General features: G+C 46.1%; 1 protein-coding gene and 1 long non-coding RNA gene across 2 annotated transcripts; both read left to right on the top strand.

Annotated features, from left to right (window-relative positions):
- The first annotated feature begins 33,348 nt into the window (after positions 1-33,348).
- Positions 33,349-36,844, top strand: LOC142774747 (uncharacterized). The gene is made up of 2 exons (XR_012886529.1): positions 33,349-33,908; positions 34,878-36,844. It is a non-coding gene; the product is annotated as an uncharacterized LOC142774747 (long non-coding RNA).
- Positions 36,845-44,952: 8,108 nt separating this feature from the next.
- LOC119180667 (uncharacterized) lies at positions 44,953-104,041 on the top strand. The gene is made up of 11 exons (XM_037431786.2): positions 44,953-45,351; positions 58,030-58,150; positions 70,029-71,289; positions 76,776-76,923; positions 80,247-80,433; positions 82,472-82,565; positions 83,465-83,620; positions 84,593-84,702; positions 84,788-84,970; positions 91,866-92,103; positions 103,458-104,041. The coding sequence occupies exons 1-11, from the start codon at positions 45,094-45,096 to the stop codon at positions 103,684-103,686; spliced, it is 2,985 nt and encodes a 994-aa protein (XP_037287683.1). The 5' UTR covers positions 44,953-45,093; the 3' UTR covers positions 103,687-104,041.
- Positions 104,042-120,276: the final 16,235 nt, after the last annotated feature.

Raw genomic sequence — 120,276 nt, 5'->3', positions numbered from 1 at the left:
TGCAGACACTCGTACAGCTGGCTGATTTTCATGTCACGGTTGGTGCACCAGTGTTTCCAGAGAATGAGACTGCTTGCGTGTTTATAAAACTACTCAATTGAAAGAAGTGCTGACGCGAATGCACTGAAATTTCGTCAGTTTGTTCATGCACAAGTATTAAATTTGATATCACAGATTATGACTGAAAATTGGTTGCCATGGCCCCTTTAAGGTACGCTATAACTATACTCGTCAAAGTTAAGGTCTACTGTTTCAAGGCTAGGTCGATGCAAACGCTACCCCGCCGCGGTGGTCTAGTGGCTAAGGTACTCGGCTGCTGACCCGCAGGTCGCGGGTTCGATTCCCGGATGCGGCGGCTGCATTTCTGATGGAGGCGAAAATGTTGTAGGCCCGTGTGCTCAGATTTGGGCGCACGTTAAAGAACCCCAGGTGGCCGAAATTTCCGGAGCCCTCCACTACGGCATCTCTCATAATCGTATGGTGGTTTTGGGGCGTTAAAACCCACATATCGATCAATCAATCGATGCAAATGCTAAAGCAGTACGGTAAGGAGTCGTTGTGGTCACCCACGCTTCCCACAACTCTTGTTATGCTTTTTTTTTCAAAAATGGCAACCTGGCATGTAGTTAAGGCTTTCGGATCTGAGAGACACATGGGTGTGCGTAATCCATGAATGGGAAAACGATCGGCTCGTTAATAAGAAACTAATTTATGTCGTTTATAACGACTTCGCTTCTTTTTTGAAAAGGCTTAAGAAGACTAAGAATACCCGGTTATGTATTAGAGACTAGTGCACATTTTTTAAGCAGTCATTAATTTATTCTTGGACAATTTGCGTGACCTAGAAGCGCATGGTGAAAATGTTGTTTCATTATTTGTCCTGTATATACTGGGGATATCAGTGGCTCGATGACACAAAGAAAAAAAACACTTTTTTCGCTATTCAACCTCCAGTTTATTATACTACAAAGAATAAACAACGCCATGGAGACATTCCTAATAGAATTGCGGGTCCAGATACTGCTAAAACATTACATTGTAAGAATACGGAAATGGACTTACTAATTATTCAAACCAAGAAAAACAAACACGAAAGCAACAACGGCAGACTTATGCCAGATCGATGTCGCCATTGCTAATTCAGCCCCCACTTGTAGCAAGTCGTCTTTTGTTTGACTTTATGTTATTCTCTTTTTCTTGGGGATACAGAAGTGTAACTGAAAAGCATGTCATCACCAGTTGTATTCTTCTACCATTTTCAAAACTGTGTTGTTTTACTCACTTCATTGCTTTTTAATTAGTTGGTTGTCTTTAAATGCGACGATGCATCGAGTATTTTGGCCTCATTGGTTCATCACACTCACGAAGTATTTATAGGCGTGCACAAAGTTCTAGATAATACTTATCGGTCGCATGCGCTGAGCAACAGTTTTTTGTCAATGTTTCTGATTACTCAAGTACGGGATTATTTATTTTGTCTGCACGGGCACCAATTAAGCGAATCTTAGACGAATGATTGCTGGCTTATTCTCCACGAAAGTATCCGCCTCCACTACAAGACGTTGTTGTGCTGCTTTTCCTTGAATAGCAAATTTGCAATTATTTTCACGTAAAATGGGTGAGAAATTATCGTTATTTTAGTTCTCCACTAAGAAATCCGTATACCTAGTTTTTTTATTTGTTATGGTCCGTTATGATCCCCTCCGATTTCGCCCATCATTATTATTGATCCAACTCAGAAAAATTCTACCTATAGTAGGCGATGCGTTTCGCAATTAGTAGTAGCAGTAGTAGTACTTGTAGTAGTAGTAGTAGTAGTTGTTGTTGTTGTTGTTGCTGTTGTCGTTGTAGTAGTAGTAGTAGTAGTAGTAGTAGTAGTAGCAGTAGTAGTAGTAGTAGTAGTAGTAGTAGTAGTAGTAGTAGTAGTAGTAGTAGTACAGAGCGTTAGTATTGGTACTGGGAGTGATGGGATCTGCCATGTTACCGAATCACCCTCCCTTGGTCTGAAGGCGACCTTTGGGGCTCTTGCAGTGACACGGACTTAGTACGTCCGCTGCAGAGCTGGCCAGAGGAGTGTCCCAATTTAGCGAGCCTATAGGTCTCTGGAGCTTATTGGGTGGAGGGTTTACCCGGCAGGGTCACAATGTATGTTCCAGTGTGGGCTCCACATTTTGAGTGACCGGACATAAAGTCATCCGTGCTAATGGAGTGCATTCTGACCGGATTAAGGGCAGTACTAACGTGTAGTTGTCTCCATCTAGCCTCTACAGCTTTTGTAAAGGTTTTTGCGAGGTGGCGGTAGCATTTGCCTAACTATATGTTGAAAACGCTGAGTGGCCCTCGAGCCATACCCCTGGAGCTATATTGTAAACTGCCTCTATCCCAGGATTGACAGAGTGCGCCTGTGCCTATAGATAAGTTTCACGCATACCACCTCCCCACCCCTTCTTCTGGTTTTCGTGGTAGGTTAGGTGAATTTTGGCAGAGGTTTTCGGGTTCTTTCCACTCGAGTAGTTGCCTAGGTATGCTCTCGGAATCACCAATACTGGTTTCCGTTTCGTTGTTGACTATAATTAGAGCTAAGGTCGCTTCTTCCGCCGCGCCGGTGTTTGACTTGAACTGCAGCTGCATGCACATGTATCTGTACAATGAACAATGCTTACCGTGAAGTTTGATACCGTTGACTCGGTCCATCAACACAAAATCTTGTACCTTTAGCATAAACGACATTGACTCAAGTTTGGGTGTGTGTTTGTGTTTGTGTGTGTGTTAGGAATAGTCTTAGTGATCCAAAATAAAACTAATAATTTTTTTTCTTTTTTAAAGTACGCCAAATTATTTTTTCGTAGTGATATTTTGTACATGTATATGACAGCCGGGCTTTTTTACCTCTTAAACTGCGCATTGCCAACAAAGCCATCCTTACCCGTATACATAATTCAGTCGTGTAACCACTAATCATACACCGAAATAAATACAACTGCAAGATGTGTAAGACGTGAGTATCAATTTGAAGGCTCTTGCGACTGCCATTAACTCCATAGCACTAGTGCGGGCAATGATCGTGTGAAATGGGTAGTACTATCGTCTTGAATTGGGCTGGTTGGTATACATACTGACAAAGAAAGAAGTAGCAGTGCTTGACACAGCGCTCTGTCTTCTGTGTCTGTCTTCTCGTCTCCGTCCTGTTTCAACGGTGTTACTTCTTTCTTTGTCAGAAATGGGAAGAATTGAGAAAAAAAAATATTTTGCTAGCAGGGATCTACGATCTCTACCTGTTTAAGTTACGTGAGTTAGCACCGTGCGAATACCGTTTCATTCTCAAAATTTTGGATGTTCAAGTGAGATGCTTCCATAGTCCGCGCCCACAGCGAAAGATTGTAATTTTAAAAAATGACGTTAATATCTTCATCAGCGGCTCCCGAATGACAAATAAAGCGACGACGTATGTCGCCGAAGGAGGCAGTTAGCCAAACTTCAAGCTGGATCGCATCTCGATAAGAAACCGCCGCGCACGTAGCTGAACCACTCGCAGAGATATTTATCTTGGTCTTCGTTCTGCTCTATGTAACAAACACACGCCGCTGATGCGCGAGAAAGTGAAGGGAGAAAAAAAGTATCGGCAGTGCTTCCACTGCAGAAACTCGCCCTCTTTTCCGACGCTTTCTTGGGCTTTCCAAAAAAAAAAAGCAGAACTGTGGGTTTTATTGCAACCTTGTAATAAACTCCTATCTCCTTCTCTCTTCGTGTGCACGATGGCGCACGCCGAAGTACAGAATGATAAACACGATCACAGGGGAAAAGATGTTAGCCTTCGTAAGAATCGTACAATTTTTGGCCGTTCTGATGGAAATTGTACACTCTTTGTTGTTGTTGTTGTAAATGTTTTGGAGGACCATTTTGGAGCGGGAAGGCAGAGTCCTTGCTGTCACTGTAAGTGGGGCGTCATATAAATTGCCAAGTTGTTTTTATTACGGTAGCAATTAGGTGCGGGCACGAGGTGCATTTCATCGCTTCGTCACTGTCATCTTTGGTGTAAAGTTCACATCGGTAAAACCACCCCAGCGTCGTACGGTCTACGTGCAGCGAAAGCGAGCGAAGGCTGCAGGCGCTCATCGCTCGAAAGTGTATGAAGCGCATTGATTGGTTTCTTGGGTGAAAGATATAGATATGTGAGGTTTAATGTCCCAAAACCACCATATGATTAACTTGGGTGAAAGGGTGATAAGACATGTAAGTGTAAGACATGTAAGGCTTGCTGCATTTTCTAGGTGGCAACTGCTAACTTTGATCCAAAGTGTGTCGCTGCTCTCCTACTTGCGGTGCTCTCATCGCTTATCCGCATCGAGGCGACAGACAGTACGAAAACAACTTCGATCAATGGAGTGGCCGTATTCATATCTGCCAGCTTACTGTACAGTGACGCGAGATCGAATCCTAAAGGGTATAGCTGCTATATACTAGTGATAGCAGTCCAGTTAGTTTCTATCGCATTCGTTGTTTCCTACTTGCGGCAAGACAGGCGTTTTTCTTAAATGATTTTACGATGTTTTGTAGAGACGTTGAAGAACCCCAGGTGGTCGAAATTTCTGACGCCCTCCACTATGGCGTCTTTCATAATCATATGGTGGGTTTGGGACGTTAAACCTCGCATATAAATCAAATGAATGTTGTGTAGAGGTTAGGCAACTGCTTTCCATATGTGTTATATATGAGGCGATTGAAGTTTCAATATGAGATGTTCCTAGTGAGATGTTCGCAGTTGATAAAGAAATGACATACCGAATATTTGCTTGCGAATCCTCAATTTGATAATTAGGCAGCTGTGGGATTCCTCTGACTGTTCAGGCATGAAAATGTCATCAAATTAAATGTTCAATAAACAGCAATAGTTAATTTTGCAAAGCAACATTCCACACTTTCCTTTGGCAACAATGCCAACATTCTGAATTTTATGAAAATATTGGTTGGTGACGGAATGGTTAGTTTTTGAAGATTTAGCATATCGGAAGTCATCAGTATTTGTGTGATGAGCGAACTATAATATTAACAAAGTCCATACGTAAATACTGATACATTTATTGAAAGAATGTGAAACACGTAGTCTAGTTTTGCCATTGCGGCCAACCGGTGCTAAAAACGTAACTGTTTTTCTTGTATTTTTCTCCTACAATAGATTTCGATAAATTATTTTCTCGTCCGACGCTCAGTGGCACTGCGCGTTTGGTTATTGAAGGTGCGTATATTAAAAAATGGTAGAGCAGTGGTGTTAACTTAAAGAGAAAGTCGCTAAATTCAGCGTCTTTTCAGTCGTGCAAGCGACAATTCTATCTCTTTGGAGACCTATTGCGACTTTTTGGGAGACTTTCAAAATTTGAGGTAGAGTGTTCTAAAACAGACATAGAAAATTAGGGAACTGTGAGAACAGTGAAATTCTTTGAACGAGCTTCAATAAATGAGGCGATAGCATAAAAGTTCAAGCCGCTTGTGTCACTGCGATCTTTACCGTGCAATGTGGCCGTTCCGGGCCCTCCTTCTGTTTCAGTTGGATATGGGCAAAACGGCTACGAATGGTTATCTGAACCGGCTCAGTTCAATGGCTGACGGTTAACCGCAACAGGCGGAGAAAGAGGAAAGAAGAAACTTCATTGGAAAAAGCCACTCATTACGTCAGGCATGGCCCGCCGCCCCTGAGCAGTCAGCCGGAATCCCTTGGGACACGGCAGCAGGGAGGGCTTGGCTACAGCTGCTCACCGGTTCATACTGGCGTAGCCAGGATATAGCAGCGCAGTCTAACTTCATTCGCCATAACAGAAATTGATTTAAAATATTGTTTAAATAACAAATATTCTCTTCACGTGCTTTATCAAGTAAAAAACTTGAACGAGGAATAAAAATTGTCATCATCACTATTTAGCAATATTTGGCTAAGATCGGTGACTTTTCGGAAGCGTCCTGGCGACTTTGTCAGAAAAAAAAAAAACGTTAACACCACTGTGGTAAAGATTAGCCCATGCCAACTTCTGTGGCAATTCTCGATGCGAGAAAAAAAAAAAGTCTTCATTGTGTCCGAGCTTCAGTTCAGCACCTTTCGTGCGGAGGCTAAAGAAGTGATAGCTTGCTGCAGGTCATATGGTTGGTAACTTCCGCATGCGCTGCCAGCTGCTGCCTAACAATCCGAACAGTTAAACAATTGAGGTAAATGACTGTCGGTCTGATTTCATTTTGTAACAATACTGATTGTTGACCTAGTTGGTGTGTGTTGGCTAGTAGTGTGTGTGTGTTATTTGCTGCAAAAGCATGTCAATGATTTTGTTTTCCTTTTGGTATATTCTATTTGTGTTGTAATGGTACATTGTATACTATCTTGTACTTACCCATACTTCGTCAACGCTTAGTTTTTCTTGCACACTGTCAGAGGTTGACCAGTTTCGCGTGGCTTATCGAAAGCCTTGCCAAGCATGCCGGAGCAGCTGCGACGTCACGCGGCACACAGAAGGCGCTCCGAGAGAAGGCCTGAAAGCTCCTGGAGAGACGTGTCACTAGAGGGCAGGAGCTTGACTCGCGTGAGCTCCCTCGCCAATCCGCCCGTCTCTCTTTCCATTCAACTATCTGTGCGTCCGTAGCCCACGCTACCTATATCCTAGCATTGCTGAGCCAAGTCACTGCTAAATTTTTGTTACCCCTCCCCTTCGTAATGCTATAGCACCGAAGGCTATTTATTTATCTCTTCTTTATTTATTTACCTAATTATTAATTCGATTGCGTATTTATTTATGATGTTTTCATTCTCGTTGTTTTGAAAATAACAAGTGGGCGCATGTTTTGCACTACGAACAAAGAAATCGAAAAAGACATGTACAATTCGTACAAGCTATTTCTATAGTCAAGCAGAAGCAATAAACCGGCTCAGTGTGCTTATTTATTTATTTATTTATTTATTTATTTATTTATTTATTTATTTATTTATTTATTTATTTATTTATTTATTTGTGTATTTATTTATCGATGTCACGCCAACACGTGCGACAACCTCCGTTCCCGAATTTCGCATTTTGTAACTATATTTCGCTGTTGTCCGCGAGCGGCGCTGACACGTGCTCTTATACTCGAAACGTGCCGATCCAGAGCCGGCGCACAGCGTCAACTACCGCGCTTGTGTTCCTGTGAAACTTGCTTGCAAGCGGCGTGCTAAGTTACCTCCCCTGTTGACGGCTTCAAAGGGGACGTTTTCTGATGCGCTTGCGCCCCTCTGTGAGCTGATAAGGGCGGCCGAGTGCTCCGCCAAGGTCCTTCCGAGTTCGCTGTCCGCTGGAAAAACTTGAAGCGGAAGAAAAATATTAAGCCACCACCTGACGCGACTACGAGGAATACTGTTAAATTAAATGGATTGATTGATTGATTTGATTTGATTTGATTACCTGCCATGGTGGTCTGGGGGCTAAGGCACTCGGCTGCTGACCCACTGGTCGTGAGATCGAATCCCTGCCGCGGCTGCCGCATTTCCGATGGAAGCGGAAGTGCTTAAGGCCCGTACTTGTGCTCAGATTTAGGTGCACGTTAAAAAATCCCACGTGGTGATAATTTCTGGAGCCCACAACTACAGTGTCTCTCATAATCATATGATGTTTTTTGGGACGTTATAACAGAACAAATATTGATTGATCGATTGATTACTTGATTTACTGATTGATTGATTTGTAATGATGAATGTAGTGGGTCATGCATAGCTCGGAAAACACATCGTCAGTGCTAAGCACGAGACGCTCACGCCGGACGTTATCGCTGCTTTCGCTGGCTAGGCCTACGCTCCTACCTGGTTTCAAATAACAGTTCTGACTGCCACAGTTCTTTATTATGGATTGATTGATTGATTGATTGATTGATTGATTGATTGATTGATTGATTGCACGCTAGTCAGTTGGTACATATCTGAACTTGAAAACTTCGCGCTAAAGACAAAACAGGGTAATTCCACGTAAGATCGAACAAAAAGCATGGCTAGTAAATTACTTAAATTTTTTGAGTTTTATATATTGTTACCTGATGAGTGCGAAGAAGAGATCCGCAATTGGTTTTGGTGGAAAATTTTTTTCGAAGCACAGTAAATCAATAATGACGAGGAGGTGGAGTGCCGCGCTTGCCTGCTCTGCTGTGTTTTTTTTTTTAACTTTGGCAACGAATAACACAAAATTTGTTAAAGCTACGTGCCTCACACTTGTTTACCTAAATATTGGCGTACGCACGCTTACGGGTAATTATATTTTGATTCTCAGCGCAGTGTATATTTCTTTACGGAAATTCTCCCATTTGACCTAAACACGTTTTTTTTTTGCCTAGTTTGCAGATCTCTATTTAAAAAAGGGCCTATGGCAGGGCAGTGAAAATTCCCCATTACTTTCTTAGCATGCTATTCCATAAGCCTGCCAAATCCTATATTAATAATACCTTTCACCAAATAGATATAGGCGCGCTAACTTTTTTAAAAAAGCATGCAAGGTAAATTTCTGACGACGATTAAAAAACATTTTTTGATATGTTTAAACTTTCCACACTTACTTTACAACACATCAGCTTTCACAATTTAAAAAATAAGCTGCATAATATGGTTTTACTTGCAGTTACGGCCCGTCAAAAAATGCCATTACGCAAGGATTTGCTTTTGCAGATCGGACTTACTGCCCGCTTAGTATGTAACGAAGGCCTATACTTTAGTTTCTCAAAAGGCAAGTCAGCACTGAAATAGCTGTTGACTTAATTGAGAACGTCAATTTAGAAATGATGTGTCACGAAAGCGGCCATGAGTGTTGGACTATCGAGCAGGCAAGCACGCCCGATGGCATTAAAGTAGCGCGAATAAGAGCATTTGCAAAGTTGTGTGAGGTTATTTGTGACTTGAAAAACATTTTGTTTTCCTCAGGCATATTCTCAGATAACAAGAGAACAGCGTGGGTCGTCGTCCTACATAAAGGTGGTGCCACTCATTGACATGTCAATACTCCCGTTCCCCTCTAAAATTATTGAAAAGGCTTTAAGCTCTTAGATTTTTTCTATATCTGCAGATTCGTAAAGTTATATCAACACAGCAGTATGGCTTTCAGAGTGGTAAATCCACTGAATCTGCGTTACTTGAAATACGGAATAAAATTATAGCCAATATAAAAAATCAACATTACAGGATAAGCATTTTTTAGACCCTAAAAAAGCTTCCGATACATTCAGGCATGACATACTTTTCTCTAAATTACCCTTTTATGAAATCGGAGGAATTGCATTAAAATTGCAGCGTGAGTACTTATTGCACCACATCCAGCTTGTGAAAATGAATGGTGTTAAATCAGACATAAAAATATTAAAAATGGCGTCCCACAAGGTCGCACTTTAGGTCCCATCGTTTCTCTTTCTTGCAATAATGATATCGTGGCAGTACCACAAACGTCAAATATTATATTATACGCCGATGACACGAACGTTTTCTACTCCTGTGATAACTTCTCTAGTCTTTTTTCCTTTAAATTGATGATTTGTGGGGTTTAACGTCCCAAAACCACCATATGATTATGAGAGACGCCGTAGTGGAGGGCTCCGGAAATTTCGACCACCTGGGGTTCTTTAATGTGCACCCAAATCTGAGCACACGGGCCTCGACATTTCCGCCTCCATCGGAAATGCAGCCGCCGCAGCCGGGATTTGAACCCGCGACCTTCGGGTCAGCAGCCGAGTACCTTAGCCACTAGATCACCGCGGCGGGGCTTTAATTATTAATTGGCTATAATCAGACTATCAATAAGGGTATGCGCTAAACAACACTGCACGCTTAAATGTTAAGGAAACGAAGTGTATTGTTTTTGTTCCAATTAGGAAGTCGACTGAGTTTGTATTTTCTCTGTTATTTCAGTCCCAACCACTTACAAGTATTTGAGTACAAGTTCTCGGGAGTAGTTTTTCATAAGAATTTGTGATGGACGCATCCCATAAACTACAAATATAACACATACAGCCGGCATATTGAAGAACTATCGTACACTCTTGTCATCTTAAGCGTCAGTTGTACTTTTCTACTGTCCCATCCAGACCCCACTACTGCCTGCTTGTCTGGGGGGTGACTTTTAACAGAAATTTGGAAAACTTATGAAGAATGCAGAAAAGATGTTTTCGCGTGGTTTATAACATCTCGGTTTGGGAACACACTTTTGAGAACTTTCTCCGGGATCATATCTTGCACATTAGGAACGTGTATAAACAAAACTTATCAGAAGAAGCAGTTTTAAAATTGCAGAGTAACCATGAGAACTTATTTTCGGCGTATGCGAATTCCACAACGAAATACTCATTATGACCTAGGAACCTGGTTAAAGCATAAACACGAACTAAATACGGATACCAACTATTACAATGGTAAATTCCCAATCTCCTCAATGATGAACATGCGTCGTTCAATACTATGGAAAGTTCTCTACGTCAACATTAAAAAAAATAAAACAGTACTTTCTCGGAAAATAACTTGCTTTGTTTGAGGGCTATATTATGTCATTATTATTCGTTTAATTTATTCATTTGTTGTTGCATATTGCAAAAATTATGTCTCCAATTATTGAATAGTGTATCTATCCACGTATAATATATACAGGGTGTTTCATGAAGTGTATCCAATATTATTTAAAAATCACAGAAAAGAGGCACCAGTGGGCTAATTGCGGTGTTTCCTTCACTTTGACAGAAGGCATGTTCGGGTGTGTACAAACATCAATTGCGGCAGTATTTACAGAAATTAAGACAATTAACATTTAACCAGCGGAAATAGCTGATCGAGTCCAATGGGCGAACTAAAGTACTATCAGCATCAAACGAAAACAGAACCGCTTCAAGCCTTCGCGATGTTATAGTGCGTGCCGTCCAGCTATCACCACGAACAGGCGCACGTATATGCGCAGAGCTGCCGAACAGTATGCGCGCACCTGTCAACATTGATAGCTGGACGGCACACACTACACTGCCGACGAGGGTTGCCGTTGTTCGGGTTTCATTTGACGCTGATAGTACTTCCTACGAATAGTCCACAGCCGCTTTGAATATTCGAAAAGGCGGCCACTGCAGTCATCACCGGGAAGTGATAAGTTCTGGCCAATTTAGCTGGCGAAACAGAAACCAACGCCCCAAGCAGCGCATCCACCGTTCACTTCAACAACGCCCTCAATGACGACAATGTTTTTCTAGTCGTTATCAACCGTCAATTTAGACACTTCGCGTTGTGGCCGCTTATCCACGCTAGCTTATTCTTCTCCCCCAACGCAAAGGAAACAGCGCCGTCAAAAGTGCCGACACTCTCACTCTTCCAATAGAACAGGCTTGCTCCGCTTGTAGAATAAAAAAGAGCTCCCGGAAGAGTTCCGAATCTGCCAATGGATGACCCCATAACACAACGGTTTCGCGACTCTCATACTGGAAATATTTTTTTTCGGAAAGTCTCTTTTTCGCTCTCTTTCGTCCTCGTTTGGTCTGTCGGTTTAGGGCCGTTCCACGCGCTACCCGCACAGCCGCAACGCACGTGCCGAGACCCCTACCGCACGCAAGTGGGGGACAAACAGGCCAATTGGCGATGCTCTTTCACCCTCCGCTTGGATGCGGCAGGTGTGCCGGCACGTGCGTTGCGTTAGTGCGGGTAGCGCGTGGAACGGGCCTTTCCACGCGCTACCCATACAGCCGCCCCGCACGCGAGCCGAGGGTTAAAGAGCGTCGCCGATTCGCTCTTCCACCCTCCGCTTGCGTGCGGCAGATGTCCCGCCACGTGTAATGTGGCTGTGCGAATAACGCATCAGAAGGCCTAAGAGCCACGTTCTAAAAAAATACTGCACAAGTGTTTTTGAACCGTGCTGTCATTTTATAAGCCAGCATTTCATAGTCAGATCAACTTCCAAAATTTACGCCAGTAAATTTCGACTACTCTTCAAAAAGTCCGGAGAAACCCCGCTCAGGCGACCGAAACGCGGCAGACGATCGCCTCCGAACCATAGAAATCGTACGCATCGGCCCGCCAGTTGATGCAGACTTGTGTTCAACTGCTCTTGTACATGAAATTCCATAGAACTTCAATGTTGTATCCTACCGTTTTGTTAGATTGACCCTCATTTTTTTTTTCTAGTGATATTTAGCTTTTCTGCCTGCTTTCTCCATTTTCAAACTGTAATTATAGGCGTTCACTTGCTTTTCAGCTTTGATACTTTATTTGACTTCTTTTTCTACATATAGTATCTCTTCTAAAGCAAACTTCAGTTCAGCAACTGTTAAGATGTGGTAAAGAGAGGAAAGTAGCTGGACAAGACAACGTCCACCCCACAGCCGCTGCGGGAACAAGTGACATCAAGGCCATCGATGCACCGTCCCCCTCCTCTCCCCGTGCGCCCGCTGACACGCATTCGAAAGTACAGCCAAATGTTCAAAAGTAAGAAATTAAGCACTGTTTATTGGTACAGTCACGTCTTCCTGGTGGAATTTCAATGTTTCTTTTCATTTTTTTCGATTTTTGTTTAAGCAGTGGTTCTCAGCAGTCCATGTGTAGGGACCCCTAATGGACTTGCAGAAGTCACGGTGGATCCCTTTGTGTTACGAACATGGGTGAGGGGGTGGGTATAATTAATGGTACAGCATAGTAGACGGCATGAAATGTGCGTTTTAATTCTGCATGTGGTTTCCGCTATAGGAGCCCCTGGAGGGGGCTGTGGGCCTTAACTCACCTCCATAAACTTTTTTTTTTGTGTGTGTGGGAGACGGTGTCGTGTGAGACGAGTCCACGGAGCCGAATTTGCGAACCACAGCCTGAAAAGGTTCCCTATGGATGGAATCACGATGAACTAAAGAGATTGTATTAACAAGAAGAAAATGTCTCATACAGGCTTACTGTGATTTTGATAGGCGGACCTACAATTGTCCGAGGCGCTCGTGGTGCACTAGCTACAAAAGGTCTACCATTATTTTGTATATAACATGATAGTTAGGTACGTATAAGCTCTGCGTGGTGCGCAAACAGTAGTTCTAGATAACACTTACTGAAAGGAATACCACGTGACCAAATGTCAACGACTAATCACGTAGCCTTCTAAAGGCCACAAAAAATTTTGGCTGTAAAGAAGTTCTAGAAATATTCTTACCATTTCTTCTTTTCTGTAAGTGTGCTAAAATACAAGTTAATAAGAATGGTTAAAATATATGTGTATAAATTATTTACTTTTATAACCATTAGGTACTTCAATTAAATGTGTCACTATAGCTGGAACTTTATTATCGGCTATTGAAAATACAGCCGAGAGATTATCTGTGAAGCTTTACTCGCTGACATCTCTTTTTGAACCATGCATTGTATTGAGCCCGAGCAAGTGTAGGCGTTACAGGGTTAAAACTAACCCGTTAGTCGTGACAAGACGTCTTTGACAAAGATAGCTCCATGCCATGGCTCCACCTGCTGAAACGCCGGCAAGCCTGCCCGAGGCACTTTATTCTGATTCATGCAACCTCCATGGCCAGTTTTTAACGGTTCAGTAGCATTACCAACAAGACCTTCGACACTGTTGTCACCGTTCGTGAAGCGTCTGTCAATCCTTCAGGCTTCCACCGCGTGGCCCTTGCGGGTGCCGGTCTTCCTTGGTCGTCCACGCGTGCTATCTCGCCTCTGCGTTCAATAGTGCTGAACTGGAGAAAAGCCCGCTGCCTCGGCTAGCCGCGTAGGCTTATCGCACCGCGTTGGCCGGCCGAGTCAGTCACCTCTCGCAAGGCTTTCGCACTCGTCGCCACGATGGCCTCGAATACCTAGTTTCCGTTGATCTGATTTGCATTATCACGTGTTAGCAGATAATGCAAAAGGACTTGCGACGAGTGCTATCTGTTTCGCTCTCTTCTTTCTATAGCCTTTTGTATGTTGAGTATTAAAATATATTTGCCGCGTGAGAGCATGGTAAACTTGTGGCACACCGCTTCCTTTGAACAGAAGGGTAAATCTCCCATAGCTCTTTGTTTTCGCTTTTCCACCGTCTGGTGGCCTTTCGATGAAAAAGTACTAACTTCTGGCTTGGTCCAAATTTTGCTTGCGTAACAGATAGATAGATAGATAGATAGATAGATAGATAGATAGATAGATAGATAGATAGATAGATAGATAGATAGATAGATAGATAGATAGATAGATAGATAGATAGATAGATAGATAGATAGATAGATAGATAGATAGATAGATAGATAGATAGATAGATAGATAGATAGATAGATAGATAGATAGATAGATAGATAGATAGATAGATAGATAGATAGATAGATAGATAGATAGATAGATAGATAGATAGATAGATAGATAGATAGTATCTGGGGCTTAAACCCCGACGCGAATACGAAAGAAAGCCGTAGTGGAGGGCTCGTTAAATTTCGATCCCCTAGAATTTTTTTAACATAACCTTACATCGCACAGTACACGGGCTTCTAGCATTTTGCCTCTATCGCAATGCGACCGCCGTAAACGGGGTCAAAACCGTGGCCTTCCAGTCCGTAACCAAGCACCGCAATCACTGTTTCATCACGGTGTGTGTGTGTGTGTGTGTGTGTGTGTGTGTGTGTGTGTGTGTGTGTGTGTGTGTGTGTGTGTGTGTGTGCGTGTGTGTGTGTGTGTGTGTGTGCGTGTGTGTGTGCGTGTGTGTGTATGTGTGTGTGTGCGTGCGTGCGTGCTTGCGGATTTTAATATGGGACACATAACATTGAGGCACTCTTGACCGACAAATTATTCAGAGATAAGTCTCATGAAAGATAAACAAAAAACAAACAATGCAAAACAGGTGCTATATAGCAAATGCTTCCGCAGTATGAGACAGTTTAGACTCTGAGTAATCACTGAATTCTTCTTTTTGCATTTAACTTATATTTCGACAGTCAGGGCTGTCGTGGATCAATATTCATTCTTTGACCTGTTGGCAGTGACAACTCGCCATATGTAGCATGTGGCAATATCGTAGCAGAAATCGAAAAAACGTTAGGTGAAGTGACAGAATCAGCCATTCTGTTCGTGATTTGCGTCAAACTTTTTTTTAATTTGCAGATTCTGTCTGAAAGTTACAAAATCCAGAACTTCACGCTTTGCTGCTGAGCAAGCCTTGCATTTTTTTAAAGAGTCAGTCAAATAGCTGTGTCTGCTTGTTGTTCAGAAGCAGCATAATGTATGCTTAAAATTTGAGCCTTCATATTTTCAGGCATCCCGGCTTTGTTTAGTGATTGTTACGAGGGGACAGCAGTTGACGATGGAAAGATTCTGCACACGGCTTGTCTGTTTTGTTTTTGACAATGCACCCAAAACCAGCCTTCCCTGGAAATCAGTCCTAATATTTGTATATCCACACTAAATCCAAATGAATTTAGCACTTGCAGTTGCAAACAAACAAACAGATAAGAGGCACTACCCTTTTGTCAAGGCAAACTGCCACCACACGAGCTGACAGACAGGGCTTTCTCACTTGCTCATCGGCCCATATAATCGCCCTCACGTTCACCTACCACTCTTCGCAGCCTTTGTTGTGTGTACCATTTAATCATGCTGCAGATCGGAAAGTTGCCGCGAAAAGGTTTTCCACTGCGCCTTCCGGGTTAGATTTCTATGATTAAGCACTGTGAGCGGAAAGCTATCGGCTGCACAAAAAAATATTACAACATATCCGTGGAGTGAATGCTGAAGAGCGGAGAGAGGCATCCGTGCGTCGGTCCATTTATGCATCCGTCCGTGCGTCCGTTCGTACGTGCGTTTGTCTGTCTGTCCGTCCGTTCGTGCTCCCGTCCGTCTGTCCATCTAGTGAACACACTAAGTACCGCCATCTCGCATCTTTTCATCGTATATTCATCCTATACAAGTATCGTGCACCATCCCGGTGGCGGCGGCTGCATTTTCGATGGAGGCGAAAATGCTGTAGGCCCGTGTGCTCAGATTTCGGTCCACGTGAAAGAATCCCAGGCGGTCGAAATTTCCAGAGCCCTCCACTACGGTGTCTCTCATGATGGTTTTGGGACGTTAAACCATACATATCAAGCAGTTAAAATTAACTAGAGGAAACTCTGGTGCCGCCATCATTCAGTTACCATAGGAATTAAGGGTATGACATGGATTTGCCCTGTCTTTGTAATTGTGGGTGGTGAACCGCACTTGTGGCTTCGTTTATTGCTGTGTTTTGGTTTTGTTTGAAAGGAAAAACTGAACCCTTTTGAATTTCATGACCCGATTGGAAATGTTACCAGACCTTAAAAGGTGAAGGTTGTGAGGCGTGACTGGTGAACTTTTGCCGGTTGTTCTTTTGTGACAAAGCAGCTTCAAGCCACGCGAAACCAGAAGGAATGTAAAGTACAAAGCTTAGGCAAATGCATGTACTACCCATAATTCCCTTACTCGCTCAAGTGTCATGCGTTGACACTCCCATAGACACTAGCGCCAGAGTTCCCTCTAGTGCATGTTTAGGAAACTCTATAGGCTGGTGCACGCCGGTGACTATAGCAGCGGTCGCGCGACCATTTGCGACTGGTCGCAAACAGTTGCGAACGGTCGCAAATGGTCTCAAAGCGACTGCTTTGGCTAGTCGCTTCCTGATTGATTTTTCAGTCGCGCGACGGCAGTCGCAAAGCTGCTGGAACCAATCAGCGATGCTCAATTTTTGTTCTTTTGTTTTTTTTTATTACGCTGTCTTCCTGCCGCCAGATACAAACGAGTGCGTTCCTCTGGGACTGTGGCACCATGGCCACCATGGAATACTTGGCTTGGAGATGGCGGGGCACAGCAGCTTGAGCAAAGTGTCGAATTTACGTGGCGGTATTCGCAAGAAGGTAAACACCGTCAAAGTAAAAAGAAAAGAAATTGTGCACTACCTTTTCCCCGTATTCAGAACCGTTTTATTGTCTTGAACTTGATTTGTCACCGCCTTTATTGCAGCACGTTCGGAACGCGTTAGTGCTTCATGCCTTGGCAACGACTTAAGACACCGCGTTCGAGACCCGTTTGTGCTGTATTGTAGGCTGTGGCAAGTCAATTTAAATTCAAGGACCGTTTCTGGACACGTACTACTCTAGGAAATACTTCTCGTCGTCTCAGCGCAGCTCGGGAAGCAGGCGGCTTGCATGGCCGGCCGACTCCCGCGATCAAAAGGACGGTCACACCCACTACTGGCTTTTTTTTCTTTGGAGGCATCTGTGAAGCCAGCGCTGACACCATGGCACAGCGCATCGGCACCATGACAATGTCTTGTTCTTCACTTGAATCGAACTTGACGCTGTTGGGAACGCTGTGCGAGAACGGACGAAAACAATAAATGCGACGCGACCGGTTTGCTCCGCTCACTCAGCTGGCGGTGATCAGCTGATCGGCGCCGGTCTCAAGAGTTCTCGCTGATAACGAGATCCGGACGTGACTCTCCGCTTTTGCGACTTCCGGTCGCTCGCATGCAGCCCCTGCCGGTGTGAACATCAGTCGCTCTTTCGTCGCCAGTCGCGAACGGACGCGCGACCGCTGCTAGTCGCCTGTGTGCACCAGCCTTATGCCTGTATACTCGGCGACAACTTTTCTTGGCAGGAAAAGAAAGCTACAGAGGCCGAGCTTCTCAACATGTAACACTGCGTGACGTATTGTGGTCTGCGTGTGTCTCGTAATGCCATGGAAAGTGACTAGAACGCACCATCACTGTTTCATGTAGACGCAGACGCCGCTTAGCGTTTGAGGTCGTCGTAAAGAGGCGGGACTTTCTCGCGCGTTCAAAAACGCGCAGGCACAATTAATAACCTAAAGCAAATACAACTATCGTAATGGGGGAAGCTGCGTCCTGTCTCAAATAGCTCTACGTGGAAAATAAAGGGGCACTTCAATATTTCCCGGTGAAAATATGGGCACTGTTGTGGAACTACATTGACTGGCGGTGGTTGATTCCACGAGATATCGACACGGGTCGAAAAGTTGATATTTTAGATTTGATTATTTATTATATATTTTGTGCACATACCACCCTGTAGCCTGAAAGTGAACTTCGTTTTTTTTTATTAGGTGCATAATTTAGGAGGAAAAAAATATTGAACTTAGTTTGTACAAAGGGACCAATTTCGTCATTTCTCCCTTTGGAAAGTTAACGACAATATAAAATCACAAATGTTAGCTTGATGAAGATGATGTTTTTTATAGTAAATGCTCGCGTAATGAAGAGTGAAGCAGCACTCTTTGAAGCTTGTATGCTGAAGCAAAGTGTCTTTGAAAAATGTCTGAACAGGTGACATTTTTTAAAAGTTGCTTGATTTGAGTTTTTTTCCTCCTAAGCTGAATCAGCTAGTGTTTCATTACTTACTGACCTATTAGAACATAATGTTTACGATTTTTCTGTCAATACTGTAGCTGTACCTCAAACACATAATTTTATAATTGGCTTTAAACTTTCGAATTCGTCGACAGTAAAGCCTATTGTAAGATCAACATTTAAAAAAACCCCATCATCGATTTTTCTTAAACTCTCATAACACTTTCCTCACAGATGATAGAAAAAGATTATGAAAAACATAATGCATTATTTTATTTGCAGCGACAATATTACGGGTAGAAGTTCCAGCTTTTCGAGTATGCACTTAGGTGACAAACGCATGAGAAATTGGGCTTTAAAAAGTGGGCTTGAGCTTTTGCGTCGTTTGAACAGGACCTTATTTCCAGAGGAGAGGCAGATTTAGCACGTTGAGGAATAAATTTCTGTAAAGGCGCATTTCTGGTGCACTTCGCTCCGCTTTAAGGCCGGATGAGCAATACATAATGACACACTTTAAGGCAATCCGTACATATTTGCCGACCACGCGGTGAAATAAAATGCTCTAAGACCAGCATAGGAAAACAGAAGATAGAACGACCCCCTCCTCTATTCCCTCCTTAGCTGAGGAATGCATTGAACAAAAGCCAAGGGGGGCTCAAAACGCTGCATTTTTTTTTTCAGATGACTCACAGCAGTGCTTGGCAGCAACAAAACACGACCATAACTTGTATCGTTAGGTGACGTTGACCAAACGCACCGAAAACATAAGCCTGCAACACGTGGCAAAAATGTGCACTGTAGCAATCCTAAAGTAACGAATGGTCTCTATGTATTCTCCATCTGGATAGACCATTTTGACATTCTTCAGCCATATATGGTCTTCAACACCATCATTTCAGAAGCCGTCTTAATCACTCCCCAGCGTGCCACTCTTGAGAGCGAGGTTTTGTGCTTTGCTAGGCTTTACTAAAATATATTACGTTAAAATTGCGGATTTCTTGCCGTTTCCTATAGTTGAAATCCTATGCTATCATACATTGCCTACAAGAGGGGGCGTGCATCAAATTGTTGAGCAGGCGACCGTGGAAGCAAACGCTAAACCGTGTTTAGGTTAAGGAGGCGGCAGTAGCGTTAATAAATCTCAATATCCGTTATGTTTCGGTGGTTCCTCGCACGAGCTTATTCCCATTTAAGTGTTCTGAACCGAAACGTTAAAAGCAGATGACTGTAATAGCTGCCTCATGTAACCGAGGTGAGCAACTGAGGTGCCAATAACTTGGGCGTCTCAAGCCTCGACTTGAAACGGCAAGTTCAGGTAAGTTCAGAAGGGTGCGATTAAAGGTCAATCCCGTTTACCAAACATGCTTTTCCTCTGTAAACATGTTCCTGTTCAAATGACTCAGAAGCTCAAGCCCACATTTTTAGCCCGATTTCTCATGCGTTTATCGTTGGAACTTCAACCCGTAATATTGTCGCTGCTAATAAAATAATGCATTTTTTTCTCTCATCTGTTAGGAACGTTTTCTGAGGTTTTAAGAAAAGTATGATGGGGTATATTTAAATATTGATTTTTCGATAGGCTTTACTGTCGACGAATTTGAAAGTTTGAGGCCATCTAAAAAATTATGTGTTTGGGGTACAACAACAGTGTTGACAGGCAACATTGTAAACATTATGTTCTATTAGGTCAGTAAGTGATGAAACACTAGCTGGTTTAGCTTCAAAGAAAAAAATCTCAAATCAACCAACTTTTTAAAAATCTCGCCTGTTCAGACATTTTTTGAAAAACACTTTCCTTCTTCATACAAGCCTGAAACAAAGCTGCTTCACTCCTCATTACGCGTACATTTACCAGAAAAAAAATCGTCTTCATCAAGCTAATATTTGTGTTTTATGTACTAGTTAACTTTCGAAAATGACAAAGGACGAAATTGGTCCCCCTGTACAAAATAACTTCAATATTTATTTTCCTCCTAAGCTATGCAGTTAAGAAAAAAACGCAGTTAACTTTCAGACTATTGGCTGGTATGTGCACAAAATATAAAATAAATAATCAAATCTAAACTAGAAACTTCTGTACCCGTGTCGATCTCTCGTGGAGTCACCCCGGTAAGATGCCTCCGATGCCAATGAAAGTTGTCGCCGAGTATAGTAATTGATTGATATGTGGGGTTTAACGTCTTAAAACCACCATATGATTATGAGAGACGCCGTTGTGGAGGGCTCCGGAAATTTCGACCGCCTGGGGTTCTTTAACGTGCGCCCAAATCTGAGCACACGGGCCTACAACATTTCCGCCTCCATCGGAGATGCAGCCGCTGCAGCCGGGATTCAATCCCGCGACCTGTGGGATCGAGTACCTTAGCCACCGAGTACCTTAGCCACTAGACCACCGTGGTGGGGCTCACCGAGTATAATACACGCAAGGAAACGGTTCGCATTTGAAATTTGGTTGTCAGAGCTTTTAAGCTATAACCTCAGTTAGTACTGCGTTATGCACAGTGCTCGGTGATTGAAACGCTGCACTCGGAGAACCGGGATGCTGGCCACGAGGATGACGGTGATGGCGTTCGGCAAGTGTGGTAGTAACTCTAGCGTGGCGCTCTTTGGTGAAGAACCCCAAGCATGTCCATACGGCTTCAAAAAGATGAGTTCACGTGCCTCGCCGCGCGATGTGGCTGGAGCTAACGTTACGATCCGTGGATTGCAACGCTCCGCGAGCTACACCAAGAACCACAGACTGAACGGCTGTCTACCGGTGCAGTGACCACTGCCGCGTGACTGTGGGCATATATATAAAAAATCGCCGCCCGCATCTTAAAGGGATGGCGGCGGTGGTGAAAAACGTTTATTCATACTATTTACAAGTTAGAGGGATGGGAGCGGGGCCCGACGCTGTATAAACTCTTGGAGGAGTCCGGGACCCCTGTGGCTTCTGCGGCGGCGTCCGCCCTGGCAACGAGGGCTCTTTGACCCTATAGGGCCAAGCAGGGCAGCCTCTCGGCTCCCTCGGTAGGTGGTGAAGGGGAAATGATTGGGGTGACCACCGGGTTAGATGGGCATGCCGACATCATGTGGAAAGTATCCGCAAGCGGATGATCACAGAGTGGGCATTCCCTTGAGAAAGCCGGATTGAAATGCCCAAGTATTGCCGGGCACAATATTGTATTGGTGTAACGGCGTAACAGCCAGTGCTCGTCCGCCTTATTCAGGCCCGTTGCTGGGGGCGGAAATCGGAGCCTGTTTGATTTGTGCATATCGCTGTAATTTCGTCAAAGGAGGTGACTGGATTAGGTTCTGAATCGTCAGGCGATGGAGGACTAGGAGGTTCCCGGTAATCAAGTGCGCGGGCTGAGGCATCGGCAGCCTCGTTACCAACTAGTCCTGCGTGAGTTGGTGTCCAGATCCCTAAGCGTGCGTTCGAGTGGTCTAGATAATAACACCCCTTCAGGATTCAAGCGGCGCGACTGGTGATGCGACCTTTCGTAAGATTTCTGCACGCATCTTAAAGGGGGTGGGGTTGGAATTCGAGTAAATGCGTCGCAGAGCGGTGGGGCTTTCGGGTGAGTGTTGCGTAACTGGGTGTGGTTGGGGGATGCTTAATTGCTATTCGTCTTTATTATTATTATTATTATTATTATTATTATTATTATTATTATTATTATTATTATTATTATTATTATTATTATTATTATTATTATTATTATTATTATTATTATGATCAATTGTGTAAGGAGAAGCGTTGCCTTCAACGTCAAGCGAAAGCCAGGGAAAGACGCCCTTGACTGAATTCCAAATGCGCGATCCAGTGCCTATACACGGGGTGGCCAGTCAACGGTTGTGCAGCGCAAGCAGTCGTTTCTTTCTATTTCTTTTTTACTAGCAGACGCTGCCTGCGTCGGCCTTGCGGAGCGAGAATGGGTGAGGGGAGCAACAGTTTTGCGGGTGTCTTCCTGGCACGGCACGAGGCGCGAGCTTGCGCAGGGGGGGGGGGGGGGGTGACGGCGCCACCGCAGACGCCGAGGTGCGACGTCGTGCGACTAAGAGAAGTGCTCCGCGTTTAAAAGGTTTCCTGTTGCATATTCGGCGTGACTACGTTGCAGTGCGCCTTTCCGTTATCAGACATTTGATAAACCACGTAAATACATTTTTCACGCATGTCCCGGGAAAACCGATGCAGCCAGCTTCATCTGAATTTAGCGTACCCTCCTGTGCCTGCGTCTCACCGATGAAAAGTGGTAATTCGAAAAACTGTTTTTCATAACAAATAAGCCCATTCTACGACGGTCATCAGACGCGCAATATCAAAGAGCCTGTAGACAGGGCCAGCAGCAGCACAGCAGCAGCAAGTCTGGCTGACCGGAGGCTGATGAGGCGTCGTTGCATGCCGACTCAGCGACTAGGGGATGGATGGATGGATGGATGGATGGATGGATGGATATGGCTGTACCCTTTAGATCGGGTGGTGGCTAGCGCCACCAAGCCGTAATACTTAATGAACCAAAATCTAGATTTATTTTTTTTTCTTAAATAGTGAGGTTGAGGATTCGTACTTTGCAGCGAAGGGTTCAATTTTCACTCGTGCCTTGACTTTAGCCACCAATCAGATAACCTCCTTCTAGTTAATTCTACCCGCTTAAGGTATATTTTGCCCTCACTGTCCCTAAACCCCAGTGCTTTGAAAAACTCTGCGCCATCATCCTGAACTATAGGGTGAAGCCCTTTACAGAACATTATCAAGTGTTCGGCAGTTTCTTCTTCCTTTCCACACGTACTGCACACTGTGTCTACCCCTTCGTATTTGGCCCGATATGTCTTTGTTCGCAATACTCCCGTCCTGCCCTCAAATAGTAGAGAACTACCCCGAGTATTATCATAGATCCTTTCCTTGGCAATTTCCTGCTTAAAAGTTCGATAGATCTCCAGTGCAGACTTCTTAATCATGCCGATTCTCCAAATATCAGTCTCAGCTTTCTTCACCTTCTTCTTAACCGATAATTCTTTTTGGTTTGGCCCCCTGCCGTTTTCCAAGTATTTACCAGTCAATTTTCTGGTTCGCTTCTGCCATTTTGTATCGACATTCTTCATGTACAAGTAGCTGAATACCTTCCTAGCCCAACGCTCCTCCCCCATTTCTCTCAATCGCTTCTCAAATTTTATCTTGCTGCTAGCTTCCCTGCCCTCAAATGATGTCCATCCCATATCACCTTGTACTCCCTGATTTGTTGTATTCCCGTGAGCTCCTAAGGCAAGCCTACCTATTCCACGTTGCTTTATTTCTAATCTTGCTTGAAATTCTGATCCCATGCACAAGACCGCATTGCCGAACGTCAGACCAGGAACCATGACCCCTTTCCATATTCCTCTCACAACATCATACCTATTGTAATTCCACAGTGCCCTGTTTTTCATTACCGCTGCATTCCTGTTACCTTTAGTCGACACGTATATTTCGTGTTCCCTTAGGTACTCGGCCCCATTGTTTATCCATACGCCCAGATATTTGTATTTATCTGTTATCTCTAGCGTGACCTCCTGTATTCTAAGCTTACTACCTTCATTGTCATTAAAAATCATGACTGCTGATTTTTCCTTACTGAATCAGAAATCTTACCTATCTCCCTCATTACCGCAGATGTCCACTAATCTCTGCAAATCTTCCTTGTTGTCGGCCATTAGCACTATATCATCTGCGTACATCAGTGCTGGTAGTGCCTGTTCAATGAGTTTTCCTTGTTTGACGAAAAAGAGGTTGAAGCCCAGTCCACTTCCCTCTAATTTGGCCTCTAATCCTTGTAGGTACATCATGAATAATAAGGCTGACAGGGGACACCCGTGCCTAAGCCCCCGTTTTACCTCTGTGGGCTTAGATACCTGTTTTTCCCACTTTATAACTACCTTGTTGCTTTTATAGATCTTCTTTAAAAAATTAGTGACTACATCTTCCATGCCTAGTGTGTCCAGTATTCCCCACAATTCCTCTTGAACCACGCTATCGTAAGCTCCTTTTCTGCTATTTCGATGCACTGCGTCAGTGAGAACAGATTGTGTTCCAACCTCCTGTGTTTCCGAAACCCATTCTGCAGTTCCCCCAGCACCCCCTCATCCTCTATCCATGCCTGCAGTCTTTCCTTTATAATTTGCATCGCCAGCCTGTAGACTACTGATGTCACTGTTATAGGACGGTAGTTGTTTATGTCAGCTTTGTCCCCCTTTCCTTTATAGATCATGCTCATCCTGCTAAGTTTCCACCCATCGGGAACTTCTCCATCAGTTATTATTTTGCTCACTGCCTCTCTCAAAGCCTGCTTAGACTTCGGACCTAATGTCTTTATCAGCATAATTGGAATGCCATCTTGGCCTGTTGATGTACTACTAGGAACCCTTTTCTCTGCCCTTTCCCACTCTTGTTGGGAAAATGGGGTCATTGCGCCACTTGATTCATCCTTGTCTATTGCGTTCATCAAGCACTTCTGTGTTGAAATTTTTCTGTCACCCTTGTTCTTATATATTCAATATCTTCGTCCCCTTCTAGCCTAGCACCTTCAGCTGTAGTTATAAACCTCTGCTCTAGGCTCATCTCATTTCTTAGGGAGTTTAAGATGGTTCCAAAATTTTGCAGCTGGCTTTCTATCTTTTTTATGTACTTCTGCCAGCCACTGGGCTCCCCTTCTTGTAATCTTTTCATTGATCAGAAGGGATGTATACCTTCTACAGCTTAGAAAGATTTCCCAATTTCTTTCAACATCATCTGTCGGTTCACCCCGCTGCTTATCATGTCTGTGTTCCCTAGAGGCTTCCTGACGTTTTGCTATGGCTCTTTTAACTTCCTCATCCCACCAACGTTTGGGTTTGTGCCTTCTTTTCCGGGGTGACTTGTCACGTGCCTTAGCAAGCTCTAGCTCAAACAGTCTAATTAGATTCGTGCATGTCCACACTGTTTTATTATCCTCAGTGATTACTTTCTCAATTTGTTTAGTAGCTATTTCTATTCGCCTTTCTGAATAAAAATTTTCCTTTAGTTGCTCATTTTGTCTCCTTCCCACTTTCACTGCTCTTCCAAAACTTAGCTTGATACGTTTGTGATCACTACCCAGACTTCTGGAGCCACCTTCATCTATGTGCATTCCTCTGAGCTTATCATACATTCTATGTGACATCAGTGCGTAATCTATCGTCGACTGCAGCCTTCCTACCTACCATGTAATTTGCCCTTCACACTTCTCGGTACTGTTGCAGATGATCAAATCAAGCCTTTCACACATATCCATGATCATTTTGCCTGTCGAGTCGGTATACCCATCTATATCTTCTATGTGTGCATTCATATCTCCTAGTATAATTATCTCGCACTCTCCTCCTAACTCCTGAATGTCGTTTGATATACACTCTACCATTGCCTGGTTTTCCTCTCTGGCCTTTGCTCCCGTCCACAAGTACACGAAACCAAGGAGTGTCATTTGCCCTGCCACTTTCCCTTTAACCATAAATGTTCCTTGCACTCTTGCCTGACCCTTTGCCAGTCTGTACTTTTATCAATGAATGCCCCAATATCACCCCCCTTTCTGCTGCCTTCTGTTCTATTACAATATTCCCATGCGTAGTCCGCATTTAGGAGGTTGTTCCATGTCCCTGAGATGTGTTTCTACAAAACCGTATACCATCGGCCTCTCCTCCCTTGGCTGTTCTTCTATCTCTTCCCACTTCAGCCTGTTCCTACCGCCATGCATGTTAATATACCTTATGTCTGAAATGGCTCGGCGCTTGTGGCTACGTTTATTTCTTCCTCGGACTCTACCTATCTTAGATAATGCTGCCACTTTGGAATTGTATCTGTCCATACCACCTGGCAAAGAGTCTCCATGGTTGTTTTCCTCGTTACTAGCTATTCTGCACCCCGAAGGGCCCGCTTGCTCCCCCAAAAAAGCTACTGCGCGTCCTCCTGCAAGTCGCCAACTCACCTCATGACCTAGCCGCCCATCGAAGTGAATTCTGTCTCGTTGAAAACCACCCCACCTATACACCTCTCTGTTTATTTCCACCACCTCAAAGCCTTTCTCTCGACTCATCCGCCATATCTCTTGGTTTGCGTTGACAACCGCTCTTTGCAGGTTGCTATCACGCACCGGTACCTCCGGTATTGTGCATATCGCTACCTGTACCTCAGGAGAAGCGGCGCGCATGTCATCGACGCCTTTCGCCAGTGTAGTTGCTAGTGCTGCTGTATCTTCATTTAAGACATCGTTTAAACCGCCTGAAATTATCACGAGGTTTCGTCTATCAGCTGTAGTAGCGGCGCTAGGAGCGCCCTTTTCGAAAAAGGGCGCTCCTAGCGCCGCGAACGCGAACTACAGTCGGCCGCCATTGTGAGGGCACCGCAGCAGATAACGCAGGCTGTGTCCCAGCGACGTTGATGCGCGTTTCTTGCAGCGCACACATACACCTCTTGCGTTCTTTCAGGACGTGGACCGCGTCGGGAGGGCACGCCTATGAGAGTATCTTGCAGGCCGGATCTATGCATTGCCAGTCATAACGAGCCAAACTGCTCGTCCAACCCGTTGAAGGGTACAAAATATTGCTCATTGTACAGCGGAAGCAGCTCAGAAAGCTTATCGGAGAGTACTAGGAGCTCGTTCACGCTAGAAAGCGGTGCGATTGCAGCGGATGATATGGAGAACTAGCCGCCAACACAAACATCACAGCACTCACGCATTTCACGGCTCGCTTTCTATGCCCTCATGGTGGCGCTTGTTATCCCACGCTCCTTTACGAAGCGAAACTGACGAAATTCTCACCATCAGGTGGCGTATTTATAGAAAAGTCAAGACACGAGTGAAAATTAAAGCACCAGTCCTCAACTTCACTATTTAAACGAAAAAAAAAAAGATATAAATTTAGTTGTTCGTTCACTAAGTATTACGGTTAGGTAGCGTTATCGGCCACCCAATTTAAAGAACACATCCACATCGATCTAATTATTTATCCATCCATCGATTGTACATAACAGTCACAAGAGAAGTGCCCGCCGTCACTTCCCTGCGGTGCAGCAGCCGACGGCCGTTTATTTGAGTAGGTGGCTCATGCACCGCGTGGCACAGCAGTCTAAACACGGCAGATTTCCCACTGAATTTGTCCCCGTAATTGTATCTCTAACGTGTAACACACGCGTCACCATTGCTTCAAACATTTTCTGAAGGTTTCATAACAGTAACCGGGACGTAGTTTCATTTTCTAGCTATTCGCAACAGATACGTACACTGGCGTCATTCTGCGGCATCGATGAAAGCGACAGAAGTGGAAGCGTATGACATTGCCCCTAAGCAAGTAGGTTATACTAAAACTTCTGGAGTTGCGGAGGAGCTCCGTGGCTGAAGCCGACGCACCGCCATATTGCTCGGGGCATGAAGTGGGTGGGCGCATTGTAGCGTACGTGGCTTTCGCATTATTTTTGTGCTAGTAATGTTGCGTATTGTGCCTCTAATTGAACAAGATGCTTCTGAACACGTCTGTGATCACTTTTCGAGATGAAGATGGTGGACTCTAGGGTAGCATTTTGCTGCGCGAATCATGTGAAGCGGACACCGTGCACAACTTTCGATGTGTAAGCATGCTTCGCTCGCTTTTCCTCCCAAAATTTCTCGACTACGACTGCATTCTCGAGTACATAGATTTACTTTCCTCGTCTTGGTGCATAAAGACACTTTGAATAATTTTTGTGCGTTTCAGGATTCCGAAGACGCCATATCGCGTGGCACATGAGAGCACTCTGAGACGAGAAGGTTAAGCGCCAAAAAAGAATGACGACTTATGTTCAGTAGACATGTTAAACCAGGATGCTTCGATAAGGCGGGGTAGGTAACGAGACGACGGGCATTAGTACCGTGTTTGCATCGTTCCAATTGCACTTAAAAAAGCCAGTACAGTACGTGAGTGTGCCTAATACAAATGAGCGCTTCGTTTTTGAAAGGTAGTTAATGTAGCACCAGCTCTGCCTTTCTGGGATTTCGAGTTTCTTATATATGCATGACCACTACGCTCTAAATGCCAAAATTTCTGACGTTGCGATATGCCTCTTTTTATTTGGGAGAAAAAGGGAATAAGCTTCTCTGAAAAGTCAGAGAAATAAACACTTTTGCCTAAAGCACCTACCTCTCATTGATGGAGCTGTCAAAATCCCACCACACCCAAACTTCACCCACAATGAAGTGGTACAGATAGAAAAAATAAAGAAAAACCGAATTAATTGCGAACGAGGTACCATTAACAGCTGAAAAAGAAGCGTAAGACAACGTAGGAATACCAACTGCGACTTCTAAATGTATTGAAGCTTCTCGGAATTTCACTGACCAAATAATGGAGCAAAACATATTAGCAGATGAAGGATTGGAAGTTTTCCAAGCATTATTTTCTCCAGATATCCAGGAGCTTCTTAAACGAGTGCGTCAAAAGATGAATACCCTCGCCTCCCCTTCCCCTCCCCCGATAATAAAAAGAGTTTGCACACACGCTGCACTGTTATTCGCCCAAGGGCTTATGGTTGTGTGCGAGTGAAACGTTTATTTTCACTGCATCTTCCCACTGGTTACTTCTGCTGTGAGGCAACTGTGTAAACATGTAATGCATTAGCATTACATGTTTAGACAGTTATATTACCTGTTTTTACAGTGATAAACCTCAGTACCTTTTGTTTACAGAGAAAGCTGTTACGAGATCAGAACACGGGGCACGCACGGTGCCCCAGGACTCGCTCGCTGGATTTCGTGCCAACCGGTTGTGCCCCCGCGATCTCCGACGGCAGCGCAGCTCTGGCCGAATGGCTCGCCCTACGCCATCTTCTGACGCCGACAACAGCTCTCGCTGAATGGTGCCCCGTCCTCGGACTCTTGCGACCGTGTCCGTCTTTCCTATCTTCTCCTTGCTTCCGTATGTGGCTGTCCCTTCACCTCTCTCTCTTCGTGCTTCTCTCTCTATCTCTATACCTGTAATTCCTACATATCCTTTTAATCCCTCCTTACCCCCATCCCTCGTGAGCTACTGTTGCGGTGTCCTTCCCTTGAGAGACAGTTACGGGGCTCACTTTTATCTTCTTTTCATTTAGAAATCCCCCCCCCCCCCATTGCCGTAATTCGCCGCCGCCAGTAACCAGTGAGGCGGCGTAACCCTTGAGACGGCGTCAAGGCAAGCCCTTGACGTCCCCTCATGGGAGGCCTAATCCCGGCCGCCTAAACCTGCTGGTTTCTTGCAATAAAGCTTATTCCTCCTCCTCGGTAAATGAAAATCACCAATGACGCAATGGTATTCAAACCCGGGTCCGCTGCGTGCCAGCCCAGTATTCTCTCACTGAGCGACGCCAGTGCTTGGAACTCGTTTGTAAACAGGCCTTAGGCAGGCTTGGTGTTGGGAAAGGAATCGCCTTATTATGAGCAATAGGCCGTTTTAGAACATCAAAGGTACAGTCAGGCGTTACACAATGCGAACTGCGCAACGACTGGGTGATTCGATGCTCCAACGTATTACAAAACTTGTTCTTGGTCACCTATTAACTGTGGCGCATACCCACTTCACGCATCATTTCTTCATCGCCGTCAGCCACTGCATAAAAAAATTCCACGCAATTTACAAGTGTGTAGCGGATGCCACACTCCTCCAAAGAATGAAAAAGGACAGCATAGTGAATGCTGGCCTTCTATACAAAATTTATGGTTATTTATGGCGCTGTAGGTACCCAGAAGTGCGCTTGTAGCATCCAAAAGAGCGTTTAGAAAAGGCCCCGAAAGACCGCTCGTCTAGGTTTCGCTGTGCGTTCCGCGCCGGCCTGACGTTTTTTTTTTTAGCACGCTTAAAGCAATAAGTGCCAAAGAAAAATTCAAGAAAGTGTGCATAAAGTCCCTTGCACGTTCCCTCGCATTATCAAGATAACTAACAGGTGCTTTAGCAGCTATAACAAAACGCACGGCTACAGGGGCCCAGAGCATTAGTGCGCTACAAGGCAGTCGCCGCCTCATTCTGCCGTGAGCAATATGGCCGCCGCGGCTTCAGTTTGATACATGGGCGGATATGCGGGACCACCACTCCAGAAGTTTTAGTATAACCTCTTTGTCCCCAAGACAATTTTAGGAAACTCTATGCCCAAGACTATAGTGCCTAGAATATACTTATGTTTTAGGCACTCCATACACCTTATTATAGTGAACTAGAACCAACTTTCCAATATTACGAACTATATTCTAGTTCACTATAGTGCGAAAGGAGGAGCTTTGCAATGCAACGGCTGAGGCAGAACGCTTTCCCTCGCCGCAAGGATTGTGGCTGCGCCTTTCCCTAAAGATACTATATATGCTACCGTTAGGTAGCATGTATCTATAGGTAGCATATACAGTAACTCTACCTTTCCCTAACGCTCTGATTTGTTTTCTTGCTTTATTTATTTTTTATTTAAGGAGTGGGCGGGCGGGCGCAGGGTTCAGCGCTGGAGTGGTGAAAAGACGTAACCGTACCGTAGTAGACGCCATTATACTGTGCTAAAAAAACATGATAAAAAAATTCTATTTGACTACAGACGCCATCGCGCCGCCGCCGTAGATGCATACGCCCTCATTCGAAATGTGTAAACGCTCTTCTACGCATAACTGTGGAGGTGCCCTCCATTGAGAGAGGCAGTAACGGAACTGTGCTTTTCTCCTCCTTTTCCTCTTTTTAAAGCCCCTTCGCTCTTCTACGCAACTTAATTTAGTAGTATCCATCCCCGTGACACTGTTGTTGGAATGGTTCTCCGGTTTACTAACCCCAGTATTCATAAACGCTCCTTGACTTAAAACTGCCTTCAATGCAGCGCGTTTGAAACGCGTCCGTGCGTTTGTGCTGCTTTGGCACCGCCTAAAACTGCGTTCGAAACGCGTTTGTGCTGCATTGAAGTTGGTGACAAGTCAAGTAGTGTTTTAGGGGCGAAGCGGCACCCGTTCGTCCCTTGTAGTGGTGCGTAACATGTCTTACGCCAACGCGTCCTAGAAAAATGTATGGCTGGAACGTGAGCCGCGAACGTGCCGCGCTACCTTCGGATTTTACCCTCCCCCTCCGGTACGGAGGCAAACGCCTTCGGTGGCCGCCCCTTGCGAACGCAGCAATGCTCTCAGAGTTGCCTCCGAGCAGCTGTGATGTCACGTGACAGAGCTGTACGGTAATGTCCCGTGACTGAGCGGTACGGAGGCGAGCGGTCTCACGCGGCGTACGGTCGCAACACGTGGCAAGAGGCATGGCCTCCGAGATATTGCGCTGGCAGGAAGCTCCCAAATCAAAGGAGAGTGACGTTCCAGGCATAGTTTTTCTAGGAGGCGTTGCTTACGCTTTGAACTGCAAGGTGGTGCCGGTGGGAGATTTCTCCTGTGCGCTGTTAAGCAATAAAAAATTCGCAGCGTGCGAACTAAAAACTCCCAAGCATTTCCACGAGGGTGAACATGGTTAAGTGCGAATGCGCGGGGTGATGCTATGAGGGTAAGTAAAGTTAAAATCCGTTGGCATTCGCCAGTGAGTTAACGTAAACTCCCCCGTGTGATCACACTGCGATTCCCAGGAACCATTAGACCCTCTCAGGAAATCTTGGTGAGTTTACGCGTATGTGTGAGAGTAAATTCGCACTATAATGATGTGTCCGCAGCCCGCTTCGCCCGCTTGCGCTCGGCATCACGAGCCCTTCGCCGCGCCGGTCTTCAACCGGGGCGATATCTGAAACGACGCGTGCAATGCTCGCATTCGATTGCGTTGTACTCGTTGTTGGAGGTATCGCAGTCGAGGTTGATGCCTGCGATGGATCCATACCTATGACGACTTGCTGATCTCGGGCAAGTCGTGGTGGCGCGCGCAGCCACGGAGTGTAGGGTGGAGCGCGCGCAATCACGTGGTGTGTGACCTCGCTGCGCCATTGCTACAGACGCTCCTCTACGCTGCTCGTGCCGTTGCTAGGGGAGAGGAGGAAGCGCACCATGGTCGGCGGATTCAGGGTCGGTTATAAAGTGCATTCACACTTAAAAGCCGAATTCTCCTCTCTCTCATTCCCCATTAGCAGCGATTGGCATGTATATTGAGCACTATCTGACAAGAAAGGGTTGCTACGTTATACTCGCTGGGCGTAACTTCCTTGGTTTTAGAAAGGTTTAGCGAGCATTGGACCGCAGTGTTATGAATACAGTGAACTAGTACATACCATGAACTCGAGGTGGTTAAAGGTGGGACGTAGACACGAAGCGCAAGCCGTAAGAAAGTGTGCGTGTGCCACCTTTTGTTTAGTCCTTGGAATGTCCGCGGGATGGCGGTGCTTCTGTATGCGTAATATATGATGAAAAGATTCGAGATGGCGGTACTTGGAGTGTTGACTAGATGGACGAAGGGACACACCGACAGATGCATGGATGGACGCATGCACTCTAAGCCAAAAATGGCCACAATGGGAGCAACGGCTGCTTTTACTCCTTCAGACCGACTGTTACTCTCTGAAAAGACCAAGCGGAACAAGATGGCCGACTTGTTCGAGAATGGGGGAGCAACTGTATTCATCTTAAGTTTGTAAGGGAGCAACGGAAGGAGGAACCGCTGTAAATGCTCTCGTCACGCAACGGTTACTCCCCGGCAGGACACCGCACACAAATATGCATGCCGCCCACATTGATATTCATGGGCCAGGTTATTGTTTGTTCTGTGTGCCAAACTTCACCAAACCAAAAAAGTGATTTATTTTAGCATCCGTAGATAATAAGATAGCAGCGCTGGCTGAACACAGAAGGCCTGAGAATACAGTGCGGCAAATACCTAACACACGCAGCAGCAGAATGGAGAGTTGGCACGTCAAAGCGGACCGAACGCCGAAACACGTGCAAAACAACGATAAAAAAAGCCTAGACACGCCGTTCGTCCGCGAAGTAAGGGCGTCAAAGTCGATCAAGCACCGAAACACGTGCATAAGGAGCCCTCCCCCCCACCCCCCCCCCCCCGCCCAGATATATCGGAGAAGAAAAAAAAAAAAGCTGACCCAGACGCGCTTCTCATCAGCTAGTAGCACGCTTCACCGTGTAGTTTGAGGGCAGAATGACAAATCTGCGCCATCTGCGCCCGCACGACAAGTGTGGCGCTAGTGTAGCAAACGATGTAAGTTACAAAGTAATTTTTATTCAGTGTTTATGTTGACTAGCACTAAATAAAAATTACACTCAACTTTTTATATTTATTTATGAGTTTTAGTGTACCTCATTTTTTTTTTATAATTGTATTAGGAGAACACACTGAAATTATTGCGCTGACGCCTGTGCTGCCACTGCTCGACGTTTTTTTTTTTTTTTCGGCGCAACTAGGTTCGCGTTCGCACTACTTACTCATTTTCATATGGTCTGTGGTTGGCGAGCACATGGACGTGCAGGCTTGTGAGCTATGTTTTGATCGTGTGTGTGTGTCGCAGATTTGCGTTTCTACTTATTCGTGATGAAGTTTAGTGTATATTTATCTTTATGGAGCGCGAAGTAGTTGTGGATTTTGCTGCTGGGTGGAACAAACACATCGTAAACACGTCTTCAGCTATCTGCAAGCCTGTTCGCTCGTCGGACAAAGGACTGTGCATGCATCAGCGTGCAGGTGAGTGGCATTTCCAGCAACATTTAATGCTCTTACAATACATTGTTGAGTCGTTGCGCTATTGAAAGAGAAATGATTTGCTCTTATTCACCGTATCCATTGCTAGCCGTATCGGACTAAATTACCTCTATTACCGCCTGCATACCCTCTTGCTTCCCCTGTCACCACTGCAGTGCCAGTGTACTTTTGCAGTTAAAAGTTCATTTCCGCAACACTACCTCGCTTGAAAAAACATTGGGGCGGGGTTGTAGCTGCATTCATACTGGCACTTTTCTACAATTGGCTTTATGTAATGTTAACGGCTGAGTGTTGGGGCCTTGGGCCGCATTTTTTAGAGATGTAAAGTGTATGTAAATCAGTAAGTGAACAAATCATTGTCGCATCACTTCACTGGCATAGCCAGGCGGTTGCGCCCAGAATTTTTTTAGGCCGGGCGTAGGGAGCCCAAATTGACGACCATATTCGCTTGCCCGGCCTATTCAGATAAGCGGACCCCCCCCCCCCCTCCCCGCACGCCTAAAAAAAAAAATCTGCCCACATCACTGCGTCACTTGCTTCACTTCTGCGCTGAACGTACTATTTTATAAGCGCACCATCAAGCGAGCAGTTTACATATTGACAGAACAATTGGAGGAGGAATGACCCAAATCTTTCAGATTTCTTTAGTGATGCAAAACCTTAGCAAAACTGAATATTGTAAAAGACAATCATAAATGCTGTATGTTCTCGTTAGCGCTGTCATTATTCTGCATCATGAAATCTTTATGCGCTGTGAAAACTTGGCATGCCGTTGAAGTCACATATCGACGTTAATACCAATCGACGAAAATTTCGACAACCTCAATAACGCCGTTTGGGATTTGCCGCATGCACATAATTAGGCTGATTCCCACTTGGCTGTTCTTAACCTGACTTCACTGCTACCAAATGAAACAATATTTGATGCATGTCTTTTACTTTTTTTTTCAGGGATATGACACAAATTTGGTTATACTGCAGATAAAGATGCTCCCAACAATGCTAAAGTACAGAAAGCAAGTGAATTTTGGTAAGTGCAGACTTTTTGTACTACGTATATGAAAGCATCGCTTTTTAGGGGCAAACTGTGCATGTGTTGGCCAGAGAATAGTTCATTATGCCACATGGTTACACTGGCACTGACAATTCGACATGGCTCCGCTGGCCCGTGTGTGTGCTCACACTGTTACCGTTAAGATAAAATGTTTATGTTTTCATTGCAGTGATTGCTGTTTGTACTAAAAAGCCAACTGCCAAGATTTGTTTACGCTGGTACTCCTAAAAGTATGCTTTCCCTATTTACATGGATTTTGGCTTGCACTAAGCATAACACTTGGGCCTAGATTCACAAAGCTGTCCATGCGCAGGCCTTCATAACAGCGTTTTTTGACTTGCCTTTACCCTGTTTTCTGAAGATGTTTCGTGGGTTTAAAAGTGCCACAGCATGTTGACCTCCCCCACTCTGAAATATTCGCGTTCAAAGTTCCGCAAGAGTGGGCTTAACTTTCTTGTGCACCTCTTTGCTAGTCCAAGATACTGAAGTGTTATGCTCTTACTAGAGGTGGCAGTGTTTCTAATGTTTGTATTTCCATCACATTGACCAAGTATGCGATCTTGGCTTGACTGGTAGCACATCCTCAACAAATGTCTTTGTGGCACATGTAGAAGGCAGTACAAAATAAATAGGCAGACATTCACACCGGGAGCTAACTTCTAATAATGCTTTTTTTTTTGGAAACCATGGTGTGCTTATTCCAATTTGTCTAACAAGCAGTAACCTGTTTGGCTGTGAACCAACAAGACGTTGAACTAATAAAAGCTTCACATCTTGTTGCTCTCAAATATATATGTATTGGCAAGCTATCTGTGACACTGTCAAACAAAGAATCAGAATATCTGTGCATGCCTTAAGATATATTGCTTCGTTTACATATCTCGTGGCTGTGACTCGTCAACCGAGTGAACAAATGCACCCTAGTTTTCTAAATTTAAAGCATTTTTTGAAGGTAGCACGGTCTACATTTATTTGTCTATAGTTTTGTCCAGCCGTTTGAGTCAGGTACAAAGAAATATACTGAAGATTATCATGTAGCCTCTGCAAATGGTTGCTTTCAAGCAGGCTTTGCATGCTTGGCTTGTGCCTACAGGTATTGCACAATTCAAGACGTAGCAGCGTATGATAGAACAGTAGAATCGAGAGCAACTATGTGCACGAGCTAAATAAGTATTTTAACATGAGCGGACAGTACGTGTTATTTGCCACACACATGACCTCATTTAGAATGCCCATTGGTGAATGGGCTCATAGAAATGTCACTCAGCTGTGTATAGGAAACAAGTTAACTGAACCTAAGGGTATCTTTAACTGCTACAAATATGCCTTGTTGAGGTGCTGCACATTTTCTTCCAGAATATTGCTGCCTGAGACATCATGTGAAGAGCGTCTACCACATCAGCATTTATATGGCTTGCCAAGTAACGTTTGGCCGAACCTTCCTTTTTTTCACATTTCGTTTTGCAGTAGACATCCTAGAATGTAAGCGCTGCTGCAGTGTGTGTGACTCATTGTTATGAATTGATTCTGGCATGTTTAACCTCACACTTCTATTTTTTTTTCTTGCAGCAATGAGATGCTTCACATATGCCTGCGGTGACGTTCTGCTGCGCTAGCCTGATGGAAACACCAGCTGCGAAACTTGAGTTCTTCAGAATTGGAGAAATTGCCCTTCTCTCACCAATGATGACACAGACTGCCCTATGCTAGAAATTCAAGATTGTTTTTCTACGGATGACGCAGAAAACCTTTGATGTATTATGGTGTTTGTTTAGTGCTGGCTGTGGTGTGGCGAAGTCTACTTTCATGTGTGGTCACACGTCGCCTCATAAAAAGAACAATAAAGCATTTATTTTCCTTTCAATATTGTCCACTTTTTGTGTTAGAAGCACCCAAGCAGTGCTCTTCCAAGGAGCTCTCGCCATGTGTTAAGCGTGTGACAAGCATACTCGAGATAAATACTCATTTCCCCAAGGAGTAACTGGAAGCATGTGCAGTTGGTTTTCAGAGAGTAACTGCGAACACGTGGGAGGAACGGTAAAGAGTAACTGTTGCTCTTAGAAGAGCAACTGGTGGGAGTAATGGTTCGTCGGCAGGGAGCAACTGGTGGAAGTAACTGTTGGTCTGCAGGGAGGAACTGGAGGGAGTAACTGTTCATCCCCCGAAGGAGGAACTGAAAGGAGAGCAACGGTTCCTCCCTCTGCAGTTACTCCTTTTAGGAGAGTAATGGGAGTGGCAATGCAATTGCTCCCTGAAAGGAGCAACCCCTATACCCCTGTTGCTCCGTTTTGGCTTAGAGTGTGGATGGCTGCGGACAGATGGACGCAGGGGCGGATGCATGGATGAACGCAGGGATGGACGTGTGGACGCACGAACGGGTGGTTGGACGTGCGGACGGGTGGTTGGACGTGCGGACGGTCACACCGACGGAAGCATGGACGGACGGAAGCAAGAACGAATGGACGGACGGATGCTTCGCCCAACTCTCTATCATTCACCCCGTGGATATGCTGCCATTTTTTGAATACGGGGGTACCTCGAGTATTTTTTCATGGTTCTTCAAGAAGTATGAGCGCTAGGGGGCCAGGCAAGGCTGGTGTGCCTCGCATGGGCTCCGTATTCTACGAAGTTTTTTTTGAACCAAGACTGCTTTTTTGGTGCCAAAAGTGGTCTGTCTTGAACTTCAGCAAGTTGCCGACGCTGCTGGTGAGTGCCTCAAACCTCTTCGTTCTTGGGAAGCTTTTCAAACTTCAACTCTTGCTGAGCGGGGGAACACCGCCTCGTCAGCCCTAACGCTACCGACACCGGCGTCGGACTCGCGCTTCGACGCGCGTGCACAAGTTCATTCGGCAACGCAATGGCTTAGAAGATGAGTGGCACGGATTTACCTGCCACAAAATTCAACCCAGAAGAATGGAGCGTAGTCCTGAATTTCTGACAACGCTCACCTCGACAGCAGTCAAAAGAAACTGAAGGAACGCAGTCAAGTAAAGCGGCGTCAGCTGACGAAACGCGAGCACGCAAAACGGAATCAGCACCCAGCGTTTCCACAAAGATCGACGACACAGCTGTGGCGCGTCCTTGTTTAAAACGACTGCCACCGTTGCCAGTCAATGACTCATTGACTCGAACGAAAGACAATCTTGAAAACTTCAAGATTGTCTTTCGTTCGAGTACAGGCGTAGATCTGGCCCAATACAACAATGAAGAGTTACGAGCGGCTGTAGTCGCACACAGCGGACCGCACTCTGTGGTTGCCGACGAAGATCTTGTGTGCACCGATCTGGCCAAGAATATTTTCACCGTGTCCACTTCTTGCGCCGACCGAGTTGCCAACTATATGCAAAAATACGAGAACTCACGCTACGTGGTAAAAAAGTGGGATTTCATGCGTACATAGCTCCCGCGGACGGGGCACAGGCAGGGATCATCTACCGCGCTTGGAATGGTGAATCATCTCAGGACTTGCTTCAAGAATTACGTCGGGCGAATCCCCATCTACCAATAGTCCAAGCAAGGTACATTGTGTACCTCACGCTCAGTGCTCATTCACTTCATGGCTGAGGAGCTTCCTCCGTCAGTCAAAATGTTTGGCATCCTCTACGCCATTTTCAACTTTCGAGCGAAGGTGGAAGCGTGCCTAAACTGCCGACAAGTCGGCCACCGACGAGATGTATGTCCTTTGCCAAATCGCCTCACTTGCTTAGACTGCGGACCGAAACATCCGGAGGACTATCCCTGCACTCCGCAGTGCGTCATCTGTGGGGACACTCAAGAGACGGGTGACAGGGCATGCAAGCAACGCTTTCAGCGTGGCTTCAGCCGTCTTTCTCGGCCATGACAAAGGCCGCAACAAAAGCACCAGTAGGAGCAGCCCAAGTTCCAGCTCGGGAAGGAGTTGTTTCCAAGCATCGACGATAGAAATCGTAGCAGCAGAAGCAAGAGTCCTGGACGAAACCATAGCAGCAGAAGCAAGAGTCCTGGACGAAGCCGTGGCAGCAAAAGCAAAAGCCCTGGCCGAAGTGCATCACAAAGCCGCGACTTCGGCACCAAACCTGAAAAAGTGAGCTGGGCAAAGCAAGCCTCCTGCTCCTGTTGTATGCTCTCTGACGCTAAAGAAAATTTTAAAGCTCAGGAGACTATCGAACGTCTAATGCGAGGGAATCAACAGTTAAAGCATCAGTTGGCTCTGGTGCTAGATCATTTAAGTACACTTACAGCTGCCCCACCCGCGTATTTTCCACCCCTATCCATCTCCCCCTCTATCATAGAGCCTGATATGGCAGCCGAGTCAAGGACCGATATTATAGATTCCTCCCCACAGCCAGCAAAAAAGAGCTGGCTCCGTACAGGAGCCTTTTAAAGGCTCCGTACAGGAGCCTTTAAAAGCTTGCAAACTCCTCGGCTATCAGGCTGTGCATTCGCATCCTAGCTCCCCATGGGCTACCACATATATACACAGGAATATCTCGTTTATAGCGCATGATCTCTCCGATCTTTACAGTGACTGCCTTCTTCTTGAACTTCTCCCGCGTCGTACAGGACAAGGCACATATTTTATTTTGAATATTTATTCTCATCTTAGAGATGGCCTTACTGCTGTTTTTGAAGCAATCGATAGGGCCATCCAAATAGCAAACTCTGCTTCCATAGTTGTAACGGGTGATTTTAATGCCCCGCACGTAGATTGGGGTTACAGAAGAAACACTTGAAAGGGCACCAGCCTTTTTCAATACATTCAGCGAAATAGGTGCACTCTAGTCACTGACTGCATGCTACCAACACGAATTGGCAACAGTGTGAGCAGAGGTAGCACCCCTGACCTTAGTTTCATTAAAATGTGTGACAAGCTAACTGGACACACAGTGGGGTCAACCTCGGCAGTGATCATTACATCCTAACAACTACACTGTCTCATGCCAATTTTCGTCCACAGTTTCATTTAAAAGCTATTGTTGACTGGGACAAATTTCGCGAAATCCGAGACTGAAACCCGAAAAAAAAAATTCAAGACTACAAAGACTGGGCGTCTCAGCTTAAACACGATGTAGCTCTTAGCGATAAAGTAGCCCCAGCAGCACATATCGGCGATCCAGTAGACAGCAGGCTACTCCGCCTATAGGAGGCCTATCAGAGCTTGGAGAAACGATGGCTCAAGCAAAATTGTAATCGCAAACTAAAACGCAAAATGGCACAAACACTCCAGCTTCTAACTGAACACGCGGCTGAACTTTCATCGCAGCAATGGAACCAGATATGTAACCGACTCGATGGAACTCTACATATGAAGAAGTATTGGTCCCTGCTTCGCCCTATGTTAGACCCATGCTCATCGCGATATGAAAGTAATAAGCGAATTACGAAACTCTTGTTTGATGTAGAAAAACAAGGGCAAGACGTTGAAACTGCTCCTAAAACTACGCATTTCCCTGGCCCAAGGCGAGAATCGTTACCTACCTACAATGGAGCTCCCAATCCAGACTTGGGTGCACCAATTGCAGAGGCAGAAGTTTGGGCTGCCCTAAGCAAACTTCGCATCACATCCGCTCAAGGACTAGATGGAATTACTAACAAGACACTCTGAAATTTAGACTCCAAGTCAATGGCAGCTCTTACCGATTACATGAATCAACAATGGGAGCAGGGTACGCTGTCCCAGGAATGGAAATCAGCTAAGGTGACTTTCATACCCAAACATAATAAGCCGTTAGACCTTAATAATTTGAGACCGATCTCTCTTACCTCATGTACAGGAAAACTGACGGAGCATGTAATTCTCAATCGTCTTAATCGCTACATGGAACAAGAAAAACTGTTTGCCTCCACCATGTACGGCTTTCGAGCGGGACTCTCCACTCAGGATGTCATGCTGCAGATTAAGGAGGACGTGCTAATGCCTACTTTTCCACACATCACTAGAGCTATCCTTGCATTGGACCTGACTAGGGCTTTTGATAATGTCTCTTACCCCTCGATTTTACAATTTCTTGGTGAACTAAACGTAGGCTCTCGCACGCACAGGTATGTCTCTGCCTTTCTCAGCAACAGGTCCGTCCGCCTACAATTGGGCACTTTCAAAACCGATCCCTTCACGCTAGGTAGCAAGAGAACGCCCCAGGGATCGGTTTTGTCCCCGTTCCTTTTTAACGTTACTCACATACCACTAGCGCGAGAACTTGGCAAACTTTCTTCGATCAATCACTCTTTGTTGGCGGATGACATCACCATCTGGGTCAATGCTGGCAACCATGGCAAAATTGAATCGAAGCTCCAGTTAGCCGCTGACATTGTTGTTAAACACGCCAACAATATTGGGCTCACCTGTTCGGCGGCTAAATCGGAGCTTCTAGAAATTGACTTTAAAAAGCAAGATACATGTCGCTTTCAAGTCATGCTTGATGACACCCCTATTCGCAGGGTCAATAAAATCAATAATTTAGGCCTTAATATTTCCGACAATGGTTCGAACGCTGACACCATAAAGTTAATCCGTACTTCAGTTCATAATACAGCTTCCCTCATTAAGCGCATATTCAATCGTCATCGCGGCATGAGGGAAGCAGACACACGCCGCCTCATACAGGCCTTTTGCCTATGCAGAATTACCCATTCTATCCCCTACCTCTATCTCTCACCCACGGAGACCAAGCAACTTAACAGACTCATTCGTACTGCCTATAAAACTGCGCTCCATCTCCCTAAATCAACAGCCACGGGTAAATTACTTCAACTTGGGGTGCACAACACTCTGGGAGAGCTTATAGAGGCGCATCTTTTCAGCCAATATCAAAGACTATCGCTCACAGAAACAGGACAGGTACTCCTGCGCTGACTTGGAATCAACGTTCCTGGTCACACCACGGCCACGCACACAGTTCCCGTCACTGTTAGCAGCAACCTATTAATCCCGCCACGCCCCAAAAATACTCACCCAGAACATAATCGGGCGCGACAGGAAGCTCGAGCCAAGTCCCTTCAGAAGCGCTTCCCTCCTAATTCTCCCGCAGTCTATGTAGACACGGCCGAATATGTAGATCATCGAGCTTTCGCGGTAGCCGTTGTAGACAGATTTCAAAAACCTGTCACTAGTGCGTCCCTTCCAAATTCGACAGAATCCCTGGAAGCAGAGGAGGCGGCAATTGCTTTAGCCATTGTTCACTCGTCCGCGGAGTATATTTTTTCCGATTAAAAAAACTGCAATTCATAATTTCGACACTTTCCAAATTCATTCTCCGGCTGCTAAAATTCTTGAATCATCTCTTCCACCTGATCACCTCATCACCCTCCTCTGGGTCCCTGCGCACTGTGGACACCCAGGCAACACGACCGCTCACACCCAAGCCCGAGCACTCGCCAACCGGGCTCACAGCGACCTGCCTTCACTTCGAGGTGCCAGGGATCGACTCCTCAGCTATCACGCTATTTTATCGAAATTCCCGCCTAACGTATCCCCCGCCCCATAAATCTCTTTCTAGAGGTGACCAGGCTTTGTGGCGCAGGCTTCAAACGGCCACAGTGACGACTCCTTTTCTTCTCTCCCTTTTACACATGGCGAAACCTCGCCTCATTGCAACTTATGTCCTAGCACCAGAGCCAACTTCCAGCACATATTTCTGAATTGTCCAAACAAACCCAAGCCCCCGTGGAATGGGTCAGAACACCAGGAGCGAAGTGAGGCTGCTCTGCGCAGCTCGCAACTGGGTTTACAGCTTCAGACAGGGAGCTGGGCCAGAACGGTCGCTCAAGCACAGCAGTGTCCGGCCACCTAGAGCGGCCCGAGGGCTCGTCGTCATCCTGATTCCACTCCCCCCCCCCTCAAATGATTCCGTCGTGAAACAGTTGATTACCTACCTACCTACCTTAAAGAAGCTCTAGTGAAAATCACCTCACGTGTGTCCTCCTGTGCAGGTGCTCTTGAAGCGAAAAACATGCACGTTTTCTATATTAAATGAGTGTTGGCCATTCGCCGAAACTCCACGCACATTGCCTGAGTCATCCTAATGGCAGGCTACGTCCGCATAGCTGTATAGCGAGCATTTTCGATAGAGGCGAAAATGTTGTAGTCTCGTGCTCAGATTTGGGTCCACGTTAAATAACCCCAGGCGGTCGAAATTTCCGGAGCCCTCAGCTACGGCATCTGTAGTAATCATATGGTAGTTTTGGACGTTAAACCCCATATATCAATCAATCAAGCTGTGCAGTGGACACTCAACTAAAACCGTCTCCCACCGACGTGATGAAACTCGCATGAGTGCTAAGCGTCCGCACCACTAGATAAGAATGCAGTAGGGCCAGTTGAATTTTCCTGCGCCAAGTGACACGCCCGAATCCTCCCGTTCACACCACTAGGATGTTCGTTCGAGACTTCTAGTATGGTCCCTAAAATACATATTCTAGCGACCCTACTTCTAGTTCACTACGCTACCAACTGTACTCGTTGACCTGTCCTGGGGGGTTCGCTTGAGAGCGCGTGTCCCCCCTCTCGTTCAAAAACCCACTGTTGATGGTGCTACCTATACCCTGCTCGTCTTATGCTCTACGGCTGTTCGGATGGTGCTAGAGTAAGGGCGCCTGCATTCTGTGATGAACTGCTGGCATATAAGTGGCTAGTTCTTTATTCAGATGGCTGATCAGGTAAGCTGCTCAGTGCGTTTAAGTATATATTGCACACTGGTTGACAAACGTGGGAACCCGTAGACTTACATGTATGTAGAGCGATCCATTGTAGGACAACCTATGTGGTTGGCGTCCATTTAATTGCAAAGAATTTTCGAATGACCTTTAGTACATTTATTTTCAAAATAATATTTTTTTCTTAACAATTTCATTGTGAGGGCTCTGTTGGCCAAAATATGACCACAAACGCTGAAAGTGACGTGAGTGAACATGTGTTGAAAGCGCCACACTGCTCATTGGTTGCGCCCCTAGCGGCAGAAGGTACAAACTAGACGTCGACGCTGGAGAGGCACTATCTGGGCAGCTCTGGAGTGCAGTAGGTCATGGTTTACTATACCCTCAACTGACACTGCAGCGTCATAAAACAAGAACAAAAGTGTACACTTTTTGACCATGTCGTTTCAATATTTATTAGATAATATATCTAGGTGACCTATTTTATTAAGTTGTAAAGAATTAGTTTGTACAAAACTATTAAAATATTTCTCTATATGGCTGTGGAAATCTTGAAGGCTACGCTGCTGTGACCTGGAAAGGATTGAGGCTCAAAAAGGTAGTAAAAAAATTGTAGAAAACACACTTCTACACGCACTATAATAATTAAAACAGACAAAAATTGTATTGTACGAGCGGCTTTAAATACAACTAAAAACAATGCCATCTCTGTATTACATCTCCCTCTGACACCATGTACGTATGGCCTTAGAGATTGTAAATGATATTGGTTGAGTGAGTGCTACGTAGAGATATGATACTGACAAAGCGTATGTTATTGCGTTTCGTGAACGCCACCGTAACTCGTGACTGTTTCTTTCGTTCACCAGTGACTATAGGTTTTAAATACCACTAGAAAACAATTCTTGGTTTATTACGTCTCTCAAAAGTTATAAATGTGTTGCCGCAGAGGTTGCAAGCGTTAGATAAGGCATTAACTTTGTAGAGAAATGACATTATAATTTTTGAAGCGTATGCTAGCGCCCTCGCATGAACGCGCTCATAACCAGGGTTTCTTTGTTCGCCTGCGACTCGGCTTGGCTCGCGCGTGAATCCACCGACTCGGCTCACTTTCTCTTTCTATTTTGCCTTCCTCCTCGTCGCGAGCTTCTGCGTCGGCCGCCGCCGCCGCTCCCGCAGCAACGAACGGCCAGCAGCAGCGAGCGGTGGACGAAAAGCTCGCCATGCGAGGTGGGATACTTCGGGCACCGGGGCTAGCCTCCGGTGGGCTAGGCCGGCGCTAGGTCCGTGCATTTCCCACGCCGAAATACGCGCGCCGCCAGCTTCGTCCTTCCCCCTTTGTGAGCCTCGCTTTGTCGCAGCCACCGCGGAGAAGAAGCGGCGTCCAGCAAGCCACCACTGCTGCCCGCAGCGCCACCAAGGGGGCAGCACTTTCCTTTATTTTTTTTTCCCTTCCGCTCAGAGGGGGGGTCCCAAACAAACATGGTGGACGTTTGGGATGTCCGCACTCAGCTGCTAAATTATTTTCACTCGCATCCCGGCGAAAATGTGCGCACCGTGGACCTTTGTCGCGTAATCAAGCAACCCAAGAAGACAATCAACAGTGTGCTCTACCGACTGCAAAGGGACGGCGTGCTGCAGAAAGTGGTCGAAAGTCCGCCGACATGGAGGGAAGCTGGATCGGCTGGTAGTCGCATTGAACAGCAATACTCGATCGGCTATCCGAACGACGGAGCCGCGGTAAGTGTGTACGCGGTGACCCGCTTTCTTTCGTTGTTTTTGCTCGGTTACGCCGTCCGCGAGGCCTGTGGTAGCACGCCGGCGTTGAAAAAGTTCCTGACCGGCAGGACTGGGGGGACGCGGACGGCGCAAGCAGCGAGTGTCACCGGGCGCTTTTGTCTGATCCCTTCTTTCGCCGGAGAAAGCGTATCACTGCCGGCACTTTCGCGGCGTCAACTTTGACGCGGCTAGCCTACATTTCCCGAAACCTCGTGCCCGTCTCCCGATCGGGCCGTGGCGACGAGATTTTCGTGCCGTGTAAGGGTTTTTTCATTCTTTGTTTCTTTCCTCCCCTCCGTCTGACGTTCATCTGGGCCGTTGCCGAGCGCGCAGGCAGGCAGGCCAAGCGGGCTCCGCTCTCCTGGCTCCGAAAAATCGATGAATGGAATCCCCCCTTTCTCCCACCCGGCCGTTTCGTGCCTTAATGTTTTGGATGGAGTTCTCTCGTCGGCGCGCGTCCCTGTTTGCGATTTTGTCGAGCTAAGCGTCCCACCCTACCGTCGTTACTTTTCTCGGAGTCGTCCGTCGTACCGATATGCCCGAGAACCTTGTTCGCGACGGCGACGCTACATTCTGTACGAACAACGTATTCTCTTTTGTTTCTTTTCACCCCCCCCCCCCCCCAAGGGGAGACGCTCGCTTCGGTTTTGCACTCGCGACAGCTGGCTGTCCGTCCCAGTGGCGAGCCCCCTTTGTCGATATCGGTTCCTTTGTGGTTGCGCGTGTGGGATCGACCGGCGATCAAAATATAAACAAACGGCGGGTAGTAGTACGTGCGCACATCTGACTTGACGTGCGCATTGACATATCCTCTGCAACATCGCGGACAAGGCGGGAGCCAGTCGATACCGGGGAGCGAGACATAGCGGCGCTCTGCCACCGCTTTTTTTTTTTTTTTTTTTTTTCGGCTGGCGCGACGCTGGCTTCCATCCCGATGAGCTCGCTCAGCCTCTGTCGTTTCTCCGCGGCGTTGTAACGTCGAGCACGCTGCTAATACCCCCCTCCCTGCCGCTCTCGATTTGACGTTCCGTCAAATTGCGGGCTAGCGCAAACACTACTCTCGCGCGCGCACGGCTTGCTTTTCGTCTCCCCCACTTTCTGTGATCCTCGCCCCGCAGTAGTGGCGACGACGACGGGAGAAGCGGCGTCTCACTAGGCCTATCTCGCGCATCGTCGGAGTCGTTCGCTCCGCTGTCAAGACGCGACGGGACTTCCAAGTTTCGCTTTTGGATGTCTTGTCTCTCGGCGCTGTGGAAGAGTCCAGGCCCGGGTTGATTGAGATGCGAGGATCGACTTTCGTTCGCGCCTAAGTGACAAAGACCTTCTGCGGAGCAATCTTTTCTTTTTTTTTTTTAATCCTGCCTTTATTGACACTTTTTCTCCGCACCGTGATCCTTCGGTTGCTAACCAAACCTGTTATTCACTCGAAAAGGTTGATGCGCTCTTTACGAACTACGTAACGAAAACTTTTCTCTTCTTCTTTTGCCTTCTTCCAATCGACGGTCGGCGTTTTTCCGCCGTTTCTGCACATTGTGGTCGCACTGCTTCTGCAGCAGGCTGGCTGGCGGTGTCGTGTTGTTTTCGTCTCACCGGCACGATTAAGCATTGCGTGCACTTTTACGATAGAGATGGTAGCAGGAAGCAAAATAACAGCTAAATTGTGTTCGCTGCTGGTGGTGGAAAGCGCGGAAGAGAACCGCATAAACGACGCGAATCGCCGTGAAGTCACGGCGAAGCGCTTTTTTTATTAATGTTTTCGTTAATAGTGGCGATACCAAGTATCCGTGCTGCACGACAGTTCGCCTCTCCGCGCGCTTACCTCGTTTTTTTTTTTTTTAACACGGGAGTCACGAAAACGGAATATCAGGCCGGAATTCACGAACCAACATTTCCTTATCCTTCGGTTTACTTACTGCACACATAGAAAGGCAATCTTATTTTTGCTCGGCGCACTATATTTATTCACATTACGCGCGCATTGGCGGTGCAGGAACGATAAGGAAAATGAGAGATAATAATAAGGTTTGTGAATGCGGGCCAAACCACCCTTATCTCTTGTTTTAAACGACGTTTCTGTACACTCAACGTTCGCTATCAGGGCTCGAAGGTGGTAACAGGGTAATCACTCCAGGCACTCGTATTGGATATCTACAATGCTTGTTTTTTTTCACTGTGGGCAGATTTTTGTTTACCAAGCGCACAGAAGCCACCAAACTCGAGACAAGATTAAGGATTGTTTGGAAATACTGGCCCAAGACGTCCTTCTCCCGCTCGATCGCGTACTACGCTGGCGCATCTGACCGTCGTGTGGACTTTGATGGAAGCCCTCCACTGCCGCTGCTCCTTGCTTGGTCGATATCTGCTCGTAGCTTCCTCGCGCGCCCTCCCTAATTTTATTGTTTCCTTATTTCTTCCCTTTTCTCCTCATTTCTTCCCGGCGCCTCTTGATTTCCTTTTTTGCAGCAGCGCTCGTTTCACAAGCGCCGCTGTGCCTTCGATGTTCGCGTCTCTTTTATCGCGGGGCTGTGACCGTACCACGCTGTCTTTTCTCTATCGTTTTTTCTTTCACAACAGAGCGGCGGCTCCACGCTTGTGGCGCAATTTATCCGTTACCCCCGAAACAAAGCTCTGATTCTAGCTGACCTCTTTTTTTTTCTTCTTCTTCTTCAGCGTATCTGCTTCTCTATTGTCGTCTGACACCGTCACGCGTTGCGCTGTAGGAATACGTGCGCGGACAGTAGGTACGAGGACCGTTTCGAATTTCGCGATATTGATTTGGAAATTTCGCGGTGGCGCGAACTCGGCCGTCGGCCCCTTCGTACTTTCTTGTTGTGTGTGTGTGTATTCACGGATCAGCACGTCAAACTTCGCCGAAAAGATTCTGACACACGCGATGACGGCGCAGATATTCGGGCGCGTCGCAGTGGGCCTTGCGTTTGGTTTTGGTGAAACAGCGTTATGAAATGGGTAAAACGTTTCGCGAGTACTGTTTACTTATGAAAGGCGGGGTACTGGGACCCTTTCCCCTCTTGCTTTGTCAAAACACAAAGCAATAATTCCTGGCCTCCCAACTATTCTTAAGGCCATTTCCTCCTTACCCGAAATAGAAAAACGACTCCCATGTTGGTGTTACCACTTTAGCTTGTTTTGCCTACTGTGCACTGACAGCAGGAACGATTTCCAAGCTTTCCACTACATACCTGGGAATGCGAAAAGCAGCACCAGTAATTGCTGTGACAAGTGTAAAGTTGGCGCGCACAGAAAAGCAGGGATGCATGTGACAGGTGTTCAACTGCAAAGGAGGACGCTTGCCGTAGGGAATCGACTGTTCTTCCTTTAGTTCCCCTTGCCACCGCACATAAGAAGCCTGTGGTGGGCAAGTGAGAAAAGTTGGTGATGCTTGCTTGCTGTTTTGTTTGCATGGCGAGTTTTTTTCTTTAAACATTGTAAACAAAATGTTGGGGCAAGGTTCACAAGTGTAAAGGGACGACGAGCAATGCTGGTTGCGTGACTACAGTAACTGCTTTCTAAAGTAAAATTTTTCGCATTGCGATTTAAGAGCTCTTGGGTGTGATAGCTACTATGTCTCGGAGTGATGTGTGGTTGTAGCTTATGTGCTGTTTTGTCCGACTTAAATAAGATGCAACTTCTTGGAGATGTCTTCCTGCCTGACGCAGTACTCGAGTTCCTTGAGCTTTGGCTGGAGTCAATAATCACTTCTATGTGTGCGCTTATTTCTGTGTAATTGCACAGATGTTTGTTTGGTCAGATAATGGACTGTATGTTTACTTTGACACCAACTCACTGGGCCTCATTAATGCAGCATTTTCTTCTATGTTTTCTGTCTACATTTGATATTTCTGAACTTTTTACAGCGAAAAATGTTATGAGATCACAACTCGGGTCTCGCGCAGCGTCGTAGTTGTCCGCCACCGCAACCTGTGTCCATAACCGCATCGCACCAAATTGGAATAAACACCTTGTATCAATGTCACAGTGGGGCTTGAGCCTGGGTCTGCTAGGTGCCAACCCAGTATTCTACCACTGAGCCATGCCAGTGCTTTCGACTTGTTGGCAAACTTGCCTTAGGCAGGCTTGATGTCGGAAAAGCAATCGCGTTAATAGAACTTATAAAACGTTTTAATAGAGTGAAAGAAGAACCGGTCGTCGCACAATGCGAATAGCGTAACGAGTGGGTCATTGAACGCTCCAGCTTATTACAAAAACTTGTTCTAGTTTTACTAACAACTGTGGCACATACCCACTTCATTCATAATTCCTCATCGTCGTCAGCCAGTGCATGAACAATTAGCACAAAATTCAAGTGTTCAGCGGATACCACGCTTTTCAGGAAATTGGCGAAAAGTAGCATAGCAAATGCCAGCCTACTACCAAAAATTTTTATTATTGATGCCGTAGTGGGTATCAAGCAAGTGTGCTTGTAGCAGTTACCCAATGAGTGTTTAGAACAGGCTCCGAAAGGCCGCTCTTCTAGTTTTCGCTGTGACTGTGCTGCGCCTTCCGCGCAGACCTGGCTTTTTGTTTTTAATGCAGGTCAGTTACAATTTTTAAACAATATTTAGGAAATCGATGTGATGGCCCAGTTTAAGTTCAGTAAAACACTCAGCTCAGCTCGAAAAAATAATTAAAAAAAAACAAGTATGCAAGTTTGTTGTATATTGAACTCGGTATCGCTGTTTCTTTGCTTTGAGTTACGCGTGATAATGACATTAAATATATACTATTTACTATTAAATATATATACTATTAAATATATACTATTAATATATACTATTAATATATACTATAATATATACTATAAATATATACTATTAAATATATACTATATACTGAATATATACTATATACTACAAGGTAATTCAGATATTACATGGCTGATTGGTGGATAGCTAGTCGTATTCATAGGTCATAATCGCCTGGATGGGCTGCGAAGTTGTGCCACACTGCAGTCAACTCTTAGGGGGGCAGGGGGGATTTAATCTTCAGGAATATTACGTTTGTGCTTGTGACATTTAAACACCGTAAAGGCAGCCAGAGGTCATAAGGCACTTAATGAGGAAGCAGTTCAAATTGAGCAGGGCCAACCAATTTTCGTTGAATTAGTTTGCCCAAAGACAAAGCAGTCTGTATCTTCTGAGATGCTTCTAAGATGTTATTAAATACCACCACCCCATACACCAGACGGTTGACTTCTACGGCATCTCCTATGGTTGACTTCTATGACGTCATGCCAGCTGTAATGATACAGCTGGCATGACGTCAGCAATATCGTTAGGGGATGCGGTGTAAAGATACGCTGTCATTGGCCGACAGTTCCCCATGTTCTGTCATTGGCCGACAGTTCCCCACAATCGCCAATTTTCGAAAGAAACTGTCTTAGGACACTGGCCAAGACTGTCCTCGGCTTGCAAGGCATTGAGAGCCGTGTTGTGGCCCTTCTTGCGGGAAAGTGGTCTCAGAGACGCACTGTAAGCAGTGTGGTTGATCGTACTGTTGTCCTTTCTCTTTTAGCATCTTTTTTCTGTCAACTTTTATTCCCCTTACCCCCTTCCCCGGCACAGGATAGCCAGCTGTTCTGACAACGGCTAACCTCTCTGTCTTTCCTTTCCTCCTCCTCCATGGTGCCTAGTTTGATAGCTCTACAATAAACCAAACGTAGAACAACCCGCACAGGTACTGAGACATTTATTACTCGCAAAAGTGTTGGTTGCTGTACGGAGTTAGGTTGTGGGCTTGATCCCTGCCGGCGGCAAGTTGTCTTTTTGTCCAGTTTTCTTTCGTTTCATCCATATCACAATTACTACAATACACTTAAAACAGTGCAATTAATGCCCCCATTGTCTTTTGTGGCTTCATTATGTCCTCGTTTTCGTTAAGTTTGTGTCATACAAAGAAAAAGCTCTACAAATTTTTTTGTTATTTTTGGTGGTGTTGCGGCCCAGAGATGTATGCGACGAGCACGGTAGTCTGAAAAAGCATAGACAGCCTGGAACGGTTAAAAGCTTGTTTATTCCTACATGGAGGTCGCAGCTGATGCCCGAAGCAATGATCGGTGGCTCGTTTGTAACAAGCAGGGGAAATGTGAGGAGCCGAGAGCCGATCATCCGTGGGTGCGGTGCATCGCCTCGCTCAAGACATCGGGGAGCTTGCTCGGGAATAAAGGGGCACTTGTAGTGTTTCAAGACAGAAGCTAGCGTAGGCACTGGTTTCATTTTTATGTTCAAAGAGCCTTTATAAAAATATGTTCTACGTCACTTTGATAAGCCCAGAAAAGTTTTTCAGGTGTGCATTTGAGCCTGACACTGCTGATGTCATTGCTACAATAACTTAGCCAGGCCTTCTATTGAAGAAGAATAAAAAAAAAGTTTTATCATTATACCATTAAAATTCTTGTGCAGTCCTCTACAAATAAAAGAAACTACGGCATGCGAGGAAGCAAAGGTTCATAAATTACCAATGACAGTCAAATTGTGTGAAAAGTCTAGCGTACATGAATAGAACAAAAGCTTGAGTGATAGCTTCTAGATGCTAAGGTGATTAATTAAATAGTTCCTTTGTCTGCTCAATGATCATTTTAAAGAATGTGTGGAGCAAGCTGGTGCTGTCTACAGGAGGGCTACATATTGCTTTATGTAGAAAGACATGATCAAAGACTGCTTTAGTTGCTGTTTTTACCTGCAGCATGACCTGAAACCTACTTTTCCTAGTTATTGGGCAAGTTTCTTTTAACATAGCAGTACTTGAGGATGTATTGCATGATTATATTAGAACTGGCCTTGTTGTTTTGTCGCAAAAGTATCTGAATTTGGTGTTGTTTGCCGTACTTGGGGAGGATAAAAATATAATAGCCTGTCATTTTTTTTTTTGCAGTGCTGAAGAGAAAAAGAATAATAAGTTACAAAAGCAATAATTTGCTATACGAGGGATAGCTTGTGTCTAAAAAACGTTAAAAACTCTAACTGGAATTTGGCATACTAAATGTGACTAGTAAATGTTTATAATGGTTTACAATCCCTTAATCTATAGATATTCTCCTGACAAGGAGTAACACTTACCTACTGAATGCTGGAAAAGATAAACAGCCCTACCAAAACCAATGGAGTAATCTGGTAAATCATATCACTCATCTTAAGCAAAGGCCTGCTGCCATGTAACCACTTTACATTCACAACTTTACAGTCACAATTTTTTTTTTCATTTTTAAAAGTATGATGCTATTTCCTTTTTTTTTGGGCTTTTCATATGTTGACGACTTGAACCTAGTTTTCAGAACCTCTGTTCACTTATTTCATTTGTTGCTTGTTATTTTGGCTATATCGGTCACGTGGTATGTAAAAGGTAGCGTAGTTTGCACCTTGCCATGATCCGTTACAAATTTTCTTCAAAGTCTTGATATGTATTACTTGTGTCGTAAGTCAAATAAAATGTGTGCTAGTCCCCCACCCCCCCAATCGCTTAAAATTTGGCCCTTTTTCTTTCAAGTTTCTAAGATGACATAGACTCTCACTAACTGCTCTATATCAAGGTTCTGCTCCAAAATTGAAATTTTGCTGCTCCAGAAACTGCTCGCAATTCAGTTTCAGCCGTTTCATCCCTGCAGATGAAATGATGCAGATGAGCACTATTATGAAGACATAGATAGCATTCGCGTTATGAAAGTATTGAACTTGGAGAGCTTCAGAAAAAATGCAAGCAATCTAGGTGACGGATTTCTCAGTCATAAAAACTCGCCAAAGGGTGGTACTGTATTTGCAGTAAATTAGAAAACGGGGTGCCTTTAGGGTGTCCGTCTCACAGCAATAATTGTCATCTGTCTAGCTAAGGCTTCCTCAGTTCACAACTTCAATTGGTGAACAATTATAGTTCTGAACCGATTGCTTCATAACTAGGAACCAATTGGCATGTCCAGTATCACGGTCACATAGCCTTTTCGATTGTAAGGCAGCGAGTGCAGAGTTCTTAAGAAAAAAAATTCGGCAGATCCCATGTACCTAGAAATCGTTATAAAGCATGCAGAGGGAAGGTGATCGTGTTGCAATTCCTTAATTGAGCGACACGTCATAAAATGACGCTAAATATATGTACAATTGTTGCATGCACAGACGTATGTTGAAGAGTTGCAGATGTTCATATAACCATTTCTTTGCACTTGCGCATTGATGCCAACTGGAACTTGCGTATTAGCAACACCAGAAGCTGATATGAAGTTCTAATGCTTGCGAGGATGCTGGCCCTGGACACTGCTACATAAATCAGCTTCAGCACATGGCAACTAACCACATTTCACATTAACCTGACGTGACGGCTGTTTCAAAGAAGTACATATGTAATGTTTATAAAAATGGGTAGGCAGCACTGCAACCACTATTGACGTTTCACGAAGATTAGTGTCTATTTGAAAAGTAGTTACGAGACCTGGCGTAGCTCTGTGATAAAATGCTTCATTGCACACAGAATGCTTGGGTTCGATTCCAGCTGGGACCCTGACATCAATTCTTTGCATTCGTCGGGTGTACACTGCCAATGTCGGTAAACACACATGGGCGTTAAAATTTCCCATGTGTGTTCTCCTCATTCCGGGGTGAATACTAAGTGTCAGTCACCTGTGGCACATACCAACATACCAGCAGGACAGTATGTGTCACTGTCTGGCGGCAAGTGTTTGACAACGTACGCGACAGGATTGCGATATTATTCATGTCTTGACCAGCGCATCATATTTATAAATCAATCTTACCCTCCTATGCTAATTTTGGTTCATGCCAAGTTAAGGGGGTGACCACGAGAGCACCCAAACGTGAGGGGCTAGATAGATAGATACGCTCAAAGTCGCTGAAGTTCGCTAAGAAATGCTTCGCATTTTAAAAAGTGCAGGTGAACCCCGATGACTATTGTTATGAGGCAAAAAGACACTGCAATTCACCTTTTCTTTTTACAATGTATATCAAGCCTGTTGAACACTGTACGAGTGAGTGGCAGTGGCATGCTGGGGTAGCGGCGATGATTTCAGGGTGTGGCATGCTACAGCAATTAGTCAATAAGAAAATGGCTTTGAATGTTGGTGGCACAGCAGGTACTAGTGTCGCAGCAAACTTATATCTTCACTTGCTAATATCTGTGCTTTTAAAGCGCTTTGTTTCTCTGATCTGTATTGAGAGCGAGTTATTAGAATGCCTCGCTGGGACACTCTGATTCGGGCAAACCTGCTGGCCTGCGAGCTTTTTAGGTCATCAAGGGCACCCTACGACACTTCTTCAACATCGTTTCACAAACGCCGCTGATTTATAGTCAGAGCTCATGAGCACAGAGAGGCCAAACATTGTTGTGTAGCATATGGCCTGGAATTTACAATAGAATTCTCAGTGAGCTACAAACCTTTCACTGAACGTTGTGAAAATTATGCCATATACTGACATTTGGTAGTCACTGTGCCATATACCCAAATTCATGGCCACTGGTTGATTTAAGCGAGTCTTAGCTGAATAGTTATTGTGGCTTCCATGAGAGGTCGCCACATACCCACGTGCGCATTCACAATCACAGTGACGCTAGTGATGGGCAGTATCACGATACAAAAGTATTGCGATAGAATCTTTTGAGTATTTGCATGTCTGCAGCAAGATTTAATTGTAAAATGTTTTTGTATCAGGGTAGTGGACTACTTTAATGGTCTATCAATTATATAGTGATACTGCACAGCACAGAGGTGTCTCGCTACGTTTTCTGCCTAAAGAAAGGAAAGGAAGACTTTTGTGTTGCGCCATAAGCAAAGGCATACTGCTGGTTGCCAATACAGTGTGATGTGACAAAGAGTTTCTCACGCACATAGAATGGCCCACGTGGTGAAGTGTCTAATGCTGCGACAGCAGTGTTAGTAGTGTAATACTCTGTCGACAAAAGTCTCGGTTGTTCAAGGCAGGTGCCGCACCCCTAACTTTTTCACGCAGCGCATTTGAAAGTCTTGTATTACAGCCAAACTGTCGTCTAAATGGCAAACCCATTTGAGAAATTGCTGTTGCTTGAGTGCAGTCAACACAAAAAAACATCTCGGCAATGCACGTTTTTGTCTAGAGTGAATGTATACTTTTTTCTGATTAAGTGGTGTTCGTTAATGATTCGAGCTTGGCTTGTAAGTTTCAATGTGGTGAGACATTAATGTTACCTTTTTCACTTTTTTGCAAAAGCCCTTAAAAATATGTCATTACGTCACAGACAACTGTATCATAGTATCTGTAGTTTAGGCATATTGTGCATGTATTTTCATATCTGTAGTCCCGAATACTTTTCTGAAGTCGGCTGCATGTGTGAAGAAGAAAAAAACTTGCTCAAGGTCATGACGCTTTTCGTGACGTCTTTTCTCTGTGCCATTCCTCTCTGCTTAACTTACAGCACACAACAAATTTCTAACTCCGCTCATAACTGATGGATTCTATAAGCTTATGTGCCAGCCTACTTAGGCAACAAACTAGAACTGACAAAAAGTTTTGCATCTTTTCTTTTTTTTTGTCTGTATAGGTAGCTGATGACCCACTTATCAAAGCCGGAAAGCTCATTTGCACGAGCATGATGATTAATTATTTGGAATGTTTTATAGAGCTCATTTGCCGTTTTGTATTTAGGGAGTGCCAAGTGAGGTGGGACCCAGTGTGGTTTTCGTGTAGATAGGTGGCTGCCTAAGCACACAAAATTGTGTCCTTATGAGCACTGCATTGGCAGCTCATTTCATTGAAGGCTTTCTAGGTGCTGCTATAATTCTTTCTGTGGCAGCGTAAATATGCCCGACTCCCTCCATAAAGCTCCGCTGAGGCTAAGACATCAGCCTTCGCACTACCGTGCAACTCTGCCGCCTATCTGCATTGAAAAAATCCGCTAGGAAAGAGTGCTCACAAGGATTGTGGCAGTTGACGCGAACTCGTGACACAGGGGGTGGTTGGTTCTTTACACCAAAACCTATTGTTTTCGTGCAAATGACTGTGTAAATGCAGCCCAATTTTCGTGCAGACGCAGCTCAACGAAGTTGAATGAGTGCGTGTTGTCCATTCAGGAAGTCTGTGCGAATGGGCACGCAGCACTTCAAGTCATTTGAAGTAATGTGTGAAGCACCTCTGCAGTTGATGTGTACTATTGTATACCATACCGCTGAGATGTGAAGCCAATAGGTAACGAAGCCAAGAAAAAACATAAGGGATATTCCTAATTGTCTTAAGTTGAAGTTTAGTAGTTGTCTAATAAAAAACAATGAGAGTGGACAAGAAGAAAAAACCTGCTGCCTGTAGGGTCTGAGCCCTCTACCAGATTTGACAGATGCCATGAAGTAATTTTTTAAATTCAGGTAATCATCCCACAAAAAACAGAAGTTTAATCAATTTTCTCATTCCTGAAAATATTTCTAAATAAAGTTAAAAAGTCTCTCAAATATGAAGGGAAAGTAATAAGTGAACTCAAGTAATTTTGTACTGTGAAAGCTGACAGGACATGAAGGAAAGCCTCTGGCTGTTGCTGATTTTGGCTACCTTACGAGTGCATCAGTCACCTTGCTTAAAGCTATTACTCCTGCAGCATTGTTTCACAATCAGAAAACTTCCAAGTTATGAAAACCTGCCACAGCATCTGTTAAATCGGGAAATAAATGTAAAAACGCTTATATGCGAGTTTTCGTATTGTTTGTGCACGAACAAAGGTGCGAAAAATTCGCCGAAACACACGCCTTGTGGGTTTTCAGTTTCATGTTGTGAGAGTCGGCGAGTGTTTATATGTTGCATTGTTTGGCTTTGAGCCAAGCGTTACAAGCAAAGTGGATTGAGATGTGTTTTGTAAGTGTAGTAGTTGTGTGCACATTGTGGGTCTACAATGCGCGTCGGAAACACTGCCGTTTGAAAGGTACCTTATGGCCTGATGCAACAGTACTCACGTCGGCAGTCACGTACTTATGTCATTATCAAAATTAATTCCACTTGACGGTGCGTGACGGGAATACCGTACATGGCATTCGTTATCTTATTCCTCCGGGGTTGAGCAACACTTGAATATAGCTTGTGCTGAATCGTAGGAATACAAATTCAAGGTTTAATAGACTGCTATAAAAGCAGGGTATTAAGTAGTCTCTTATTCACTTAGGCTGCATATGTGGGCACCCTCTCCCACAGTTCGTCAAAGCATGTTTTAGTTGCATGCATGTACCGAGTTGGTCTGAAATTCCCAGGCTGCCCTGCCTGGCCGAGCAGCAGCAGCTCGCTGCTATTGGAGTGCAACCATCGCAGTTGCGCATTGGCACATACCTGGTGGCACGTGCGTGTGTACATGTGTGCGTGCATGTACACATGTGTGCGTGCATGTGTGTGTGTTTTTACTACTGTGCAGCGGTGCTTATTTCACTAAGATGTTCCAACTAGCCCCAACACAAGCTCCTGTGTATACGTTTCGAGCTCTGGCCATGTTCTTTGTCACAGCGAATCTGTTAAAAAATATGTTTCGCGTTTTTTTATTGGCATGGAGTGTATTACTTTGAAGTTTCAGGAACCTTAACACTGGAAGGTTTGTGTGTGCAGTGGTCGACGTAGGTCAGTCCTACTTGTGTTTGCCATTGCTAACCTGATTGTCCTGTGTTGTCTTGCGCAGGCCGACGGTTGGCATAAGTTGAGAGGGCATTCTGACGAGAACTCGACTGGCAAGCCTCTGGCCATCACAGACGGCCGTTCGCCGCCCCCACCCTTCCCCACGGGAGCGACTGACGTGTCTGGTGAGTTTGCCTTTTGCACTTTGCGCCGCCTACATCTGTGCTACCGGACAGCTTGTTACTTACAGTTTGTTACTTAATATTCCACCTCGATTCGAAAGGGCGATGCTTCCGCTGCAGTGAAACACTCACCGAATGTGTGGGATCTTAGTAGTTCTTTGGGAAAAATAGGATAAAGCACCCATAGGTACAAACATCAAAGGAAACTACTTGACAGTCGACTTGGTTGAAAAAACTGGATGGCCCTGCTACATAAAGTGGACCAAGTTACTCGCAGGTTCAGTCCCAATAGCGGAAGCACATTAAATAGTGGTGTTCGACTATGATTTGCCTTCAGTGAGTTATACCCCCGTCACACGGCCACCACCAAACTCCGTTGAACACCGTCAACGTGGAGCACTTCGCAAAGGACGAACGTCTTTTGCGAAATGCTCCATTTACCTTCGTTTTCGTAAGGGTGGCCGTGTGACACGGACCGCATCTTCGTTGTCGTAAGGACAAGGGAGTTAAACGATCTTCGCGGGTGCCCGTGTGACAGGGATATTAGTCCCACAAACAGCCGTCTTGAATGTGAGCTGTACCCCAATTGTGTACATTACACAGGGCATAAAGATCTTACATTTTCATGTATGCTCCCATTGTCACTGAACATGTACCATGGGTGCATGAGCCCCGTGTCTCCTGACAGTGATCTCAGAGTCAAATTCACTCATACCTGTCTACTTTAGTGCATGAATTTAAAAGCACTCCTCTTCATAGAGTCTAAAAGAATTCACTGTTGTCTTGCCCTTTTGCTTGAGCAGCATGGATCACCTCATGGAAAAGATTAGAGCCAAGACCTATATGGTATTATTGCATTCGCAAGTATAACGATTGGGAGCACTTGAATTGTGTACAGAGGAGTGCTTCCACATACAATTTTTTTACACATTGATTCCCTTCTCATTAGTGAACAGGTGACTCGTAGCAAAATATGGATGCTGAAAAACTTTTATTTCGGCACTAAAGTCTTCAAGTGCTGGGCACAGTGTCAGCTGTGTTTTCAGAACACTTTGACAAAGGAACATTGTTAGGATACCTCTGAGGGTTTGCTCATAAAACAATCTGAGTGGTGGCTCTACACGTGTGTTCGATGCAGTGATCGCCGCAGAAGAGTCGGCTCCTGTGTGGTCACACCACAACTCGGTAGTGTTGCCGAAACTGATTACTTGCCAAAAGTGGATCAATGTTTGGCTTTAAAACCTTCATTGAGCTATAGAAAATGGCAGCTTCTAAAAATTCATGTCGCTACTGTGTCAGTTATGTGATGTGTCAGTTATTGTCTGACTTGTTATCATGTCTCAGGTGTTCAACATATTTGCACAGCGCCTTCTGTGCTTTTTCAAAGTAGTTCACTCGCTTGCTGCACAGGCAAGAGCGGTAGGGGGGGACTCAGTGGCTTAGAGCTGATCAACATTTCTCACTCTCTTAAAAGGACACTGAAGAGGAACAATGACTTGGTTGCACTGTGTAAATATGTTGATTCAAATTACCAACTAGCCCAAGCATCCGTCTTATCAAATGCCATATGTTGTTTTCGGTCAAGCATTGGCTGACTGAGCACCTTTGAGTGTGTCCCATACGTTCAGCCGCTGCAGCCTCTCAAATGAAATTTGAGCATTCCCATTTACATTAAATTATGAGCCCACATTTATGGAGAGAATGCTGACCTGAAGTGTGATATCGTCACATCATTATTCGTAGTTCATTCTCAGTCCTTCTAAAAAAATTTCAGTTATACACAGTCTCACAGATAGTCTAGTTCTGAGAGATTTATTTATATCATACTGCATCAATGTAGCCAGCAAACGCCAATGATAAATTCTTGCAAGATAATGCATAGTGCTTTTTAAGCAGCATTGAAACTTGATGACTACCGGCTTCACTGGTAGTAAGCAGGCTTTTCAAATGTGTGTAAGAAATTTCCAACTTAACGTGTGACGTTTCTGCCAAGGCACTTTTGCTAACGGGTCTGTAACACAAAAGACGCTGTTCTCGCAAGGACTGTCTTGTGCCTTCTCTCCATCCTTCTGTGCTTTTGCAAAGTAGTTTGTTCACTTGCTGCTTGGGCAAGAGCGGTAAGGTGATTCAGGGGCTTTAGAGCTGACCAACATGCTTCATTTTCTTAATAGGACACTAAAGAGGAATAATGGCTTGGTTTGGATTGACCAACTGCCTTCTGAGCACTCTGATGTCATCTATTTCACCATCATAAGTTCATTATTAGCTTAGAAAATTGAAGTGGAAGTTTCACTACTAAATTTCGTGCGAAAATATCCCCGTGTGACGTAAGAAATTTCAGATGTATTTTTGGTATTTTCGTGGCATTGGCTCAAATGGGGAGATTTTCTGAAACATCGTATGCCAAGTCCGCGCACCCACAGGGTACAATTAACTTCTTTTTCATCGATTGGAAGCTACGTAAGACCCAGTAAGTGCCTTCAAATTTCTGATGTCACAGTGTTTGCGGGAATCACAAGGTCGCATTGCTACCCGCATTTTCTTTTCACATGACTTCTCGCTTACTAAGCGTTGTGTCCTTGTAAAAGTAGTGTTTTTGGTATTGGGGAATTGTACTTTACTAATATGCGAAAAATTGTTTTGCTCTTTAGTGACCTTCTACGGTATGAGGCCAAATGGAAAAAGTAAATTTTTTTTTTTGCAAAGTGTCATTGTTAGCTTATAATCATGTTAAATGGGCAAGTTTTTGCCCATAATTTTGCCGTATGCATTTTCTGCCTATGCAGTTCCTTTCAAAAGATGCAAGCAAATATGTTACACCACCTATCATCTTTGAAACCGAAACTGAAATGCCAGTTTTGTGTTCATCATATGCATATAGCTTGATGTGTAGCATTTTTCTGGTTATTTAGCAACCACATCAAATGCCAAAGTGTAATAATGCTCTAAAGGCATTGTCAACACATAATTTTCAATCGTTATACTGATCAACTTCTTACCAGCTGAACGTGCAGCATGGCACATCAGATGTTCATGATCAAGGACAACTATGTCTGTAAACTGCCACATTTGAATTTTGTGATGCTGTGTGTGATGCTGTCAAATGATGGCAACAGAAGCACATTGGATATTTTGAAGCAAGTTCGCAAAATTGTGGCCTCTACACTGGAAAAGCCTGTCTCATAAATGATCAGCACTGCATCACGAGAGGATGATGTACTGTACTGAGGCTGCAAATGAAGCTAAAACAAAAAATCGAGTTGCCGCTTCAGCAAAGGCACGCAGGAGTCCACAGTGGAACTAGCTAAAAATATGGAGAATTTCAGCGCTCCTGATCACCTCGTGTAAGCGCTGCACCTGTTTCAAATGTTCTTTGTTGATTTTTTCAGAACTTTCATTTCTGGTGTTTTGCTGTTTGGGAACAGTCATAATTTTCTTGCTAATGAACATTTTTGATTGAAGCTTGGCATACTTCCTTATCACTAAAGACTGGGCCTTTAGGTAAAATGCCCATTTTTTCCTGGAGTCTGTTTCGAGCTGATTTCACATAAAAACACAAAGTAAGGAATGGGAGGCATTTTAATCACATGTAGTCGCCGACCGATAAATCGGACACTGATGATTTGGATAGTCGCGCGGCACCGCCGATGGTCCAATAGAAGTAATGTGTATAGAGGACCGATATTTCGGGCAGCTGCCAGGTCTACATTCGATAATTCGGACCCTGCCCGACTGCCGTGCAAGCCGAATCGGCAGCCATTATCTCCTTCGGCACACATACCATACAAAGTATGGCCTCAGAGATCAAAGCGAAAGCTAATTGGTAATCTATGAGGCTTCATTTCGATTGCAACTTTGTGCCTCAGAGATTTGTACTTGAAAATGCCGATCTTGGAGGCATGACTCAACTGTTGGGGATCGTATCGACATCGTGATCGTATCGACATCGTGATCATCCCACATTCCGGTTCCTTTATACCCTCGCCACCCTCGCTGTGCGGCTATCGCTGCCATTCTGTCACATGTGTGTGCGGTACAGCGTTTTGCTGAATTCTGCGTGCGTTCATATTTATTTTGAGACTTGCTTTATTTTACGTCCAGCTGTCTCACAAGATCTGAAGTTAAATGGCACCAACGGTGCCCTCACAGCCAGTGCCGAAGGCCGCGTCGACGAAACGCGGCAGATATACAACGCTAACCATGGCAAAGAAAGCTGCCATCATTCAGCAAGTGCTCAGTGGTCGTCCGCAAGTTGCTCGAGAGTTCAACATTCTGAAGCAAACCATATCGGACTACATGAAGAATAAGGACAAGATTTTAGGCACGACGGAGGCATCATCCGGAAGTGAACAAAAGAGGGTGTGCCAAGGTGTTCATCCGCAGTTGGAAGAAGCGTTGAGCATTTGGCTTAACGCTACCGTCGCTCAACGGGTTCCCGTTTTCGGCCACCTCTTGAAGCAAAAGGCCGAGACATTGGCACTTCACCTTGGCATTGATGAATTTAAGTTCACCGATGGCTGGCTCTGAAACTTTAAAAAGTGGTACGACCTCGCTTTCGAAAAAATGTGCGGTGAGAGCGGTGCCGTGTATAGCACACTGGTAGCGAACTACCGTGGTGGAAAGTTGGTGGAGCTGCTTCGGCGCTACTCGGCTGACGACAGCTTCAACCTCAATGAAACCGGGCTTTTCTATAAGCTACTACCGGAGAAGACACTCGCCCGTTTTGGAGAACCTTGCCACAGAGGTAAACTCAGCAAGGAACGAGTCACTGTCGTTGTCGGCTGCAACGCTTCTGGCACGGAAAAGCTCCCGCTGCTGGTAATCGGGAAATCGAAAAACCCTCGATGTTTTAAGGGGAAAAAAAATTTGCCTGTCTGGTTCGAAGCCAGTACAAAGGCGTGGGTCAAGCAGAAGCTGTTCGAAGAGTACGTCGGAAAATTGGACGGAAAGTTTGAATTGCAAAAGCGCAAGGTCCTTTTGTTCGTAGATAACTGTACTGCCCATGCGCCGATCAGCTGTCTGAAAGCCATCGAGCTAGAATACCTGCCGCCGAATACGACCAGTATTCTGCAACCTATGGACCAAGGTATCATCAAGAATTTGAAGGTGCTGTATCGTTCACGCATGCTGCAGCGCGTGTTGCTCTGATTAGAGAGCCAGATAAAATACAACGTTGATTTTATGTCAGCCGTGAGCATGCTTGCTGATGCCTGAAAGGCAGTGTCGGCAGGCACGATCAGCAACTGTTTCCGGCACGCAGGATTTACATTGCGTAGTGAGCCCGACACCGCCGACACTGCAGCCGAAGAACTCGACAATGCAACTGAAGAGCCGGACCTGCCGCCCGGCGCATCGAGCTCAGGTCCGGACGTTATCGATGACCTGCGAGGCTGCGGTGTGCCGATTCCCGACACTGTTACGTTTGAAGACTTTGCAAACGTCGACAGTGCAGTGTCGTGTGCCGAATTGAATGACGACATAATTGAGCAGGTTCTGCAACCGTCAAACAGCAATTCTGACTCTGACGATGATGACGCGCCGTGTGCTCCGGAGCCGTCGCATGCGGACCTGTTTCGAGCCCTTGCTGTTCTTCTGTCGACGTTCAGCGATCGTATCACACTGGCGGAGATACAGGCGGACTTGCTTGCACGTAAGCGGAAGTGCGTGCAGCAACACATTAACGACTTTTTTCGGCCACCGGTAGACTGAAGTGTCAATAAAGGTTTTTTTTTTTTTTCTTGCCTATTCGTTTTTTCGGACTTTCGATAATTCTGACTTATTTGCATTCTTCGTGGAGTCCGAATTATCGGTCGTCGACTGTATTTATTCTGCCTATAAGTGCCTACTTTGAGGTTCGTGCCTATACGAGATTTTCAGTGCCTAAAATCGGCCTTTTCACATTCATCGAGTAAACGTTTTGCTTAAATGAGCTCTTCATATGGAGGAAAGTAAGAAGCACTTGGTGTGGCCATATTAACGACAACACGTGCATAGTACCCTAGATTCTTTTTTTTTCGTTAATGTTTTTCGCTACAGGTAAGGTGCGATTATGGTTTGACGTAGGGTTGACGCGCGCATACACAGTGTTTTATCGGCGAAAACAGATCATGAGTCAACGAACTGCCACAGCGAACCTATATCTAGACTCGGCCAATGCAATCCGACGCATGTGACTTTTGCCAACGCTCCAATGACATCGCATTTTATGGTGAATTTAGACGACGGACCAAATCCGGATGAGGCGGGACAGACGGCACGTCACGTGACCTCACATCAGCGATTGCCCTCGTCCGCGAGCCGCGTGGACGGATGACCCCAACCTGTTTCTCACATCGCGATTCTAGCGGGAGAAAACCGATACTTCAGCGCATTAGCTCGGGGTTTCTGGCAACCAGTATACTTTTCGTCTGCTCGTGGACAGCTGCCTGACTGGTCGGCATCATCTATGCTTGAGCATGGTTTACTTAGTTTCCGGTGGCTTTGTTCTCAGGTGTATAAATACGTGGAAATCACTTTTGGTGGTTCGGGAAATGTCGCCGTCGTTGTTTGACACACGAGATTCTTAGCCGTCATGGTGGTGAAACTTTCTAACTTCTGGAACCGCGCTGTATCGCTTCTAAGAAAGGATGGGAGACGCGTTGAGAAGTTCTACAAGTGGGGTACAATCTAGTTGAAAGAACATTCTGCCAGCAACTACCCTTTCTTCTGAATGAATAACACTCCTCGTTCATTTCTCACAATGCGACAGACATCACAGCCAAGCGTCGCTTCTTGCGGGCATTTATGTTAAATACTCTTAAACCGGTCTGCTGCCAGCAGGCGCAGGTGAGCGGTGAATATGCTATCGAGGGTAATCCGGCTGTTTACTCCTAGGACACCGTCCGTCGTGTGGATGCGCCTGTAGGCGGATCATCTGTGGATTAGCCGTCCGCGTCCACGACAAATCCGGATTTGGTCCATTGTCTAAATGCACCATTAAACGCGCTTTTACGTGAGCCGGGCTAGTACCCCAGCGAGGAAAAACGAGGCTAGCACCTATAGCGCTAGCAGGCCCCCCTGAAAGATTTCAATCTCTTGGTTCGAGAGTAGTGCAGCATGGTTGTGTCAGCATGGCAAGAGTGTACTGTAGCGAAGCGAGGAGAGGCTAACGCTAGTGTATCCACTGCCCCTTGAAGATCCCCGTTGCTAGGTTCGAGAGTAGTGCAGTTGGCGATAGCGTTTGGGAGGGTAGAGTACAGTGTATCTAGCCCCGCCGCGGTGGTCTAGTGGCTAAGGTACTCGGCTGCTGACCCGCAGGGCGCGGGTTCGAATCCCGGCTGCGGCGGCTGCATTTCCGATGGAGGCGGAAATGTTGTAGGCCCGTGTGCTCAGATTTGGGTGCACGTTAAAGAACCCCAGGTGGTCTAAATTTCCGGAGCCCTCCACTACGGCGTCTCTCATAATCATATAGTGGTTTTGGGACGTTAAACCCCACATATCAATCAATCAGTACAGTGTATCTAGAATGCATGCTAATCAGGCGAAGCTAAGCTAGCCTAGCGCTGCTGACTACAGCCTACACGCAAGTTTTGTTGGCATTTATGTTTTTCATAACAACTTGTCTGCCGAGCGATGCGGAATCAAGAGAAGCCGTAAAATGACCTTCTGAGGCAATGGACCAGTGGATCACAGCGCTACTCCTTTTATCGAGAAACAGTCCATGTGAGCAACCGGGGAGAAGAAATTGGAAAAGGCAACAATATTTTAAGTTTGATGTCCACTCTGACGCACGCATAGGCATAACGCTTCCAAAATTGGTTATGCAACTGCCAATTTATTTAAATAACCCCTGAATTCGCGCAAATAACATGTACCTTAAGGTCATTCCTTGGGCACACAAATTCATTTTGTTATTTTTATATCCACATCTGTGAACTCGCATGCACCTATTACACAGAAATGCAGCCATATGTGGAAGCTACACTGACACAAGCCACTTTCAACTTTATCGTTTATACTGTATAGTAATCAACAATTTAAACTTGTCAAGTAACATTTGCAATAAAGGTATGTACTAAGTGAAGGAATTATGCATCAGGGGCAGGATCGCTATCGCGTTCAACGCTTAAAGAAAAAGCTAAAGGATGCCCTTTTTTTTTTTTTTCGGACGTACAGGAGAGGTTCGCCTCGTCCCCAATAGACCCGTCCCTGACAGAGTTGCCTCAAAGCTTGAATCTGCCTTGAAAAGAATCCCAGATTTTATGTGCTAACGCAAGTGTCTAAAGTTTCGAGTGGTGCTAATTCAAATATCCTGGATGCAATTCAAGCATTCAAAGTGCTAGGCCATGAGTACACTTCACTCACTTCAGTGGACGTCGAGCATTCTTTTTCGCATAAAAGCAATTACTGACTGAAACCATGCACAATTCATGGTCGAAAAACCTTGAGATGAAAGTTTGTCACGGTTTTCATAGCCTTTCCCAGAAGGGTAAATTACCTCAGCTTTCACCTAAATCAATGCAAATGATTGGTTTCTTTTTATGCTATTACTTTTTATGTAAAATATAAATATAGCTTTCCTAAAGCACAGAATTTGCCTGTGTTTGTTACAAGTTGAATATTTGTCTTGAGCACGCTACTGAAGTAATTATGAATTGTGCCTATATATGCCTAAAGAATAGTTTTTAATGCCAATTTCTACCTAAATGGCAGTTTTTAGAGCCTATTGTCGGCACCTAAAACAATCTTTTGCCTAATGTTCTGGTCTCTACTTATCACATTAGGGAGCGTGCAATGAAGCTCAATAAGCGAAATCATGCCACAAGATTTAGTAGGCTGCCTGTTTGTATGGAAGTGCCCCTGATGCTAGTTGACGTTTCTTGGTTATTTAATCACTATATTAAATATATTTATCTGATTTCATTTGTTTTGGTTTATTGCACTGGCTAAAGCATCTGTCATGCCCCTACAAAATATTTAGCTTTTTAAGGAGTCGAATCGGAGGAAGCAGTGTTTTCTTTAAAGCCCTTTTTTAATGAAATCTTTAGTTATGAAAAATAACAAAACTAGGACTTCCTTTACAATGCTCACGTGTGCCAAAAAAAACTGCGCTTTTTTAATGCAGACCAATAATCTCTAGTGGCCCTGCGGCGGTGGTCTAGTGGCTAAGGTACCCGGCTGCTGACCCGCAGGTCGCGGGATCGAGTCCCGGCTGCGGCGGCTGCATTTCCAATGGAGGCGGAAATGTTGTAGGCCCGTGTGTACAGATTTGGGTGCACGTTAAAGAACCTCAGGTGGTCGAAATTTTCGGAGCCCTCCAATACGGCGTCTCTCAAATCATATGGTGGTTTTGGGACGTTAAACCCCACGTATCAATCAATCAATAATCTCTAATGCTTATCGCTTTTTAAAAAAATTTCTAGCAGTTAGTCCCATACCGTAAACGGACACTGAAAGCAACATTTAATTGAAATAGCAGTCCAAAAACCTCGTAGGGTTACTTTCATGTTAAGCAACGCTTATTTTGAAATAAAAATCACGTTTTAGTGGTGCGCATCGTGTTAGCGCACTTCTAATTACCTGCCGGACCGTCTCGCGTCACTGTTGCCGTGCACAACATTGCCCGGCTTTAGTGCATGGCCGCTGATAGCAGCGGGTTCCACAGCGGAAACAAAGGCCATTCATCAGTTTCCTGTCATTGACTCCGAGATTACAGACATGTTTTGGTTCAACTAGGCCCCACTAGATGGCAGGACCTGTCCAGTGTAACCAGGCAAAAATTGAATTTTTGAACCACTCGCGCCATTCCTCATAGTAACATTCGGCGGTTCTTTTTTTATGGATGAATCAGAAACAATCAAGCAGTATTTTATTGCGTCTCTTGATGCACGGGCAGTTCTTTATTTAGTGCAGCTAGTTCGATTACTAGTAATTAATTGTAGGCGGTTCAACTGTCGCCAAGATCATTTTGAGAAGGTTTAATCGTAGTGCACCCGTTCACCTGCATTTACCTAATTTCTCGGTAAATAGGGCACTGCTGTTGATAAATAGTGTCATTTTGACATTGTACATTGAGCTTTCACTCTCATGTAAATTGTTATTTGACTATGATGTCCCTTTAAAGGGCCCCTAAACCACCTACGGAAGCTCGTGTGCTCATCTTCGTACCTTTCCTCTATTGAGAACAGCTGGCATGACATCAACTGTATCATTAGGTGACTCTGTGTACAAGAGATGCTGTCATTGGGCGAAAAAAAAAAGAAGCCTATTTTCTGCGATCAGAAGCACGCATTTATTGAATTTTCATCTCGGAGGCTGAGGAAGGGCACAAGACAGGTGGTCAAACAAGCCGATGAACGCAGCCTAGTGAACTGAAAAGCAAAACAAGAAAACACGCGGAACTCCACCAGCGTTCACTGCATACTCGTACACAATTGTAACGCCACATGTACGCGTCGGCCTCTGGGTGTTTTAAGGGCCCTTTAAAGGGGCCTTCTCCTCTACCATTTGAAAGCAGCTATTTTTTATTTGTGCTTTGTGTAGACTAACGGCTAGGGATAATTTAGCATAGGTCGAAGCACAAATATCAAATGATTTAGTGTTTTAATCATGTAAGGTCCCTACATCGCTGCCGATTGTATCGGCACGTAGTGGCGCTCGCCTGGACTATTACAAGTGAAAATGACAATGAAGGGCCAAGTCTTTCGATTGGATAAATGTAACGTTAGCAGAGGTCACGGTGGAGTATGAAAACTGAGATTGCTGGTGTTTTGCTGTGCTTTTTCATTGAACCCCAAGTAAAGGACATGGCAAAAAAAAAAACACGACTGCAAAGCACGAGTGAGGCCCCGGCTACCATTTCGCCTCAGAATTTTCTTGCTTGCATGGGTTGTATGTGCATACAAAAGGCTTCTCCCTCTTTCCTCTTCTTGCATCTATGCATTTGTGGGCTGCCCTTTTTTGCGCGTGTGGTAGGCCCTTGATTGTTGTTAAAGCGGTGCAAGTAATCCCCTTCGTTAAATGAACATCGCTGCACTCTTGTATATTGTCGGGTGGCTCACTAAACAGCTCGTGTAAGGCCAGTTCCATAAATTCCCTTCTCAGAAAGGAGTAGAGGGAGTTGAAGAGAGAGTTATATGGATTGTTGATGAAGGGAACAGCAACACAATACCTCACTTCAGAACAGCAGTGCCGTCTCAAGTTCTGTCAAATCAGCCACCATGTCTGTTACTGTGGCAACGGCATCAACAATATGTTCGAAAGGACAAGCAACAACGGTGTGCAAGCTTACTTCATGTAGAAGCTTCCAGCTTATTTCATTGGAGCTCCAAGATCCAACGTCACAGGGCGAGTGAAATGTGGTTATGTGACCCTGTGAAGATCAAGTTGAGCGTCGAGTTCTTTCTGTATTTTTAAAATTTTCTAAATTGAATAATCTCGTACTTAGGCGTGCCGCTGTCACTTTCATTCTTGCTGCACTAATCATTTCATAGTGCAGTCGACGGAGCCTATGAGTAAAAAAGAAGGGTTTGAATAGTGATGGAGGTACTCCTTCAATATTTGCCAGTGAAAGATAATCTGGCCTTAAGTGCCCGAAACCCACTTTCATGAATAGTTGAAAATGTACGCAACGGAATCTGAACCTGATCTTGGGCAAACTTCGTGTATATAGTCAGTTTACCTGACATGAACTGTCGCCATTCTTAGATCGCACTGTAGTACTTGAGCAAGGCAAACATTGGGCTCGATTGGCAGGGGAGGTAAAATGATGTGAGGTGATTCCTGGCACATGTACACATATTTCGTTATGGAGACATTTTTGGCCTGTCACAAATACTGCTGTGCTTAGAAAACACTACACGTACCGCTCACTGTGACACGCCTCCTTGCTCTGCTCTCTCAGACGTGCTGGTCAATGAGGATGAGCAGCAACAGGGGCCGGTGCGGCTGCCCGAGAGCTCGCCTCCTCCCAACCTACCTCCCAACCTGGTGGTCACCCGCGGAGGTGGCAGGTTCGCGGCGCCTCCGTCCCTGGCTCCTCAGCAGCTGGGCGGCGCACCTCTTCCACCGCAGCAGCAGTCGCCACAACAGCCACAGCAGTCCCCACTGGGCTCTGCTCTGGTCGCGCCGGTGCCCAACAACTCGCTCGTCCCGTGCGCCAACTCCCTGTTGCCGGTGGCCCCCAACAGTGTTGCCGTCACGACCGCCAACAATGCGGCGGCGCTGGCGGTGGCACAGCAGCCGGCGGCGGGTCCTCCCGCCGCAGCGGCAGCGGCCTCCAACAACATCTTGCAGACGGACCTGACGGCGCTGGTCATTTCGCACCTGCGCACCATTGGCACGCCCGTGTACACCAAGGACATGGTGAAGGCCCTGGGCCTGAAGCACAAGCGCGAGGTTAACCCCATTTTGTACCGGCTCCAAGACCGGGGCGTCCTCACAAAGGTGTGGGACACGCCGCCGGCCTGGACTCTCGTGCCAGGCAGCTACGGCGACCTAGAAAGGAACAACCTCTTTGCAGCGGCCGCGGCAGCTGCGGCAGCCAGCAAGCAGCAGGCGTCGCCCCGCGACGCCGGCGCTCCGCCGGACTTTGGCGGCGACGACGAAAACATGGTCGCCGCCGGGCCCAACGGGGTAGGCGGTCCGCGGGGAGGACCCAAGGGACCCCCGAAACCTGCCAGGCAGCCCCTCCCTCCCCACGAACTGCTGCGGCTGAGCAACACCTTTGCGCAGATGATGATGCAGCAACAGGCCGCCGCTGCGGCGGCTGGCATGGCAGCGGCCAATGGCGGGGTCATGCCACCGCAGGCTACGCCAGCCTCCGTGGCGGCCGCGGCAGCCAACCTCAAGATCACCCAGTCTGTGGTGTCGCAGTCGCTAGAGGTTAGCTACGGGCAGCAACAGCAGCAGCAGCAGCAGCTGCAGCAGAGCAGCAACGGCAGCGATGCCGGCACCAACGGGCCCACGCGGGAAGAGGCACCCGTGGCTGCGCCCACACCAGCACCGCCATCCAATCCTCCGGGGCCACAAAGCATTTCCAAGTTCCCCAGCTACGCGTCCCTGACCAAAAACCCCGTGAGTGCGTTCCACGAGTTTGGCCAGATGCAGCACGTCGAGGCCAAAATAGACATCGTGGCAACGGATGGCCCGCCCCACAACCCAAGGTGTGTGGCATGTCTCGTATTGTACCTGCTAACTGCCCCAATTTGCCTGGCAGACTTGTGATTTTAGAGCAGATCTCCTGATCGCACAAGCATAGTCTTAAGTTAGAAAAAGAAAAAGTCAAGACTAGATCCTTAAAAAAAAAAAAACAGAGAGAGAACGAAGGGCAAAATTGAAAACTTGCTGGCCGTGATCTGCTGTGTGGAATACTTTTTAAAGTAACTTTTGCTGCAGTACACCACTGTCATACGAAAAAGTATACCAAGATTGGGAAGCGGCTAGTAGTTGTCTAGGGCCCCAGTACATTTTGTCCCTTAATTGCAGGCATTAAGGCACCACACTATAATGTCTGCCATTATAATCACTGATGTGTAAAAGCATAACTGGCAGTCAGAGCAACCAGTGACATTGCTGTGACCCTGAGATAATTAAATGCATGCCAGTTCTCTTATTGCGGTCTAATCGTGTAACTAATCTATGTTCAATGAAGAGAGATGGCTGAAAAGGGATGGCACACTGAGATAGCTGATGGTTTTGTGATCGTAGTCCTTGTGCATTCGTGGGATCCTAAGTAGGATTCTCAATTTCAGATGTGCTTTGGAGCAGTAAGAAATGCATTAATCATCATTATCTGCAGTTTTTATCCCTGCAGCATTATGAGAGAGAGTGTTAGTTGCGAAATATGTTCATATTGCACAAGCGGCGCAAGTCGATGCGCCGTTTGCCTAAATGGACCACAGGAGATGTTGGCGAAGTCGATGCGGCTGGAAGCCTGAAGAAGAATTTGTCGGTCTCAACAAAATTGTAGAAATTTTCGTCGCCACTTCTGTCATTCGGTCTGTGCCGGGACGGCAGCTTTATGGCGATATCCCATGAACACACGCGTCGACGCCCACGCAATCAGGAGCGTTAGCAGATTCGGCATGATGAAAAACGATGGTTAGGAGTCATGCAAAGCACCCTGTTTCCGTGCCCGCTATCTGTACTCTTTGGTAATGCCAGAAGTGTTCTCAATAAACGTACCCTCTTATCTATTATCAATATATGCGATGCGAAAATAACCATAGGAAGTTTAGCCAAATGATTAATCCACCACTAAGAACACTATATCACTAGAAGATTCATCTGGAAGCAGTACCCCCGATAACATGTGCGCACCAGTTATTAATGATACATTTACAAGGCAGTTCTCTGAATCCGGTAGCATCAAACTTCATTACGCGCACCAATATAATTACTGTACATGCCAATGGATTCCGTGATTATCGTGATACTTGGAATCTTGAAGCTAATAGATGACTTACCATTCCACTCTGCTCCTCGCTATGACGGCATTAAAAGGGGGGACGCGCCCTTGTGAAAACCGAAAAATCACGAAAAAATCAATTTTTTGAAAACAACATATTCAGGTAGTATGGCTATAAACTATCTATTCTATAAATAACATTGTCTAATTTATCACGAAGGTACATCAGATAAATTATATAACATGCCGCGGCAGCCAGCGAATGGCCATCGAGCGCCGAAAATACCCCTACGCAGGCGTGTTATCAATTTCCCAACCACGCGGCCCAGCTCCACCGTCTTGGCCTTTTTTTGCTCGTTAATTCTTGCTTGTTTGTTGTTTTTTTTTCGCCACCCGCGGCAGCAGCAGTGGCATGGTCGAGGCGGGAATCGCTCACGATTGGGGGCTCTCAAAGTTTTGAAGTCTTCCGCGTCTTGGATGCGAAGCCGTGATTGGAGGAAGTGTGCGCCTTTCTAGGGGGTGGATGATCACGCGGCTACTATTGGCTGCTGCGCGCGATGACGCATCTGTTTTGCCGGCTCGCTGTCTGCTCTGGCGCTTGCAAGGCCGGTGTGTTTTGTTTGTCCCTTTCGCCATCATCTCGCTCGGTTCTCGCACGTGCTTTCAATCTTTCACCGTATTTACGAGACTATATTCTACCGTCTTTACGAGAGGATCTTTCGTCGTGTTCACGGGAGACCAATTGTTGCACTGACAATCACCTTGGGCAAAACAAAGTTCGGGACTCTATACACGTACGGTTCAAAAAAGCGTCAGATGAAGCTCGTACGTATGGCACAGCTCGTTCACGCGGCAACGCGCGACTATGGCATCGATGCTTCCGGGGGAGCAGTTCCTGCTTCATCTATGCAAGACGACTGCATTGACGGTTATCGCGACGTCGAGGTGGCTACATCATCGATACAAGACCTTGTCGTCACAACTGAGGCTGGTGTTGGTGTTTCATGCACAAGTGCGCCTGATGCGTTGCGCTCGCTGCCGCAGTGATTACGGCCCCAAACAGTGCAACCGCGTCGTCGACTGTGTATTTGCGGACATGTTTTCAGACGTGCGAGGATTTAGCCGCGGAGGACAGCAAACATGCTGCTGTGCAACAAAATCTCGGCACTGTGCCGGCTACTGAGAGGAAGTTTCGGATGATGCCTGAACCTGAGGATGCCGCCGCTACGACTTGGTGAGAAATATTTCCTCGTGCAAGGGAATGCCTTAGTGACCTTTTGTCCAAGACCCCGTGCTCGCGCTGTCTCGCGACTGAGGTGAAGTTTCAAACAAGCACCCAGCTTGGACTTGCTACGAAGTTTCAGCTATTATTTAAGCACTGTGGAATAGTTTCGAGCTCGTGGAGTTCTGCTCGCCAGAATGAGTAACGTGAATACAGAGGCTAATATGATGTGAAGCAAGTAGGGAAAGGGCAGAGTTTTGAGGTACAACGCCGGCTGCTACAGGGCCACCCAAGAGTTGTCATCGGTAGGGCTCACACTTGGCCACCTTACCAACTAACGGGCTGCAGAGAAAGACACTCTTTGTCTGAAAAAGGCTCGAAAACAGATGCAACACTAACAGGAAAAGTGGCAAAAGAAGAGAGTTCGAAAGGACACCTCTAGCTACTGTGCAAGGTCGTTTTAGGCCAAAATATGTGTTCAAAACTTTCGAAGTCCGTTTTTTCAGACCGATTTTTTGTTTAGTCTGGTGATATCTCTGTAACCGTTGATCTGATCTTTATCAGATTTGTTTTATTTTGTACCCTAATAAATAGCCCACACAGTGACAGCTGCTTTTTATATTGTCTGCAATTTGTGATTTAAAATTTTATTGATGAAAGCTCAATGGCAAACAATAAATCCAGTGCTCTGCTAAAAACTTTCTGCAAGGAAATAAAAAGAAAGGGCTCGTTCCCAGTGTAAAGCACCTATCCAGGAATCATCACAGTGAATTTCACGGTGCTAGCACATTTACTAAATTCACCAGAGCCTGACTAAGAAACCTATGTGGACTATCCTGTTAAATGGCTGTAACTTGAGAACCAGTGAACCTAAATGCATGAAATTTCGTGGTTATTCAAATGGCTTTATTGTTAGCCTACCCTGAAAATTTTATTAGGACGTCTCGACAAACCGCAAACCGGAAAGTTGCCCTTCCATGGTAGCCTCCCCCCTTAATAGCAAATTTCTTGAAAGCACTAACGTAGTAGTAGTTCTATGATACTAGCCAAAATCTTCAAACAATTAACTTCCAAAGGAATCGAACATAGTGAAGGTGCTTTCAATTTCTTAATCCAGCCCCAGAAATTCACCTCTTCATTACCCGCCCTTATCACTAACAAGTAATTGTTACAAAATATTAGCTAATGTCATCTTCACGAATCTCTCTAATTTTCTAGAGCCTAACTCATACTTTGGTAATGCACGTCGCTTTGGCAAATCGTACCCCTGCTAAACACAGCTTGCTTCTTTCACTAATTCATTCATTCACAAAACTTTATTTGTGTCCTGAAGCCCGGTCTTTTTAGACTGAGGCGGGCCGCGCCCACATCGGTACCGTCAGGCCGAGCCTTGTGGCGTCATCGTGGACCTTCTGGACTGGCCGTAGTTGGTCTTGATGAGACGCTCTTCGCACCATCGTCTGTCAGTAAAGCCATTGTTCTTCGGGGTCGGCGAGAGTCGCGGAAGAGCCCGCCAGCATGTGTCAAATCCCAAAGATGCCATCGCACGCGTCACACTTGTCTTGCATTTCATTGTCAGGGAGAATTTTATGTAGAAAATACGGATTGGGGTCAGTTCCGGTTTGCAGTAAACGTAGCGTGACTGCCTCAGCCCTGTTCATTTTCGCGTGTGGCAATGGCAATTGCCTACGCCCCAAGTAATAATATTTTGTGATGTCGTTGTAAGTGACTAAATTGTCTTTATAGCCCCCGGAATGGTAGTGGGCGTCGCATCGGGTCTGACCGGCATGGCAAGCGAGTCCTCGTGTCAGGTCATTCGTCAGCTCATTGAGGTTGACCCGAGTTTCGTCCACTTGTCCCATAATGGCAGGAAACCATCGAATTTCAGTATAAGTTTAACCACAGTCTCAGCAACAAAGCCCTTGTCGAAGCTCGTAATTGCTGCTTTGGAGTCGCTATAGACGTATGACCATTTTCTGTTCCTGATAGCTAGAGCAATTGCGACTTGTTCCGCAACCGTGAAATCCTTAGTGAGTATAGTCAGGGCGTTTCGTACCTCTCCCTGGCTGTTGACCACCACAGCCGTGTAGGCCTCTTGGCCTTTCACCCAGGCTGCGTCCACGATGGCCGCCTGTTGTCCTACCTGTTCGATTTCTTTCAATAAAGCTTTCGCTCTCGCTTTTCGCCTGCTGACATTGTGTTCCGGATGCATGTTTCTCGGCAGGGGAGTGGTTCTGATCATGTCTCTAAGCTTCGCCTTCAGTTCGACCTCGACCTCCTTCGGGTTCTTCGATCTATCGGGGACTGATCCAATTGCCCTGGGTATCAGCCTACCCGCACGTGTCCTCGTTAGTCTTTCCTGCTGCGCCGTCTGTTGCGCTTCAGCCATTTCTTGCATAGTATTGTGCACGCCTAAACTCATGAGTTTCGCGTACGACGCACATCTGGGTATACCTAGGGCAGCCTTGACTAACTTTCTGATAATGGTGTTGAGCTTGTTCAGCTCGGTCTGCGACCATTGGAGGAGACCTGCCTCGTAGGTGAAGTGACAGAGAGCGAAGGCGTGTAGTAGCCTTAGAGCGCTGTCCTCACCAAGGCCCCTGTGTCGGTTGGGGATTCTCTTTAGAAGCCTGAGTACTTGGTCAGTTTTTTTGGAAATATGCTAAATGGCAGTGAGGTTGCTACCTCCCGCTTCTATGTAAAAGAATGCAATGGGCAGCCTTTCCACTCGCATTTCAACATTATGGGGGCGAGGAAGATAGAATAACGTTAGCAAAGATGGAAGAAATAACTGACAGGGCTAGCACTACCTTTGTCGCATTGTAGGACCATACCAACCTGCCCAAATGTCTGTGCTGCTCAATTTCAGGAAACAAGGCCAAAGCAGCTTCGGTAGTTCATGCCACTGAGGCATGAGCGATGCTTTCGTTAACAACTAGATGTTAAATCTGGAAAGCACTGCGCTACCAAATGAACCCATTCTAGAGTTGAGCCCTGTTGTCTCCTTTTTTTTTTGGCAGGTTCAAAGCAGTTGCATTTCTGGACAAGAAACCTGTGGCCGAGGCCTGGGACAAGACCAAGAAGGAGGCCAAGCACCAGGCAGCCGAACTCGCCTTCCGCAAGCTGGTGGCAAGTGGTGCCCTCGCCTCCGACGTCCCCTCCCCAGAGGTGACTGACGATGCTCTTCTTGTATTCCCCCTCTTGTCTGCCATGAAAGGAAGATGCCTCTTGTGTCGTCGTCTTCCTCGCCCTTCCCCTAATGTGCCAGACAGCTGAACCTAATCGCAACTTCAACAAATTACACTGGAGGTGCTCTAGTACAGCATTTTTTTCAGTTATCATCCCACCTTGGCACGCCCTGGTTACGATTCGTTGAAGATGCTATAAAGCTTCTTATCTCAGGAGTGTGTATGAACCCTGCTCATACTCGTGTTTTCACTTCTCTTTTCAGCACAACCCCTGCTCATGCAATGTTTTGCATATTTCTAAAAGGAACACTAAAGAGGCACTCGTTGAGTCTGAAATGTGCAAAAAGATATGGGTGGGGCCATCACCTCTTGGTTGTGTGAATTAATTACATTGCATTGTGAGATAAGGAGAGTCCTAATATGGCAGGTTTGGGGAAATGTGCTATTCAGCCACTTCGGGCAAAATACAGAAGTAATCTTAGATGTCCATGATGTCTCGCTTGCCAATCAGGCATTCAGGTAGTGGCCTGAAACATGTAAACGAAAATACCACTTTCTTTTGTTTCTTGTAATGAAACTGCGACCACAAAACTAAAGAGAGCAGAGTTCTAAAGTAATAATTTTTCAGTTTGACTGAATATTGTTTAACTTTTGCATACCTTAGCCAAGTCTAGCAGTGCATACTGTAGCCTCGGCTTTGTTACCAAAGGAGCAAGCCGCTTTTCGCTATGCTTTTTCCAAGTGTCTGCTGTTGTAAGTCGAGCTTATCAAAACATTTCACGACCCTAAAGAAGGCAATGTGTATTTTGTAGGCTTGTGTGAATATTAGAACAAATAATGCAGTATTAAAACTCGCTTCGAATCGAATTTAAATTATTGAAACTTTTGAACTATTTTAAACGAATTAATAGGTGCATATCAGTTCACATGTGACACCCTGTAAAGCTGGTTTCACTGCATTAAAGTGATGCTAAGGCCTGCCGCGGTGGTCTAGTGGCTAAGGTACTCAACTGCTGACCCGCATGTCGCAGGATCGAATCCCGGCTGTGGCGGCTCCATTTCCGATGGAGGTGGAAATGTTGTAGGCCCGCGTGCTCAGATTTGGGTGCACGTTAAGAACCACAGGTGGTCGAAATTTCAGGAGCCCTCTGCTACGGCGTCTCTCATAATTATATCGTGGTTTTGGTCGTGCCAAGTCGTGAAACCATCTATCTAGGTGAATATTAGTTTGCTCCTGACCCTCCTGCAAAAGTGGTTTCACTGCAGTGTAGTGCTGCCAAGCTGTGAAAGCACATAATAAGAACCTCGCACTGTTGCGATCTTGCGAAGCCTTCAAGGTTAAATGAAGATATTACCCCCACAACGATTCGTTTTTTAATTTGAAGAGCTTGTTACACTGACTTATGTGCTCCAAGCATAGCTAATTTTAAAAAGTAACATGTATTACAAGCTGACGCTTGCATTCTCCTGTAAGTCATACCCTGCCACTATTCTAAACTTTTTCCACTTTCTTTGCAATCTGTGTGTGCAACACCAAATTTTGTCGAGTTTTATTATTGACCGAGCAAAACGCGTAGGCTACACAGAGAACACAACCGCGTTCGTATCAAATCAGTTCGATCACGTCGTATTTCGGTTCATGGATACATTTTGTTAAAGGGGCGTTTGTGTGCATACCTCATTATGCGACTCTGAATGTGTTTTAACAGCAAAGCTGTTATCCGAACCTTAAAAACTGAAAAAAAAGAATCAGTTTAGCAATAATTTGTAAAGTTGTAGTGGTAATGCTGCACGGGCTCCTTTTTATTTTTGCTACCGCACCATTACGCCTGTAACGCTGCCTTGCACACACCGCGCCCGAATGACTGCGGACAATCGTAATAATTTTCAAACCTAGCGATGAGATTACGCGTACAACGCGTAATCTCACTGGCAATTTCAGTGGCAGCAGCCGCTGTTTTCAGCGGCTGCTGCCTTCGTGAACCTCTCGACCCCGTGACAATATGAAGGCTGAAAGCTAACTCATTTGGATCCGACATCGTGACATTCTACAAAACGCTGGTGTAAGTCAAAAGTACGGCCGCCAAGGGGAGAAGTGTTCTTACCGCACAATCTCTTGCCGTTGAGAGTGCACCACGTACAACGGTTTACGTGCCCTGCGCTGAATGCTTGCCGAAACACGCGTGCCAGCTTGTCGCAACCATGCCCTTCTAATCAAAGCTCATTGCTGCTCGAGCAATGGACCCTCCACCCCCCTTTTCCCTCCACGTATTTTTTCATGCTCGTTCAAGACCGGCGGTGTGTTTTGTCTCTGCTTGAGCATTCGACGGCAGTTCTAACACACGATGGGATGCTAGCGCGTGCGCCCTCCGAGCGACTGAGATCGATTCATTGATATGGGTGGTTCAACGTAAAAAATACTTAATTGCCTGGCAATCGCACGGTGAGCCCATCTAAATTTCTTCGCGATTTTATGTCCACTGTGGCACTTCAATGACCGGAACATGAGTTTTTTACATATATGTTTATGGAGCCCTATTGGTTTAGTATGAACAACTTTTATTCTATTGGTTTATGTCTAGTCTTGAGTTGCTGTTCATGTTGGATGCGGTGTTTTGCAACATTTCAACATTAAATTTTTTTATTTGTCTGAGTTGCTGTTTAGAGGTCCGCTTATGCAGCTTCAGCAGCTGAACAAAGCGCCGCTTATGTTTTTCTTTGAGTTGCTGTGCTTTCAGCTGTGATGTTGTAAGGCTTAATATATATATATATATATATATATATATATATATATATATATATATATATATAATTTTGGAGTAAATCTGGTCACTTGATTAGCATTGAATGCTTAGTAAAAACCACTGAAATTTTGTGTGATAATGAGAAAGCAAGGAGAAAGCAATAATTGTAATTAACAGTGATGTGTGAACCAAGTAATTTGCTCCAGAGCTGCTCCAAAACACCCCTTTTGCTGCTTCAAAGCTGCTCCAAAACCTTATTATTCCTGCTCCCAAAGCTGCTTCAAAAGACTAAAACCCGCTTCCACACCTGAATATTGTGCAGGTTAGTTTACTTATGTCATGACAAATATGCCTGTTTTCCTTCATAATGTGCAATATGTATACTTTTTGAATTCGATTCAGAATTATTTGACCAAAATCACTACTCGCTTCGAACCTGAAATTCACTGCACAAGCCTAGTAACTTGTTCTCTGTAGCTACGAAGTACTGTGTGGGCTGGCCGAGCTCGTTGTTCGACACGTCGGTAATCTGCTCTCTGCCTCTCTTTCTCTGGCGCAGACGGACATCCTGAGCAGTCAGGATGAGAGCATCCCCATGTTTGATATTATTGCTGCCCTCAGTCACCGCGAGTTCAGCCAGAAAGTGCTGGAGGTGCCCGAGTACGTGGGCGGCCGCAAAGTGCTCGCCGCCCTCGTCATGAAGACCGGACCCACCGACCGGGGCACCGTGGTCTGCTTCGGCACAGGTGGGTGGCTCCGTCCTTTGCCGCGAGTGGAAGTTTTTGGTGCACTTGGTGGCAAGCTTGCCCAATCGGAGACCCTCCCATGCTTAGGTCGGCGAACTCACTCACAAGTCGACTCGCTCGGACTCAGATCAAGCTGTCAGTCTGAGTTTCGTTAGTCAGAGTCAGTCCTGTTAGAGAAAATTTGCATGAGTGGGAGTCAGGAAAACTTTGGTGAGTCTGAGTTTGAGCGAGTATAAAGCGTAAGATGTGCTTCTTGAGTGAGTTTGAGCGAGTTCCACTTTCTTTTGCCGACCTACGGTCCTCTCTAGTCACATTTAGCATTACTGTCAGCCTTACCTAGGTTCACATTCATACTAACATCTACTCGCACGTATTTTAAAGCAGTGTCATTCATACGGCGTTTCAATATTAATCAAATAGAGGCGTGAATTTTCTAGGGTCTTCCTTGACCTTCCCCCACTAACTCTCCCAAGGAATTTCTTGATGATTATATCTTATGCTGTTATCTCTTCCAAAAAAAAAAGGACCCTACTGGTTTGGAAGCACTCGGATCTTGTTTTCGAAGTTACTATGTCGAACGGCACCAAGAAGAGCTTCGATTACATGAAATATGGCGGTTGAAGAGCACTGACACTACAGTCTATGAAGCTTATTCTAGTCTTAGTCTACTCAGTCGAACTCGCTCAGACTCAGATCGAACTGTTAGTCGGAGTTTGAGTGAGTCCGGGTGAGTAATGTTTTGGTGAGTTTGAGTCCGAGCGAGTCTAGCTGAAAGTAATGCTCGTGAGTGCGTGTCCGAGTGTGTCCAGCTCAGGAAAATACAAGTTAGTCTGAATCTGAGGGAGTTTGAAGCTCAAATTATATTTAATGAGTGAGTCTGAGTGAGCTCCACAAGTTTTGCTGACCTATGCCCCCATGTGCAAGCGTCGGGCGTTTTCGATTATGATTTAAAAGAAAACACGGCAGGACAGTGTATAGTTACAGAAAAGTTGTGTGAAGGTTCGCCATCTTGAGCTGTGTTCGTACAACGACTAAATCGCAATTTGAGCACACGAGGTATGTATGAGGCGAGGATACGTGGTATGAAGCTATTCGTAAAATGACGGAAATACAAATGCTTTGTGATAAATTTTATTTGAGAATGAGCATATTACTTCTCATTTGTTGGAATTATTTCGTAGTTATGTCTAGCTTTGTTAGTTTGGCAAGTTGACTGATCTCGTTACCTTCTGTTTGATCTCTCCAACTTGAAAAAAAAAAAGTTCGCTGGTGCGTAAGTAAATGCCAAGTGTTTTTGCTTTTACTTCAACTTCAGCTACATCCAACAGTCATAGGTAAAATGCTGTAGGCTCTACATAATTATAACAAATTCTTTAATTTTTAATCCACTGTCTACATTTTCAACACATTTTAATTCTGCTCAATGCAAACTGGCCGATACCATAAATTTTGTTACATAGCACTATTTGCCTGCTAATGCCTGAATATCTACGCCACCGTTGATATTTGTAGCTGAACATCGGCGTTTTTACACTGGCCAATGGCCTGTCTACAAAGGCGTCAAATTAGCCAAACCACATGCAGGAACATTTGCATGCTGATACAAGAACAAAAGAAAAAAAATGAAACGAGATGATGTGGCTTCACTCTGTTGCGTGCTGTATGCTTGACTTTCAGCACGATATGCTGTTGCCATTCAGAAAAGCAAGCTGAAATAGGGAAAGGGCTACTGCTCTCATGAGACTTAGCACATTTTGTCCCTTTATTGCACACACTTGCATGCATTTCATATTGACAAAGTACAGGTATCATCACCGATTTCTAAAAGCATTACTGGGAGTTGTTTGTGATGTTTCAACCATGCAGCAGAAGCTCGTCTGTTACCCTGAGTAATACTTGTGAGAGCTTCTGATAATTCAGACAAAAAATTAATGGGAGCCTAGTGTACTTCACTAATTCATGCTGATAAAACATAAAACTTCTTCATGTTTTATTCGTTTTGCATTGTTTGTTGTTTCCTTGCCTGTCGGCAATTCAGGGAGCCGATGCATTACTGGTGAACAACTAAGCCAGGATGGAACCGTGGTGAACGATTCACACGCAGAAGTAATAACAAGGAGGAGCTTCCTCAGGTGAGCGAACATCAGCACTCCATGATGTTTATGTGGGAAACGAAGTCAAACTTAGGTCAGCCCATACATTGTAGTTTTGGCTTCACAATGCTTGTGCCGGCAGCGGAGGTCAGCTTGTGTATTCCAGACGGACGCTAAATCTCGTTAAATAGCATCCGGAGCTGTGTAATACTAAGTGGTTCTAAGAGAGAAAAGAAGAGAAAAGTGAGCCCCGTAACTGTCTGCTTCAGGGAGTGACACCTCAATAGTAGCTCACAAGGGGTGGGAGTGAGGAGGGATTAAAAGAATAGGATTAAAGGTATAGAGTCAGCGAGCGAGGACAAATCAAGAGGATAGGAGAGATAGGAAAGGTGGAAAACGGTCACAGGAGTCCAGCATGTAGTAATAAGTTATGGGTTTCTAAATCATTTATACCTGAAACTTGAGTCGACCTTGTATAAAAATTAGAACTAATGTCTTTCCGTTAGAGTTTTCTGGGCAGATAAACAAATATGAAGCAATTAGCAGAGCGTAGTAGAAGTGATAGCATCAGACATTACTGATCTAAGAGTTACATTCTTGCCATTTCCACCACTAAGGTTCGTTGCAATTGTCTTTTTTTCCTTAGAGTTTACTGATGTTATCAATCATAACAGGAAGTAAGTCATTATCTGTAGCCTCAACAGATTTCTTTCGGTTGCAGCATACTATTAGCCCAGTCTGCATGACACTAACGGCACGTTCAGCGTTCCTGTGAATTCGAGCCTTCTCTGTTCTTGGCCACTGCGCTCCCGTTGCGTCCACTGCTTATCAGAAGGGTCTCATTTGCATGTTTATCGAGAGAGTAGTTGGATTTTCATTCCTTCTTTAAATTCCTTAAAGGCAGTGATGGGCACTAATTGCAACACACGTCGTTTCAGGTTTCTATACCAGCAGCTCAAGAGCTACGGGCCGGGGAAGGAGCATGCCATCTTGGAGCCCACGGAGGACGGTCAGCGCATCCGGATCAAACCAGATGTCTCGTTCCACTTGTACATTTCCACCGCGCCTTGCGGCGACGGGGCCCTATTTGCCCAGTACGTCCCTCCAATTCCTTCACCCTTGTTTCTACACTATGTTAAGGGGACACACTGACGAGAAAAACAATTTTTTCACGTATAATTAGTAAATTACCATTCCAAAATTCTTAAAACACCACTCTTATTGTGAGACGATGCTTGGTAAGGGAGAAAACGCGTGAAAATAAAATGTGGGAGGAGGTGCCAGTTTAAGATTCCCACACTAAACACCTTGATGTCATTGATTTTCGCAGCCATCAACTGGGTCTTACATAGTTTCCAATCGATAAAAATGAAGCACATTGTCATCTGCGGGTTGCATAAACCTAACATATAAAGTCAAAAACTTTCATCGAGCCAATGTCTCGAAAATACCTAATTGCATACATTTTGAAGTTTTTACATCACATGCGGAGATTCCAGTGCAATATTTAAAAATGAAACTTGAATCTTGATTTTCTCTGCTAATAATGAAGTTGTTTTGGATTGGGAAACATATAGCACTGGGGTTTTCAGAGTGCATTTTGTCAATTTGAACCAAGTCATTTTTTCTATTTATAGTGTCCTTTTAAGGCGACACTGAAGCGAAGATTTTAAAGAATGTAGTTAATTTCGTCCTTAGAGTGCAAAAACCTAATGTCAGCCTGTAATGTAAGAGCAACAAATCGCGGGCTTATTTTTTTGGTCAAGACAACTGAACTGAAGCCAAATAAAGGAAGATGCGCCTGAATTGTATTATGTGATTATAACGTTAATATATTAGAATAAGAGTAGACAGGAGATCAAACTTCTTTTAGTAGGGACATGCTTCGCATTCAGCACGATTAGCTGAGGAAAAACCAGCTTCGCTGTGCCAAGCTTTGCTGAACTTTGAGCAAACTTCCTTTTTCGTGTGCGTGCGTCTGTCTTCATTTTGGTATCATTGGACCTTTGCTGCAGTCCAAGGGGCCGTTCCGAGGTAAGAGTTCGCTTTTTTTTTTTTTTCTCCAGCACGACGAAGCCAGACGACAAGAACAAGACTCAGGATCAGAACAGCGAACAGCATCACCCACTCTTCACCAAGAGCTGCCAGGGGCTCCTGCGAACAAAGCTGGAAGCAGGTGAGCGTCATTCCAAGAAAACCGCGGAACTAGTGGTGGTCACGCTCCGTGTGGCATTGAAAGCACACCGCATACCTTCTTCCAGGCGAAGGCACGGTCCCCGTGGACCTGACTACAGACTACCAGACCTGGGATGCCATCCTGCAAGGTGAACGACTGCGTACCATGTCCTGCAGCGATAAGATTGCTCGCTGGAACGTTCTCGGTCTGCAAGGGGCTCTGCTCAGCCACTTTCTGCAGCCTGTCTATCTGAGCTCCATCACCCTGGGTGAGTGCGACAGTGCGAATATTCGAGTATTTTTTTAATTGTGTTTGCTATTCGATTCGTACAGGAATCGTACTTTTCGAGCTCGTCGCATTTCTGGAAAGTAAATTTATGTCGACATCCGATTTTTCAAACACCATAGGGACTGCAAAATCGTTCGAGAAATGGAGTTCATGCATTTCTGTTCGACTCGAGTGGTCAAATTGTCACAGCCACATTCGAAATGGCTTTGTCTTAGACTTACCGTATTTGCACGTAAATGAAGTGACCACAAATATGGCCGAGTACTTTTGGTCTCAGTGAAACAAAAAGTATTTTACAATTATTACGCGAAGTGATTCAACTGTAAACAGCAATCAAAAGATGGTCACCCGCAGAGTTTCATGGAACTTTACTCTGTTCGAAAATGTGAGAACTACATGCTGCTCCCATAGCAGCTCATCATAGGTGTCCTGCCGTAGCACCTCATCTTCACTGCCATCAAGGGTGCTCCCAATCGAACAATTCTTGAGGGTACGATGAACGAGCACCTTAAGAATGCATACCCAAGCTTCGGTGGTTCGTCTGCAAAGCATTGCTAGCGAAGCCTGCTTCAGGCATCTGCAGCTCACTTCTGGCACTTGAGACCTCATGATGTGGTCCCTATTTCGGCACTCATCAAGCAACTGTGCTGCCGGGCAGTAGTTTTGGCGTAGGTGACCAAAGCATTTTTGGTGGATGGGCGGAAAACGGAACGAAGCCCTCATGTGTGCAATGGCTTGAGAAGGGTCCGAGGACCGCAAAATGGAGTGTTTATTTTTTTTTATGTTAAACAGGGATCAACAGACTTCGTTTGCACTCACCGCTGTGGTCTTGCACAGGGGTTCTTAAAGTGGATTCCGCAGAACCTAAGGCCCCTCTTCGGGGTCCGCAAGCCACTGTTAAATTTCCATTTGTTCCACACTAGCCCACTTAACTCACTTATGTGGCGATTCAGAGGTGTGATCGATCTAGGGAACCTCCATTATTCACACCCGAGCGTCAGTAAGCACATCTCGGGGGCGTAACAGAAACGTACAAGCTGCACAAGAAGTTCCACCAGCAGTTTGTAGCCAGCCAGACTCCAAAAATGCGACATGTGGCGTCTTAAATCACGTGGGCCCTATATTCAGACCATGCAAATTTCGGCTATTTGAAAATAGTTGAAAATAGGTGCTGTTACGCCTAGGCTTAGCGCCTCTGTTACACTTGGTTGTCCACCTCCACCGTTGGCCCCGCATGCGCTACGCTTAGCCCTCTAGACACGATTGTGTGTCGTTTAACATGAGCAAGAAGGCCAAACCTAGAGCCTACTTCAAAAGTTTTTTTGCGGAATGGATTTTGTATTTCAATTTTAAGGGGGCGGACAGGTCTTTTGTACCAAGAAATCGCGAAAAAAACTTTTTCTTTTCAATGGCATTTTTGAATTCTGCAAGCATTTTTACACCGGCCTGCCAATTTTGAAGCTTTAGAAAGTGATAATTCACTTGTTATATCATTACAAAAGGACTCGTGAGCTCGATTAGCGCAGAATTTGGCGAAAAAACACCATTTTTCGCGACGCAGAGCTACTGTTTGCTGAATGCCATAGCCACGATCTTGGTCTTGTTTAAGGGGGGGCGCGGCAAGTAAAGTGCCGATTTTGGTCAAAATATGCGATTTTCTGATTTATTTTTTTTCGTAATCTTCAGACCTTTAACTTCCTTGTTCTAAAATATTACAGCGAAACGTGCGCTACAAATCCCGCAAATAGTGTTTTTGCCGAGGCTAGTCGCCGAAAAGTGCGAAAAAAAAGCCCCTGAAACGGTGTTGTTCACGCCGCACAAACGCGCCAAGTTGTTGACCGTGGGCCGCCATTTTGGTAGCTTTGGAAAGAGGAGAAAGCCGGCTTCCCGATGGTCGCGGTCTCGTATTTCGCCGAGTGAAAATAAAAGCGCGAGGAGCAAGTAAAAAAACGAAAACGAAGAACGGCAATTGGCTGCGCGGGTCACGTGGTAGCAGGCGCGACCTCTTACTGGTCAAAGCTGCGCCGCGCACCTTGGCAACCTTGGAAGCGCGAGCGCATCTGCGGCCGCCGTGTCGAGAATCATCCGGCGTGCGCTTCGTTTTTTGCCAGTTTGCTGTTTTTGTGATAGTTCGCGTGCTTTTTTTACCAAGCTTTGTTTACATCGGTGGTCTCTTCTGAGTGCTTGCTCATACTGCGGTGCTATGTTGTCGCAAAAAAAGTTCCGGAGCGTCCACAAGTACGGCAAGCGTCGGAAAGCTTGGAACAAAGGGCAGACGACTGCGGCTGCCGTCCCAGTCGCAGTTCCGGACGGAGCATGCTCTTCAAGCGTCACGGAGCCTCTACTCAGACCCTTCGCTGATTGTTGTGAGGCCGAGAGTGTGGAAGGTGCCACATCGTCGTATGTCAGACCGCCGGATGCCGTCGACCGTGATGGACGCTCTCGCGAACCCGATTGCGGTGGCACCGCGTCGGCAGCCGTTGCAACTCCGGGCGTGCGCGCGTCGAACATTCTATCGCGAGTTTCGGCCCAGATTCCGAGCAGTGAAGAAATCGCGCAGCGGGCGCAGACAAGGCGGGATGTTTTGGATGCCGTAGCATCGAAGTCCGCTTCAAAGCGGAAGCTCGAGCTTCTGAACGAAGGCTGCGACGAAAATGACGGCGGTAAGGACTCCACATTCTTCATTGTAAATAAGAAGATGCTGAACGGTCTGCTTTCGTCAGTAAAGTGCAACAAGTGCGACGAAGGGTCGATACGCCTCGAGACTACGCACTGCCTTGGACTCGCGGCGAGGATGGAACTTTTTTGTGACAATTGTGGCATAGTGAACAGTGCGTGGTCGTCCCCGAGGTGCTCCGGGCAACAAAAAACGAACCCCTTTGAGGTAAACGTGCGTGCTTTGAGGGCTGTGCAGTCAGTTGGCAGAAAACAATCTGCCATAAATGACATTTTTTCTGCGATGGACATTTCGCATCGAGCACTGCACCACAAGTCCTACCAGAGACTGCAAAGGAAGTACAGCCACCCTGCCACCACATCAGCTGCCACCCGCATTGAAGCAGAAAGTGCACAGAAGGTGCATGACATTTACAAGGACCTAGGAGGAGTGCCAGGCAACATTGACGTCATTTACGACGGCACGTGGATGACGAGGGGGCACAGAAGTCATATTGGCGTGGGCTGTGTAATCGAGCTGTACACAGGCTTGGTCTTGGACCACTGTGTCCTGTCCAACTACTGCCAAGGCTGTGCTGTTGGCCCCAAGCCTGGTGACGACAACTATGAGGAGTGGCTTGAGAAACACAAGCCACAGTGCCAAAAGAACACCGATGCTAATGCAGGCCAAATGGAAGTAGAAGCAGCGAGGATCATGTTTGAAAGATCGTTTACCAAGTACAAGCTTCGATATATCAATGTGCTCTGCGACGGTGACAGCCGTACGTACCTTGCCCTCACGCAAGACAAAGGTGTATGGCTACATGTTGATTAAGAAACAGGAGTGTGTGAACCATGTGAAAAAAAGAATGGGCACTTCCTTGCGCAACCTTCTTGATGAGCACAAATCCAAAGGCCGAGGACTGAGCATGGGTGGCAAAGGCCGGCTGACGCAGGGCCTTATAAAGAAGTTGACGAATTATTATGGCTGGGCCATTAAGAGCCACCCCAACGATGTACCTGGCATGGAGAGGGCCATCATGGCCACTTATTACCATGTAACATCCACAGACCAGGATCCACACCACGACCTGTGCCCAAGTGGGACTGACTCCTGGTGCCCGCACAATCAGGCATTGGCCAAGGGAGAGCCGCTGCCGCCTCACAAACATAAACTGCCCCCTCACGTGCGAGTGGCACTGCTGCCAATCTACAAGCGCCTCTCGAACAAAGAGCTCCTTGAAAGGTGTGCGCAGGGAAAAACCCAGAACGCTGTGGAGAGTATGAACAGCCTCATTTGGTCACTCCAGTCCAAGAGCCAGTTCGCCTCCCTTCGAAGTGTGGAAAGTGCAGTTGCAGATGCAGTCTGCCGTTTCAATGGTGGCTGCAAGAGTGCGCTGCAAGAGATCACTGCTCAACTGGGCTTCAATCCAGGAGACTGCTCTTTGCGGCGAGCAGCCGAAAAGGATGCCAAAAGGGTAAAGAGGGCTCAAAAGGCGCATTGTTCCACGACAAAGAAGCGCAAAACTGGGTTGCGCTCTACAGAGGCCAAGGCCACAGCATCTCAGGATTACTGCCCAGGAGGATTCTGAGTGTTTTAGGCATGTTGTGAACTTCCAAACAAGAGTGAACTTTCAAAGTCAGTTTTCTCAACTCTTGATTTTCGCCTATGTGCCTTCGCTAGAACATCTGTCATTTTCTAACAAAGACTGATAGAGTCGTTCCGTTTTTTGCACTAGGCTCAGGAGGCCTTTAGCAGTGCAATAAAGCTTTATCTCTCTTCTTACTCATCATTTAAAATTTTTAGAACACATTTTATAATTACTGCGATGTGTGCGCAAAACAACATCCATGTTTTGGAAATTTTATTTATGGTTACAAGAACTAGAAAAATCAACTAATAGCTTCTTTGCACAAATTGATGCTTTGGGAACATAATAATATGAAAAAATAATTTCATTTAGCAATAATTATCTCTTTAAGTGTGAAGAGCATTAATTAGTATAATTATGCTTGTAACTCAAAAAGTACAAGAGATATTTGAAAACGGTTTTCATATTTGGAATCCTCACAATCATCCACATACACACACCAAATTTCATCACAAACAGTACATTAATAAAAAAATTAGTTTTACTTGCCACGTCCCCCCTTAAAAGCGCGTTTCTCCATCTTCTGATTCCCACTCCAGCAACCTTGCTGCGCTCATTGGCTGCTGAAAAAAAGCAACCAAGAAAAAAAAGCAATGTATGCGATGCTATTGGTTTGTGAGTGCACGTGACCATGAGGCAGCCACTTCATTGGCTGATTGGACTCACATCTGTTGCTCGACGCGTCAACAACGTGTTGTGCCGCCGTAACGCCTGTGCTTTGACAGCGTGCTCGCGATCGAAGTTGTTTCAATGCTGGGATCATCGCAAAAGTTTCACACCCGTCATAAGTTCGGTAAAAAAAGAAGAAAGGCTCAGGCGAACAACTTCAAAGCGCACCTCTTGGTGAGTAGCGTCAACGAAGAATGGGATGGGTTGCCCGCCGATGTTTCCGACGCAAGCTTGACGGCCTCGCCAGCCTGCGATGTTCCCAAACCTGACGCATCGCTGGCGCATCCAGCATCGGGACGTGCAGATAAACATTGCGCACATCGAGACTCCACGACCGCCATCTCGTCGGCCGACAGCGAGGGAATTGCCGAAGCGTCCGAGACAGTCGACGGGAAGTTAGGCCTAGTGGGTCCGCCGGCCACCGACCCTTCGCAAAGCAGCGGCCGCGTCCGCCGTGACACAACCTTGCTAACGGAATCGGAGCTGCAGGTAAGGCATACAAAGGCCAATTCGATGCTGCAGGAACTGGCATCGACAGCCGCATCGAAGAGGAAATTTGAGTTATTGAGGAACGACGCACCGGCCGGCACTTAACCAAGCAGCAATGCTTTGTTAAGTGTACAACAAGTACGACGCATACAGTACGACGCACCGGCCGGCGCCGCTCCCCCGGAGCAAAGCGAAGAGGAGGTTGAAGCTGCAGTTGCAGAGGCAGTAATGAAATTCAATGGCGGCAACTTGAGAACGTCAACAGGCATCCTCGACGAACTCCATCTCAACCCCAGCCTCCCAAGCATCAGATGAATGACCGAGAAGGACAGGTGGCGAGTGGCTGACTCAAACCGCGAGCGTGCTTCGAGTGAAAAGCTCCAGCAAGCACTAGAGAAGCGCCACCGCAGTGCTAAGCACCAGTCAGACTATGTTCCTCGTGTATATTAGTATCAAATATGCATTTTCTTATTTTTTATTTTTTTGTATAAAGTGTGTGTTATCTGTTTTTGCCATTTTTCTCAAAATGTGAATTTATGACTGTTCAATCTTGTAGCCTCCATATCTCGGCAGTTGTGGCAGTTAGAACAATAATTCTTTTTGCTATAGAAACCTGTATGTGTGTAAAGTGCAAGTATGGAAATGGAATTTAGAAAACAAGCCTTTTTAATTAACTTATTTATCGAATTTACCAAACCATTTGAAGTAGAGGCTTGATGATAATGAAAGCGCCGCACAATGGTGCAGACTGTGAATTCTCGGATGAAAATTCTGGGGACCTCCATACAATACAGGGCCGAAATTCTGCATCATAAAAACTAGAAAAAAAAAAAACATATGGATTATACGCTGGTTTTAACGGTACGTTCGGCACCAGCCTTAACTATGCAAACTTGCATTGTGTTTGCAGGGGCTATGGCAGGGTCACCCACCAATTTGCAGTTTTCAGCGAAAAATGGAAGTAGAGGTCAATATATCCCTGTGCATACATGAAAAATGGTCTGTAGAAGAAAATGATCTGTAGAAAAATGGTCTGTAGAAGCCCTAGATGTCGCCGGTTACCGTTAACCCTTTTATAAGGGGCACTTATATAAGAGACAAACGAGTATAAGAGACACCAGTGTGCCCGCAGTAAAATGGATTTATGAGAAAATGCATACGAGGTACCCTGCTTATAAGAGACATCTTGTATAAAAGACAAGAATTGCTGATAGGAGCGTGCCTCTTACGAAGGGGTTCAGCTGTATAAACTCCGCCTGCTGCGGGCGACCTTCACATTGCTGTGGCTTCTGTGACTTCTTGCACTGCACGGAGTGGAGCCATCATCTTCTCTCGAAACACTGATTATGATCGTAAATAAGGCCTCGTGGGCCCCCTTTAACCTTGCAAGCACACGTGTTCTTTGCGCAGGTAATCTGTATCACCACGGGCACCTGTCTCGGGCGGTGTGTTGCCGTCTGGAAGGAGAGCCCGGGCTGGACACCCTACTGCCGACGCGCTACTCTTTACACCACCCGACGTTGGGCTGCGTGAGCGGCCACAACCCGCCCCGTGACACCGAGAAAACCAAACCGTACTCCATCAACTGGTGCGTAGGGGACGAGCGCCCGGAGGTTACCAACAGCGGCACTGGCATGCGCCAGGACAGGTGAGCAGAAAGGAGACGTGCATTTATTATTCAGGCTGGTGAGCCGAGTGTCATGGGCATTGAGGGGAGGGGGGGATGTGGCACTTTGGGACCACAATTTGGCCAAAAAAATCGAGTTTTCGTGCACCGTTTTTTTTGTGTTCTTGACATCATTGCACACCAACTTGGAAATTTTCGTGGCCAGATTTCATCAACCTTTATTTTATCATTATCCTACTTGAAAAAATAAAATGAAAGTGGGCATTTTCCTTTACTGAGAGTCTACAGTAATTCAGCGTGACCCCCCGCCCCATTGCATTAATCTCCCGGATTCAGAATCCTTCAACTTGACAGGTATGCATATGCTATTCAAACTTTTTTATTCAAATTTGTTTGACGAAATTGCTATACTCAGCGTGTCACTGTACAAATGAAGACTGTTCGCCTTTGCAGAGTCGAGCGGTGCAGGCACTAAGAAACCTCTCTCTACTGATCTACCACGCCAAATGCTTGCATAGTACAACAAGCATACTAGTAGTACTGTTCTAAGCATACTGAATGCTTTTGTTTTGGTGACATGCGAAGCCCTCCTTCCTTGAGTATCGTGAAAACATCAAGTGTGCTTTGATTGCATAAAGCTTATTTCAATACGTTGGCCATAAAAGCTACTCGCGTGGTCTGGAGCAGAGCCGTGCGAAGAACACCCTGTTGGCGAACGCTCTAGCACGGTACAGCTAGCGGCACGACAGTGGCGGTCGTGACGGCATGAGCTGATTAGGTGACGCACTGCTTGCAACTAGCCCCATGAGGCAGTCCCGTTGGTCTCTTGTTTCAGTCAAATGATGTCAGTTGCCATACAATAAATACCTGTGCCGACACGCGTGCATGTGTCTTGGATGACCATATGTACGTCTATAGAGCGACAATCGTTTTTTGATTGCGGTGTCGTGCCCAGCGACATTGTTCGATTCTGTGAGGGGAGCATGCTGTCTTCCGGCACGCCTGTGCCATGCTCTGATTGAACTGTTGCTCATCGTTGGTGGCGATGTCGAGACGAACCCTGGGCCTACCTTGGAAAACAGGGTCGCCACAGTTTTGGAGGTTGCCGGCAGGCCAGAATACTCAGTGAATTGAAAAGTTTTCGGGAAAGGCAAGATGTGGCTGACCAGCAGATTAAGCAATTGACGGAAAGAGTTACTGCCTTGGAAACCGCAAAGAATGCAGTTGATTCCACTGTACTCGGTTCTGTGCCTAATGAGTCTTTGCGCAATATTACTGATAGGCTACATTCTATAACGATGAGATGTGAGGACGCGGAAAACAGGCAACGGCGGGACAATCTGCTCTTTTTTGGTATAGATGACAAAAACAAAGAAGATTGGGCAACATCCGAGGAAAAAATAACAACTTTCTGTTCTCAAAAACTTGGCATCCCACTAACAAACGACCACTTTGAACGGGTACATAGACTAGGAAAGTACAAGACTGATAAGCAGCGGCCAATCATAGCTAAAATGAGTTCCTTTAAAAACAAACAAAAAGTTCTTTCTGCCGCGCATAAACTAAAGGGTACCGACTTTTCGATTGGTGAGGACTTCTCGCCATCTACACGTTATTGTAGGAAAAAATTAATTGAATTCGCCAAACGCTTAAGGGGGGAGGTGGCTTTGAAAAAAAACTTTTTTATTTGTTGACCTACAGCAATGAAATTTGGCATGCATACTCATAAGTGTTTAGAATAGGGAAATATGCAGTTTCATCATGATAGCTTCAGTAGTTCTCAAGTCACATAATGCTACACGATCCAATTACATGGTCTGCTCGTGGAAAGCCTAGCGCTGCAACAAAACATGCCAGGAAGCTGCGAATGGTGTTGATCTTTAAAGCTACAGGGTATGACACTCTCGGAATTTTTTAATAAGTTCTCTTTTTTTTTTTAGAGATCATAATGGCTGCCGACACACATTGTCAGAAACAATGGCACGGACAAATCATCATCTAGAAAAATAACAGGGCCACAAAACAGAAATTGAAGATTGCTGTACCCACAAGCAGTGTTCAGGGATTCAGGGAAAAAAAACAGAATCAAAATCGGTCCGGTCATTCTCGTGCTACTCTTTCCACGAGCAATGCACAATGTCCAAAACACACTTGTGAGAAAAAGCCTGTCGAAGTTTTCGACAGGCTTTTTTCAATGAACTTTTTTGTTTCTCGTTGGATATTGATGAATATTGGCACAGACACTAAGAATAACCTCACAGTGCTTCCATAAACATCTTGAAGCGATACCACGAATACTTTACGAGAAACAAATTATTTATTCATTGAACCATGTGGAGGGGCTGAGCATAATGTCAAAAAAAAAAAAAAAAACAGTACATTGAGAAAGCTGCGTTTAATGTTTCAACTTTTCTTTACGTCTCTAAGACACCTAAAAATTGTGATTTCAGGTTTGTCTTGTGATATTTGACTTCTTTTCATGATTTACTCTTTTTCATGAGTTACAAAGAACAAGTATGGATTTCAAACCAAGTTCTTTGTATGAAGGAGTGGTGTGATAGGTATGACAGAAAAGATTGTAATTGAATAAAACCATATACTGAAATTATTACACATACTTTTTTTGTGCTGAAGTTGTAATTAGCATAATTAAGTACTTGATTACAAATATTCACTGAACTTTGTTTTATTTGGAGAGAAGTTTATTGCATCAGAAAAATGGATCACACCATGACGGCCTATGCCTTCTTTCTAAATAACAAAGTTATGGGCAGAAGACTGGTGGCACGGGAATTTCTAGCAGTATAATTAATGACACGAAACAGGCATATAAAAATTCGTGCCCCTGATTCACACATGCTCTTTCGCCGCTCTAGCCGTGAAACGCATCATCTTACAGCCATCGTGGAAACTCTAATTTACAGCAATTCATTAGCCTCGGAACATTCATAGACGTTCGTGGCGATATCAAGCACGGCTCCAAGCACGTCAGATCGCATCACAAAAGCTTACTGACAGCACTCCATATGACCGTGGGGTGCGCGGCCGCGTGGACAGTGCAGCCGGCGCGTAATGCACTTGCCGGCGGCGTTCGATGACGATGCGTGAAATGTGTAACTACGAAGACAAAAAATCGGCACGCACTGCACTTGGCATCGCATTTTCGAATGACGACGCGCGAAACTGCTAGCCGCTGTTCCGAGCGATCCTTGGCAGTGAAGGGGGGGGGGGGGGGTGACGAGCTTGACTGTGTTGTCTGCTGCCGATGCGTAAAATGCCCGTACAATATTCAGAGGAGCTAGCGAGTGATGTGGTACATTCCTTGCGAAGAAGCACGTCACCAAGAGTGCGCTTATGCGTCGTTCCTGCCCGCAGTCTCGCTGTCAGCAGAGTTAGGCCTAAAGCCGACTCCGATGCCGCGCCGCACTCGTAGACCGCCGCACGCCCGCTCGTAGTAATCTGATCGTGCATCCGGTGCGGCCACTCGTAGTAATCAGATCGTGCCGCCGCTTACAGCTTCATTGCTTGCGAAGAAGCACGTCGCCACGAATGCGCTAGCGCGTCGTTCCTGCCCGCAGTCGGCGGAGCTAGGGCTAAAGACGACTCCAATGACGCGCGGCGCTCGTAGACCGCGCTGACGCTCGTAGTAACCTGATCGCGTATCCGCTTACTGCTCGTAGTTATATCTTAAGCGTAGTTATATCTTAAGTGATTATCAAGCCGTGAACACGTCACGAAGTGGCGATTTTCGAGAGCCATGTCCTCGCGACGCACAAGCAGCAGACGACAATCTCCCGGAGCGAGCATTGGGCCAATGGCGAGGCGAGCTGAGGCAACATGGCGGCCACGGCCAATCAAGGGCCTCAAAACGACCTTCAAACATTTGCTTTTTGCTCGCTTGTTGTTAAAGGGAGGAGCCAGCTTAGGCGGGAAAGTTAAACACTGAGAAATGCTCTTTCCGATGAGCCCAAGAAGCCGGCTCCCGGCCCAAGTATCGTGAAGCTATAATTTTTTGAAAAACGCCGTTTTCTCGCCATTTCCATAAAAATTTTTGCTACCTAGGTGGGTGAAACAAATTTTCTGAAGCACTTCTGCGCGGTTTTCAGTGTAGATATTTTGGAACCAGAGAGAAAAAGGGTTCCAGAAACGGAAAACCTGAGTTTCAAAAAATCGATTTTTTTGCCATTTTTCACGATCCCAAAGCCGCGTCCCCCCTTAAAAAAGCTAATAAAGTTGTCAGTGGACAAACTGCGCATTGATGACGAGACCTACATGTATGATCACGCAACGGATTCCGTTGTACTTCACAAAACATAGCAAAGAAAGCATGCGCACGCAACGGGACCTAAGTGTTCAGATTACTATAACAAGTCACCATTCATGCAGTTATGTTTTACTAACGTACGCAGCCTTATACCCAAACGCGATCAGCTTTGCTCGTTCTTAGAAGATAGTAACCCTGACATTTTAGCAATAACAGAGACTTGGCTTCATTCTGATATACCCGATCAAGAGCTTCTCCCCGATAACAGCGCCTACAAGATATTTAGGCATGACCGCGATAAAAAAAGAGGCGGTGGCGTTCTACTAGCTATTAAGGGGGGGCGCGGCAAGTAAAGTGCCGATTTTGGTCAAAATATGCGATTTTCTGATTTATTTTTTTTCGTAATCTTCAGACCTTCAACTTCCTTGTTCTAAAATATTACAGCGAAACGTGCGCTACAAATCCCGCAAATAGTGTTTTTGCCGAGGCTAGTCGCCGAAAAGTGCGAAAAAAAAGCCCCTGAAACGGTGTTGTTCACGCCGCACAAACGCGCCAAGTTGTTGACCGTGGGCCGCCATTTTGGTAGCTTTGGAAAGAGGAGAAAGCCGGCTTCCCGATGGTCGCGGTCTCGTATTTCGCCGAGTGAAAATAAAAGCGCGAGGAGCAAGTAAAAAAACGAAAACGAAGAACGGCAATTGGCTGCGCGGGTCACGTGGTAGCAGGCGCGACCTCTTACTGGTCAAAGCTGCGCCGCGCACCTTGGCAACCTTGGAAGCGCGAGCGCATCTGCGGCCGCCGAGTCGAGAATCATCCGGCGTGCGCTTCGTTTTTTGCCAGTTGGCTGTTTTTGTGATAGTTCGCGTGCTTTTTTTACCAAGCTTTGTTTACATCGGTGGTCTCTTCTGAGTGCTTGCTCATACTGCGGTGCTATGTTGTCGCAAAAAAAGTTCCGGAGCGTCCACAAGTACGGCAAGCGTCGGAAAGCTTGGAACAAAGGGCAGACGACTGCGGCTGCCGTCCCAGTCGCAGTTCCGGACGGAGCATGCTCTTCAAGCGTCACGGAGCCTCTACTCAGACCCTTCGCTGATTGTTGTGAGGCCGAGAGTGTGGAAGGTGCCACATCGTCGTATGTCAGACCGCCGGATGCCGTCGACCGTGATGGACGCTCTCGCGAACCCGATTGCGGTGGCACCGCGTCGGCAGCCGTTGCAACTCCGGGCGTGCGCGCGTCGAACATTCTATCGCGAGTTTCGGGCCAGATTCCGAGCAGTGAAGAAATCGCGCAGCGGGCGCAGACAAGGCGGGATGTTTTGGATGCCGTAGCATCGAAGTCCGCTTCAAAGCGGAAGCTCGAGCTTCTGAACGAAGGCTGCGACGAAAATGACGGCGGTAAGGACTCCACATTCTTCATTGTAAATAAGAAGATGCTGAACGGTCTGCTTTCGTCAGTAAAGTGCAACAAGTGCGACGAAGGGTCGATACGCCTCGAGACTACGCACTGCCTTGGACTCGCGGCGAGGATGGAACTTTTTTGTGACAATTGTGGCATAGTGAACAGTGCGTGGTCGTCCCCGAGGTGCTCCGGGCAACAAAAAACGAACCCTTGAGGTAAACGTGCGTGCTTTGAGGGCTGTGCAGTCAGTTGGCAGAAAACAATCTGCCATAAATGACATTTTTTCTGCGATGGACATTTCGCATCGAGCATTGCACCACAAGTCCTACCAGAGACTGCAAAGGAAGTACAGCCACCCTGCCACCACATCAGCTGCCACCCGCATTGAAGCAGAAAGTGCACAGAAGGTGCATGACATTTACAAGGACCTAGGAGGAGTGCCAGGCAACATTGACGTCATTTACGACGGCACGTGGATGACGAGGGGGCACAGAAGTCATATTGGCGTGGGCTGTGTAATCGAGCTGTACACAGGCTTGGTCTTGGACCACTGTGTCCTGTCCAACTACTGCCAAGGCTGTGCTGTTGGCCCCAAGCCTGGTGACGACAACTATGAGGAGTGGCTTGAGAAACACAAGCCACAGTGCCAAAAGAACACCGATGCTAATGCAGGCCAAATGGAAGTAGAAGCAGCGAGGATCATGTTTGAAAGATCGTTTACCAAGTACAAGCTTCGATACATCAATGTGCTCTGCGACGGTGACAGCCGTACGTACCTTGCCCTCACGCAAGACAAGGTGTATGGCTACATGTTGATTAAGAAACAGGAGTGTGTGAACCATGTGAAAAAAAGAATGGGCACTTCCTTGCGCAACCTTCTTGATGAGCACAAATCCAAAGGCCGAGGACTGAGCATGGGTGGCAAAGGCCGGCTGACGCAGGGCCTTATAAAGAAGTTGACGAATTATTATGGCTGGGCCATTAAGAGCCACCCCAACGATGTTCCTGGCATGGAGAGGGCCATCATGGCCACTTATTACCATGTAACATCCACAGACCAGGATCCACACCACGACCTGTGCCCAAGTGGGACTGACTCCTGGTGCCCGCACAATCAGGCATTGGCCAAGGGAGAGCCGCTGCCGCCTCACAAACATAAACTGCCCCCTCACGTGCGAGTGGCACTGCTGCCAATCTACAAGCGCCTCTCGAACAAAGAACTCCTTGAAAGGTGTGCGCAGGGAAAAACCCAGAACGCTGTGGAGAGTATGAACAGCCTCATTTGGTCACTCCAGTCCAAGAGCCAGTTCGCCTCCCTTCGAAGTGTGGAAAGTGCAGTTGCAGATGCAGTCTGCCGTTTCAATGGTGGCTGCAAGAGTGCGCTGCAAGAGATCACTGCTCAACTGGGCTTCAATCCAGGAGACTGCTCTTTGCGGCGAGCAGCCGAAAAGGATGCCAAAAGGGTAAAGAGGGCTCAAAAGGCGCATTGTTCCACGACAAAGAAGCGCAAAACTGGGTTGCGCTCTACAGAGGCCAAGGCCACAGCATCTCAGGATTACTGCCCAGGAGGATTCTGAGTGTTTTAGGCATATTGTGAACTTCCAAACAAGAGTGAACTTTCAAAGTCAGTTTTCTCAACTCTTGATTTTCGCCTATGTGCCTTCGCTAGAACAATAGTCATTTTCTAACAAAGACTGATAGAGTCGTTCCGTTTTTTGCACTAGGCTCAGGAGGCCTTTAGCAGTGCAATAAAGCTTTATCTCTCTTCTTACTCATCATTTAAAATTTTTAGAACACATTTTATAATTACTGCGATGTGTGCGCAAAACAACATCTATGTTTTGGAAATTTTATTTATGGTTACAAGAACTAGAAAAATCAACTAATAGCTTCTTTGCACAAGTTGATGCTTTGGGAACATAATAATATGAAAAAATAATTTCATTTAGCAATAATTATCTCCTTAAGTGTGAAGAGCATTAATTAGTATAATTATGCTTGTAACTCAAAAAGTACAAGAGGTATTTGAAAACGGTTTTCATATTTGGAATCCTCACAATCATCCACATACACACACCAAATTTCATCACAAACAGTACATTAATAAAAAAATTAGTTTTACTTGCCACGTCCCCCCTTAAAAAAACACTGTCATCCTTTTGCGTCAATATAGACTCCACTATTGAAATTGTATGGACTGCATGTATCACATCAGCAACAAAAATATTGATAGGTGTCTGCTATCGCCCTCCCGACTCTGATAACTCGTTTGTAGAAGAGCTGCGCAAAAGCGTTGATTTCGCGATTCGGCAATGCTCTCCTGATAATATATACTTACTCGGCGACTTTAATTTTCCCCAGATTGATTGGTCTCTCCTAACTTCTACCTGCCACAAAGCAATGGAATTTGTAAGCCTAACCCTAGATTATAACCTGTTTCAAGTTGTCAAGGAACCGACTTGTGGTACAAACATTTTAGACTTAATTTTAACTAATGCTCATGAGACTGTTAGTTCTATTCTGCACGTAGATGGTTTCAGTGACCATAAGCTACTTCAAATAACACTTAGCCTCCCAACCCACGTTTTACATAGCACTGTTAAAAAAATTCGGGACTATAACAGAGGTAATTACGAAGGTATAAATGATGAATTGAAAGCTTTTTACGATCAGGTTTTTCTTCCATCTTTCCCGTACCGATCAGTCAACGAAAACTGGATTCTCTTCAAAAACAAAATCATTACTTTGGTTGATAAATATATTCCTCTAATTTCTATCTCTAACGACTATAAAAATCCCTGGTTTAACAAAACGCTTAAGTCTCATAGATCAAGGAAGAAGCGGCTCTACAAAACTGCAAAACGCACTTCGAGCCCTTCAGATTGGGAAAAGTACAAGGGTTCTTTGAAAGAGTACTGCTCTCTTGTAAGCAAAGCAAAATCTAAATATTTTACACACGATTTACCTTCCATGTTAAATACTAATCCGAAATATGCCACTATCAGATGTAGACAGCGCTTCAGTGTTGAACTCATTTTTTTTCATCTGTGTTCACGTGTGAAGATCATTCCAGAGTGCCAGAAGTTCCAGAGTTTGATTATACATTCATGGAACCTATTGCCGTCAGCACTGAAGGGATTGCGAATCTTATTGGAAAACTTAGATTATCAACTTCTTCAGGCATTGACAACATTAATTCTAAGGTGCTCAAAAACACTTCATTATGCTCAAGTAAAATCCTGTACCACATCTTCACGCAATCTTTATCAACAGGACAACTGCCGGCTGATTGGAAAATAGGTAAAGTAGTTCTCTTATTTAAAAGTGGCAATAGATACTCACCAGAAAATTATCGCCCCATATCACTAACATGCATTTGCTGCAAGATGCTTGAGCATATCATTTCTTCGCACATTTATTGTCATTTGGAAACCAATAACTTCTTTTTTGAGAATCGGCATGGATTTAGGCGAGGTTTTTCTTGCGACACCCAATGACTGGAATTTACCACTGATCTTCACTTCAATATGGATAATAATTTACAAACTGACTGCATTTTCCTAGATTTTTCTAAAGCATTCGACCGTGTACCTCATTCCCATCTGATTTAAAAATTAACAGAACTTCGTTTAGATTCGCTAACCTTATCGTGGATCCGTAACTTTTTGTCTTTTCAAAAGCAGTTCACTCTGGTTAATACCTCTTCCTCTCCAATTTCCGATGTCACCTCCGGAGTGCCTCAGGGTAGCGTCTTGGGGCCACTACTTTTTCTAATCTACATTAATGATCTTCCAACTAATATTTCTTCGTCAATACGGCTTTTTGCTGACGATTGCATTCTATACCGTTCTATAACTAGTACCGATGACCACCTTGCTCTCCAAAAAGACCTTAATCTCATTAACAACTGGTGTGGTGCATGGCAAATGACTTTAAATTTATCAAAATGTAATGTAATATCCTTTAGTCAAAAAAATTAACTGTTGAATTTGATTACTCCATAAATAATTCCAACGTGTCACGGTCGTCTCCGTATAAGTACCTCGGCGTTCATTTCACTTCGAATCTTACTTGGGCGGCACATGTAACCTACATATCTGCAAACGCATCAAGAACACTGGGATACTTACGTCGAAACCTACGAAACGCGCCAAATAACGTCCGCAAACAAGCTTACTTAACCTTTGTTCGCCCACCGCTGGAATTTGCATCACTCACATGGTCCCCCTTCCAAGCCTATCTCATTAACCAGCTAGAAGCTGGGCAAAACAGGGCGGCACGGTTTATTTCACGTATTTACAGTCGCCCGTCGAGCGTCACACAAATAAAGCATGACTTTTCATTACAGCATCTAGACATACGGCGCACAGTTGCCCTCCTGTCTTTGCTTCATAAATATATTCACGAGTCCAGACCACCACCCTTCCCACTAACGGCACCATTGCGCCTGTCTAAACGACTTCACAATCAGCGAAGCATCACACGCATCTTTGGAAAAACAAAATCATTCAATTAATCGGCTTTGCCTCGCGCCATAGCACTCTGGAATGACCTACCCGACGTCATTGTCAATTTAACTAATCATGAAAATTTTCGCGAGCAATTAATGATACATCTATCTCAATAGCATTGTATAACCTCCTTGATTTCTGTTTTTGTTCTTTGTGCTTTTTTGCGGCTGGGAAATTCTTGTTGTTGCTTGAAGCCCCTCTTTGTCATTTGTGCAACCACTGTTATTAGTTCCAGTGTTATTACTTGCTTTGTATTTTTATTAGTTATTAGTTGCTCTGTAGTTGCTTTGCTTTGTAGTTGCTTTGTATTGTGACAGAAGTATCACCCACTAGCATTCTTTCCTATGTACCCCCCTTACTCTATGCTCCGTAATAGAGCCTGTAAGGTATTTTTAAATAAATAAATAAATAAATACACTCATGTCATTCGCTGCGTGTTCTGGACGCTGCAATAGTTTTTATCTGCTCCTTTGCGTTGCCCCTGTGCTCTATTGGATGCTCTTCTGAAAGAGGTGGAATCTTTTCTGCGCTTTGTCAAAAAGAATGAAAAAAAGTTGTAGTGGGTAGTCGCCCAATTTTTGCTGTGGTGGAGCACTTCGTCAGGAGATGCAGATTGGTACCGGGAAGTTTCTGTGTGTTACTGTTAAGTGTCCAGCCTCGGGAGACGCTCATTACCGAGATTCGGCTGTTATTTGGAAAAAGTGGTTGACGGGAGGTTTGCAGTTTTGCACTTGTTGTGCTGCCGGTAGTTTTCAATATGCATGTTACCAAAAGCTGTGCTTTTGCGTAGAGCTTCTATACTGATGTTCGTATCTTGTGATGTGGACATGTAGATTTACACTAGTTCGATATGTGTCGGTGCAACTTTGCTTATAATTGACTCTACGGTGAAGGATAGCATGAGAAACGGTTGAGGAAGCAACTAGAGCACCGCACAATATGGGCTCTATGCTGGCATAGTTTTAGGACCCACTGCACGTGTGCACATTGCCTGTGCCACAGTTCCAAGAGAGTGCACTCCGCATGTGCCACTCGTCCCACTGTTCGTGCTTTACTTCTGAGCTGCCTGCGACACGACCCATGGTTAGTCTGCTGCTGCAGCGGGGAAATGAGCCACCCGTGCTATGGCTCAGCGCCACTGCCGTTGTGCACCAGGTGGCATTTTAATCAATGGTGCTATTTTTTTCCTTCCCTTTTTCTTTTGCAGGAGCGGCACCAACCTCGAGTCCCGCGTGTCCAAGGCATCACTGTTCTCACTCTTCAAGGACACCTGCGAGCTGCTTGGTCGTGATGACCTGCTGTGCAAGACGTACGGCGAGACCAAGGACTCGGCGCTTAGCTACCAGGGCGCCAAGAAGGTGCTCTTCGAGCGCTTCCTCAAGCTCGACCGCGGTCGTTGGGTGCGCAAGCCACCCGAGGAGGAGATGTTTCACTAGGATGTTCCTCGTTTGTTGGCATTTTCTTTTTTTTTGTTGATTCTCGCGCAAAATTACCCTCACTAGTTTTTTCTTCTACCCCTTCCCTGCTGACTACATGTCGGTTCACGTTGTATTGTTGCCATTATTTGTCGCAATTTTTTTTCCCTCAGTTCACGATTTTTATCTCTACTCATTGCCGCCACAGGCGCTCATCGTCGCATGGCCATATTACTTCCGTCATCACTCGCACCATTCCTCCACGTTCATTTTACACTTTGCGACGTGTTCAGAAACACACACTCTTTGCCGGCATGTATGCTCGCTTTCTACCCTCTCCGTTTCCCTCCAAGCAAATTCACTAATCTACGTGTAATTCCTCGAACTTGCCCACAATTCTAGCATTCGTTGAAGGCATTCTGCTACCCCTGCCTTGCTTGCACCGCATTTCATCCTGCTGGTTTCTCCCACAGCTTTGCTATTTGTTTCCTTTGTTTGGTTTTGGTCCGGAAGCACTCGAACCTCGAACTGTCTCAGGTAGGAGGTCACATGCCAACGTTTGTGGAGGGAACATCCAAAGAGCCAGAACTTTCTCCTGTCGGTCTTTACACTGGCATACCGCAAGAGTGCTCATCTTCTACCCGCTGCCATACTTTTTGGCCCTTTTACGCTGGCACCTTGGGAGACCCGATTTATCTGGATGAACGATTCCAACGAGAGACACCTGTGCGAATTCTGGGGAATTGAGCGGTCATCAGTGTGGTGCGAGCGGAGAATTGTCTTATTGACTTCACCTAATATTTTCGTCGGTATGCTTAGCACGTGCATGTGTCTGTTTTTCATAGAGGACGAAGAAATTTTAGAAATGCGCAGTGTAAGGAAGTTCATTTTTGCACTTTTCATTGCACTAAAAAAATATATACAGTAGACTCGCGATGATTTAAACTCTGATAATTCATACTTTCTGTTAATTGAAACAAAATTCAGTTTTTTGGTGGACCATCTATTTTTTCAATGTATTTAAAACCTCTTAATTCAAACTCCATCAGTAGCCTAATTCATACTTTTTTGTAGGTCCACCAGAAAATATCAGCTGCTTTCCCGCTACTATTTAAAATTTTGTGTGCTTACATAATCGTAACAGTCTAAAAATGAAAAACACTGGAGGCCTTCAAGAAAAAAGGCTTGCAAGTAAACAAATGTTTTAAATGAAGCACACGCATGGTAAACTGTAATGCTTCTCAACTGGTATAGAAAGCTTTGTGCTGAAGGCACATACCTGTAGCAATGAAGCAGTTGGCAATAAAAGATTTCTCTAAAAGGTCTGACCAGCAGTAAATGGCCAATAAACTTGTGGACTCTACACCTCTGCTATCTGTTCACTGCGTGCAGTTAGGGCTTGAAAACACTTTAAAAATATTTAAATGTGATAAAATCAACGTCTAATCATAATGCATGTTGTTACCTCACCCAGAATTCATCTATCTGAGAAGTTCTGATGATTAAAAATTCTTCATAATTCAAACAAAATTCAGAGGTGCCTTCGAGTTTAAATTAACGAGAGTCTACTGTATTTGTTGCATGCCCTCTACAAATTGTTCTTATGTGAAATCATAGCGCTAGGGTTGTTCAACTGCCCCCTCTTTTTTGTTTGTTTGGTTTTTTCATAGATGTTGCGTAAGTGATGCAGATGGATATCGTGAGCTCCTCTTTTTATATCATGGGCTTGTTTTGGTAATGTTTACGGTAGCCGTAGGGGGCACTTTGTTTGCTGTTGTGTTTTACTACAACACATGCCTCCATAAACTAAAGTGAGTTGTCCGCAGTCACGCGGAAGTTCACCGGCCACTCTCAGTAAAAGAAACAGTGTCGTCGTGCTGCTTTTCTCCACTATTGGATGACACAGCTATCTCGTTTGCGTTTGAAAAAACGCACTTTTTTTATGCAGCCATGCATATGTTACCTCCTGCTGATATTGATTACTATCCAATCTCGATAAACTTATCAATGTAATTTATTATCTGCCTCTTTTACACCACTCACTGTGTGGACCCGGTACGTTAAAGCCCGTGGTCGACATAGCCAAGATAGTGTTTCTTCGAGGTCAAAAGTACAAAGACGAATGAGATGGGCCATGCGTAAGCACGACAGGCCCCGAACGGTTTTTGCCTGGTGCACTCTACAAGCCCGGCATGCCTCGCATGTTTTTGTTGTCGGAACGGGCTAAGCTGTAGATATCGTAGCTCAGTTCGCAACCTAAGTCTCATTCGTGGGGCGAAGCTGGGAAGCTTTCGCACTTTGTCAAAGTGTTAATGAGGGCTCATTGTACTTCAAGATATAGCCCTGGAAGCTTCTTTCTCTTTTCCAGTGAGGAGTTACTTGTTGAAAGGCGCCGCATGCATCACTCATGCAGGAGCTGCAGTGCATTATGGGATGCAGATTATTATTATTATTATTATTTTGTTGTGTTTGTTGCCACAATCTTGGGCCCCATTTAGTTTTTTTTTTCTGTTCCCTCAAAGTCCAATATTTTTCTCGTACTGTCGCATGCGTCGTGTTGGTGATACTATGCTGGCTTCTTTTCAGCTGCATTGTGCTGTTCACGAAAGAGGAACGACATTTCTGACCATGACCGTGTGTTTTCCAGTGGGGCGAAGTGAGTGATGTTTGTTGCTTGTCTGCTTTCGCTTCCTCGATCTTCCTTTAAAAATTTCACCCAGTTCGTCTTCTGTGCACCTCTCGTACGGCCGACAACAGAGTGTTGTTCCGCTCGAACACAATGTGAACACGTCCTTTCCCTTTCTGCAGGTGTCACGAATGGCACGCTCTGTAAAAGAGCTCCTGTCATTGCCTAAGGCGATAACTGGTTTCGTCTGTTCATTATCATTTGCCCACCTTTTTTTTCCCCACATGCTGACGTGGCATGCCGAATGAAGTTGTCTGTAATTGCAATTTCTTTTTCATCATCTCTTCAAGTCATATGTATATATTTGCTTTTTTCTTTAATTGCAGCGCAGCTATTTCACATTATGTATGGTCATTATGCTGTCACAGTCATTACGTTCTGTTGCCATGTCTATTCATTCGTAAAGTCGTCTTGCAAGCTGTTCAGCATAGGTGTCACCCCTATGGCGTCTTGTGTGTGTGTGTGTTTTTTTTTTTTTTCATATATGTCACTCTCACATTGCATTCTTTTCTTTATTATTATTATTGTTGTAGTCTCATCTATGCCATTTTAGTTTTTGCAAGAGTCGAGCAAAGACACCCAATTGTGCGGGGTGCATTTCGAAGGCAACGTGTTGAGCCCCGCATTTTTTAATGCCTGCTGGTTCACGAGACCCGCATGTATTGTCACGTTGTACATAGGCGCGGTGATGTCGAGCATCGCCTTCCTGTTTTTAGTTGACGCATCTCCCGCACCGTCGGAACAGGCGTTTGACCCTCATTGTACGTGTCTGGCGCTATTTCGTTGGACCTGTGCAGACACCTCCCACACTCATCCGTGGCATTGTTGGCATGATCCATCTTTTTTTATTATTATTATTCTGGTTTTGATTCCCGCATTGACTTTCTCTTTTTTTTTTTTCCAGAGCGTTGTTTTTATGTACTGTTGCTTTCGATTTTTGCTCTGAGCTCACTGTTCAAGAAATGTGCGCTGGCAAGAATTTTTGCAGCATTCATTGTCTTTCTTTGCCTTTCCCCTCATCAACTGCTGCAGGCATGATAGCTGGTCTTATGACTAAATGCAGCACCTTTATTACGCAGCGATGCTTTCATTTTCACTGAACTCAGCGCCCAGTCTGATTCAGTGTGGTCTGCTCTTGTTTGCTGTATTGAAAGAGTGTGATTGTCTGAAGTGCTGTGACAGTCTACATTTTTTTAGGCTGGACAGTGTGTTCACCGACGCTGAATGCGCATTTTGTGTTGTAGCCTCTGTGTTTCACTCTGTACGTACACCTTTTTTGCTTTTTCTCCCGCGCCGATACCCTTCGGACGCACTTCTACAAAATAAGCATAAGTCAAAACAGGATGTGCCAAAAAACAAACAAAAAAGACGAGCAGAGAGATAGATGTGCAGAAGTGTCCCTTCTCAAGGGAGAGAGCAGTCTCACCATGCGATCCTTTCAGAGCAAGGATTTTGGCGCGACGCTATGAAAATGAGAGTGAATTGAGGCGACCACCGCGGTCGCAGTCTGCGTGGTTGCGATCACCGAATGCACCGTGACAGGGGCGCAGTAGAGGACAGAGAGAGGTGCGTGGTCTGGTCGGCCGAGAAGGCAAGCATCATTTTGTCGGAGTCCTGGTACGTGGCTCCCGACAAGATGGTGCCACCAATTCCCGTCTGCTTGTGGAAGGCCTGGCGCGCTGCCGCCGTCGTGTTGCCGCATGTGCAGCGGGGAACAGCACAGGGCACACACCACGACAGGCGTGCGCTACGATGGCTGCCGCCACTGGCCACGACCTCACTTCCTTCGCCGTATCCGGCGACGTGCAGGGTCGCTGTGAGCAGAAGTCGCCGACGACTGCCGCCCGGCCAGTTTCGTCGGCGTCCAACGAGGTACGAGCAATCGTACAAGCATGCACGTCGGGTGGGGGACTTTGTGCCCCATGGTACACGCGCTTTTTTTTTTTTTTTGCGCTTATCGCATGCACTCCGTGCACATGAAAAACGGTCGGACAGCAGCAAGATGGGCTGTGACTGAGTCGTCGGTGCGGAACGCAGGCGGTCTGGACCTAACATACTTAACAGCGTTAGCGCGGACCTTTCTCCGAGGCAGCAGCAGCCATCTCTGCTGGAACGCTCGAGCGTATCTCTTTAACTCTCCACTCACCCGCACCCTTCTCTTGTGTCGTGTGCACGTGATGTCTGTGAATGCTGCTCATGTTACCGGTACGTGCGTGCCCGGGCAAGGCACACATGTGCGTTCTGGCTCTATTTAACCTGCTTGTTAGTTGCACGTGTAGCGCTGCGGCCGCTTTCCCATTTGGGTTAGGCGGGCCCTGTCTGTAGGCATAATAAGTGCACCAGTAAGCTTTGTATCCTGACACTGTATTCTTTCGTCGGCCGCTGGTTACGTTTCCCTCACCGTTGACTGCTTGCGAAGAAACTGCTTTTGGTTTCCACAATCGGCAGTCTAGGGACTTACTCCCATTGCTCATTGAGGCACCAAGTTCAGCTTCCTTCGATGGCAGTTTTCATGCTGCATCGTAATCGAAATGCTTGGTTCGCCTTCTGCAGTGGTTGAGTGGGCTCGCTTGGGCTCTGGTTGAGGCAAGGCTCCTAGCAGAAACGGCGGAGCCATTGCCTTTTGGCTCCACCGCACCGTCAAATAGACAGTGTCGACAGGCATTCCGTTGCTTTGCCACATCTCAACAGAATGGTCGAGGCTGTTTGTGTGTAGAGCCTAGTTGCCTGCTAGCACTGGGAACCTTAATCTTCTTCCTCGTGAGGAGTCTAGACTCTCTTCACTCTATTTATCTTTCTCGGTAGTTTTTATCGTTTTTATTGTAGCTTGTGAACGTAAACCAATCTCGTGAGTGTGTAGTAAGCTCGAACCTAAGCCGACCTAGGGCCGACGTCCGCGACCCCTGTGTAGTTGCGGACAGCGGCGATAGATCGTCGCGTCGTTGTAATCTAGCGAAAGCGCGATTTAGGAAACAAGGTTCACTGTCTTCTCGTCTTGTCTGTGCTTTTGTGTGCGTCTTAACTGCGCGTGTACTCTTGCTCGGAAGAGGAAAAAAATGCGAATAAGGGAGACAAAACCACTGAAAGCGTAAAACGAAGAACTTGGTTTCGGCATCGTCGTCTAAACGTTTGGTTGGTGTTGTTTTTCCTTGGTTTCCTTCCGGCATCCGCATTTTTTGCTGCTGGCTTGATTTCTCGTGGTACCGTACTCTAGCGACGTTCGGCCTTTTTCTTACGCGTTTCGTTCTTCAGACACCTTTTCTTGCTTCCTCAGTTTCATTGCGGAAGGTTGGGAGACGGGTCCGCACGCCGTGGCAGTCGGGCACCTTTGGCAGTCCCCGGTGTGAAAAAAAGCTTTGATTTTTCTCTTTCACGTGGCCCACAGCCGATTCGGTGAATCAAGAACACGAAGAGGCGTGAAGCAGCGCACGCACGCACACTTGCTGCACATTCGCACTGCGTGGACTTCGTGGCATGGAGGCCAGGCAGCGGTGACATGTGCGCCAAGGGTGAGTGAAGGAACGGAGTCACACCTTCCCAACTTCGAGAAGCCGTCGGCAGTGCAAAACAACCGCCGGGTCAAAGAATCTCAAATTGTCCCCGGGATGAAAGGCCACTGCGCGGAGTGTAGCTAATGGGACACGCCCGGTGTGCTTACGATGCTCAGACTTGTCGGCATACTTGTCTCATGTGCCGTTGACTGGGGGCGGTGATACACACATGCGACGGTAGTCATGTTGACCTTCTGGCCTTGTTGACTTAGTGTTTCGGCCATGTGCCCTGTTGCATTTCTCGGCGCGAGCAGACATCACAAAAGCGGAGCACATGTCACTAGCCTGAACTTGCTGAAGTGTGATCAATGCCAAAAAGCACTTTCAGTGAACAAGCTGGCACACGAATAAGCAACACGTGCCAATCACAAAAAACGTTGAGTAATGGTGGGATGGCTGAAGTTGGAACCACCAGATTTGTGCACAAAGCTAACAGTCATGAAGCCCCATTCACCTTAGCATTGAAGTGGCACTTCAGAGAATGTCAATTGATAGCACCTTACAACTTCACTGGGGCGAAGTGCCGTTAACACTCTGCTTCCATTCTCTGCCTTTCATCCGGGCAATAAGAAAAATTCCAAGATGACTGCCGGTCGCCCGACTCAGGAGACACAAAGCCCGCGTCCGAACCGTGCTGCTGACCTCCCCGTCTCGCATCTTCCCAACAGGAGGCGTGTAGGCGTGGTCGGAACCAAACTCTTTGTCTCTCTTTTTTCTTTTCTTTTCTGTCTCTTTCGCAAAACTGGTATATGCAGTACACATTCCGCAGCAGTGGGCACACCCCTGCACGCTCTGTCGGTGTTACTACAGGCCCTGCCGTCCCGACTTTGCACGAGGGTTCGTTTTCTCGCTCGCACGCCTCTCAAAGTCGCCCGGCGGAAAAGAACGGTCCCTCTGTCTCCTCGTAGCACCTCACGGGGCGTGCAATTTGGAAACGGGGCCTGTGTTGTAACCGATAACAGGAAAGGAAAAGAAAAAAAAAAGATGCAGACGGTGTAAGATGCTGTGAAGTTTTACCTCCCGTCGTCTTCATCGTGCTCCCACCTGTCTTTTTCCCGCTGTCTCTTAGGTTCGTTCCACTGCCTCCCATCACCTCCCCGTTGCTTCTCACTAGGCGCTTAACTTAAACGTCATTATGCTTGTCAACAGTTATGAAATTCGTGTAAAATTATTCCCGCCAGTCTCCCCTCCCGTGTCATGTGTCGTACCCCGCTTTTGTACCATTCTTTTTTTCATGGGTGTCATAATTCGCGAATCTTACTTATATACCGCATAGTGCTCTCCCACCGCACCTTCCAAAGCCCCCAACTCTGGACGTGTGCCAGTAGTGGATCCTGCAATTCATCTTCTTTCTTAATTCCAGACCGTCGCGACCTTTCATAGCCAGGTGGGACGACAGGAAAAGAAAATGACATTCCATAACTGATATGCCTTTAGTGCAAAACGTTTTGCCAGACACACCTGTTCGTCCTGTCTTGGAGGGAATATGAGGAAGCGGCGATTCCAGCTTCGTTTCCTCGACTTCACCGTTTTGTCCCTTCTTTTCTTCCCTGCCTACGTCGTTGAGTCCTCCTTTCATCTTATTTGTAGGCGGCGCTTTGGTTTTTCGAAAGGTCCGTCCCAACATCTGTGGCCCTTCCGTTTTTGTGGGGGGTGTCATTCTCTGTATATATACATATATATATGTACATAGCCATATGTATATATATGTATATATGCGAGCAGATGGGAAAGAGGGGTGGAATTTATGTTACCTTTGTTTTTCGTGTTAACGATTATGTTCGTCATCCCGTCGCATTTTTCGTTGTGTCATCCAGGTCTACTCGTTCTTCAGTGTTCACCTCCTCATGTATCGGGTAAGATATTCCTTGGAACATACCTTTTCAGTTTTTTTTTCTTGGTAGCGGAGATCGTGACAACCGTCCCACTTGCAGTAACCTTCGAATTGTTCGGCCTTGCTTAACTGTTTTTTTCATCCCAAAATCTTTGTGCCCTGACCTGATACGATGTCACTTGGGGACGAATTTTGAACGGTTGTTCTTAAATACCTGCATCTGCGTCACTGAGTACACCGCCGGGTGATTGGCTTTTACAAAAAGGCATGTGACCAGTGGATGTGCACTCTGTACCATCTCGTATTATGCAGAACTATGACCAGTGCGAAACTTTTGTGAACGACAGCTTTATACAATGTGTTGATGAATCGAGCGTTCCGTGGTTTTGTTGAAAGAAACGTTGACACTGGTTAGAATCGACCGAGTGAACGGCTGATGGAACAACTTCAAGAACTCCGTTTGCTCTTCTTGATAAGGGGAACAGTGCACGAATTGCCGTTGTGTTACGGGTGTTTAGAAGCTGCGTGAAATCCATGCTGCTGAGTTTTCACGCCTACGATCAAGGACAAATTTGAGCTTTTGAGCAAAACTGCAGTTGAGCAAGGCTGCTATGATCATCCTACTCGTTGCAGTGGGCGTTTCTAACAGACTTCACTTGTGACTGCATGCATCGGTCACATGCCCCGCCCGCTGTTGTCGCCCTGTCTCATCACAATTGCACAATTCTTGCTTGCAGAGTAATTAACATTCTGGTGTGTTGATTTCTAAATGTAAAACAGTCCTCATAGTCGTGACAGCCGACTGGACATGTTTCACTAGGAAGCCACATTCGTTGACAGTGCCATCGTGAACTTTGTCTAGAACGGTGGTTTCATCTGTTTTTTTTTTTTTTAAGCTGCATCATTGTCAACCTTGCAAAGGGGGTTTTGTGTCAACCTGTGTGAAAACAAAATGGGCGCGTATGGGGCCACCGTCGACACTACCTGGCCCTGCCCCCTTTTTGTGCAGTGGTGTTTTGAGCCATTGTTGGTCTAATCTCAGCGATGCAGCTAGTTGTGTATTTTTTTTTCTTATTAATCTGAACAAATTGAGTGCAGCTGTATGTAGTAGGGCATTTATTGTTGAAAAAAAGTTGGACAATATTGTTGCAGACTGCAGAAAACTAGTACAATATTACTAAAGCCTCACATGTTTTATTTTTTTTACCCTTTGCCTAATTTGCATGTGTTCCACTGATTAAGAAACATATATATCGAGCTGAAAGTTAATCGAAGCGAAGTTTAAAACCTAGACCATGGGACTGTTGTATTGCCCTCCGAAACCTTCACAGCATTTTTCATGACCTGCACATTTTTCCAACTGTGATCTTGTTCTTTAACTTTTTTTTTTGTCAGTTTTAACAGTGTCTGTGTTTTTGTATGCATGTGTGTTGCTAGGTTCTTTTTTTTTTTTATCTCTTAAAACCGAGTAAGAAAGAGAAAACAGGTTTGAAAAAGGTTTTTCCTTGTATCACGTTGGGTTTGTCTCCACCAACCCATTGCAATGCTAGTCATCCAAAAAACAGGACATGGCTGGGACATGGAAAACTGGTGCGAAAGAAGTGTCATCTTTGTTTAACGAATGATGACAGTGTTAGTAAACAACAAGAGAAAAATACTGCCTCTGATTTATGTGCTGTATTTCTCGTAGACCATCCTTGTTTTAATGTTTTTCTACTTTGTGTTCTTTTCATATTTTTTTTAACAGAAAAGAAAGAAATCTCTCTCATGACACGTTTCTTTGTTGCGATCAGGTTTCTCGAGCCTACAGGCTGAAAAAAAAATGAAAAAAGGAAAACACGAAAAAAGGAACAGTTGAAAAGTGACATGTTTGAAAACTGTGTACTAGACTTCAAAAAAAAAAATCCATAGTGTTGTGATATGTAAACTCAATATCCTAATAAAGGTCACAAATGCAGTCCACAGTTTTGTTGATTTTTTTCAGACTATAGTCCTTCTTGGGCCACTTAACGGAGAAGTTTTGGTCTGTCAGTCACACGATTCAGCCACCCAGCCCAAGTTTTAAGCTGTTGCTGAACGCCCAGTCATCTTGAAATGGTGGCTTCGTTTGTACTTGTGAACATTGTCGATCAAAAAGCAAATTATATGCATATCTGAGGCACAAAATCAATACGCAAGTATTAGGTGTTGTGTTCCTTTGCTAGAAAGTATGTAGATACATCATTAGGAGTGATTAGGATCCGTAATTAAGAGTCACCCTAGTGATTCCTATGCTACGGTGAAAATGCGACGCTATGCACGAAAAAGCCCTCTGTCGGTGATAGGTGCTGCCACCTGGCAAGATGGAAATGGTACGAGAACAGCATCACGAGACCAAAACTTTTGTAGTACAGCCAGCAAAGCACACTTTGCAGCGACGCACACATATATGCGGCCAATTTTTTTTTAAGTGCACTTGTTGAAAGCATGAATATGAGTGATGCAATAATACTTCTTTTTTACTCTTACAAACATGGAGGACTTCCTTGCATGGTCTCTTCCATGTATGTAGATGAATTGCTTTTTTTTTTCAGAGTTCATGCGAGTGCTCAGGCGCACCAAAGGTTGAAGCTAAGCATTGTGGCACACAACGCATTTATTTGTTACAAGGCAGGCTTTTCTGGAGTGATATGGTAGTACATAAAAACTAGCATTGTTTGTGTTGCGTCGTGCTAATCTGGCTCACAGTAGAGTTATTGTATATTTTTATTTATTTACATTTCACCTACCTCGCCGTAAGGCATTACGTAGGGTAGGTATAATTGACTACATAGTTTTCAATCGAAACAATAGATACAACGGCGCTCGAGATATTTCAAGAGAAAAAGAAAAACACTCGAATGTTGGTGAGCGAAAACGTCACAGTCATGCATGTGTAAACACCCACACGCTTCGAGACGACAAACCATTCTTAGTGGCAGTGATATTGTCGGCGTTGTTACAAGGAAGAAAAAAAGATTCATTATCAGTTTCATTGACGAGATCATCCGGTAGACGGTTCCATTCCTGCATTGTTTTTACGAAAAAAGAACTACCGAAAGAGTGGGTTTTGTAGCGGTATTCTAATATTTTTCGTGAATTGTCTTGACGGGGCGTGACGCCAGCCGCGTCGCCGTTCCCGGGTGCCCTTTGCGCTCTTCTCAGGGCTTAGTTCCAGAAAAATTGAATATCAGGTGGTGGGGGAGGACATCACCCCCGAAGAGGTAGCAGAAGACCGCGGTTGGCAGTCTGCAGGCGCCAGAAGAGTTGGCGCGCGCTCGGCAGGCGCTAATCCTCATGGTGCTACTTTCAACGAGACGAAGTCGACAACGGCCGAGGCCCCGCGAGGCCGCAACAGTGGCAATAACATCAAGGCTAGGATCATTCGCGCGGGCCGGATGCCCCAGCTCCCCAGGGAGGATACCGAGATCGTGATTCGGCCCCGCGGGGGCCTCAATGTTGTCAAGACCGGCTGCACCGTGGTGGCTGATGCAATCCTGGCGGCCACAAGCACCTGCGCCGAAGATTTGCGGGGCGACACGCTATGCCCCAACGTGCAGCAGAATATTATGGTTGTCAGCACACCTAAAAGGGAAAATGCCAACTACTACGTCAAAGTTCGGCAGATCGTCGTCATGGGCTGAACATACGAGGTCAGTGCCTACGAGGCCGCCCCTCATTTCGCGGGCAAGGGCGTGATCCGACGTATTCCACTTGTCGACAGCCCGAATGATATTGACAGGATCGTAAAGAAAGAAATCCGCTCGCCCTGGCAGCAAAGCGCATAGGCAGCACCGGTACGGTACTCGTCGCCTTCGACGGTCATAGAGTCCCAAACTTTGTACGCTACGGCCCCACCCTCGTGCAATGTTCACTTTACCGCAAGAAAATAGACATTTGCTACGCTTGTGGTCGGCTCGGTCACCGTGCTGATGTGTGCCAGCCCAGGCGACGTCTTATGTCGGGGCTGCGGGGCTTCAAATCCTGACGCACAACACAAGTGTACCCCCAAGTGCAGGCTGTGCGGTGGGCAGCACCTCACGGCTGACAAGGACTGTAAGCAAAGATTCCAGATCCCGTATGTCGTACGACGAAGGCGTTGGGAAAAGTCTCGTGCCACCGATTAAGGCCAAGCCACGGCACCACCATCACCCCCCCCCCCCACGGATGGGCAGGACCTCCAGCAGTCACGTGGTTCCGGGGGCCGTTCCAGGCGACGTTCTCGGTCCCATTCCAGGGGCCGTTCCCGGTCCAGGAGCCGCTCCGGGTCCCGAGGAGGAGCGCGGCGCTACAAGTCTGGGAGCCGCTCCAGGTCTCGATCCAGGTCTACCGGGCGTCAACAGCAGCCTAGCGGGGTGTCAGCGAGAAGCGAGAAGTCGGGCTCTGTAACCTGGGCCGACACGGTCCGAGGAGGGCCAGCTGAGGTACTGTCGGGGTCACTCCCAGAGCACGCGGAGAGTGCGCGGGAGATTTCCCAGCTGAAACGCGAGAACGCTGCGATGAGGGAAACCATAAACAGGCTTATGTCCGAAATTGCCGCGATTAAGAACGCGAGAAATCCACCACCACAACCCGCCGCCGACTGCGTCGCCGATACAAAGCCCCTACCCATGGAAGTGCACAGCACTGAAGCCGGCGACAGCAGCAGTGAGGGTCAAAGTGATCCCAAGAAGAGGGCCGTCGCCTACGAACAGGAAGGTGTAGCGATTCGAGTCAGGTCTGAGCTTCGAGACCCGCTACCCGCGCTCAGTGAAAGCATCAATAAGCTCGGGGAGAATTTCGCCCAACTGCAGATTACCCTGGCCGCGCAAAACGACCGAGTATCCAAGGTAGAGTCCTTTCTCGAAAGCGTAGTGAAACCTGCCCTGACCTCAGCCGCCGTCGTACAACCCCAGCCCGGCGCTACGGGCCCTATCGTTCACGCTATTCTTAGCCAATCTGAGGGCAGCACCAGCCCACAAAAGCACCAAGATGGCCAAGCCAAGTGAGACGTTTCTCATTTGGCAATGGAACTGGAGGGGCTTCCCCAGTAAAAAGGCGTCCTTGCAGCAGTACATTCGATCCTCTAGCGAAAAACCCCTCGTCATTCTGCTTCAGGAAACATTAACCCCAAACGTCACACTGACCGGTTACCAGCCCGTCTCGCGTTATTCTTATGGCCGGGGCGTCTGCACCTTGGTCAGTAACGAGCTCACACACATCTCTCACGACCTCAAAATGGCCAGCAGCAGCGCCGAATATGTCATGACCGAAATTCTGCCGCGCAGCTCGGACCCAAGTAGCATCTTTTTTTCTCAACGTGTTCAGTAGCCCTAAGGACCGACGACAGCGCTTCAGGGCCCTCATAAGGAAGGAAGTCAACCTGGGGGGTCCCAACCCCCTGGTTCTGGCGGGCGATTTCAATGCTCCGCACCACACTTGGGGCTCCCCTTACAATACCAGCAAGGGCGTGGAACTGTGGCAGAGCGCGACTGACATTGACCTGACTCTAATCACCGACAAGGCCTTTCCAACTCGGTTGGGCTCCTCATCCTGCAGAGACTCGACTTCCGACTTGACCTTCATCAAGAATCTCCCCGATGTACAGTGGGCCAACTCGAACATTGACTTAGGTAGCGACCATTACGTCCTGGTGATACAGTTCTTAGTGGTCCGAAAGAGGGCACGGGAGTTTTCTTGGACAAACTGGGACCAGTTTCGCAAAGTCCGCAACGACCGACCACTACCTGCAACCAGGCCAAGCCTCGAGCAGTGGATTAGCCAGCTCAGAGAGGACGTCATAAGTACCACGAAGAATATTAGTACTGGCCTTTCGGTTGAAAACATGGACAGCCGCCTCGCCCACCTGCTCGAGGGCAAGCAGTCACTTCTCGCCCGCTGGAAAGGCCAGCGCCTCAATCGCAGGTTGCGCAAGGAAATCTCCGACCTAAACAAGACCATCGAGAAGCACTGCCGCGTCCTCTCCAAGCAGCAATGGGACGAGGTGAGCAACTCGGTAGACGGCCAGATGCGTAATGGCAAGACATGGAACCTGCTCAAGCACCTGCTCAGTGAGACTAACACCAAAACTAACCAGCGGAACCTACTAGCGCGTGCCATGCACGCAGCCAAGCAGTCCTCTTCAGAAGAGGAGGTTTTGAAGCAGCTGGTGCAAAAGTACCTCCCTGTCGACTCGAACCACGCAACAACGTACCCCGAGTACTCGGGACTGGCCAACACTGAACTGGACGCCGAGATATGCCACGAAGAGGTTCGGCAGGCACTCCACGGGCTCAACGGAAGGTCTGCCGTGGGCCCCGATGGCATAACTAATAAGACCCTGCACAACCTGGACGACCGGTCAATCGACTTCCTCACCGAAGTCATCAACGAGGCATGGAAGAGCGGTGAGGTCCCCAACCTGTGGAAGGTCGCACGCACCGTGCTCATTCGGAAGCCGGGGAGGCCACCCAACTTGGGCAACATGCGTCCCATTTCGCTCACATGCTGCGTGGGAAAGGTAGCCGAGCATGCGGTACTCAATCGGTTGACTCGGTACCTGGAAGACAATGGGCTCTACCCGCACACCATGATTGGTTTTCGGGCCAAGCTTTCGATGCAAAACGCTATGGAGCTGCTCAAGCACCAAGTCATCGACTGCAACACTCGAGACACGCGGGTCATTTTCGGCCTCGACTTAGAGAAAGCCTTCGACAATGTTACTCACTCTTTCGTGTTGCAGTCGATTGCTGAGCTCGGCCTTGGAGTCAGATTCTGCGAATATGTCAAATCGTTCTTGACCCGTAGGAGAGCCACCCTCAGAGTGGGAGACCTTGTCTCCGAGGAGATCTAGCTGGGCTCGCGCGGCACGCCACAGGGGTCAGTGATATCGCCCACCCTGTTCAACCTTGTCATGGTCGGGTTGTCCAAGAGGCTCTCAAGTATCGGCATTAACGACACAATTTACGCGGACGGTATTACCATTTGGTGCACAGGTGGCAGTGACGGGCAAGTCGAGCGCTTTTTGCAGGAGGCCACAGACACCATGGAAGATTATCTCCGTCCCACAGGCCTGAGGTGTTCCCCAAACAAGTCCGAGCTCCTCCTCTACCAAACCACTAGGCGAGGGCCAAAGCCCAAAAACTGGCAGCCGATCTCGAAGAGTGATATTAAGCTCTACACAGGAGATGGCGGCGCAATACCCAGAGTCGACTCCATTCGGGTCCTCGGCATGACCATCGAGTCCAATGGTTCCAACGGCAAGACTATACTCAAGCTCGCTGCCAAGACGGATAATGCGGTTCGGCTGGTTCGGCGGGTGGCCAACCGCTACCAAGGCCTCAAGGAAGACAACCTAATCCGCCTGGTCAATGCCTTCGTGCTCTGCCACTTTTCATATGTCGCGGCCATGCATAATTGGCAGCGTGCCGAGCATGAAAAGATCAACGTCTTGCTCAGAAAGATTACCAAGCGGGCCCTCGGTATCCCGATCAGGACGCGCACAGAGCGCCTGCTCCAGCTCGGAGAACACAATACGTTGGAGGAGATTGCCGAAGCGCAGGAGCGGGCCCAGCTCGCGCGCCTTTCGAGCTCCCAGACCGGCAGACATATACTCCGAGAGCTCGGTCACTCTCCGGCTGAAGTGGACAAGAAGATGAGACAGGTGCCCCGTGAGATCCGTGACCTCATCACCGTGGCACCGATACCGAGGAATGTCCATCCCGAGCACAATCGTGGCAGGCGACGGGCTAGAGCTGCCACTCTTCTCAAGCAGATTCATAGTGAGGAGCATGGCGTCAGCTTTGTCGACGCGGCAGCGTATCGTGGGAGCCGCACCTTCTCCGCAGTTGTCGTCGACTCCAAACAGCAAATCACCAACTGCGCATCGGTTCACACTGACGATCCGACGATTGCCGAGCAAGTGGCCATCGCCCTTGCCATCCTGGAAGGTGAAAGGGAGGTCATCTATAGTGACTCTAGGTCAGCTATTCGCGCTTGCGATCGCGGTGTAATCTCCAAGAAAGCCCTGCGCGTGCTCCAGAGTGGTGGCCGCGATGGTATCAAGCACCACGTACTGGTCTGGTTTCCTGCACAAGTTGGACAGGTCCAAGGTGCTCCCCCCAACCTCAACGAGTCTGCCCACGAGGCCGCGCGCGCTAACCGATCGCGCCGGTTTCGGGCAACGATTCGGGGTCAACGGGGTTGAGGAAAACAGGGACGCGCCTGCCACGTACAACGAAATAACAAAACATTTTTACCTTGCGCGAATACTATATCCACTCCATCATCCAAAACTTAATAGGCCACAGGCCCTTACGCTCGGGCTACTGCAGACCGACACGTACCCTAACCTGAGATCCCTTCACGCTATTTATCCTGACGTGTTCCCCAATGACGCTTGCTCCGCATATGGGGATGTATCCGCGCTGGCGCACATACTCTGGGAGTGCAAAGCAGTGTACACCAACCCCAACACTACATCGGTCAGGTGGGAGGCGGCCCTACGCAGCTCCCTCCTGGCCGACCAACTTTGGGCCGTCCAG

Source organism: Rhipicephalus microplus, chromosome 10 (genome assembly GCF_043290135.1).
Source record: "Rhipicephalus microplus isolate Deutch F79 chromosome 10, USDA_Rmic, whole genome shotgun sequence".
Classification (NCBI taxonomy): Eukaryota; Metazoa; Arthropoda; class Arachnida; order Ixodida; family Ixodidae; genus Rhipicephalus; species Rhipicephalus microplus.
Note: the sequence above shows the minus strand (reverse complement) of the source record. Positions and strands in the feature narration are given on the sequence as shown.

Excerpts from the sequence above, each read along its gene's own strand:
- LOC119180667 (XM_037431786.2), top strand. The coding sequence starts at position 45,094 with ATGGTGGACGTTTGGGATGTCCGCACTCAGCTGCTAAATTATTTTCAC. Across the intron at positions 71,290-76,775 it reads GGCCCGCCCCACAACCCAAG|GTTCAAAGCAGTTGCATTTC; the intron begins GTGTGTGGCATG and ends TTTTTTTGGCAG. Across the intron at positions 82,566-83,464 it reads ACAAGGAGGAGCTTCCTCAG|GTTTCTATACCAGCAGCTCA; the intron begins GTGAGCGAACAT and ends ACGTCGTTTCAG.